Raw genomic sequence first — 144,179 nt, 5'->3', positions numbered from 1 at the left:
TATGGCTGAGCATGGATGGTGATGGCTAATTATACATGGGGGTGGATGGAATGGCTGAGCATGGATGGATGGATGAGTATTGCTGAGGATAGATGGATGGCTGAGCATGGATGGATAGATGAGTATTCTGAGTATGGATGGGTATGCTGAGTATGGATGGCTGAGTATGCTGAGTATGGATGGCTGAGCATGGATGGATGGATGAGTATGCTGAGTATGGATGGGTATGCTGAGTATGGATGGCTGAGCATGGATAGATGGATGAGTATGCTGAGTATGGATGGCTGAGCATGGCTGGATGGATGGATGAGTGTGCTGAATATGGATGAGATGGATGAGTATGCTGAGTTATCCCCACATATTGTGTTCACTAAGATGCATGTCCAAGAGTCCCTTAAAACTATCCATACTTCCTGCAGACACCACCGATTGTGGAAGAGAGTTCCACATCCTTACCGCCCTAACAGTGAAAAGCCCCCTACACAGCTTAACCACTTCAGCCCCAGAAGATTTGGCTGCTCAATGACCAGGCCATTTTTTACGATTCAGCACTGTGTCGCATTAACTGACAATTGCGAGGTTATGCGACGCTGTACCCAAACAAAATTGTCCTTTTTTTTCACACAAATAGAGCTTTCTTTTGGTGGTATTTGATCATCTCTGTGGTTTTTATTTTTTGCGCTATAAACAAAAAAAGAGCGACAATTTTTGATAAAAACACAATATTTTGTACTTTTTGCTATAATAAATATCCCCAATTTAAAAAAATAGCTAATTTTTTTCCTCAGTTGAGACCAATATATATTCTTCTACATATTTTTCCTAATAAAAATCGCAATGAACGTACATTGATTGGTTTGCACAAAAGTTATAGCCTCTACAAAATAGGGGATAGATTTATTGCATTTTTATTTTTATTTTTATTTTTTACTAGTAATGGCGGCGATCTACGATTTGTATCAGGACTGTGACATTATGGCAGACACATCGGACGCTTTTGACACATTTTTGAAACCACTGACAATTATACAGCGATCAGTGCTATAAAAATGCACTGATTACTGTGTTAATGTCACTAGCAGGGAAGGGGTTAACACTAGCAGGGCAATCAAGGGGTTAACTGTTTTATCTGACTGTGTCTTCTAATTGCGGGGGGAGGGAACTGACTATAGGAGATGACAGATTGTGGTTCATAGCTATTAGGAACTCACAATCTGCCTCTCCTCTCCTCACAGAACAGAGATTTGTGTGTTTACACACACATGTTCCCTGTTCTGCCTCTCATGCCCGCCTGGTGGTCATCAAGACTACCGGTCACCAGCATCGGCGCCCACCTCAATGCATCTGTCTGCCATCTGATCTGCTAAAATCAGACGTATGGCGATACGTTCAGCCAGCCATGTGGCGGATCGGCTCTGATGAAAACGGACATGCTGTTCATTTTTATCTGCTCTCTACATAGGAATTAGCAGGGCTCTGACAGAGCTCTCACAAGTCACTGTTCAATGAGCAGAGAGGGACCTGTCATCCTCCGGCTCAGCGGAGATCAATAGAGCGATCTCCTGCTAAGCTGGTGCACTTCACTAAAGTGATTCGCCCCATGTGGCAGGGGCTTTATCTGCTCCTTTTTTGGCTGCTAAATATACCACTGAAAGTATTTTGTTATATTTGTTCAATAAATGCAAAAAATACCTGTTGTTCTTGCCAAAAATCTTGTAAGTTGAGGTGAGGAGGGGTCTGTGTTCTTTGTAGACCATCAGAAATAAAGTAGGCAGGGCTGAAGCCACAAGAGGGGTGGTCCGTTTATTGTGGGCGCACAGGCGCCTCCCCCCCCCAATCCCTGCTGCCACCTCCCAATCCATGCGCCCAACCCCTTTAAGGATGCCGAACCCATGGACTCCTATGGCAGCGTGGGCGGGGGTGTTTTTTTAAGCACCTGATTAGAGCCTGAGGCTCTAAAAGGCTTCAAAAAAGGATGGGCTTGGGGCGCAGATAGTGCGCCCTGATCCCACCCTGTTTTGTGACCATAGCGAATACATTTTTGCTGTTTTTACACCACAGTGCCTCCCCGCCAATCAGGAGGAAGGTCAGTGAGACTTGTTCCCCGATTGGCCAAAGCACCGGGTATCCTAATAGATGTCTGGCGCTTTGGTGGAAGAGACACAGGAGGAGAGGACGAGGAGTCGAGGACACAACAGTCGGGGGCCGGAATGTAGAAGGAGACGCATGGGATGCAGGAGCCATTGCCTGCCCATCCCTCAGCTCGCTGCCCTCACCCCGATGGGGTAAGTGCCAGCGTGATGGTGGGCTAGTGGGGGGGGGGCTTGTCACAGTGGCTACATATGTTGGGCAGAAGCTGCATATGACAGGCACATGCTGCATAATATGGGCACAGAAGCTGCATAAGATGGGCACAAGCAGCATAATATGGGCACAGAAGCTGCATAAGATGGGCACAGGCTGCATATGATGGACACAGAAGCTGCATATGAAGGGCACAGGCTGCATATGGTGAGCACAGAGGCTGTATATGATGGGCACATGCTACATATGATGGGCACAGAAGCTGCATATGACTTGCATAGGCTGCATATGGTGGGCACAGAAGCTGTATATGATGAGCACATGCTGCATATGATGGGCACAGAGGCTGTATATAATGGGCACATGCTTCATATGATGGGCACATGCTGACAGAAGCTGCATATGACAGGTACAGGCTGCATATGATGGGCACAGAGGCTGTATATGATGGGCACAGAGGCTGTATATGATGGGCACAGGCTGCATATGATGGGCACAGAGACTGCATATGATGGACACAGGCTGCATAAGACAGGCACAGGCTGCATATGACAGGCACATAAGCTGCATATGATGGGCACAGGCTGCATATGATGGGCACAGAAGCTGCAAATTATGGGCACAGGCTGCATATTATTGGCATAGAGGCTGTATGATGGGCACAGGCTGCATATGATGGGCACAGAGGCTGTATATGATGAACACAGGCTGCATATGATGGGCACAGAGGCTGTATAAGATGAGCGCAGGCTGCATATGATGGGCATAAGCTGGGCACAGAGGCTGCATATATTGGACACAGGCTGCATAAGATGGGCACAGAAGCTGCATATGATGGGTACAGAGGCTGCATATGTTGGGCACAGGCTGCATATGATGGGTACGGGCTGCATATGATGGGCACAGAAGCTGCAAATTATGGGCACAGGCTGCATATTATGGGCATAGAGGCTGTATGATGGGCACAGGCTGCATATGATGGGCACATAGGCTGTATATGATGAACACAGGCTGCATATGATGGACACAGAGGCTGTATAAGATGAGCGCAGGCTGCATATGATGGGCAGAAGCTGCTTATGATGGGCACAGAGGCTGCATATATTGGACACAGGCTGCATAAGATGGGCACAGAAGCTGCATATGATTGGCACAGACTGCATATGATGGGCACAGAGGCTGCATATGTTGGGCACAGGCTGCATATGATGGGTACGGGCTGAATATCATGGGCACAGAGGCTGCATATGGTGGGCACAGGCTGCATATGATGGGCCCAGAGGCTGTATGATGGATATTGAGGCAGCAATTGATGTTTTTTTTTCAGAATTTTTCAGTTTGCTTGCACCCCCCAAAAAAATTTGAGCACCAGCTGCCACTGGGCCACAAGCATTGCATTCCAGAACCTAGAATACTCTAAAAAGTTGTCATACCTAAAAGTAAGTTAGGATTGGACTATGATTCTGGCAGACCAACAATTATTTTTCTGTATTTGCAGCATGTTTAAAGCGATAAAGCATAGAAAATTATATATGTACAGAAGCAAGGTACTAATATTTTTTTTTCTTAGTTTTGCTTTGATATACATTCTAGTTTCAATGATTCAGAACAAGTATTGTTGTAAGTCATCTAAAGTGTGTAACCCTGATGTGAATAAAAATATAAATACAAAACAAAATAAAAACAAAAGCGTATTGTTAAAAAAAAAACATTTTTTATTATTTTCTCTTGTATATTACATTGTCATAAAAAGACAATGTTTGCACTTTTCTATTTAATATATCGCTGTCATGCAATGGCTCCCAAGGCATTTAAAAATATACATAGAGTAAAAAGAAATAAAATCGAACTTTAATATCATCTATCTAGGTCTAGAATCTCATAACTCAGCAAAAGGAACATCAGGGAGAATTAAGCGCTAAGTTTAATAACTATTTTGCTGTGTAATGTTCTACGTTTCTTCTTGTCATTTATTTAGTGTCACAAGACCCCTAAGATATCAGTGGGACCTTAAAGGGAAAGCTTTTAGTGAGTGTCATTTTGCTTGTTTCTTTTAAAGTTTACAAGTTTTAAAACTGATGTTCTCTTCTATTTTAATTTGTTATATAAAATATATTTTTTTACAACCGACCAATTAAATACTAATTATTAAATTAAACAATTAATTGTTGACAATTGGTGCGCTATTATCAACCTTAATTAAATGCACAGTTCTCCTTTAAATAAATAAGTGCTGACTCCTATACCAATATAAATCCTAAAAATGTTGTATAAATATGTGCAATCCGTAAAATAAATAAAATATATGTGTGTTACAATTAAAAAGGAACGGAAAGGGGTAAATGGGACTGTTGCGGTGCTGATATTAGTGAGGAACATAGAATTTATTTAAAAGGGATATTTTATTAAATTTGCTAAAAATGGCCTAAATAAGGTCAATGAATACAAAATTAGAAAACAACAGATATTAATTTTCATACAGACAATGTACAACGTCCATCATTTAAATAACCAAATTCTTGGCGGTTCCGATGTTAAATTCCCAACATGTTTCGCCTACTATTAGGCTTCTTCAGGGGAGCCAATGGTTGATGGAAGGAGAAATATTTTATTTGTAAAAACAAGTAAGAGAATTTGCTGTAGAAAAAATATATAACAAAAGTTAATAGAGCTGGTCATGTTGAGAGAACACTTCCTAGATCCCCACCAAAGCCCTCCTGTCTCAAAAAGTTCAACCAATAAAAATAAAATTAAAATTAAAACAATACCTGTCAAACTTAAACAAATTCACCTATGCCCTGAAATGAAGACCCCACTCAGAGTTGGAAGCGAGCCCGTCCCAAAAATCGCCAAAACGAGAGGTGACTGCAGGAGATAAATTGAGCAAACATATAGGTCCAATATGTTGCAAAGTTCACAAGGAGCCAAAAGAGGCTTCCAAAGAATTTATTGTTTTAAGAAAAAAGAGATCCATATACGGCAAAAGATCATACCTGTATTGGTTGGATATGAGGTGTGTCACATAAAGATGGCTGTGAGTTTAGCAAAAAGAGAGTCCTTAAAGGTTTTTGAAACTGGTGTGGTAACCTGAATTATAATAAGAAAAAGAAAAAGAGAAAAAAGGAGGGAGGAGGGTTCTTTGAGTTTTTTGTCCAAATAAAACTAATGGGTGATAACAAAAAAATAAAGAGATTATGCCTGAAGATAAGCTAGATAAGAGAAAAGAATTTTTTCTTTTGCTTGGCAAAATGCTCAAAAAAGTTTAACAAAAGTCATTACTAATTGCTTACCATGAAACAGAAGAGGGAAACAGACTCAGCTGTTGCTATATTAGACTAGCTGTCAGCAAGGAGACATTATGTGGCAGGATACTGCAGAGTCAAGCCAGTCACGCTATTGATAGAGCGGTTTGAGAAGATTGGTCTAGGATACGAGAAGAGAATAGAGCCAGAGCTAGTGAACAAAAGTTAATGAATGGAATAAAGAAAATTGGAAGAGCTACATGGTATGTGTGGACATGCCATGTGCTTTTCTACAAACTGACCTTCACGGCGGGATCGTCACAAACACACTCTGCAGGGCCGATACACCTGCATTGTGAGTGTGCACCTTTTATCTCCCTCAACAGCCGGCGTCATAACAGCGGCGCCGGATGTGAGCGGACTATAGATGCGGAACTGCGCATGCGCGCCGAGCAAGTGAGCCTACAACCCCCATAATGCTCTGCGGCGGCGTCTCCGTAGCCCAGGAAACCTAAACACCGCAGCAGGCAATTACGGGTATCGTAAGAAAGACAGCAAGAGGATCCAATCGAACCCTCCAGAAAAAGATGTCAATCGAAGGACACTGCAAGGTGCATGCGCTGGCATAGCAGCCCGCATGTTAACAGGTCCAACTTCCACATAGCTGGACCTGTGTGTCCATACAGACACCCAAATGGAGACAGAGAGAACAGGCTCGCCCCTCCAAAGAGGGGGGGGGGGGGTTTCCACCACAAGGGCGGACTTGGAAGCAGCACAAGAAAAGCCAATATGTAACAAAAACCGTTATGGACTAATCTCTAAAATCATAGCCCTGTAGGTGGCCGTTCAAGGCATGTTATATTATTTCTAGTATATAGATTAATTCCAGAGACAGGTGGGCTAAGGGAAAAGGAAAGGATAGTGCCTGTCGGCCGACTCCAACAAAAATACATAAACTTGTAGTAAGAGTAATATTATATAATAAACAAGTAATGATTGATTTAAGGACATTCATAGAGATCAAAATGGTATTACAGGGATCAACTGCATTGTTCCTATTAAAATAATGATCAGCAATGATTGAAATGCCTTATGTGAACGATAGATGGTTTTAACAAATTCTATAGGTACTTCAACAAATAAAAGTGCCATCAAATAGTTGATGTGGTTGATGGTACTTCAATTTACACTATGCAAAAATTGTACAAAAAAGTGTGGCCAGGATAGACACACTCATACATAGATGCAGTTGTTGAGACAAGCAGACGAACAGACAAACAGACAAACAGGCAGACGAACAAACACATAGGAAAGAAAAGGAGAAGAAAAAGTTGAAGAGATGAAAAGAAGAAGGAAGAAAAAATATAAGAGAAAGGGGGGGGGGGGGGGGAAGGGGAGGGGGAAAGGCCAAGTATGGAAACTGACAGTTTGCGAAAAGTTGATGGCCCTATTTACATGGTTCAGATTCCCTATGAAGAGTTCTGTAAAATAAAACTTCCACGTGCTGATTATTTTATCAAATATTAAATAATAATAATTACAGAAAATGCTTGTATGTAATATATTCGTTTAGACCTGGATGGTTTGTAGCTTCTAAAATATATATCCATTGGGTTTCTAATTGAAGTAAACGTGTGTCAATTTATGTAAATAGGGCCATCAACTTTTCGCAAACTGTCAGTTTCCATACTTGGCCTTTCCCCCTCCCCTTTCCCCCCCCCCCCCCCCCTTTCTCTTATATTTTTTCTTCCTTCTTCTTTTCATCTCTTCAACTTTTTCTTCTCCTTTTCTTTCCTATGTGTTTGTTCGTCTGCCTGTTTGTCTGTTTGTCTGTTCGTCTGCTTGTCTCAACAACTGCATCTATGTATGAGTGTGTCTATCCTGGCCACACTTTTTTGTACAATTTTTGCATAGTGTAAATTGAAGTACCATCAACCACATCAACTATTTGATGGCACTTTTATTTGTTGAAGTACCTATAGAATTTGTTAAAACCATCTATCGTTCACATAAGGCATTTCAATCATTGCTGATCATTATTTTAATAGGAACAATGCAGTTGATCCCTGTAATACCATTTTGATCTCTATGAATGTCCTTAAATCAATCATTACTTGTTTATTATATAATATTACTCTTACTACAAGTTTATGTATTTTTGTTGGAGTCGGCCGACAGGCACTATCCTTTCCTTTTCCCTTAGCCCACCTGTCTCTGGAATTAATCTATATACTAGAAATAATATAACATGCCTTGAACGGCCACCTACAGGGCTATGATTTTAGAGATTAGTCCATAACGGTTTTTGTTACATATTGGCTTTTCTTGTGCTGCTTCCAAGTCCGCCCTTGTGTTGGAAACCCCCCCCCCCTCTTTGGAGGGGCGAGCCTGTTCTCTCTGTCTCCATTTGGGTGTCTGTATGGACACACAGGTCCAGCTATGTGGAAGTTGGACCTGTTAACATGCGGGCTGCTATGCCAGCGCATGCACCTTGCAGTGTCCTTCGATTGACATCTTTTTCTGGAGGGTTCGATTGGATCCTCTTGCTGTCTTTCTTACGATACCCGTAATTGCCTGCTGCGGTGTTTAGGTTTCCTGGGCTACGGAGACGCCGCCGCAGAGCATTATGGGGGTTGTAGGCTCACTTGCTCGGCGCGCATGCGCAGTTCCGCATCTATAGTCCGCTCACATCCGGCGCCGCTGTTATGACGCCGGCTGTTGAGGGAGATAAAAGGTGCACACTCACAATGCAGGTGTATCGGCCCTGCAGAGTGTGTTTGTGACGATCCCGCCGTGAAGGTCAGTTTGTAGAAAAGCACATGGCATGTCCACACATACCATGTAGCTCTTCCAATTTTCTTTATTCCATTCATTAACTTTTGTTCACTAGCTCTGGCTCTATTCTCTTCTCGTATCCTAGACCAATCTTCTCAAACCGCTCTATCAATAGCGTGACTGGCTTGACTCTGCAGTATCCTGCCACATAATGTCTCCTTGCTGACAGCTAGTCTAATATAGCAACAGCTGAGTCTGTTTCCCTCTTCTGTTTCATGGTAAGCAATTAGTAATGACTTTTGTTAAACTTTTTTGAGCATTTTGCCAAGCAAAAGAAAAAATTCTTTTCTCTTATCTAGCTTATCTTCAGGCATAATCTCTTTATTTTTTTGTTATCACCCATTAGTTTTATTTGGACAAAAAACTCAAAGAACCCTCCTCCCTCCTTTTTTCTCTTTTTCTTTTTCTTATTCTAATTCAGGTTACCACACCAGTTTCAAAAACCTTTAAGGACTCTCTTTTTGCTAAACTCACAGCCATCTTTATGTGACACACCTCATATCCAACCAATACAGGTATGATCTTTTGCCGTATATGGATCTCTTTTTTCTTAAAACAATAAATTCTTTGGAAGCCTCTTTTGGCTCCTTGTGAACTTTGCAACATATTGGACCTATATGTTTGCTCAATTTATCTCCTGCAGTCACCTCTCGTTTTGGCGATTTTTGGGACGGGCTCGCTTCCAACTCTGAGTGGGGTCTTCATTTCAGGGCATAGGTGAATTTGTTTAAGTTTGACAGGTATTGTTTTAATTTTAATTTTATTTTTATTGGTTGAACTTTTTGAGACAGGAGGGCTTTGGTGGGGATCTAGGAAGTGTTCTCTCAACATGACCAGCTCTATTAACTTTTGTTATATATTTTTTCTACAGCAAATTCTCTTACTTGTTTTTACAAATAAAATATTTCTCCTTCCATCAACCATTGGCTCCCCTGAAGAAGCCTAATAGTAGGCGAAACATGTCGGGAATTTAACATCGGAACCGCCAAGAATTTGGTTATTTAAATGATGGACGTTGTACATTGTCTGTATGAAAATTAATATCTGTTGTTTTCTAATTTTGTATTCATTGACCTTATTTAGGCCATTTTTAGCAAATTTAATAAAATATCCCTTTTAAATAAATTCTATGTTCCTCACTAATATCAGCACCGCAACAGTCCCATTTACCCCTTTCCGTTCCTTTTTAATTGCTAAAACCGGGATGAGGTGCGCTGATTATTCCTTGCCTGATTTAGTCCTTTCCATCCTTCCCATGTGTGTTACAATGTATTACATGCAGTATAATTGATAATTGATGCTCTATTATTAACCTTAGTTAAAATGTGCAGTGCTTCTTTAATAAATTATTGCTATACCACTATAAATCCAGAACATGGTATGTAAATTGTGCAATCCATAAAATACATAAATTGTGTATGTGTTACAATAAATTGCATACAGTATGGGCACTCCAAAAAACACACTCAACTTGCAATCTCTATAAAAAGTCCATATACATATGCCGATCAACTTGCTTCAATGAATGGAGACAATGATGGTAAGAAGGGCACAATACACTCTAATACACTCCTCAGAATTCTATGTCTTTCTCTCCTCAATATCCATCATAAGATGCCGATCTCAAAAAAGAAAGAAAGCTCATCGCGCAGCACTAACTTATATCAAACTGTGTATGTAAGCTCACAATATGCACTCACATATAAAAATCAAAAAGGTTGCCCTCCTAAAGATAATTAATAAATTAATTAAACTAAATTAATTAATTAAATTAAATAAGTCAATTAATAAAGTGAGAAATGAATCAATTAAATAAATAAATATCAATTGCTATAGACCAAAAAATTCACATAGGTTCCAATACCAGTGAAAAATAACTCATAAACAAATTCATAGAAATAAAAAATGTCCTGTAAAGGAGTTATTAATATATAAGTCCATAATTTGTGAATATTTGAGTGATGACTTGTGATGATTTCCACAATATGGTGACTTGTGCTGAATGAATCCCACCACCAATTGAAATGCACGCTTACCAGCTGTAAAAATTTAAGCACATGTGGCCAATGCCCAGCCGGGGCCCTTTCCTCAGAAGGTTCTCACCGGACGATCTGGTCGCCCCAATGATCTAATTGGTGCCTCTTCTGTAAAGGTCTCCCAGCCTCAGCAATATTCCTGTGACTCTCCACTGATGACAGGTGATATGGTGAAGGATGGATATATATTTGCTGGAGTTTCCTTCTTCTCCTAGACAGAAGTTGTCTGAGGTTCCCAGGCCAAGTGCTCACATATACCCAGCTTCAAACCAGCATGTGTTAACAGTCAGGCTCGTAGGCTACACAGCCTTGCTTCTCCTCACTTCACCTCCGTGTCTCCGAACACTAGGGTGACATCACTGGCTCCTCCTCCCAACTCGTTACATCACAGGTCACGTGACTTTTCAAGGGAATCTGATTCGTCATTGCACCTATAGTGTGAGAGCACTTTATATTGGTTGCAGCTGTAATCATTTAGGGATCTTTTTTAAATCATTTATCCAAAATTTTAAGCATATCAACACTTTAGTATTTATTTAAATTATTAAATTAAATGATTCAGCTGTTAACATCAGCTGTTTTTTTAGTCAGTCCATTCAGGCCCGGATTTAATCCCTTTGCCGCCCCAAGGCCGAGTCCTTCAATTCCGGCCCCCTCCCCCCACCCCCCACAAACACACACACACACACACACACCACCATTCTCATCCTTTATCGATGACTTCTACAATAGATCAATTAAAAACATCAAAACAAGAAAAATCTCCACACACGAGATTACTGAAAATAACTGGCTTTAATTGTACAGACTGAAAATACTCTGTAATGCAGAAAATGCCTTTTAAAGATTATAGCAGTAAGAAACTCCCTACAACTTTTTAGATCTAACTTTTTTTTTGCAAACTCATCGATAATATCTTCGTAGGACAAATTATTTAAAAGCTCTGACTCAATGGCAAGTAAAGCTAAACTGTTCAGTCTTTCTTGACCCAAGATAATCGTGAATAGTTCTTTACTTGTTTCAGACATGAAAAATATCATTCTGCTGAACAGTTAGTAACCAGAGTGCAAAGATGAATATGCATTGCTATATCAATATTAGGGTAAATAACCTGCAATTTTTCTGCTTTGAATGTTTTGTAGAGCTCTGAAATTGAAGCTTCCCCTTTATCAAATGTCCTGCTAGTGCTATGCATATTTATATAATCTAGCACTATAATATTTAACTGGCTGCTTGCTTCTGCTTGGGCCTGGCACAGTGGCACACACACATGCACTGCACAACATGATCATCAATCATCTTCAAGAGGTACCTGCTAGGCTGCACTCAGTGCTAATGATCCCTGCTGGCTGTTGCTGCCTGGGGGTTCCGCTTCTTTTTCTGGTGGTGGTGACATCACAGTCTCAGACCCCCGCTCCTGGCCTGGGGAGATGATGCCAGCCGCGCAGAGAGGGTAGGATTCCCCTTCTTTTTCTTGTGACTCGTGACTTGTCTCTTCGCCTCACGTCACGAGTCACATCACTGGTCAAAGAGACCCCCGCTTCCCAGCCACGCAGTCGGCTCAGAGGAGGGTTATGCTCCACCTCTGCCAGTTACCTTGCTTTTTTCTCCACCACCAAGTCATCACGCATGCGTGCCTGTCTCTCACGGCCTTATACAGCCTAGGCAAAGTAGCAAGTGCCAGCGCCGGGGGCTATGCTAGTGCAGGGGGGTGCCCGCGAAAGCCAAGAAGTCGCCACAGGAGTGGCACTACCCCTGCACCATTGCCTCCCTGAGGCCTTCCCCTATCAACACTGACTGTGTTCATGGTGGAATCTAGTGATTTTCTTTCCTGTGGTTGCAGGAAAGAAAATCACACCATCTATGGCCTGCCTAGGTAGAAAGCCCAACACTGCAGGTTTGATAATATCATGTGCTCATCAATTAGATGGCTCTGTCTCATTAAGAGAAAAGTGAGGGTTGTGTCCCAACTCTTAATATAAAGGTCTATTTAACAACAGTGGTTGTGGTCAGACCCATTAGAAAGCTGTCAACTGCTGTTTGTAAGTGGTAATTAGTTAATATGCCTATTCAATATTTAATATGTATCTGAATTAAAACTACAATGTACACTATATTACCAAAACTATTGGGATGACTGCCTTTAAACACACACATGAACTTTAATGGCTTTCCTGTGTAATGCAGCGTACACACGACCGTTTTTTCCATCAGGATGAATTTTGACAGTTTTTCTGACAGAGTTCCTACGGAGTTCCGCTGAAACGGTCTTGCCTGCACATGAACACTCCAAAGTCCGATCGCCTAGAACGCGGTGACGTACAACACGTATGATGGGACTAGAAAAAGGAAGTTTAATAGACAGTAGCCAATAGCTGCCCATGCGTAATTTTTGGTCCGTCGTAAATAGCATACAGACGAACGGTTTTCCCGAGAGGAATTGATTCCGTCAGAAAGATTTAAAACATGTTCTATTTCTAGGTCTGTCAGAATTTTCGATAATAAAAGTCTGATGAAGCCCACACACGATCAGAATATCCGATTAAATTATTCCGTCTGACTTTTTCTGCCGGAAAGTCCGACCGTGTGTACAGGGCATTAGTCTGTAGGGTTCAATATAAGAGCTTCAACTCTTCTGGGAAGGCTGTCCACAAGGTTTAGTAGTGTGTCTGTGGGAATGTTTGACCATTCTTCCAGAAGCGCATTTGTTTGTGAGGTCAGTCACTGATGCTGGATGAGAAGGCCTGGCTCACAGTCTCCACTCTAATTTATCCCAGAGGTGCTCTATCAAGTTGAAGCAGGACATCATTGATCCATGTCTTTATGGGCCTTTCTTTGTGCACTGGTGCAGTCATGTTGGAACAGGCAGGGGACACCCCCAAACTGTTCTCACAAATTTGGGAGCATGAAATTGTCCAAAATGTCTTGGTATGCTGGCAACTTAAGAGTTACCTTCACTGGAACTAAGGGGCCAAGCAAGCCCAACCCCACACCATAATCCCCCTTCACAAAATGATTTGGACCATTGCACAAAGCAAGGTCCATAAAGACATGGATGATCAAGTTTAGAGTGGAGTAACTTGACTGGCCTTCACAGAGTCCTGGCCTCAACTCGATAGAGAACTTTTGAGATTAATTAGAATAGAGACTAGGAGCCAGGCCTTCTCATTCAACACCAGTGCCTGACCTGACAAATGCGCCCCCCCCCCCCGGTACCCCCTTTTCATTAAAGAGTTTGAATTTCAGTTGTTTGTTTTTATGTTTTTATCAATCATTGCCATAAATGCAGCCCCCACCGTATTGCCATGAATGCAACATCCACCATATTGCCATAAATGCAGCACCCACTCCATTGCCATGAATGCAGCACCCATCATAGTGCCATGACTGCAACATCCATCATATTGCCATGAATGCAACATCCACCGTTTTGCCATAAATGCAACATCCCCCGTATTGCCATGAATGCAGCACCCACCATATTGCCATAAATGCAGCACCCACCATATTGCCATAAATGCAGCACCCACTGTATTGCCATGAATGCAGCACCCACTCCATTGCCATAAAGGCAGCACCCACTCCATTGCCATAAATGCAGCACCCACTCCATTTCCATAAATGCAGCACCCACTCTATTGCCATGAATGCAACATCCACCATATTGCCATAAATGCAGCACCCACTCCATTGCCATAAATGCAGCACCCACTCCATTGCCATGAATGCAGCACCCATCATAGTGCCATGAAGGCAACATCCATCGTATTACCATGAATGCAACATCCACCGTTTTGCCATAAATGCAACATCCACTGTTTTGCCATAAATGCAGCACCCACCTGATTGCCATGAATGCAGCACCCACTCCATTGCCATGAATGCAGCATTCATGGCAATGGAGTGGGTGCTGCATTCATGGCAATACGGTGGGTGCTGCATTCATGGCAATACAGCGGATGTTGCATTCATAGCAATACGGTGGGTGCTGCATTCATGGCAATATGGTGGGTGCTGCATTCATGGCAATGAAAAAAGAATAAATCACATCAGCACATCTTTTTGCAGGTCAAAATTGTTAATTATTGGGAGCCTGTAAAGCATTGCACCCAGAATCAGAAGATCATGGGTGCAATGCAAGGCTCTTGCAGACCCTGTGTATAAGCTGTCTGGCCGTACATCATACATTTTAAAGCTGAACTTCTGACAAAAAGCTGAAGTAAATATATAGCTGTTGTCTTGCCTGGCAAAACAATTGTGATGCTGTCCATCCAGTACTGAGATTTACATCACTATGCCACAGAGACAGGGAGAACTGAAAATGTATTATCAAATACTTACCGTAATTTTCCTTTCCAGATGCATGGCAGACTACGTGTGGGTTAACCCCGCCTCCTCTCCAATGCTATAGGACCCCACTCCCATAAATTTGAGCTCACCACTAGAGACTATGTTCTGTAATTAGCCAACTCTTGACCAATGAGTGGGAACTCAGTCTGCCATGGAGTCCAACAGGAAAGGAAAATTACGGTAAGTATTTTATAATAAATTTTCAGTTTTCCTGACAGACTCCATGGCAGGCTACGTGTGGGAAATAACTAGCCAAACCACACGGGTGGGTATGCTGATCAAAAGAATTTGAATTTTCCCCATCAACCGACAGGATTCTTAAACCAAAGTTCACAGAGGATAGAGAAGCAGGTTCTATGCAATAGTGACATAAAGGTATTAATGGAGGTCCACGAGGTCACTTTGCAAATGACATCCAGAGCCACATGCCAGGCTGCTGCCGCCACTTCTGTTTGAAGCCTCTGTAACAACTTGAGGAGGATTGGGAGTGGGGGAAAGGTGTACGGCCTATTGAAGCTCCACTGATCTGTCAGGACATCTATTCTGAAGGCCTGGCTGCAACGGCCCAAGTGTAATACTTTCTGATTTTGAAGTTGCATTGGGATGCAAATAGACCTACTTCAGGATCAATTCCCAAGGACAGGATCCACTCGAACATCTGCACATGAAGTGACCACTCGTTGTTGTCCAGCTGTGTGCAAGACAGGAAGTCTGCTTGGATGTTCTGGACTCTGGGGGCGAAGACGAAGAAATATTAGCCAGATTTTTCTGAGCCCAGGACATGATGGGCTCGACTTCTTGGAGCACAGTAGAGCTCCGAGTGCCTCCTTGCCTCTTGGAGAGTATACCCCTTGGAACTTTTCACCTTTTGGGACAGGCATCGTGGACTCCTGTGCTACCAGTGACTACACGTAGGACAGTAACACCTGTTTCTTTTCTTCTGACTGTGGAAGCAGGGTGGAGAGGGGGAGGAATACTGGTAAAGGACCATGCATGGCCTGTGGAGATCATCTTGATGGTCCAGTAGTCTGAGATTGAGGCCACTTAGACGTGACGGAAGAGATGCAGACACGCCCCCACCCGATAAGCCTGGGTGGGCCCAATCTCAAAATGGCTTAAGCGGCTCTCATCCACTGGACGCCTGGCTCTTAGTGGGCTTCTGGAAGGATGTCTGTCTTCTGCTCCAATTCCTTCTGATGTCTTGGCTGGGCCTGTAAGAGTGTGCTTCCCTTGAATGCTCAGTACTATGTCTTCTGCTTGTAGGTCCAATGAGGGGGACAAAAAAGGAAGGCAGTCTCTAGTGGTGAGGTCAAATTTATAGGAGTGGGGTCCTATAGCATTGGAGAGGAGGTGGGGTTAACCCACACGTAGTCTGCCATGAAGTCTGTCAGGAAAACTGATTTTTCTTTGCTCCAGCTAAGTAACACTTATGGGCCTTGTGTCATTCCCTCTAGCCTATGACTGAACATTGAAAGCAGAAACAGCACATTAATTAGCTCATCTCTCTGCTACTCTGCTCTCTCCTCCTAACAGCATGTACTTTATTGACACATGGACATTGCACCTCAACTAATTGCTCCTCTTGCTGCTTTTGCCTCACCTGTATGAGCTCTGCTGTACAGTGAATTGCAAGAGTCCGATACCAAATCAAACTCAAATATGTACACGGCTTGCTTATAAAAATACATTTATTATTGTGCTAATGATTACAGACCTGCATGCAGTTTAGTTTTTTATATCTGCTTTAGGCTGGGTTCACACCGCTGCGGCCTTCGAGAACCGGATGTGATTCGCACCGCACTGCAGTGCAAATCACATCCGATCTCTGTGCGATGCGAGTTCAGCCATACAGATAGTATGGCTGAATTCGCATCGCACCCACCGCAAACTCGCATGGGACCCTTTTTTTGGTCCGCAGCAGAATCGGATTGCATGGGTGTTCATACCATGCGATCCGATTCCTGTCCGAGTTTGCAGATCGCACTGCGATATGCAAACTGATCTGGGGGTGTCATTAACATTTCACTGACACTCCCAGCAGTCCGCATAGGGCAGTGTGAACTTCCGGCGGGAGGCATGCGTGAAATGCGGGAAACCGCTGCGGATTTGCGGAGTTCCCCCATCGCTTCAGTGTGAACCCAGCCTTAAAGTGTTACTAAACCTACAACAGTAAAATCACTCGGTATATGCAGAAAAGCATGCTTGTTATACTCCTGTTGAACCTAAGGGGTTAATCCTGTACGCTGTGTAAAAAGGCTGTTTGATCCTGTCTTATCTGATCCTCCACTTCTTCCACTGTCCCTAATCCATCCCCTGATAAGACAGAGCCTTTGGAGTCACTCTGCACATGCTCATTTTGGTGTGCATTGCGGGAGAATTTTTTTCTTGGAAGGGTGCATGTGATCAGCACAGGGCCAATCAGCACTGTGCAGGCAGAGAGTCAGGGGTCCTGCAGCCTCATAGGACAGTCAGAGTAGAATGAAAATGCCTCCTATAAACTTTAACCAGACACTGATAGAAGTCACAAGACTGCTATATACCGCTGATAAAAAAGGTATTTAGCAGTTTATATTTACTAAAATAATAGCATTTCCGTATTCTGTGTACTGTGGGAGACAAGATTTAGTAAATGCAGGATCCTGGGTTTAGTAACACTTTAAAGGGGTTGTTTTTTCACCTTAATGCATAGGATGCATTAAGGTGAAAAAACACCTGCCAGTGACCAGCCGCCTAGTCCCCCATTTTACTTACATGAGTCCCGTATTTCTCTCGGCGAGGAACCGCTGTCCCTCTCTCCATGGAGTTCCAGCTCTTGATTGGATAGATTGATAGCAGTGCAGCCATTGGCTTGCGCTTCTGTCAATCAAATCCACTGATGCAGGTGCCGGGGGGCGAGGCCGAGTCCGGCATTTGCGTCTATGGACGCAAATGCTGGACTCGAGAGCACTCCTGCAAGGTAACCCCCCGGGAGAGTGCCGCGAAAGCCACCAAGGGACCCCAGAAATGGACGATTGGGGCTGCTCTGTGCAAAACGAGCTGAACAGTGGAGGTAAGTATATGTTTGTTATCTAAAAAAAAAAAAAGCCTCTACAATCACTTTAAGTTCTACTCTAAGTTATGGCCTGCTTTTTAAGTTTATTTATTGTATATTCATTAAAAATACGCATATTTACTAGGTCAATTACAATGTATTAGCAATGTATAACATTTGTTCTCTATTTACAGAGACCAGCTGGACAATATATTGGAATCTTTATGGAAAAGAAGCAGCCAGCAATGATTACTGAAAACAAATTATAGTTGTGAAAGCTCTGTTTAAAAATCAACTTTACCTTCAGAAGCCTGAGGTCAACCTAAAGGAGTTGTAAAGGCAGAAGTTTTTTTTTTTTTTTTTATCTTACTGCATTCTATGCAGTAAGATTAAAAAAACCTTCTGTGTGTAGCAGGCACCCTACAGTACTTACCTGAGCCCCATCTCTGTCCAGGGATGTCCACCAGTGTCTCAGCTATCTGGGACTCTCCTCCTGATTGACTGAGCAGCTCCCTTGGTTCCCAATAAAAGTCAGTTAGCCAATCAGAATATAAAAAGGGGTGGGGCAGGCTCAGGGCTCAGTGTCTAATTGTACACAGGGGCTGTGACTCGGCTCAGGTGCCCCCATAGCAAGCTGCTTACTGTGGAGGCACTTGACAGGAGGGAGGGGCCAGAAGCAGCGAAGAGGGACATGAAAAGAGGAGGATCGTGGCTGCTCTGTGCAAAACCAACTGCATAGAGCAAGTAAATATGACATGTTTGTCATTTAAAAAGAAAAAAAAAGAGACTTTACAATCACTTTACCCACTTAACAACCTCGCTATAACCAAATGACGGCTACAGTGTGGCTCGATAACTCTGGGAGGGCATGCATTGACGCCCTCCCAAAATCGCGCTATCATGGTATCACAGTAAAATGAACATTCGGACAGTCTGGTCCCCAACCAGAAATACCAGAGAAAGGGGAGCTACAAGACTATTACGGTGCGCATCAAAAGTACAAGACAAATATAAAATCCTTATGATTTATTTACAACAATTAGTTTATTTATAACAATTTATTAAAACAATTAGCAGTACAAACAATCAAGGGCTAATGTGGGATATGAAGTATTTCTACTAGTTTCGCTTTTCAGCTTCTTCAGGAAATACATCTAAAAAATATATATCAAAGTTAAGTACATACAAAACAAAATCAATAATTCAATTAAAGGGGAAAAGAGGGGAAAAAAAGGGGAGACAAAATTACAATGCCAATTAGGATATATCAGAGTAAAAGGATGAAATAAGAAAAATCTAAAAATGACAGACAATTAAGTAAAATACATAATTTAAAAGGAATGAACACTGGTTCTTTATTTAATGACATAGTCATAAAAATATGTATCATCAGAATTGATTCACAACGATACACTGGATAAAAGCGTTGTCTACTCAATATAGTATGGTCGAAATGTTTTCGCTGGTCAAAAGAGTCCCAACATGTTTCGCCATTACGATGGCTTCTTCAGGGGAACCATTTTTTTGACCCAAGGGGAGACGAACAAAAACCCTGGCTCCCCTCCAAGCCTACAACTGATGAAACACTCTCAAGGGGGGAAAAAAACGTCCAACCCTATATATCACCAATGGTGACAGATAAAGACAGATAAAGAGTTAATGTAGGAATACTACATAGAGCAGGAACACCAAAAATTTAGAAGGGTTTGGGATGGAATAGACATGCTGTCAACCAGCCTGAACCCAAATAGGGGGTTCTATGTTGGTTCAGTAACCAGGAACAATAGTTGGTATCCTACAGGAAAGCCTAGCCTAAGCAAAGGCTAAGCAATGGGCGTAGTGCTTAATAATAAAGCCCCTTCTTTCAATACGCTTAACGAATCGGTGTCCCCGGAGAGCCAGAGAGCTTCTCCGGGGACGCTGATTCGATGATATATATATGATATAAATATGATGATACATATTTTTATGACTATCTCATTAAACAAAGAACCAGTGTTCATTCCTTTTAAATTATGTATTGTCCTTAATTGTCTGTAATTTTTGGATTTTTCTTATTTCATCCTTTTACTCTGATATATCCTATTATTATTAGGCACCGTAATAATCCCCTCCTCCCCAGTCCTGTATTCTTTTCTTTACAAATTCTGGGATGAGGTGCCCTGTGTATTAGATTTCCTCGCCGAATTTCCTCATTTCTCTACAATGCCAATTAATGCCAATTACTACATGCTTTCCAAGCACGCACTGTTTTGCTTTTTTTTTACTAGCACTCATTGTTATTTCACGTTGTTTCACATTTTACCTGGCATTTAATGCATGCACCTTTATGGCTCAATCTTGCTGGTGGTTGACATCTATCACGCTAGATCAACAATTTTCACCCCTTCAATTTTTATTTTTTTGCTGAAGTCCCTTTCACATTTTAGTCTAGTCACACATGACCATGTGGTTGGTATTACTATACCCATGTAATATGGGGCTAGTGGGGACAGGGAAGCTAAGCCAGGGATCCAAGTTGTAATCAGGATCCCCCAATGTCACCACAGTGCTCCATGTACATGAAAAAAGCTCAAAAAGCATAGTTCACTGGTTTTTCAAATCAAAATCCAGAAGAAGAGAGAAAAAAACATAAGAAAAAGGGGAGAAATTAAGCAAAAGAAAGAAAGAAGAGTAGGGTAAAGAGAGATATGCACTGGTGACATTGCCAGCATAATTAAGTACTGGTACCTCATAAGGCTTCAGACAGATACTTGATCCCAGGCTCCCAACTTTGTCGAAGATGGCCCACTTATCAAGTAGTTATGCCGGGAGATGCGTTCATTAATCATGATCCATGACAGCTTTGGTTTTCACCAGATCGAAGAGGACTGTGGATGACTTCCAAGACCTAGCTACTGCAAATCTGGATGCTGTAAAGATAAATGCTATAAGCTGCCTCATGTGTCCTGGTACTTCCCGAACTGGGCATCCCAGTAGCGCCTGCTGCGGTGACTTAACCAGGTTCACCTGGGTTAGTAAATAAATAAAATTATAAATAAGGATCCATTAAGTTTTTGTTTTTATTGATTTTAAAGGTAAACTCCTAGCAAATAGAAAAAAAACAAATGATTGGCATTTTTAATTTTAAAAAGTCAATGTGTTTTCAAATATAACCAATTTAAATAATTGAAATTGCCCTGAAATAAACCTCCCTGTAGAGTAGCACCCCAACTAGGAGAAAGAAGCAAAGCACTGTGCAGCAGAGCACATATACTGGGAAGGAACCTGCTGACACGAGGAGAGAGCAGAGTGAGCAGAGGAATTACCTAATTTGTTTGCTGCTGTCTCACTATCTAGTTTAGCAGGTGCATTATGTGTTCTTATAGGACTTGGCTATGCTTCTTCCACCATATTGAGCCTCGTCTCTCCCATTTGTTGGTACCAAAGGTACTGTTCCCTAATTAAAAAGTGTTATTTGCAATCAGAAAAATGGGTTTCCATGTTTGCATTTGCTGTGAAAAGAAGCAGACTCGCCCCTTGAACATGGCCAACTGGCCTGGAAGAGTTTGAAGGGTGTTGCACTGTGATATATTGTATGTGCTGATGCTCTGGAAAGAAAAGTTGTTGTAATGCAAAGTGTAAATTATAAAATTTTTACAAAATGTAAAATTTTTAGGTTTTAGTCCAGAATGAATAAACCAGAAAAATATATACAAACATATGTACATTCCCTTATTTGGTACAACATGAAAAAAATCTGCTGGTATTCTCATTAGAGCATAAAAGGTGTTTCTCTAACTTAAAACCCACTGTATTACTTTCCTTCTTTTTTTTTGTTTTGTTTATCAACCTAAAAAGAAGTTTTTACAATGTCATATAAAGTAATATTTAAGCTTATTCTTTAAAGTTTTATTAAACCTAGAGTATGAAAAACGTATCTATAAATGCTTTATAACAGAGTGTTCATATTCACAAAGCCACTAAAACATTTGCTTTTTGTGTTTAGTGAATTATACCTGGTTGATCCTACCTTCAGCTGACCCTTCCACCTTCTCTGTGTCCCCGCTGCAGGCTGAGATTGTGTAGATCAGCTGGCGTCCTCCATGGAGCAGGCTCAATTTCAGTTCCCTTCAAAGCTTTTCATTTCCTATTTTATCTTATCTGTGCAGCCCCCATAACTATAGAATCACACTTATGGGCATAGACACAATGTTAAATGATGTCCCCTTCCACCCTCCTCCTCCACGTCCTCATATTGATAAACACTATGGGAGTGGTATATAGTATGATGATTGATTACATTCACAAGGAAACACACAAAAAAAGCTTAGTTTTAATATGAATCAGTATTAATTATATCAAATGCAATTGCTAACACCTGTAAAGCAAAAAAGAGCCTTGGATGCAGATGCCATCTGAACAAAATGAAAGCTAGTGTCAATCATCTCTGAATCTGCCTACACCATAATAATGCTCAAAAAAATACACATTTGATGTTCAATAAGAATTTATTGGGAGCTATAAAACAGTTAAATGATGTTTATAATCTAATTTGCTCTTCTGAAACAATTTTTTTTTGTCGTGTGACTGGCACAGAACCAATTAGGCATGCTAGACATAGACTCACACTGTAGATAGCATCCATCAGCAGAGTAATAGAAGCCCCTCCCAAAGATCATGTGACCACACAACAGTGCTGCAGAAATAAGGTATTTAGAGGATTAAAAAAATACAGTGGCATGACATTCTGTATATGATTTATGTGAATGAATTTTGGCAATTAACACTTCTCTGTTTAGTATTACTTTAAAGCGGAGGTCCACCCTAAAGTGGACCTTCCGCTCATCGGAACCCTCCCCCCCTCCGGTGCCACAATCGGCACCTTTCCGCAAGTGCCTGCCCCTTCCCGCAAGTGCCCCGCTGCCTGCTGGGAAACACACAGATCCCAGAGGCAGCGGGGAGCGTCCTTATTGCGCAGCGCGATTCGCGCATGCGCAGTAGGGAACCGGGAAATGAAGCTGAAAGGCTCCATTTCCTGATTCCCATACCCAAGATGGCGGCGGCAGGACCCGACAGGCGACCTAGAGATCGGCTTCGGGTGCCGTCATCGCGGGCGCGCTGGACAGGTAAGTGTCACTATTTTAAAAGTCAGCAGCTGCAGTATTTGTAGCTGCTGGCTTTTAAAAAAAAAAAAAACGCGGAGTCCCGGTGGACTCCCGCTTTAAGGAGAATTGGTCAAAATGGGCATTTGTTGTATCTAAGTCTCTACTATTAAATTCTAATAGCTGTACAGCCTTATCTTTCTGAAAAAATTGTTAGTTCTGTTATATAGTTGTATTCTCTCCCTTTCAAAGCACAAGTGACAGTTTAATTCCAGGCTTTAAAGCCAGATACACACTACAGCTCTAGTCATTGGCTGCTGTACTAACCATGTCAGATTAGTTCAGTGATCTCCCCCACTCAGCTGTTGTGTTGTGAATGGGGGACAACCCCCCCCCCCCCACCAGAACAATCTGATCAGCGTTCTCTGCCATTGGCTGAGAGCACTGACCAGAAGTCGGTCGGCTGCTGGTTTTCCAGCATGCACATCCGACAGACCGACATACACGTGGGCAGAATGTCGGTCAGTGTTTTTTGTACCGGAAAATGTCTTCCGACATTTTGCCCGTGTGTAAAGGGCTTAAAGGGGTTGTAAAGGTTAATTTTTTATTTTCTAAATAGGTTCCTTTAAGCTAGTGCATTGTTGGTTCACGTACCTTTTCCTTCGATTTCCCTTCTAAATGTTTTTTTTCTTTGTTTTCTTTGTCTGAATTTCTCACTTCCTGTTCCTCCTCAGTAAGCTCGGATGATTGTGTGAAGTTTACTGAGGATAAACAGGAAGTGAGAAATTCAGACAAAAAAAAACATTTCGAAGGGAAATCGAAGGAAAAGGTAAGTGAACCAACAATGCAAAGGAACCTATTTAGAAAATAAAAAACAAAGCTTTACAACCCCTTTAAGGCCACCATAGGAACTATCTGACGTCCTGTTGTAATTAGATTTTTATTTTAAAAAATTCAGTGGGTGGTCCTGGGACATGCAAATATGGAAAACAACTTTATAAACTTTCAGTTGGACAGGAAAAGAATTGAGAATTTTGACAGGGAGATATTTATCAGAAGGTACGTTCACAACTGATATTAGAAATGATTTTACCAAACGAGTAGGTGACTGATGTAACAGACTTCCAGGAGAGGTAGTGAATCAGTATAGTAAAGTATACTGTACATGTTTGGGACAAACAAACGAACAAATAAAAAAAGGGACAGAATCAATGTACCATATGGTCTTTTTCTGCCTTCTCTCTTTTATTTTCTATACAATTTATTTGCATTCCTAAAAAAAATTTAAGCCCAAGAATTGCTAACTTTTTGATGGTACACAAGAACCATCAAAAAAAATGTACGTAGCTTTGATCACCATGTTCTAGTATGCTAAAAATGTCTCCTTGTTACTTTTTTTTTTTCAAAAGCAACTCCATATTTGTTAAGGAAACAAAAATACTCTCCAGCTTGGCTGTATGCATTATGTACTGTAGATTTTACAAACTTCATTGCAGATTATTGTCTGGCTCACCCATAGTTGGATGTCACTGGTTCCACCTGACCTTGATCCATACCTACTTATTTTGATTAGAGAGGTCCCACTAGGACACTGATTCATTTGCCATCTGCTCCTCCGCTTGCTCTGGTCTATGTTTATGTGCGTGAGGGTTGTCCTCCCATGAGCCAGCAGGCTGTCTCTGAGACCGCCATTTTCTCCTTCCATAAAGCACTGAGCACACTATATTGCATCCACCCTGGTGGATGATCCACAAAACGCTTTGACCTTCTAAGAAGATTTAGCGTGCTTATCTTTGTAATGTATTTCACAGATAACAATATGTGTGTTTATATTGTATGTAATAAAAAAAATATTTTTATACAGACTGTATGATATAGGATAATTTCTCTTTTTGCATGGTAAGTGTGCACACTGGGGTATATTTAAAGTCCCAAACTCTCTGTCATTTTGTTACCTTCAAAGATGTTTTGAGTCACTGATTTAAAGTATTAAAGTTTAAGTCATGTCCATGTTTCTCCTTTTACAGCCTTTGTTTAAAATCTGCATGTATTTCAGTGTTCCCCCTGTTCAGTCAGCTGGAAAATGTGTCATACTTTGAGTATATCTGACTGTTATGTAATAATCATCCCTATTCTTTCAAGTGATTGCAATGGAAAAAAAAAAAGAAAAAACATCTCTATACTTACCTGCTCTGTGCAACAGAATTGTACAGAATGGCCCCAAACCTCCTCTTCTCAGCCATCGCTCTTGGCTTCTCCACAATGTCCAGTGCCCCCACGGGAAGCCGCTTCTGAGGCGCGCTGATGAGTTCATTGACACAGACGGCAGGACGCAGCCCTGCCCCCCGCTTCCTTGTCATTGGCTTTGATTGGTGCTATAGCAAAGCCAATGAGACACAGAAGTGAGGGGAGAGAAGAGCTGAAGACGTGCACTGCATTGGGTCAAAAGAGGCATTAGGTAAGTATAAGAGGGGTGAGGGGCCAAAATTGATGCCTAAACTTTTTTTTATCTTAATGCAAGGAATACAGTAAGGTAAAACATGTTTAGGCTTTAGAACCACTTTCATTGTTACATAGTTGCCTTGTTAGTTAGTCAGTCAGATTGTAAAAAGACACAAGTCCATCTAGTTCAACCAATAAAAAAAAATATATATGAACAGAAAACCTCCATATACAGAGCCCAATACCAGAGATGATCCAGAGGAAGGCAAAAAGACCCTATAAAACATGATCCAATTTGCCCCAAGTGGGTAAATAAATTCATTCCTGGTCCTCAAGAAGGTAATAAATATTCCTTGGATCTACAATCTCTGGTGTTATTACATATAAATCTTAAGATCCAGTAATATTGTGTGCATTTAGGAATGGATCCAGCATTTTTAAAACAATCTACTGAGCTGGTCAGAACTAATTCTTGAGGGAGTCCATTCCACATTTTTACAGCTCTTGTTCCTGCAGCTTTGAAGTGTCATTTTGGCTCCAGGTGTCAAGACTGCATCTTCTGCGAAATTTTATAAAACAACAAGGATTGTACTTAGGCTTTTACTTGAGATCCCATTTGGACCTTTTTATGTACAGGCAGTTTTTGTTTAATGTTAACACATGATGACATCACCTCACTTCACATGATGACTTCATAAAGCCTTTACCTTCTCCATCACAGCTAGCGTAGACGGCACACTGACTGCTACGTCTCTCCGAGCAACCATAATCTCTTTTTTTTCCTCTCTGCTATGTCTCTCTGAGCAACCATAATATCTTTTTTTCTTATGTTTGGCCTGTTCTATTCTTTACTGACTGCTTCACTGAATGCTTTGGGAAAGAACCGTGTAAGCGTGAGTGCGAAAGAGAAGAAAAGGAAAAAAAAGACATTATATGTTACTGTGATATATTATAACATACACTTGAGTAACAGGTACAAGATATTCCAGTCTTTGCTTTATATCTAACAATACTTCCACTAATTGCTTTGGAACTGACTGTGAGATCATTTCATCTTTCACTGATGCTCATGAAAAGCTGCCATCAGCTCAATTTCAGAATGTCTTTAATTTACATTTTCCCTCTTTACAATGAATCTTTAAATGTGAGAAGCTTGTCAGCTTCTTCTTCATGGTACAAAATATGAGAACTCTGCCGTGCGTACAAATATGTCATAGAACGCAAAATAATGGTGACATTGTTTTCAAGATTTTCCCATCTGTAAAACACATTTCAAGTTTTATTTCCTAGTCACTGACTTTTTTTCAAACGAGTATTGAAACATAGCATTGCATAAAATCATGCTATCTACAAATCATATATTTAAGGGAAAGCCATTGTTAATTTTGATTGTGTTCATTTTGTGATGTTAACATAAAACTTACCTTAAATCAGTTTTTGAAGTGGTATTCCAGATTTTACATACTGGACATTGTATTTTACATGATTATATTCCACTAGAGAATACTCTCTTCCATGATAGAGAATACTCTATCTTCCATGGAGTGCTGGCGCCACAAAAGCCACCAATCAGTTAAGTCTCGGATGACACTGGGGTGGCTTCAGTGACACCTGGCTCTGAAGCCGCCCCGTACAGCGTGACTTCAGCATGGCTTGCAAATGACTTCTGTAATAGAAGTCAATGAATGTCACTCTGAAGTCATCCCCAAAAGGTACAGGGACCTTTTTCTAAGTCGGAACGACTTGAGTTTGAACGGTTCATTGCACTTCATGAATGAAGCGTGACTTGTCAAGCGGCTAAGTCGAGTTCACTAAACTGAGGCTTAGTGAAACAGTCTTTACTACAATCCCCCATAACAAGCAAATAACCCTTTTGATGCATTGAGAAGAGGGGGAAGAAGCACTGCAAGGGTGGAGTTTTTACAACTTCTAGCATTGGGCTTTAAAGTGGTATTAAACCCAAAAGCAAACATTTATTGTAATGCAACTTGCCATTTCTTAGATGTGATGGCTGCATTCATTTTCTTACTTTTCTATTTTCACCTGGTGATCTTCCCAGTAAGTCTGTTGTTTTTCAAAAGAACAAGCAGAATGTAGCAGTCACAGAGGTGAAACAAACCATTTGGCACTAGCAGGAGTACGTGCAATGATCAGCTTTTATTTATTTATGTAAAATCTTTATCCCTAAAGAGCAAAAAAAAAAACTGTTTACTATAACTGCTTATAAAGTATTAGCTGGAGTTTGGCATCAATTAGTGTATTTAAATATGCTAGTGTATCTAACACTCCCCTCCCCCAGACTTATAATGCTGCTGTCCAAATGTGCCTCCTCTGCTCTTTCATTCAGAGTTGGGGAACTCTAATACAGAAAGTGTGTTTTTCCTCTGTGGAAACAGAGGGGAAACGCCTAAAAAAGAAAACTAATGAGGCCACCACATCTAATGATTGGTAATCAGCAATATAATACATTTTTGGTTTTGGCTTTATTACACCAGATGAACTCCAGTTAACTGAAAAAATGACGTTGTAGTGGGACCCCTTTCACTGCATTGCAAGGGTTATCTGCATGTTGTGTCTTGTGGTAATGAATAAGGTGAACTACTTACTCCTTACCCTCCCAACAACTGTGCTCTTCACTGCTCTCCAGTGTTCCCGGTATATGTGCTGGCATTCAACATCCTCAAGCACAATGCAGTATAGGCCCAGCATTGTATATGATGGCATTAGAGAGCTGTGACTGTTGAAGAAGTGAAGAGGAGTGGCTTCAGGGGACTTACGTTCGACTCGAACATCAGGCTCATCCCTAGTTTTCATTTGGGAAAGTCCATTCATTCTAAAATTGAAAGTTAACCTCCTTGGCAGTATTCTTGAATCTGGCTCGGGGTGAAATTTCAGAACCAAAAGCGGTAACCCCGAGCCAGACTTGGGATTGCATCGCAGGATCCAGGAAGAGCTTACTTACCTTGTGCCCTGGATCCTGCGATGTCTCCCCGCAGTGTGAGCGGCTTGTCCTCCACTCGATTCATCACAGAGCCGGGCTCCGTTCCCTGCGAGCGTTGTGACGCATGGGGACGGAGAACCGCACTAAATTCAAAAAGTGAAACACACACAATACATACAGTACACTGTAAACTTACAGATTACATTGCTGTATGAAATTATTTCACATCCCTTTTGTCCCTAGTGGTTTGTCCAGTGCCCTGCATGTAGTTTTATATTATAAATACTGTTCTTTCTGCCTGGAAACTGGAGATTGTCCATAGCAACCAAAACTGTCCCTTTACATCAAAAGTGGTTTTAGACCAGCTAGAAAACAGAGATAATAAATTAGAATCACTCTCAGAACAGAGAGATTTGTGGGGAGATCCGTCATCAAACACTGAAAGTAATGACAGTTACAACTCTGCAACTGAGCAAATGTCAGTGTTTTTTATTTGATTACATTATTGAATAATTTTTATTATTATTATATTATTATTTGGTATCATTATTTATAGTTATTTGTTATATTATAATTTATGGCTTCATTTTTTAAACTTTATCATACCCGGGATGTCTACTAGACTCTGGCTTAGACAGATTTAAGCGAGTTATTCCTAAGAATTACAGGACTACAATATAAAACACCAAATTTCCATGCAAAATAATTGTAGCGATTTCAGCACCTAAAATCCGACATAATCATACTGCCAGGGAGGTTAAAAGCAACAACATTTTGAAGAATTTTCCAATGACATTCATCAACTGATCAAATGTGCTGAAAATGTTGATATGAATATTTGCACGAAAGTTTATTCAAAAACCAAAAACTAGTGTATGGCCACTTTAAAAATGTGAAGTTCCGGACAAGCTAGGCAAGCACAATTGGCTAAATTCTTTGATTATATCATATGTCCCAAAAGAAAATTACACTGAACTCTGCAGATATGGGTTATATAAAATGGCAACAAACATAGCAGGATGGTTGGCAACCACAAACATATTGCAGTATAGCACTTCTGAATCTGCCAAATGTTCATGAATACGTCTCTGCACAGACACAAATCCTGGTTCATCTCAAGGGAAACAGTGAAAATGGACAAGTCTTCCAACCTGGCTGATCTCTTAATCCCTCAAGCAGCTTCACCTAGGGATTTCTGTGGAAACTCATAAATATGAAATCATTGCCCGATCAAACTGAAAATCTCTGGATCAGGCAATATTCATACCATATTTATGGACACCTTTAGAATGCAAGCTGTAACTTCATACATAATAGTATACACTGCTAGTATAGAAGCTGTGTGCAGCAATAGAACTACCCAGCCACAGCAGAAGCAGCTCTTTTTTGCATATGCTTGCTTTCCTTACCACTTAGGTTGTCATTAGAGAGCACATCATTAGAATACACATTGACACTGGTTGTTTCACAGAGAGGACCCCAGGAAAAGTTTGCATCTGCACTGCCCAATTTACAGAGAACAACTATGATACAAAACGTGTAATTTCTACGTGTTAGGCTGGGTTCACACTCATGCGAATTGGGAATTCGCAATAGCAGGAGATTGTGACCGGCTCTCTAAGGAGTTGGTTCACATATCTCCGATGCGGCTCCGGTGTGACTTTGCACAGGAGCACTGTGTGCATTTTTTGGTCCAATTCAAGTTTGAATTCAGCCCAAAATTCAAGCTATAATCGGACCTGAAACGGTGAACCAGGACGCACAGGACCCCTGCTGGAATCCGCAACGTCATTAAGTGTGAACCAAGCCTTTCTCACGTTTTACTTTTTCCACACTATATTATTTCAATGTAACCATCTCTGCAATCACTGCCACTGTTTGTTTGATTTTAAATTTCAGCTGGTCTGCAGGAAATGATTGGAATTTTAAATAATACACAATTGCAGGTAAATACATTTAGTAAAACTTAGTAGAAAAAAATTCTTCAACAATTGTATGCTGTTTATATATGGCTTTAACTGATAGTTTTTATTAAAACAAAAAGTTGTAATTCAGCTTTTGTAAATGTTTAAGATTATCACCACAGAAAAAAAAAAAAAATGGCAGTACTACAATGGTTATATAATTGCTTTTATTGTTCGATGAGCTTGTATCATTACACATCTTCACAATAATCTGTCCACTTACAATACTTTCTGTCACCACATTAACTATTCCTTCGGGAGAGCTCTAAGGTTCTGACCTCTTATAAAGGATTTGTCTGTCTATTTTTATTACCAGTCCAAATTAGCCAGAAAACTGAAGGTCTTTAATAAAAGGTTTATTAAGTCTGTATTAAATTATTGTACAACCTTTGACCTTACAATAATAATGTCTTTATCTGTTATAGGAATGTGGGCTATTCTTAAGTGGTGCGATGGTAATTTAAGCTGTCAACTACAAAGGGCGTGGTACTGCTGACTCACAGTAAGAAATCAAAGGAAGAACTTTCACACATACAGTAATATCCCTGGTTGAGTTAACACTTTTCCTGACAGAGCCTTTTTTCCATTTTTTTTTCTGCACACATCTTAAAATGCACATTTTAGGCCCAATGAATAGTAGGGACCCTGGATAATAAAGTGGTTTAATTTTTTATGCCACATGATATTAGCAAAATGATATACCAAAAACATTTTTTGTATTAAAAATACACTAAAGATAATTAAATACACACAAAAAGGCAAATTTTGCTAAAGTATAACAGAGGAGGTTGTATCAAGCAAATAGATAACCAACATGTCAAGCCTTAAAATTGCGAATGCCGTAAATTGGCAACAAGTTTTAGTACTCTAAATTGTCCGTAGGTGACACTTTGAAAGCCTTTATGGGTCATCAGTTTAGAGTTAACAGTGAATGAGGATCCTATAAGTATTGCTCTGACGTGTAGTGCAATAGCCCCTTTCTTATTTAGCTGCATCCATGGGAGTGAGGGAGCTTTACATAAACGTTTTGAATTCTTTTCACTTAACTTTATTGCAGTCACATATGGAACCAATAGCTCTATGTGATAACATATTACAGGTTCTCTTTATTGAAAGATCAGTAGTCTACTAGACTCCTAATATTCCCCTTGAATTTTACTGAAGCCAATGGAGCACAGATTATGCTCCATTAGCTTCTTCCCTGGCTACAGCAGCTTGACAGCTCCGAACCAGGAAGTAGTGTAATACACTCTGCATTTGTATTTATTCACCAGAGGGAGAATTGGACACTCACGGTGTGACAGTGGAGTCCAGGATACATGGCGGTGAGGTTGCACAGAAGAGATTGTGGAAGAGATTGGACAACTGTGAGCTGAGAAAGTACACACACAATTCTGAGTACTGTAGCAGCTGGGAGGGTGTGTAAAAACCACCAATGCTGTTGATGAAGGCCTTATGACTGTGGTAGGGAAAGGGTTAAAAAAAACTAAACTAAAGAACAGATGTGTAATATATTGCAGCATACTAGAACCTCTATCTTTTCTGTACTCACTGTAGTTGTTCTGGGAATGCAGCTATCTTCCATTTCTTGTTTTCCTATCACTATATGAATGTTGATCATGGGTAATAAATGTCTGGATCTGCAACATATCACCTTATTTATGAATAGCCTGTTCTAAAGATCATGTCAACTGAACAGCTTAAAGGCATATGGAAGGATTTACAGCAGTGATTCTCAACCAGGGTTCAGTGGAACCCTAGAGTTCCTTCAGAGGTTGCTAGGGGTTCCTTCAGCATTGGGCAATTTCTGCTTCTCAGATAAGTTCCCACTGAGATCATTGATCTTTTTAGCTATCTGTGAGGAGGTTATTCTTCCCAATGACCACAAGTTTAAGGACCATTATTCCCACTGACCATCACACTAATGTATCATGAGTTGTAAATTTCTAATTTTTAGCAGGGGTTCCTCAAGACCGGAGAACTATTTCAAGGGTTCCTCTGTGTTGAAAAGGTTGAGAAAGGCTGATTTACAGTATTGGCTCCATTCTACAAGTTGGTTACGTGTTCTGTAATGCATTCTATTAGTTCACCAGAAATTACTGTCATTACTAAAGAATCATTATGCCAACATAGTTAAGAGCAATCATTTCTAAGTAAATTACATTTCAGCTTTCATACTGACATTGTCCAAGCTTACCAACTGTTAGTAATTGTAAAGAAGACCTCTTTCTCAGATCGATATTTAAAAGATCCAAAGATATAAAGATGAAATATAACCCATTTATCCAGTATACTGTATAATTGTATATAGTAAATTACTTAACAATAATTTTCCTTTGGAATTACTAAAGTATTCTGATTCTGATCAAGGCAAAATATCAAAATGTACAACTCTGGCTATTTGAATGACCAGTCTGTGGGGGTCATCTAAAATTGTAAGCTTTGTATATGCCGGTCCTTTATCTGAACTTCTGTATTTGGAGATGTCTTTCTCTTGTGGTCTCTAAGCACACCACAGTGTAGCAGGAGGAAGAGATCACTACTGATGAATATTCTGATTTTGTCTGCTGTATATAAAGGAAAATATTGACAGAGGAGGCTAGTCACATTTTTCTCCCTAAAGGTCTGTGAGATACTGACCATACGAGACATATGCACTGCAAGTGTAAAGCTGGCCATACACCATACAATTTTCTTATTCAATTGCCTTTAGATTTACCTTCAACTGTGTAGTACAAGGGCCTGTCTGATTTCACACAAATTGAAAGTGTTTAGATTTGACCTCATATTATATGGTTTTGGTAAATCTAAAGGAAATCTATAGAAGAAAAATGCATGGCCAGCATTAGCAAGCTTTTTTCTTGTCATTTTGATGTGGTCTGCATAGTGAATATAATCAAACTTCTGTACTATTCCACTCTAAATTCCAATCTGCAGCACACATGATCTCATAAAGTAAGATTTTTCAAAGGTTTAGTAGTAAACTCGACCAACGTTTAGGGAAAAAGAGCTGTGACCTCCGCATAATGTCCACCAAGTGTACAACATCTGGAAGCACACAAGCATGGATAAAGCACCCTAGGTTAATATTGTTCACATACTAAATAATTTAAATTAATTAAAATTATATTATTCTAGATGAAAGCATAAGACAAAAATCATATGGAAATTCAATGTTTTAAAACACAATAATTAGTACTCCCAGAGTAAAATCTTGTCTTAAAACAAAATCCCACCTTGCAGTACTTGTTATAGCTTGATATCAGCCTTGAAAATACAAGTATTATGATTCAGATATTGACAATAAAAACAAATGTTGGTTAGCATCTTAAAGAAAGTGGCTATTATGGTCACTTTCAGATCTGAAACTCCAGAAGGTGTTCACTGCCCAAGTGTAATGTCCAGTCAGTTTATTTGGAAGCTGTTTGACAAGAGTACAGAGTGATTGTGATTTTAACCTTGCAGCCTACACTCAACTTATAAGCCACATAAAAAAAGGCCATCAGAATTGTGGTGAAGGAAATGAACTACACTAGAGGGATCAACCAAGCAAGGATAATAAAACCTTTATGTAGAACATGAGTGGGTCACCTATGGAAATTATGTGGAAGCAACTGGATTTGTCAAGGTATAGTCATTCTAATGTACACACAATCGGAATTCTCGTCGGAAAAAGCTCTGATGGTTTTCCCAACAGAATTCTGACGGAATTCGGCTCAAGCTGTCTTGCCTACACGCGGTCACATCAAATTCCGATCATTTATAACGCGGTGACGTACAACACGTATGACGTGACTAGAAAAAGGAAGTTCAATAGTCAGTAGCCAATAGCTTCTGTATCGTAGTTGAATCTGAGCATGCGTAATTTTTGGCATGTCGGAATTGCATACACACGATCGGAATTACTGATAGAAAGTTTTTCCGTCTGGAAAATTGAGAACATGCTATCAATTTTTGGCTGGCGGAAATTCGGACAGCTAAATTCAGATGGAGCATACACACGGTCGCATTTTCCGATGAAAAGCTCTCATCTGTCTTTTTCTGGCCGGAATTCCGACCATGTGTACGCGGCATTAGAAGTATAAGTAAGGTCACCAATGGAAGTAGAAGTAAGGTCAGTCTTGGAAGCAGAAGCAAGGTCAGCTTTGGAAGTAGAAATAAGGTCTTCCTCGGAAATAATAGCATTCTGGTGTGCACAGTGGGTAATCAGTGATGAGCTGAAGTGGGCTTATAATAAGGAAGGAAGGATCCCTTTAAATCACTGCTTAAATCACTATTGTCAATAATACACATGATCTCTGGAGCTCAGTAAAGCAACTGATTGTAATCTGAATACAACTACAAACAACTATGTTGTGGAAGAACTTGACTGAGTTCAAATTGAAGGGTTTATTTATGTCGGTCCTCATATTACCTAATTGTGGTAAATTTAAAATAGATTGTACAATTACAATAAGAGGGTAGCATATAAATTCATCTTAACATGCATGGCCAACTTCACATTGAGCAAACAACTGTACTGAATGTTTATTTTTCTAGCAGCAAAAAATGGAGAAAACTATTCATTAAAAGTTCTTAAGACCAGCAAATTTTCCCTATAAGGCTAGTTAATGTAAAGATTGTGTTAAAGTGTATGTAAAGAAAAATAATTTTTAAATAGAGTGGGAAAGTGTTAAAAACACTGTTTTTTTTTTCTCTATATGCACTGTGGGTCTGATGCATGGACTAAGATGCAGACCAACTACATTCTGATCTGTGCTTCAAACCTACATGGATGTAGACCCCAGAATGTATGTGGAGATCCATGCAGGTCCATGCAGCCAGTGGCCTGTCATTGATTTCAACATGTACAGAACAGCTGTGCATCCTGTGCAGATAAAGACAGCTCCTTCACATGGGCATACAGATTGATGCGCCTGTGTAAATGCACCCTGAGACAGAGTGCCGTGATGCTTTCAGATATCTATGTACAGCACCCTGCTGGCCCCTCCCACTAGCCATTATCTGCCCGCATTGCATAGAGAAGCACATAAACTCTGTGATGACACCACTGGGTCTACTATAAGGTATAAAATAAAAGTGCACGTTTTCATTTGAAAATGTCATTAGTTTGTTGATGGGTGGCAGGGGAAAGCTTCAGCTTTATATTTCTCATTGTCACTAACCGCTGTTTCTGTAAGATGTCTATTAAGTTAAAGCAGTTGTAAACCATATATATTTAAAAAAAAAAAAAACACACAAGGCAATGGCATAATGTGCTAGTATGCATCATATACTTGCACATTATGAAATACTCACCTTGGAACAAAGCCCTCCAGTGCTGTAAAGTCACCGCTGAGAGGGCCGACGTGTTGCCCCGTCTGTCTTCAGGGTTTGCGAGCTACGGCTACGTGATTGGCCGGAGCCACGATGACGTCGCTCCTGCGTGCCGGAGCTGACGTTTCCGGCACGGGCTCCAAAGGTCCAGCACTGTAAGCCAGACCTTCAGAGCGCATGCACCGATGATATCTCCTAAACTGTGCAATTTTAGGAAATATTCACAGTACCTACAGTAGGGTTGCCACAACATCCCTTTAATCCAGGGACATATTAATTACACAGGTTCTCAGGTTAATTTAATGCAGATAAGGCACCAAGTGAGTTTAATTACCACCTTAATCAGCCACAAAACCCGTGTAATTAATGTGTGTCCTGGATTAAAGGGATGAAGTGGCAACCCTAACCTACAGGTAAGCCTTGTTATAGGCCAGTGATGGCGAACCTTGGCACCCCAGATGTTTTGGAACTACATTTCCCATGATGCTCAACTACACTACAGAGTGCATGAGCATCATGGGAAATGTAGTTCCAAAACATCTGAGGTACCAAGGTTCACCATCACTGTTATAGGCTTACCTGTAGGTACAAGTGGTAGTACAGAGTTTACATCCACTTTAAGCAGGGAAAGCAGACATTTCAAGTGGAGAGGTAAAAGCATTAGAAAAACATCAGTTCAAGAATCTTTTAATAGTGAAATATTAAGTTAATGGAACAAAATAATTATTCCTCATGTGGTGCTTCATTTTTTGATAATTTAAAATGTAGATACTAAAATAATGCAGTAACCTATGCAGCTTTGTGAATTGACTTTTATATGTGTTATTATTTTATTATGTACTCTTTAATTGTCATTTACCTTGGTTCAGCAAATATTTCAACTAGAGAAAGTATCCATGTTAAGAAAGCTCATTAGCATAGTCTTTTATTAGGAGTCAATCTGGTATTCTTATTTGTAGGTCCTTGCATTAGACATACAGTATGTGGTAAATTATTTGGCATACCTTTATTATATATATATATATATATATATATATATATATATATATATATATATATATATATATATATATAAGTCTGCTGCCATTAAAAATGCTGCACACTTTAATTCCCTGTAACTGTGTTTCCTTTCAACCGGCCCTGATTCCTTGCTCCTTAGAACAGGACAGATAGAGTTGCCTTTCAATGTTTTAATATTGTTAGAGCAGAGAGATAAACACTTTAGTACATATTGGAGAGTAATAAATTGTGTTGAACATTGATAAACTAATGCAATTACCAGCAAGGTCACAGAGTCAGCTAATTTAGAAATATCAGTAGTAGGATTTTGAGTTGTCCCCTGGAGACCTGTAGCCACTTTATTACAGCAGCAGGGTGAGGAGAAAATGGTACATTACGATTGATCTTTTGATCTAATTGTAGAACTCTGCCATCCCCTGTTTGTCCAGAACTGCTTAGCTAGCAAGAGGAATCACTAGCCAACTAATTGATGAAAATACCCAAAAACCTGACGAAATGTGAGCAATAAAGACGAAACACAATTCTGCATTATCCTTCCATTATAAAGTATATAAAGAATTAAATAGGCATGTTAACAATCCAAAGTGCATTGTGTTTAAATGTGATCGAGAAGTTTAATTTACATTGCTTTATTGTGTGTGATTTTTACTGTAGAAATGCTTGGTGCGGTCAAAAATGTTAGATATCTCCTTAATAAACCACTTTGATGCATTGTACAGTAAAATAAGCATATCATGTGTATTTTTTGATTATTTTATTTTTTTCTAGAACTGTATATTACAGATTTGTCCATTCATAGGTCATAAGAGTAATCAGTAACAATCCATACTTTGAACATCCAAAGTCATTACACCTTGGGTCACATTCACTTTCTACCTAAAGGCCTTTTGCACCATTATTCTCTTGAGACCCATCATAACTTGGTCTATTAGCTCAACCATCCAATCTCTTTCCCTTCTCAATGCCATTGAACAGCTCATCCACATCATTAGCGAACTGTAGGATAGCACCACATTTCTTCTGATAACGATCAATAAATTGTTATAGAGAATATGCAGAGATTCAGGGTATAATATATACCATGCTGAAAGTGGAAAAAATGTTTTGTTATGATGGCTACCAACAAAACTAAAACTGCCTAATCAGTGTCCTCTGACCGCCCTAAATCACCTTGTAAAAACCTGTTGATCCTACCAGCAGAACTATTCCCTTAGGCATGCGCACAGGGTGTGCCAGGTGTGCCTGGGCACACCCTAATCACCCTGTGCAGTGCCAGTTTCCAATGTTTCCTGACGCCCCCTGTCTCCCACCTGCAGTGCTGCAAGCTTCCCTCCTCTCTCTGGCTGTTGCAGGGGATCTTTCAGGATGGAGAGCGGGGGAAGGGTCCAGTAAATATTTCATTTACTGGCCTTTTCCTTTTGTGGATAAACACAGTGAGTGGCCTGTACTGGTCACTCCTTTGTTCATTCTTAACTGAAGCATAGTAAACTATGTTTACTATGCTTCTGTTTGTAAATGAATAGGAAGCTGCTCAGCACAGAGCACTTCCCATTCATCCACTGTCCAGTGCAGCTGAGGCTGCAGAGAAAAAGACTGGGGAAGCTCTGTCCACAGCCCCTTTCTCTGTCTCAAAAGTGAGACATCAGAGGTCTGTTTAGATCCTTGATATTTCACAAACCCCCCCCAACGAGGCTCCTAACATAAAAAAAAAAAAAATAATAAAAAATAATATTGTAAAAAATTGTTTAAAAAAATTAAACTGTAAAAAATAATAAAAATAAAAACAATTCACACCAATCTCTGCTCTACTGACACCGTCCACTGCTCTGCTGATATTACCCACTGTGTGTATTGTGCTCTGGAGTGCACACCTTAATGCCCGGGTCTCAAACTGGTGGCCCTCCAACTGTTTTGAAACTACAAGTCCCATGATGCACTGCAAGGCTGACAGTTCCAAGCATGACTCCCCCAGGCAGAGGCATGATGGGACTTTTTGCAACAGCTGTAGGGCCCTGTCTTAATGCAATAAGCTGCACACACCAATGACTATTGCCTATGCCTATTGCCTATGAATTTTCTTTGATAGGGTTCTGTTGGTGAAATCACTCCAGCATTATCACCTTTGCAGTCACTGTGCCCAATCACACTACAACAGAATGTGATTACACTAAGTGGGAGTAATTATTGGTATTGTCTTCACTCATCCAACAGCCTCTGGCTTGTCAATCAGAGGCTAGCAATGCTTAGCTTTAGCATTTAGACACACATGGAGTTTCTGCTTACATGTCAAAAGGAAACAATATGCAAGTGCTGCTGAAATCCTTAATTCGCATCTTGCAATATGTGGTAGCGTGCACATGTACAAACCAAGGTGAAAGGGTGATTGGGAAGTCCTATAAAAGACAAATCATTTTTGTTGAAAGGAACATATTGGCTGTATTGTTTATGGGCAATTTCTTTACTTAAAGGGGTTGTAAAGCTTTGTTTTTTTTATTTTCTAAATAGGTTCCTTTAAGCTAGTGCATTGTTGGTTCACTTACCTTTTCCTTCAATTTCCCTTCTAAATGTTTTTTTTCTTTGTCTGAATTTCTCACTTCCTGTTTCTCCTCAGTAAACTTCACACCATCATCCGAGCGGTGTTTAGTCAGCCAGAACAGCTTACTGAACAGCTTACTGAGGAGGAACAGGAAGTGAGAAATTCAGATAAAGAAAACAAAGAAAAAAAACATTTAGAAGGGAAATTGAAGGAAAAGTTATGTGAACCAACAATGCACTAGCTTAAAGGAACATATTTAGAAAATAAAAAATGAACCTTTACAACCCCTTTAACCCCAGCTTGCCACTCTTTCCTCCACCTTCCAAAAGCTGGCTTAGAACTTTTGAGATAGCAGCGTAGAGGTTAAAAGTGGCCTACTATTACTACCTCCTTGCTGGAGTGGGGGGCACAGTTCTTGCAAAGCACACAATATGGTTAATTTACTAAGACTGGAGAGTGCAAAATCTGGGGCAGATCTGCATAGGAACCAATCAACTTCCAGTTTTGTCAAAATGTAATTGAACAAGCCAAAGTTAGATGCTGAGTTTTATTAAATCAATCCCTGTGTCTAACCTAAGATGGGAATGGTAAATTAGAAATTTGAGCAGTTATTTTTTACTATTGTACGATTCCTCGCACCTCTACATTTTGTCATGTAGTTTGGTACATTCTATCTAAATGGCCTCATGATCAATAGACAGCATTTATTACAAATAATTCGGCATGAAAAAATCCATTATCCTCTTTATTTTACTACCTTTTTTTCTATATTTTATAAATATTTTTTTTTTTATTGGTACTTTTATGGAAATTATCGATGTATTGATGTAAAATCCTAACAATGTTATCATTTTATGAGAATTAGAAATTACTATTTTTTTTAGTAGGTAACAATACCTATTAACTTGCAATTTGTTTGTTATTTCTTTTCCCTTTTTTTCAGGTGACACATGGTCAGAATGTGAAGATTTTACCGATGACTATAATGTAAATGTCACTACATGACATGACAATATTCTAATGATTTCCAAGTTCGATTTTTGTGGTATCACATTTAAACTGTGCTAACTCTAATGCATAATGCTGCAGAGAATGCTCCAGGATAGTATGGATGCTATGTCATGTGACCTCTAAAAGTCATGTGACAGATCTCCTCCTCCTCCTCCTTCTGGCACCACATTGTTTTCCCCAGGGCCGCTGATAGGGGGGGACCACCAGCCCTCCTGTACTGGGCCCTGCTCTGTAGGGGGGCCCAGAGGCAGAGGGGGGACTCCCACATTATAGGGACTATACTAATCCTGAGCTAGGGTCCCATGTAGTGTGCATGGGAGGAAGCAGAAAGCAAATTATTTAAACACTTTTGGGAGTAATCTGCAGCCGTATGTCCAGACTATTACATACAGTACATTACACAAGTCCCAGTCTCTTCTATATCAATACACCGGCCGGGACTTGTGTAATGTAATTGTCTGGACATACGGCTGCAGATCACTCCCGAAAGTGTTTAAATACTTTGCTTTCTGCTTCCGGCTGTCCAACTTCGTGCCCAGGTGGAAGGAGCAGAGGTTTTAGAGGAGCTCAGCTTCTGGCCGGTCCCCACGCTCCCAGATCCAGAGGATCCAAGCCCCCCACCCCAGGAGAAGCACTGCATAAGGACCCCAGATAAAAGAAGCCAGCAGGACCAGGTACTTGTGAAGTCGGGGGATGTTAGGTGGAGGTAGAGACTGGGCCCGGGCTCTGAGCATAAAGTTGGCCATACTGCATACTGCTCTCCCACATATCTAAAATATTGTGGGTATTCACCATGCCCAGAGTGAAAGTATTTTCCCTGCTGTACTTTCTATTGCGTTAATATACAGTATTAATGCTGCCACAGTAACTACATGGCTGGAGTGACACATCTCAGGGGCATAATTTCTGTGTATTAGTGAATGCTTGTGTTGGCCACTGAAGAGTCATCCACAGTGGATAACTTTTCAGTGGGTTTTTGCTAGGTGGTGGGGAAGCAATAATTTGCCTCCTGATTTAATCCAATAAAACCTGTACCTGGCTGCAACTACATTCATTGTACACAGTTGCAAGTGGTCCCCTTTAATGGTATGGGTCATTTTGGGATATCAAATGCCACACGGGAGATAACATTTGTATACCCCTATTTTAGGGTTGCCACTTTTTCTTCAAGCCAAACCCAAACACTTTAGTGGTGCACAGCAAGAAATTTTTTTTGGGGGATTCTGTAAAGGATTGCAAAAGACCTAGGACACCTTTGGGCGCTCCAAGGAGAATAGTAATGTGGCTTGCATAGTGCCCCCTCACCCTCACTGTTCTGCGCTGCCTTACAGCCTTAATATTGTGTCCAGGTTTCAAGTGGACTGAAACCCGGACACATGATTCAAAACCCGAACTGCCCGGGTGAATCCTGGACAGGTGGCGACCCTACCCTATTTGCTACTTTTGCCTGTTACCCCCTCCTGACCCCTGCACTCTGTATGCTACATACTCCAGATCCTCTGTATTCTATGTATTGCCCAATCCTGACCCCTGAACTAATCAATACCCACTCCTGACCCCTTTATTCTGTACAGGCATACCCCACTTTTAAGTACACAATGGGGTTTATTTACTAAAGCTGGAAAGTGAAAAATCAGGCTCACTTCTGCATAGAAACCAATGCGCTTCTAACCTCGGCTTGTTCAATTAAGCTTTGGTAATAAAACCTGGAAGCTCATTGGTTTCTATGCAGAAGTGAGCCTGGTTTTTCACTTTACAGCTTTAGTAAATAAACCCCATTGTGTACTTAAAAGTGGGGTATGCCTGTATGTTACATATTCCAAACCCCCTGCATTATATGCATTACCCACTCCTGACCCCTGAACTAATCAATACCCACTCCTGACCCCTTTATTCTGTATGTTACATATTCCAACCCCCTGCATTATATGCATTACTCACTCCTGACCCCTAAAACATGAACATTACCCACTTCTGATTCTTGCATATGTATATTAAACCCTGCATTTCTCCATTGTACACAGTCCACGGGTTAGAGGGAGGGGTGCTCAGGTTCAGGCTTATGTGGGGGGCCCCGCCAGGTAGACTGTACGGGGCACCATGATTTTTAACAGCGGCCCTGGTTTTCCCCATTCATTAGAATAAATGGAGCTTTGCATGTTACAGAACAAGCAAAGCAGAAAGCACATTTTTGACTCACAATGCCCTATTTTTAGCAGTTAGACCATACCACTGGTTTATTAATTGTCCCCAATATAACAACAGGGAATGAAAATTTCCAGATGGGGGGAACATTTATATGTCTCAAACCTTCAACTAGTGCCTTCTGCTTGAAAAAAAATTGATTGGCTGGTAAGGGTTTTTCCGAGGAGGTCATTGCCTACAAGTGAGTTAAAGTGGAAGTATTATTATTTATTATTAATATTATTATGCAGGATTTATATAGCACCAACAGTTTGTGCAGCACTTTACAACATGAAGGCAGACAGTACTGTTAGAATATAATTAAATACAGGAGATATCAGAGGGCCTTGCTCATTGGAGTTTACAATCTAAAAGGGAGGGGCAGGTGATACAAAAGGTAATAACTGTGGGGAATGAGCTGATGTAGAAAATAAAAGTACAGCTGTTAGGTGGAGGCAGAATAGGCTTCTCTGAAGAGGAAGGGTTTAAGGGATCGCCTAAAAGTGAATAGAGTTGGAGATAGTCGGACACATTATGGTAGGGAATTCCATACAATGGGAGAGGCTCGGGAGAAGTCCTGGAGGTGAGAATGGGAGGAGATGACAAGGGAGCTAGAGATCAAGAGGTCTTGGGAGGAATGAAGAAGATGATTTGGTTAGTATTTTGAGACTAGGTTAGCGATGTGACTGGGAACCAGGTTGTGAATGGCTTTGTAAGGTATTATTAGTATTTTGAATTTGCAGACACACTGCTTAGCCTGGCCCTGAACATCTGTGCAAAGGAATCTGCAGTTATAGGGAATGCAGGTAACAGGAAAGTAGTCTTCTCATTGTCCATTGAAAACTTGTACAAGAAATCTGATGTAATCAATATGCGTTAATGTTTTATAAACTATGCTTCTATGTACAGTGGTGTGAAAAAGGGTTTGCCCCCTTCCTCATTTCCTGTTCCTTTGCATGTTTGTCACATTTAAGTGTTTCGGAACATCAAACCAATTTAAACAATAGTCAAGGACAACACAAGTAAACACAAAATGCAATTTGTAAATGAAGGTGTTTATTATTAAAGGTGAAAAAAAATCCAAACCATCATGGCCCTGTGTGAAAAAGTGATTGCCCCCTAAACCTAATAACTGGTTGGGCCACCCTTAGCAGCAACAACTGCAACCAAGCGTTTGCGATAACGTGCAATGAGGCTTTTACAGCGTCCTGGAGGAATTTTGGCCCACTCATCTTTGCAGAATTGTCCTAATTCAGTTACATTAGAGGGTTTTCGAGCATGAACGGCCTTTTTAAGGTCATACCACAACATCTCAATAGGATTCAGGTCAGGACTTTGGCTAGGCCACTCCAAAGTCTTCATTTTGTTTTTCTTCAGTCATTCGGTGGTGGACTTGCTGGTGTGTTTAGGATCATTGTCCTGCTGCAGAACCCAAGTTCGTTTCAGCTTGAGTACACGAACAGATGGTCGGACATTCTCCTTCAGGATCTCTTGGTAGACAGCAGAATTCATAGTTCCTTTTATCACGGCAAGTCTTCCAGGACCTGAAGCAGCAAAACAGCCCCAGACCATCACACTACCACCACCATATTTTACTGTTGGTATAATGTTCTTTTTATGAAATGCAGTGTTCCTTCTATGCCAGATATACTTGGACACACACCTTCCAAAGAGTTCCACTTTTGTCTCATCGGTCCGCAGAATGTTGTCCCAAAAGTCTTGGGGATCATCAAGATGTGTTGTGGAGAAATTGAGACGAGCTTTGATGTTCTTTTTGCTCAGCAGTGGTTTTCTCCTTGGAACTCTGCCATGCAGGCCATTTTTGCCCAGTCTTTTCCTGATGGTGGAGGCATGAATGCTGACCTTAACTGAGGCAAGTGAGGCCTGCAGTTCCTTGGACGTTGTTGTGGGGTCTTTTGTGACCTCTTGGATGAGTCGTCGCTGCGCTCTTGGGGTAATTTTGGGCGGCCAGCCACTCCTGGGAAGGTTCACCACTGTTCCATGTCTTCGCCATTTGTGGATAATGGCTCTCACTGTGGTTCGCTGGATTCCCAAAGCTTTGGAAATGGCTTTATAACCCTTTCCAATATGATAGATCTCAATTACTTTCTTTCTCAATTGTTCCTGAATTTCTTTGGGTCTCGGCATGATGTGTAGCTTTTAAGGATCTTCTGGTGGACCTTACTGTGTCAAGCAGCTCCTATTTAAGTGATGCCTTGATTGTGAACAGGTGTGGCAATAATCAGGCTTGGGTGTGGCTAGAGAAATTGAACTCAGGTGTGGACAACAACAGTTATAGTATGTTTTAACAAGGGGGGCAATCACTTTTTCACACAGGGCCATGATGGTTTGGATTTTTTTTCACCTTTAATAATAAACACCTTCATTTACAAATTGCATTTTGTGTTTACTTGTGTTGTCCTTGACTATTGTTTAAATTGGTTTGATGTTCCGAAACACTTAAGTGTGACAAACATGCAAAGGAACAGGAAATGAGGAAGGGGGCAAACACTTTTTCACACCACTGTATAATCTGTCATTATAAATGTAGATTAAGCAGATGTTTATTCTCATTTAACACACAGGCTCTACTTTCTGCTTTGCAGTGCTTTGCGGTGCCACTCAATTGTATTTTTACCACTTCCTTTTATAATGCAAATGTGTCACAAAGTTAATGTTGCTAAATAAGATTAACCTTTTTTTCCCTTTGATTTTTTTCTGGTGTATGATTGGTTGATGGAAGTGAACATTTGCTACGTGTGCTGTCTTTCCTCAACCCAATTAAGCCATGTGACTTAAAAAAAATGCACTCAAAAATATGTAAAGCAAACTTTACAAAAAAATTGTAAAGTCATTTAAAATAACTTTAAAATAAACAGTGCAATAGCACATCAAAATCTGCATATAAAGAAATGACACTGCACTTTACCTTTAAGTAATACAGCTTGGAGTAGGACATACAACAACCTGTTACAGGACAGTCAAAGTGTTGCAGCACCATGAGGTCATCATTTTTAGCTGCATAACTGGCAAATTTAGCGTCACCTACAACTCCGTCTCCTCCTACCCTTTTCCTCTTTCTATAGGGGTCCCCCGCAGCACTGTCCTTGGACCTTTTCTGTTCTCTATCTTCACCACCTCCCTTGGTCTGGTGATAACCTCCCATGACTGCCAATGTCATCTCTATGCCGATGACACCTACCTCGACTCCGGGGGTCAGCAACCTATGACCCTCGGGCCGCACACGGCCTGTTGCCACTAAATGTCCGGCCTGTCAGTGCATGTGATGAATTCACATACACCCGGCCCACGGACATTTTTTGTAGAGCCAGCAGTTGGTTTTCTTGGGATAGCAACAAATGTGGCTAAGAAGCCCTCCCGTCGCCTTCCCTGGCTCGCCCGGGCTCTCCCGTCCTGTCCCACAGCATGTCTGCTGACTGGCCGGAGACCCTAACAAAAACCGATTCCGGCTTCGTTCAGGTTTGCGGATCTAGTAATTCAGAAGCAATGTCATGACATAATTTCCGGTTTACAGAAGACTTAAAGGTGCCAAATTTTTTTAAAAAATGACAGCATTCAAAACTGCCAAACTTGGCGTTTTGAATGCTTTTAAGTGGAAAGGAGTGATTTACCTGGCACTGTTTACATTCCTTGTGACAGCAATAAAAGTGATCATAAAAAAAATGAAGGGACAGTGTAAAAAAATAAAAATAAAAAAAAAATAAGAAAAAAATAATTTATTTTTTTTAATCGGATTCTTTTTCTTTTTATATGCAAACAACATTAAAATAATAAAGACAAATTATCCAAACAAAATCACATAAACCAAACAGACACTACATAAAACATTTTTTAAATCGCCTCATCCCTCCGTGCTCGCACGCAGAAGCGAACACAAATGTAAGTGTCCAAACCACACATATGAGGTATCGCGGCAATTGTTAGCACAAGAGTAATAATTCTAGTACTAGATCTCCTCTGTAACTCTAAACTGGTAACCTGTAGATGTTTTTAAAGCGTTCCTATGGAGATTTTCAAAAACCGCAGTTTGTCACCATTCCACGAGTGTGCACAATTTTAAAGCATGACATATTAGGTATCTTATTATTATCCATATTTATTAGCAGGTGAATATGGCTCTCCATGCATTCACATACATTGAATCCATCCCTTAAGTGGAAAAAGGTTGCTGACCCTTGCTCTACTCCTTACTTCAAACCCTCAGTCTCAAAATCTTTAAAAAGGAAGTAAACCCTGATGGGTGTTACTTCCTCTTTGTCTCCCTGCAAAGGTAAAGCATAATGGGCTACTATGCATTGCATAGTAGCCCATTATGTGTCACTTACCTGACACAGGAGCCAGCGATGTCACGCTGTCCCCTGTAGTCCGGAGCGTCCATCTTCTTCCGGGTATCGCTGCTCTGGCCACTCACAGTGCCGGAGCAGCGATGACGTCACTCCTGGGCATGCACACGGGAGCTGCCACTAACGGCATATCGCTGTTATTAACGCATGCTGCTAACAGTGATAGTGCGCCTGCACGCCGCTGTCTACGGAGCATGCGCCGTACACAGCTGTGACTGTCTTTTAGTAAATATCTCCTAAACCGTGTAGGTATAGGAGATATTTCTTGGACCTACAGGTAAGCCTTAATCTAAGCTTACCTGTACGTCAAAGTGGTTTGTAAGAGTTTATAACCACTTTAAGGCTGCTTTCACACTGGGGCGAGCATTGAAGGTAAAACGCTGCTAGTTTTAGCGGCGCTTTACCATCGTTTTAGCGGTGCTGTTCGGCCACTAGCAGGGAGCTTTTAACCCCCGCTAGCAGCCACATAAAGGATTAAATGTGCCCTTATAGTGCCACTGATGAAGTGCTTTGCAGGCGGTTCGGCAGAGATGCCAATTCATTTAAATGCAAAAGAAATAGAAAAAGAAACTGCACTACAGTATAAATTTTAAGTAATCTCGTGAAAGATTGAATTAAATGAAAGCTGCGGTTCTATTCTGTACCAAAAATACAAACTTGAATCAAACTGTAAAATTATGAGAACTGCGCTGACCTTGGTAAAAATATGCTAGATTGAGGGCTAGCCTCACTAATTGGGGCCCCACTCCCCTCCACCAACTATAACTATTCTAAACAAACTACAGTGAAAAGAACTTCAATATTATAAAGTGAAATTGGACACTAATCAAAATGTCTCAAAACTGTTAAAATTAATTCTTGACCAAAATAATGAATTAAAAGTGATAATAAACATATGAAATTACTCCGGACCTGTAAATGAACAAATGTGACTAACAACACATACTAAAGTCCTTTGAAATAAAAGTCCAAATGACAATATGTACACCACTTGTGACCATAAGTGTGACAAATGAAATAAATAGATGAATAATGGTGAATAAAAGTTCATCCAAAAAATTATTCTATTGCTGTGAGCCGTGTAGAATCCACCACCACCTATATGAGAATTAGCTTCTCACCAGAACGTTCAGACCCAAAAGGGTCAAAGATGGCTTATAAGAATTATGGCAGCTTCTCCAACCATCACATTCCTCCACCGTTACAAATGATCTCCTATATATACATCCACTGTAGCTGGCTTCCAAAAGGCTCTCCCATTAAAAGTGACTCATAGGTGGGCATCCATACATAAAAAACAGAATGGCTCCAAATAGTGTAAAATCCCAATTTAATGTAATTAAAAAAGATAAAATACACACTTACAAACATGAAGAAACATCAGGCCTTAAGTGGATTGCTCCGGCCGGACGCACACCATCACAAACCCGTCCTCCCCAAATCGTAATCACAAACCACAAGGTGACGTCAGCGTGTCGCTCCGCTCTATGCGTTTTGTAATAAGTTATGTTGTCTCGGGGCATGGCCGGCGCACCATGTCACCTCCTATTTATATTATTGTTCTCTGACCAAACCACGTTCTGCCACTTGGCCAAGTCTCGCTCTGGACCCATATCACAGATATAAATCCTGCTCTCACGAGACCCACCATGATCCACTGTCCAAGCCTCATTATACCACTAAACCAGGCCTCGTTCTAAATGTAGCATTAGAACGGAAGTTGTTCCCGGAATCCCGCTCTCACGAGATCCGCCGCGGTCTTCTGTTCAAACCTCACCTCACCGCTCAACCAAGCCTCAATATGAATACATTATCAGAGCGGATGTTAATCATAGGATCCCACTCTCGCGAGACCCATCCATGCATCTGCCAGACGACAGATATGGGCAGCATTCATGACGTTAAAAAAACTTTAAATTAAAACTTACATACAAATACAATATTCAGCATAAAAATTACCCTGTATATATGTCCTACTCTGAACGTCAAGGCTGCCCCCGAAAATGGCTGTCCAGACCTTAAATTATAGATCCTTCCAATACATTATACATGGGTATTGATAAATATAAACCGCATTTGAGGGGGGGGATCAATAGTGAGGGAAATATCCTGCCTAGAGATGGCCTGGATTTACAGACTTAAGACGTACATTCCACATGGCTTGAATGTGGATACGGATGTCAACGCCTTTATTAATAACTCCTAATAGATGGCCCATTATGGAGTCGACTTTCTCCCTTCAGTTTAGATATGACGTTGATACTGGTTTACCACGTGAATTTGAAGTCATCTTGTTATGATATTTTGTGTTTTGTCTTTGTCATGTAGAATTCATGGCAAACATATGAGGATTTGCTATATTTTTATTCATATACCATATTTATAAGTTTATGGGATCTGTTTAGATTGCCCTTAATTTAGAGGTCATAGACAACTAATGACCCATTGTAATGTTACTATGACACATGGGAATACAGAATTTGGTTATCTCTAGCCTCTGCCATTTGGCCATCCGCTTGGACAGAGGTGCTGTGGCGGTAGAAGAACTTTTGAAGGGGGATGATTTTAATGTATATTCTTAAATCAACTTCCGTTCTAATGGTACATTTAGAACGAGGCCTGGTTTAGTGGTATAATGAGGCTTGGGTAGTGGATCGCGGTGGGTCTCGCGAGAGCAGGATTCCAGCATCCACTTCCGCTATATGGGTCCAGAGCGAGGCTTGGCCAAGTGACAGAACAAGGTTTGGGCAGAGAACAATAATATAAATAGGAGGTGACGTGGCACGCTGTCCATGCCCCAAGACAACGTAACGTATTACGAAACGCATAGAGCGGAGCATCACGCTGACGTCACCTCGTGGTTTGTGATTGCGATCTGGGAAGGACAGGTTTGTGATGGTGTGCGTCCGGCCGGAGCAACCCACTTAAGGCCTGATGTTTCTTCATGTTTGTAAGTGTGTATTTTATTTTTTTTAATTACATTAAATTGGGATTTTACACTATTTGGAGCCATTCTGTTTTTTATGTATGGATGCCCACCTATGAGTCACTGTTAATGGGAGAGCCTTTTGGAAGCCAGCTACAGTGGATGTATATATAGGAGATCATTTGTAACTGTGGAGGAATGTGATGGTTGGAGAAGCTGCCATAATTCTTATAAGCCATCTTTGACCCTTTTGGGTCTGAACGTTCTGGTAAGAAGCTAATTCTCATATAGGTGGTGGTGGATTCTACACGGCTCACAGTAATAGAAGATTTTTTTGGATGAACTTTTATTCACCTTTATTCATCTATTTATTTCATTTGTCACACTTATGGTCACAAGTGGTGTACATATTGTCATTTGGACTTTTATTTCAAAGGACTTTAGTATGTGTTGTTAGTCACATTTGTTCATTTACAGGTCCGGAGTAATTTCATATGTTTATTATCACTTTTAATTCATTATTTTGGTCAAGAATAAATTTTAACAGTTTTGAGACATTTTGATTAGTGTCCAATTTCACTTTATAATATTGATGTTCTTTTCACTGTAGTTTGTTTGAAATAGTTATAGTTGGTGGAGGGGAGTGGGGCCCCAATTAGTGAGGCTATCCCTCAATCTAGTATATTTTTACCAAGGTCAGGGCAGTTCTCATAATTTACAGTTTCATTCATTTCAATGGGCAGGAGCAGTGAAGACAGTGTGTACACCTCTCCCCCACCTCCCCAAAGATGCTGCTTGCAGGGCTTTTTTTTAAACCCCTTTCACACTGGAGGTGTTTTTCAGGCACTTTAGCGCTAAACATAATGCCTGTAAAGCGCTTGAAAAAAGCTTCAGCTGCAGCTCTGCGCTGGTAGGACGTAAAAAAACCCAGCTTCTTTGCAGCACTGTAGGAGCGGTGAATACACCGCTCCTAAAGCGCCCCTGCCCATTGAAATCAATGGGCAGTGCCACCGAACTGCTAGCAAAGCGCTGCTGTAGCAGCGCTTTGCGGGTGGCTTTAACCCTTTTTTGTCCGCTAGCAGGGGTTAAAAGTGCCCCGCTAGTGGCCGAAAAGCACTGCAAAAATCGCTGTTAAAAATAGAGCCGCTTTACTGCCGACGCCGGGGCACTGGCAGTGTGAAAGTGCACTTAACATACTGCCAGTGCAGCGCCCCAGTGTGAAAACATTCTGGCTTTCACACTGGGACTGCAGGGGAGGTGTTCCTTATACGAAAATGTTCCCCTGATTTTCTTACAGTGAATATGGGGCATAACTCTTACCACTTTCACCTCCGAAACATTTCCAAAATGCGCCCCTTCTTAACCGCCATGACAAGAGGCCGATACCAAGAAGGATTCATGTACATATGCTAGCTGTATGTTAAATACATTTAATGATTTTAAATGAACACATAGGTGGATTAAATGATGCCTTTACATCTGCCTGGAGTTCAGTTTTAAGTGTAGAATTTTGAATGGACATCTGATATTAAACGTCTAATATTATTAAGCTCTAAGGTTGTGCAGGCATATGAATTATTGCCTTGTGTGTCCATACATATTCATTCTGCTTTAACTATGTTAAGTTGATTAAATCAGTTTTGATTTAAAAAAAAAAAAATTGTCAATCAATACGAAAAGCAAATGTGACTATAAATGTATTGGTGTTTTCTAAATCCTGGCAGCACTGCGCAGAATTCATAAGTCATATGTTGACTTTTCTGTATACAATTGATTTTTATTTACATTTAAAATTGCATGTCAAAGAAATGCTTTGATTCATTTGACACTGACAAAATATCAGTCACTTTCCCTAGATAAAACCAGTTAGAGCTCTTATAATGGTTACATTATTATTTACTCTCCTTTACAATGCAGTTTACTTTAGGTAATTATTCATTTCAGCCAGTTATGTAGCTAAAACCACTTCTGACATATGACATCATTACTTATACATGTTCCTACCATTTTCTGACAAATGAATTGGGAATCTGTATATGATCACTGACATAACAACAATTATTCCCTCCTGTCAATATTAAAGGTTTCCACTCATTTTAGATTTTATTTTTACATTGCACCCCTGTGGCTCAATAAGCTTAATAGATTATGGATTTGTTTATATTGCTTTTTATTGATACAGCTGAACCATGCTTCTCCAAAGACACTCAGTCGTTACAGTTAAAAGATATCTTTTAAAATTACAGTATATACAAATAGCCAAAGAAGGGACTGCAGAGACTTTACAAACCACAGCGAACACAGCAGCATAGATACATACTAAAAACATTATTATATCTGTGTTCTCGTCATATTACATCTTATAACACTACTCAACATGCTCACTACATTTTGGTAAATAATGAAAGGAAAATAGATAAGATTGAGCCAATTATAATTTCACTGCTGATTCAAGTTTAATGGTAAGAAACAGGCCAAACATTCAATGATCATTTCCTTGTGCAATAAACAATTACAAACAACTACAAACTGGTATCATATGAGTCTGAATGTCCATGCTTAAATTGTAAGACATTGTAAGACAACAACTATTTGAGAGCAGGTTCTCAAATTTTCCAACGAAGACTTGTTGTCAGAAATTCTGAGCGTGTGTACACAATTCCGACTCGCACAAAAGTCCATGCATGGTCGGAATCAAGCAGAAGAGACGCACTGGCTATTGAATTTTTCTCGGCTCATCGCCGCGTTCTTGACATTTGGATTTTCCGACAACATTTGTGTGACCGTGCGTATGCAAGACAAGTTTGAGTCAACATCTGGCGGGGAAAAAAATCCACGATTTGGTTGTCAGATTGTCCGATCGTGTGTACATAGCATAACAGTACATAACAGAGTCTATTGGGCATACCCAGGCTCAATTGCATAGCAAAAAATTAATAAATAAAAAAAAAAACAGAAACAAAAGCCCAATAAAAAACACAATAAAAACAACCTAGCTAAAATCAAGGCACTCTAAACTATCGAAAAGTTGGTACACTCTAACAGCTCCAGCAGGCTGAAACATTAGGATTCTTGGATACTCTCCCTCTCAAACATCCTACAGAGCTAACTTGGGAATTTATGAAAATACGTACTCTCCCATATCTTATGTGTCAGGAAAGATTGCCTCTAATGAAGCATAAATGTAGAGATGTACAACCATATATACCGTTAATTACCTATCCAAGTGTTAACTAGTCATCCGAAGAATCAGCATTAGTATAAGCGGATTCCACCCAAATGTTCTACACTTTAAAAATTTCTTGACACAACCTCTAGACAGATAGGTGGTTTTGTATAATGGCAGGGCTGAATTGACCAGACATTTCCATAAGTTAATTGATGGTGTGGAGGAGGATTTCCATCACATGACGATGGCCTTGCATGCATAATAAAGTAAAAATAGTAAAGGTCTTGCAAGCTACCAAATCAAAGTTCCCCTATCTTAATATAGTATGATGACAGCTGCTAGCACTAATAACGCCCCATACTAACGTGTGAGATTCAAAGATAAATAGATAAATCATGTGCTTAATGATCTGCTGAACCTGCAGCAAAAACCTAAAAAACTAAATTGTTAACAAAAGTGATGTGCCTATAAAATCAAATCCAAGGCTGAAATAATAATATAAGACATTTCATAAAATGTAAATATTGATAGAAAAGTGATCCATAAAGTGCTCAAGTGCATATAAATCTGTGATTCTCTGACCACCCAGGATCAGTTTTCAGTGTCCTTAATACAGAGATAATAAACGTGACTTGATAGATGACTGTGACTATAGTGATCTGCAACAGTGATTACACTCAGGTGCTCCCCACCCCAAGGTAATGGCCACTCACCTCAGAGCGTGTGACCTCGCCATTAAGCTTGGTCAATAGATGCTTTTGAATCATCAAAACGGTTTGCAGGTCAGGTTGCAAGGTCCAAACACTGCTCAAAGATGCAGCCTCCTCATCAACAGATATCAAAAAGAAACTTCCATAGTTTATTTACTGCAAACAAAGCCCTATTATAGGGTACTCACATGGGTCTGGTGTGTTAGTGCACTGCTCTTAATAAGGCCAAGCCTTGGATGAAATTGTTTGCTCCTACTCCATAAGACAGACCAGCAGCCTCCTCCGCCGTCCAGTCCCCTCCCCTACGTGTGTCAATACAAGGGAAATATTGTATCTTCATCGGGGGAAAGTGAGAGTATCACGCACTTATTTGCACTTGAGCAATTTATGGATCACTTTTGTATCAATATTTAAATTTTATGAAATGTGTGTATATTCACACTATATGATGTAAGCTGTATGACGACATTAGTCACTTATATATTATTATTTCAGCCTTGGATTAGATTTTTATAGACAGATCCCTTTTGTTAACAATTTAGTTTTTTAGGTTTTTGCCGCAGGTTCAGCAGATCCAGGGGATAACGCAGCACATGGTGTATAATAAAGTAGTATCCTCATAAGAGTTCTAACTGCTCGGCTAGGAGCCAGTGGATCTACAAGCCACAGCAAACATATTTCCACCCTCAATAGAATCTGAACCGTAGTGACTGTCCGAATGAATGTGGTAACCTCATTCCAAAAGCTCTCGAACTAGGAACAGCTCCAGAAAATATGTATAAAGTCTGCCACAGGCGTGGCACACATGCAGCAGGAATCTGAAACAGATGGGTATATATTCTGTGTAGGCGCATGGGTGTAAAATACACTCTATGCGTAATTTTAAACTGGACCAGTCTGTCCCTGCCAGAGACCTGTTGCGAGAAGGAGCACTCCCGTAGGTCTTCCCAAACTTCCGTGTCCATTTCAGGGAAGTCCCGCACCAATTTAATTTTTAGAGCTTCTAGTCCTGTGTGCACGTTGGGCAGTAATGTTTTATAAATGCTGGACAAGAGCTTGGACATAGATTCATCCCTTAGCAAATCTTCTATAGTCGATGTATATAGAGCCACTTGGGAATGCTCAAATTAAGTATTGAAGGCATGCCTAAGTTGCAGAAACTGAAATAGATGTTAGTTAAGGAGGTTGTATTTCTGTTTTAGTTCATCAAAGGTTTGTAATTCACCCCCAGAACATATTTGGTCCACATATTTAATACCTTTGAGTGTCCACAGACTTGCATCAGGTTTTAACATAAATTCTGACAGCTTCAGATTAAACCAAAGAGGATTATATAGGAAAATATATCCAGGTGGTACAGGGAGCAGAGTTAGCTACTAGCCATGCTTTCACAGCAGCCTTCACAGCCATTGCCAGGGGAAAAGGTGCACAGGGCCCACGATAGATCAGGTTCCGCAACGCCTCGTAAGAACCCAGGCAGGCTGACTCCAGCACCACAGCCAAATTGGACTTGTCAGAAATTAACCAATTATGTGCGTGCGACAACATGGCAGCCAGGAAATATTGATGAAGGTCAGGACAAGCCAGACCTCCTTCCCCCCAGGGTTTTAGCAATACCATCAACTTAAATCTAGGCTGACCCTGGTCCCACAGAAAGGAGGTAAAAGTGGTATTATTGAGGCGAAACACTCTTTTGGGTATCCATACCGGGGAATGTCTGAGAACATACAGAAATACAGGCAAAAGTTTCAGCTTAAATAAATTGATTTGCCCGATCAGGGATAAGGGGAGATGAGCCCACGCCCTTAGTCTATTCTTCATAGTTTGTATCACTGGGGCTAGATTTAATGTATAGGAATCGTAAGAGGATGATGAAATGTAAATACCAAGGTATTTCATTTTGTTGGTCCATAGTAAAGGGAGGTTGGGATCTGCTAGAGACTTAACTGCATCATCAATTGGTAATATTTGAGATTCATCCCAATTAACCTTGAGGCCAGAGCATTCAGTGAAACTGGAGAGAATACGCAGGGTCTCATGAAGAGAAGGGCCAGGGTCATTTAAAAATAGAATAAGATTGTCTGTATACATGGCAAAATTTTCATGAATGGTACCAACTCGGATGCCCCTAACCAGGGTAGCCTGTCTAAGGGCCGAGGCAAGCAGCTCCATCTCTTTTGGTATTTGATCACCTCTGCGTTTTTTTTTTTTGCGCCATAAACAAAAAAAGAGTGTTCATTTTGAAAAAAAAAACAAAAAAAACAATATTTTATACTTTTTGCTATAATACATATGCAATAAAGAAATATCTAATTTCTTCATCAATTTAGGCCAATATATATTCTGCTACATACTTTTGGTAAAAAAAATCCCAATAAGTGTTTATTGATTATAGCGTCTATAAACTATGGGATATTTTTATTGAATTTTGTTTTTTGTTTTTTACTAGTAATGGCAGGGATCAGAGATTTTTTGCGGGACTGCGACTTTGCAGTGGACAAATTGGACACCTAAATTACACTTTTGACACTTTTTTGGAGACCAGTGACCCTAATACAGTGCTCAGTACTAAAAATATGCACTGTTACTGTACTAATGACATTGGCAAAAAAGGGGTTAACACCAGGGGTGATCAAAGGGTTAAGTGTGTCCCTAGGGAGTGCTTACTAACTGTGTGAGAATTGCTCTGACTGGGGGAACACAGATCTGTGTTCCCGCTTAGCAGGAACACAAGATATCCACGTTTCTCCCCTGTCAGAATGGTGATCTGCCTTATTTTGGCTCTCTGGGGAACGATCGCGGGTGGCCGGCGGAGATCGCGTCCGTCGCACCTGCTGATTGGCTCCCCCCTGTCCAATCAGCACGTGCAAGGCTACTGCATGAAGCGACGTACAGTTATGTCGTTTCGCACAGCCGGGCCGCCTTGCCACAGTAAATGTCCGGAAGGCGGTCCAGAAGTGGTTAAATAAATATGTGCTAGTGCAAATAATCTGTGAATGCTGCAGTTTCATATATGCCAAACAGGACATGAGCAACTTATACCTCTATAAATAAACAATGCATTACACAAAAACTATCAATATGCAATACAGAAAACAATATGCTTCTTTATATTACACATTTAAGAAATCAGAGGGGGAGGGGGGATGCACTGGACTGCATCAAAAATGCACCAAAAATATATCACTAACGCAACAAAAATGCACCAAAAACTCACCAAGAACGTGCATGTAGAAAAGCATCTGGAACATAGCTGGGATACATTTCTATGGTGTTAACTGACTTAAAGAAAATTTATTTCTGACCCCCACCCCCCTGGTCCCCGCTGTACTTACTTCCCACAATCCTGAGCTCTCAAGGTTCCCGAAAGCTACTCCAGTGGTCAAGGGATTTGAAATCCCCGATCCTTTCTTTCCATTAAACACTGTCAGTACAGACCAGACAGATTCGAATTGGTCAGCACTGTCACATGAATAGTGCTGAAGAAATCAGAATCCATCTGGTCCATACTGGCAGCACTGGAAGGAGAGGAGAGAAAGCAGCTTAGGATCATGGGAGTAATCAGAATCCATCTGGTCCATACTGGCAGCACTGGAAGGAGAGGAGAGAAAGCAGCTTAGGATCATGGGAGTTAAGTACAGCTGAGACCAGGGGGGTGGGGAGGGTGTCTGATGTTAAGTCACCTTTTCTGTAAAGGGGAACGTACACTTTAGGGAAACCCACCAGTTTATCTTACTGCAGGTGAACAAGAGGGTACCGGTCACAAAAATACTCAATGGCAAGCTGTAGGAACTGTTACTTTATGTGCCTTTTTTCACATATGCAGAATCTGGATATGCCTTTGACATCTGTAAGTTTGGAATCAATTGTTTCCCCTTCAGATATGCTTTCTACATCTTCTGAATCCTTTTTACACAGGTTCTTCTATATTAAAGCTTAAGGCTACTTTCAAATTAAGGCTACTTTCACACTGGGGTGCTTTACAGGTGCTACATCGCTATAAATAGCGCCTGTATAACACCTGTAAAGAGCCTCTCCTGTGTCTCCAGTGTGGAAGCCCGAGGGCTTTCACACTAGAGCGGTGTGCTCGCACGACGGTCGAAAAAAAAGTCCTGTAAGCCAAATCTTTGCAGCGCTATAGGAGTGGTGTATTCACCACTCCTAAAGCACCCCTACTCATTGAAAACAATGGGGCAGCACGGCAAAGCGCCCCTGCAGCGGTGCTTTGCGGGCAGTTTTAACCCTTTTTTCGTTTTAGTGGCACTATTCGGCCACTAGTGGGGTGTTTTTAACCCCCATTAGCGGCCGAATAGTGCCACCAAAACAACGGTAAGGTGGCGCTTAAAATATTGCCGCTTTACCGCCGGCGCCCGCCCACCTGCCCCAGTGTGAAAGTAGACTAAGGCATTTGTGACACAGATCCTTTTTTGTAGAACAACTACAAACTTATGCATCCTTAAAGCACACCATATGCAACCATTATCAGTTGCTACAAATGTGTTGCTTTTCCAAGGGCATAAAGTCTAGTTTTGCCCTATGCATATGCAGAACGCAGGCACAGCGAAAGAGAGATGGTGGTGAGCACCCAGCTGGCATCCATCAATCAAGTCACAAATTTTCTGAAAGCCAGTGCACTGGGAGAATTGAGGGGAATGATGTGGCTGGGAATCCTAGGGATGGAATAATTGGCACAGAGAGACAGGCATGACATTGATAGGAATTTCAGCTAACAATTACGGTCCCCCCACTAGGTATTATTTTTTTATTTTTTGGGCAGACTAAAAATTACAAAACAAAAGTGGCACAATAAGGATGGTATAATTCATTTGTGGGTCAGTCACCATTTCTGATCAGTAATCAGAAATTAAAACACACTATCTTGGGACATATGAGAATGGTCTAATTTTTGGGGATGACCTCACTTCTGGACTGAAAATGCTTGGAATTGTGTGGCCATCTTCTTTAGAACAAGAAAAGCCTAAAGTAATCTGACTGACTAAAATTCAACAAACTAGACCCTTTAGCTCCTCACTTCCTACAAAATCTCTTTAATGAACACAGAGAGGGATATCAGCAAATAATTTGCTTATGATGTCATCCCTGATTCAGCTTGTTTGCCACAAAAACTTTTTTTCATTTGAATCTAAATCTTCACATTTGAAACAAAGAATAGTGCAATAAAATGTCACAAAAAAGTAAAATAGAGGTAACTAAGCTAGTAATAAAAACTGATTTTTAATACGGCTGGGTACTCCCCACTACTGATTTTTCAGGTGTTAACATCAGTCACAGTGAGTCTGAAAGAGTTGCATCACTTACCTGCCCCTTTCACCTGCCTTCTCTATTCATAGAACTTAAAGTATTCTTTCCCAGATTGCCAAGTCTTCTGTGATTGGAGGAGATAAATGAATTTGTCCTCTAGTTGTGAAATTCTTTCACACTTGAATCAGCTGATTATTAACCCCATCAGTGCTGGAAGATCAGGGTTGTGGAAAGGAATTGGTGGGAGTAAGGAGAACATTTCTACACTATGGGACAGCTAGCCAAACATGGAGAACACTTCATTACAGGTAAGGTTCCTGCTGCAGTATCTGAGAAAAAATAATAATCTAAACTGCAGTTTTAAAGATATGACAAGGGGATTAGAAATTGATATTTCAGATGAAAAAAATGTGGGTACTGTTGAAGAGCACAATATTTCTCTAAACATTGTTAAACTCTATGTAACTAATATCAAAGTATTAAGGACTGGGTAATGATTTATGCTCTGGTCATACTCATCATAATTAGCCACATTTGTTTGACTAATTACTGTGTGTACCATATATATATAGCTTGGATGTTGTTCACTGGGCATAATAATGTAAAAAATCAGAAATGTCAATGATTTCAGCTTTTACAGGGCATAGTGAATACTTGTCACTGAGTTCAATTAAGTAAATATATGGCAATCTTCACAAACATGAAGATTGATCAGATTAATAGTAGTAGGCTAGAAATAATTGAACTGTTTGATCATAGATATGCTTTAAAATAATTAGGAGGGGCGGAAAAAAAATTAAGAGCACAAGGGCACTGCCTGCCAAGTGCATGAGGATATGGCCAATACAGTGGATGTGGCTTTACAACATATAGCTTGTAGTGTCACACCTTTCCCCCTAATTTGCCACTTTTTTTTAATCAGATTATTTTTATTAGGATTTCAAATATACAGAGCAAGAGATCAAGAGATCAAATTTGTGCACAGAGTTATATATGTCAGACAATATAACTGCAACAAAATCATATGCAATATAAATATGAATAAAAAACAGGTTTGTAAGTAATTATACATACTGCATATATAAGATTACAAAAATGAAAGTATCTGAAGAAGTCAAGATACAACATACATTTCTAGCAATATAAATGGTAGGTATAAGAACCTCAGTCTCTCTTTATCTCCCCTTTTTTTCTCCTCAAACCAACCAAGGCTTGGTAACCTTGTAGGGAAAAAAAGGGGGGAGGGATAAAAAGGTGTACACTGCAGTACACAGGTGTACACTTCAGTACACTGTAATACAGCCTCCTTCCCAAACTTTACATTTTTTAATAAAATATCAAGCAAAAACTAAAACTAAACAAAATAACCTCTGCGTGTCCAGGTTATACGGTGGTAATATATCACAAATCTGAGAAATATGTTAAGGGTTAATATCTCATAGTAGGCCAATCTATGTCACCTATCATCATGTTACACTGAACCTGAGGAGACTCTCCTACCAAGGATCCTGTTTTGGACTAGTTGTAATGGGGCCAGCCCTGGAGTATCTAGCCAGGCATATCATATTTGTTCAAATTTTGTTGGACTACCCCAATGCTGATAGACTTGTTTTTCCTTAGCAGAACTACATTAACAGCACTAACTCAATCTGCACGAGTGGAAGGTATGGTCAAAAGCCACTTCTGTGCTATAAGTTTCCAGGCAATGAACAGAATTCTAATAATAGCTGCATACGTGTGGGGTGTGTATAGTTCCTCATCTAGCCATCCCAGTACAGGATCTAGCATAAGGGTAAGATTCCATATCTTATTAATAGAATCAATCACCTTTGTCAAATATTACACCAATTTCAGACACTTCTACAACATGTGAAGGAGAGTGCCATTTTATACTGTACATCTTGGGCACAGAGGAGTATCTCTTCTATGCCAAGCATGTCGTTTATAAAGCGTACGATAGGTGCGGTGTATAATGAAGAGCTGAGTGAGCTTTTGGGCTGCGGATAAAGAAATCATAGGTGCATTATCAAGGACAGTGGACCATTCCTCATCTGAAATATATCCTAGGTCCTACGACCATTAAGTTCTACACCTATGATACATATATTTGGAGGCTTGAGACAGAAGGAATTTTGCAGGGATGAAACTTGTCCTTTTCGAAAGAAGATTAAGTTACCGATTGTTTAAGTATTGTAAGCTCAACTAATACCCTGGATTGGAAGGAAATGGAGTGCCTGAGTTGTAAGTATTTATAAAATATGTTACATAGTTGGTGAGGTTGAAAAAAGACACAATTGTAAAGTTGGAATGCTGATGATGATCCCTCAGCCTTGTATTTTTGAAGGCCTTCTCCTTTGCTTTTATATGCATTTTTACGATGGAGTTAGGCCACCCAGGATTTGTACTAGTTCTTTTAAGTGTATTTTTACCATTGGGATGCACTGGCTAATACCCTTGTGTAATATGCTCTTAAAGCACACCCATTTTTCCTCCATGCTCTGTGTTCGTAGGATTTTATCCCATTTAATATCTTCTAACAAGGAGCGTAGTTTATGGAAGTTGGCTCTTTTGAAATTCAGTGTCTTTGGAATCCCATTATGTTTCCTATTTGTGTGATTTATACGGAAACTAATTGACTTGTGGTCGCTGTTTCCTAAATTGCCCCATATTTCTACATCCATGATCAGGTCTGTATTGTTAGTAATTAGTAGGTCTAGTAAAGCATTGTTCCTTGTTGGTGCAATTACCATCTGACCCATGAAATTGCTCTGTAAGACATTTAGGAAATGGGGAGCCTTAGCCAAATGCGTGGTTCCTTCTGCCCAGTCAATGTCTGGCACCTATATTCTTCTCGCAGTGTCTTGAAGTCATTCAATAGATGCCCTTGGTAGAGTTGTGGAATGTAAGTACGACCAAAATAGGACCAGGTAATGAGTCCCTGTAGTATTTGGAGCTCAGGGTAGTGACTATTATTAAAAATGTGTGTAAAAGTGGTATAACCCTGGTAGTGGAAGTGTTGTTTGGCTTTGCACCAGACTTTTTCTATTAAGGCTAAAGTAGGGTATTGAGATAGTTATCCAAATTCCACAGCTTTCAGACAATCAATCAGATTGTTGTTAGATAGTATGGTTGCAAGGATTCAATGGGGGTGAGAATGTGAGGTGCTGCAGTTGTGCCACCATGTAGTAACAGTGTGGATTGGGTACCGTCAGTCCACCTGCATCTTTTGGTTTCTGCAATATTTCGATCTTAATACGAGGGGTTTGTTTCCTCCATATCAGAACACAAAATTTTGTATTTCATTTTTTAAATACATGGATAGGGATCCAAGCAGGGGCATTATGGAGGGCATAAAGAATTTGAGGGCTCCAAATTATTTTTTATCAAATTGCATCATTCAACCACCAATAATCACAGTTTTATCCAGCTAGTAGTTTTTCTTACATTTGTGCAACAAAGGGTTCATATTCAACTCTACATACATTATTTCTAGATTTGGATGGATATTTATTTCCAAATAGTGAAATGTGTCTACCACCTGGATCTGTGCAATTGGACGCAAAGGAATTCCCAAAGGATCCAAAGGTAAAAGGAGCCAGAAAAGGGTCCAAATCAATCAATCTGGTGACACTTATCAATAAGTGTCACCAGATTAGTGATACAATTTGAAGTATTGCCCAGGAACAGGAGGGCATCATCGGCAAATAAAGCCACTTTTTCCTCTGTTACACCCCCCCCCTCCCCGAAGCCAACTAACTATATCGGGATCCCTTCTAATAGCCACTGCCAGCATCTCAATTGCTAGAGCAAACAGTAATGGGTTTTGGGCCATCCCTGTCATGTTCCTCTATGCCAGTGGTCATCAACCCTGTCATCAGGGCCCACTAACAGGCCAAGTTTGCAAGATAAATGAAATACATAACAGGTGATATCATTTGCTGCTCAGTGATTGCAGTATTCTAGTCTGCATCTCCCTAAGGTAAAACATAAAACCTGGCCTGTTAGTGGGCCCTGAGGATGGGGTTGATGACCACTGCTCTATGCAACTCAAAAGTAGTAGATAAATAATTGTTAACTCTAAGGCACGCAGTTTGAAATTTGCAATGTTTAATATATGTCAGGGCCTTGGGGTAGATTATAGAGAGAGGGAATAAAAATTGACCATTATTGGTGTCAGTGGGAATAAAATACATCATTTTCTTGGTGTCAGTGGTACAAAATAAGTCCCATCATAGTTATCATGGTGAGTATATAAGTCTCAAAATTGGAGTCAGTGAGGGGAATATAAGGGATACAATTGGGAACTTTCAGCCTTGTCAGAAATAAATGGCACAGCATATAAGTATAGAATGAAGAATTAAGAATGAAGTAATGTGGAATAAGAAATGTATAGCCTTGCGTACAGAATATAGAGAATGTAGAGCCTGGTGTACAGAATTAGGTACTGCACAAAAAGGAATGTACAGTGCAGTGTAAAGAATTAGGGAGAGTGTAATAAGGAATGTACAGCACAGCACAGTGTACAGAATAAGGTGCTGTGGGAGATAGAATGTGCAGCCCAGCACACAGAATGAGGTTGTGTGGGCACCGAGTACAGGATGATGAGGAGTTCAATAGGGAATTTTACAACACAGTGTACAGAATGAGGTCATGTGGAATGGGAAATGTACAGAAAGTTTAGGTGTGGAATAGGGTATGGACAACACAGCGTACAGAATCAGGAGGTATGAATTTGTGACTGTGCAACTCAGCATACAGAATGAGGAATGAGGTGAAATTAGGAATGTTCATCTTTCTGAATAAGGGGGTTTGGAAGACGAAATGTATAGAACAAATTACAGAATTAGGCCGTGTGAGATAGGGAATGTACAGCACAGAATATAGACTGAAGAGGTGTGGAAGAGGGATTGTACAGCACAGTATACAGTAATAAGGAGGAGTAGAAAAGGGAACGTAAAACACATGGTATACAATGGTGGGGTATGAAATAAGGATAGTATAGCACAACATACAAAATAAGGTGGTGTGGAATAGTGAATGTACATTACAAATGTTCTAAATGAGGCAGTGCTGAATAAAGAATGTACAGCACAGAGTGAGGGGATGTGGAATAGGGAGCATACCGTACAATGTCCATATGTTTGTTACATATAAGGGCTAATTCACAGCAAGTTACTTTTTTGACAGAATCAGGTACACTTGGCTCATATATTACTGCTCACATACTCTGTAGCACTTCACATAGATTTTGATGGTAAATGTCCCACATATCATTTGCTGCCCCCAGTAGAGATTAGAATGTACTGTAAACAGATGCTATAATGTCATATGCATGGGGGTATTTCTCAGTGTAATGCTCACCAATGAGTTAATTCCAGTCAGTCAGTCCTGTTTTAGGCCTGGTAGCCCAATTTTATTAAACCGAAAGTAAAAGTTTCAGAAAGCAAATGGTTGCCCTTGCAGCGGTTTCCACCATTACTTCAAACTTGAAAATAAACTACTTTAGCCACTTGGCTTGATCTTGCAAAGCCACTGCCTCAAGTCTAGGCCCTTGGTCTAGCACCACAGGTTAACTTGCAGCAACGCTGTGCTCCGGTACAAACATTGTACCCCTGTCTCTTGTACTCTCAGCTCTCTAACAGCTCCCTGCTGCTCTGGCCCTCGGGCATAGGGCTTCTGCCTGTTCTTCCACAGACTACACTGCTACTTTGCAGATATGCACAGCTCTGGCTGCTCCCCTGCTGGTCTTTGGTAAGACCTGGACAGAGGTGTAGAGGCTTCTTCCCTCCCAAAGCTCTTTGAAATCTCCTAACTCCAGACCCAAATCCAGGAAATACAAAACCTGGAGAAAACTGTGAAACCAACTTTCCCCACTAAGCACGTACACTTGGAGCCTTTTATTCAGTATTTGTGAGAGCTCTGTGCCATTTTTACCTTTTTTTTTCACGGTGGCAGGACCTTGCAGTTCACTATATATTGTGATCTGGAGGATCATTAGCTAGATGGGGTAGTTGCTTTTAATGAATCCATGTCAGGCTGATCTGCAGTTTGAGGGCATGGCAGCCCACTTGTTTTACAAATTAAACTAAAAAGTTCACCAACAGTAATGTTGCCCTTGCAAGGGTTCTTCTCTAGCAAACCACAATCACTGGAAACACTGAACCACCTGGCCCTCTTGTCATTAGCACTACTATTCTTATCTCTGGTCTCTTCAGGCTCACTCAGACTCAGTGGCAACACCCCACTTAATAAGCCCACTCTTAGCCTCTAAATAGGGTTCTCCAGCCCCCAGACTCCCTCTAACCCTTTGCTAGTTGTGTCAGCTTTCTTGGCCTCCCAGACCCTCTGTTGGTCTCCCAGACACACACATAGCTATCCCGACTTTTCCAGTCCTTTCGTAAGAAACCCAACAAGGGATGCAGTCTCTGGTAGAAACACACAGCTCTCTCCACCATGCCTTGCTTATAATGGCTGTGTACCAGACAAGACACTTTGGAACCTTCAAATTTCAGGGCCTGATCCGGGATTACAAAACACAGAGACAGCTTTCTCCACAGCTTTCTCCACTCATAACAAATACTCTTGAGCTTCTCAAACTGCAACTTTGAGAATCCTGGGTCATATCCATATATCTTTTCTAAACTCACACCATGGCAGGGTATCATATTGTCACTATATATATATATATATATATATATATATATATATATATATATATACACCATATTTTCAAAAGTATTTGGATGTCTGCCTTTACATGCACATGAACTTTGATGACATCCCAGTCTTATTCTATAGGGTTCAATATTAAGTTGGCCCACGCTTTGAAGCTATAACAACTTCAACTCTTCTGGGAAGGCTGTCCACATGGTTTGGGAGTGTGTCTATGGGAATGTTTGACCATTCTTCCAGAAGTGCATGTGTGAGGTCAGGCACTAATGTTGGATGAGAAGGCCTGGCTTGCAGTCTCCACTATAATTCATCCCAAAGGTGTTCTATCGGGTTGAAGTCAGGACTCTGTGCAGGCCAGTCAAGTTCCTCCACCCCAAACTCTCTCCTCTATGTCTTTATGGACCTTGCTTTGTGCACTGGTCCAAAGCATTTGGTGGAAGGGGAATAGTCAAATTTTTTTGTAAGCTAAAATCTGTCTTACCTCTTTATATTTGATGCCTATTCAAGTGCTCATGTACTGTCCTGGCGCTCACCAATTTCTATCAAAAGCAGACCTGAAGTCTATATTTTTTATAATTTCGGGGGCATAATTAGGGATACGGGGAAAATTTTAATGTTTGGGGAATGTTGAGTTGTGGTTTTGAAGTGCTTTTGTGAACTCTGTTTTGGCATTTTAATCGATATTTAAGACAATGCAGTGTGACATTGTAAAAAAAAAGTTCACAACAAGCTAAACTATTAGTATGCTGTGCCAAACGTGCACAAAGGGCTTTAGCTTTTCTTTTTTTTTTACCTCCTATAGCTTTTACATTTTTTTTGGCTACTACTTTCACCATTCAATGCAGGCCTTTTACAGTTCGATAAAAAAACAGGTGTCATAGACAAACTACCAAAAGCCTTTCATTCGGGATGTAATTAATTAGATTGGGGTGATGCTGCAGGATTTAGAAGAATGTGTAAAAGATCGATGCTTTTCCCACAGCATCCTCGAATTTGCAATAAAAGGAGGTATCCTCTCTCTGCTGTACTTTCATGTTTATTTTACATTGATACATTGTCCTCCATGTTAGTGGCCAGCTTCCCTTACCCCTTTTTGATAATGCCTTGCCTGTCAGCCTTGGTAATTACCAGATCTGTTTATCTAGATTATCCTCATAGACATTAACGGGGTTTGATTTTAAGTGCAGAACTTTCTGACTTAATGCAGGATTAGCCAAACCTCGTGAATTGAACCTGGGCTCATCCCAATTTTATTTACTAAGGCTGGATTCACACCTCTGCAGTTTTAGTGCTTTTTGCATTTTGCACATTTGCACTAGAGTCCATTTAACATGGTTTCCTATGGAACGTGATCTGTAGTGCAAATCTGCAAAATGCAAAAAGCATAAAAAATGCATAGGCGTGAATCCAGCCTAAAGGAGTAAGAAATTACTTTAGCTTGGCAATCTTTGTGCAGTTCAATCATCCATTCACGTGCAGGGGAGTGCTAAATTGATAGAGTTTTAGTTTGCACATATTAGGGTAAGTGAAGTGAACTTTTTATTCTTTTAGTAAATCAACCCTACTGACTCCAAAAGTATATTTGAAATGTTTTGTGCTGTGTTCTTTTTTATTTGTTAATAGAATAATTTGTAATGGGTATAACTATATAATCATATGGTAGTAATGTAATATAACATTTACAGAGTCTTTGTCAAAGTTTAAATAAAAAGTCTTTTATATTATTATTAGGGTTATGAGTAAGCTCAAGTGACTTGAGTGAAACGCGTCAACGCATCTTGTGTATATGTCTGGCTGGATGATCAATAAACATCTTCAAAGAATTTTGACTACGTCTGTGGTGTGCCACCAATTCCTGTTTTTCCTAAATAAAAAGTCTGCATGAAAAAAATGCCTTGAATGTCAAACTATAGAGCAGCAATGTCATTTAAAAAGAGGATGTACCTATATCATTAAAATGCAGTCTTTGGGCTCATACCAATTGACTTTACTGTACTCAATCCGCTGTGGGCTTTAATTTTTCAGTCTCCGATGATCAAGCTGTAACATTGTCATTTTGAAGCAAATCACACAACCTGAGTGATGTAGGAAAGGGCTGATCTGAGTCAGGCATTTGTGAATACAGCCAAAAAGCTAAACAAACCCCAGGCATTACACGATTTGTCTTTTCTGAACCATGGTTAGTCCTAGAAGAATATTAATTGAGCAAAAATGGATCCATCCTTGGGAGAAAAGCAGGTGAAGACAATTTCAAAGGGAGTACTATGAGAGGTCGTAAATATCCATGTTACACTTACACATTGCCCAGAATGCACTTATCACAAAAACAATCCGAGTCCACTCTAAGTATTTTTAGTATGCTCTTGTTTTATTTTTCACAACTATTGTACTGTACATTTCGATTTTATATTGACTATCAATGAAATTATTATATGAAATTTTTTTTTTAGGTTAATATATTGAATTTCATTTTAATCTACTTTGTTTAATATCTATAACTTATATATACATGTAACATTCAGGGTTGTTTCATTGGGCTTGGAAAGACGCCTGGCAGTTATTGTGCTATAAATTCTTTTTATATGTAAACGTGGATTATCCCCACATTTCTTGTCACGTGATAAAAAACATGAATATTGCTGACTGGGCCTTGAATATAAAACTAATAAACATTTTTTCAAGCAAGCATAAAATGACATTTAAAGGGGCAGTGCACCTACTTTTGGCTATACATTAATAAGTTTTGCGCCTCCTAATAATCTGATGACTGGCGCTGGACTCCTCTCAACACGTATAAAGCTCTGAGCCCTGCTTCTCATGTAACGACACATTTTTCATTCTCCCCTCATTGATTCACTTTGCATACATCAAATCACATTTTACAGTATACTGTTGTGCTGATGTAGACATAACAATTGCACTAAGAATAATGTGTGGGTCACATCGAGTGATTTATTGAACTGGTTGGTTTGTAGGGAGAAAAAAGCAAAAGGCTAATCTGATTTATGGGTCTAATTTTGTTTGGTCACATTGCAACTTGCCATTTGTAGTGGTATAGAATTACCATGTACAATAAATGTCAAAGATTCATTACCTATTGTATTAGGGCTTTTTAAACTGCATACTTAACAATTTTGCCCAGGTTTATGATTTCTGCATAGAGCAGGGATGATGGAGATTACAAGATAAATCTGGAATTATATGCATGTGACCAAGAAACAAAATTAAATCATGAGCATGTTACATGTAGAAATTGTAATGTATTCTGTCCTTTCCTGCTTTACATATACTAGAATGAAAGGTTAATCGTTTGCATAGAATTTGTATTCCATTGTTTAATAATTGTGATATAAAAAAAAGGTATTATCCAGCTTGTCTGGGATGCTGATACATTTTTAAGAAAACCAACCAGTGTACATCAAATAAAGAAAAACCTTCTAAGGCCGCATTAAACAAACCCTTGTGCAGTTTTGTTCACCTTACATAGTTACCTACGGTAGTTACATAGTTGGTAATGTTGAATAAAGACACCAGTCCATCCAGTTCAACCTGTGAAGGTGTGCATGTTCATAATCATTTCCCATATCCCTGTATACTGTGCTCACTAAGATACAGGTCCAAGAGTTTTTTAAAAAGATCAATACTTCCTGCTGACAACACAGATTGTGGAAGTGAATTTTACATCCTTACCGCCCTGACAGTGAAAAACCCTATATGCAGTTTAAGGTTAAACCGCTTTCCCTCCAGTTTAATTGAGTGGCCCGGTGTCCACTCCCTGAGACCGAATACTTTATTTCCTATGCAAGTATCACCATTGAGGTATTTGCATATCACTATCATATCTCCTCTCAAGTGTCTTTTCTCCAGAGAGAATACATTTAGTGCTTGTAGTCGTTCCTCATAACTGAGGTCCTCCAGTCCCTTTATTAACTTTGTTGCCCTTCTCTGAACTCTCTCCAGTTCCTGAACCTCCCTCCTGAGTATTGGAGTAAATTCCTTTTTTTATGCATAGTAATATTCTGCCAGCTTTGCTTTCTGCAGCTTGGCATTGCATGCAATTGTTGAGTCTGTGATCTTCTAGGACCCCCAGATCTTTCTCCATTCTGGATTTCCCCATAGGTTTTCCCTCTAGCAAGTACAGTAACTTGCATTGGCATTTTTAGCCTTTGAGTGCATTCCTTTACATGTTTCGACATTAAACCTAATTTTCTCCATCAGCTCATCCCACCACAGCTATTACCCTTTGTATCAATTGACCCTTCCTTTTTAGATTGTAAGCTCTAATGAGCAGGGCCCTCTGATTCCTCTTGTACCAAATTGTAATGTAACTGTAAGGTCTGCCCTCATGTTGTAAAGCGCTGCACAAACTGTTGGCGCTATATAAAACCTGTATAATAATAATAATAATTTGCCATATAGTTGACCAGCCTATTATTTTATTGAGATCTTCTTGTAAAGTTTCTATTTCAGTTGTTAAGTTATTTCCCTACTTAACTATGTGTCGTCAGCAAACACTGAGATTGAGCTTTTTATACCAACCTCTATATAATTTATGAAAAAATTCAACAGAATTTGTCCCAGGACAGAGCCTTGAGGTACCCCACTTACCCCTCCAGACCAATTTGAATATTCACTATTTATCACCACCCTCTGGACACGCCCCTGTAACCAGTTTTCTATCCAGGTATAAACCCTGTGGTCCATGCCTACAGATCACAGTTTGTGAATTCTGTGCCAATCAGTGGTCCCCTCAAGTTGATGCACCAACGTAGAGTGAAGGCAGAACCCATTCCAATTCTGCGGTAGTGACTCTGGGGTACTGAAAATACTAAAATCACTAGGTCAACCAAGGGATTCATATTTTCAGAAGGTAATTTCACCAACGACAGCCATATTTCTTAGGAAAAGTTTACTGTAGGGTAAGCAAGGATAATTAAAACTTAAAATAATTGTGCAGCTAATAAGCTAAAGCTAATTAAGGTATCATAGATATGTGTTGCCATTTTTAAGACATTACTCATTTTTACCTGTTAATTTCTGAGGAATACAAATCTATTTTTAATTATCGGTCATTTACAATTCATTAAAATGTTAGCAGCTTTAACTGCATCTGATGCCCTCAAGATATGACATAAACATTACAAAAACATCTGTGGTTTTAACTAGTGGTGTGGGATACGTACAGAATAGCCCACAGACTATCATGTTTTTAAGTTGTAGTCTACTGTACAACAGAAAAATTCTAAATCAGGACAGCCTGCAGCACATATGCCAAAGCTGGCATGTGTATGTATTGCTATAAGATGGTATGCAGGACCTATTGGTATCCTGCAGTTTTAATCTGACCACAGCAGCACCCTTCAGGATCCTGCATGTTGGCAGTAGCACCCAGGGCATAGATACAGTGTAGGGTAAGGGGTCTAAACCCCCTGGAGCATCCGTAGCAAAGCATTTTAGAACTGCTCACTGCACTTGTGTTTCCTCTATTGAGTAGAGTGACCTCCTGCCCAACACATACATTAAAGTTCTGGAAGAGTGGCTGATCATAGGACAGGGAACATTGTACGGCCTGTACTGAGGAAAGTAAAGCCAGTAAACACCAATCCTGTTTTGTTTGTTTGTTTGTTTTTGCTACACTGAACAACTGGGATTATTACACTACACTGACACCAATCCTGGTGTTATTGTGCTGCACTGACACCAATTTGTTGCACTGACACCTACCCTTGGGGTATTTTACTGCATTAACATCAGTTTTGTTTGTTTTTTCTGCACTGACACTAGTACTGGATAGGTAGATAGATAGAAAGAAAGATAGATAGATAGATTAGATAGATAGATTAGATAGATAGATAGATAGATAGATAGATAGATAGATAGATAGATAGATAGATAGATAGATAGATAGATACTGTTACTGGTTGAAGGGAGGAGGACATGGGCAGTTCAGACCATGAGTCTCAGCCTCCTGGGTCTGCCCTCTAAAGTGAGCAGGTAAGTAATCACTGTTCACTGTACAAAAGCAGGAATGTGACAAGACCAGTAGCCAGGGGAGCACCATAGTTGGTCTTTCAAAATGAAAATCATAGGGAAATAACCTTGTGATTTTAAAAAATGTGCCTGCTATTTCTCAAAAACTACAGACTGAACCAGGAAGATGCATGTAAATAAGCTTATGCCCAGAGTTCAGATTTAACTCTTGGGTGCTTCAGTGGATATGCAGTTGGCTGAATGATTGATGACAGTGTGTGGCTGTAAATGGGGTTCATTGAACCAGAAACCAGTCTCTAGTTGTGTACCACAAGGCTCTTTACTATGTCCTATTCTATTTATTCTATTTGTAGGGTGAAAGATTTATGGGGGATGTATGTCTTTTTTGATGATGCAAAGGTGTGCAACAGGGTTGAAATTCCTGCAGGCATCTGTAACGTAGAACATAATTTGACATACCTGGAAGATTGGTCAAGGCAATTGAAACTACAGTTCAATGTTTCTAAATGTAATATAATGAACCTAGGGTACGGGGCACATGGTTGGCACGAATTACAGATGACAAAGATTTTGGAGTACATATTTTGGCTGATTGCTAATTGAAAAGTGTGGGCAAAGTGTATAGAATTCTAGAGTGTATCAACAGAGGGATCACCAACAGGAAGAAGAAGGTCCTGATTCCCCTATAAAGATCTTTAGTTAGACCTCATTTAGAATAACTGTATCCAGTTCAGGAGACCTTACAAAAAGATATTGATAAAAAAAAGTTCAAAGATAGCAAACAAAAATGATGAAAGGTCTGGGGGTTAAAACATTTAAGGAGAGACCTCAGGAACTTAATATGTACAGGGTATGAGGGGATGAATGAGGTTCAGGAGATCAAGAACATGCGGACATGACATCAAACTAACAGGAGGTTCAAAACTAATCTTAGAAAGTATTATTTTATCGAAAGAGAAGTTTATGCTTGGAATACACTTCCAGCAAAGGCAGTGGTCAACAATAAGTGGATTCAAACTTGCTTGGGATAAGCATAGATCTATAATCAGACAAAAAATGTAAAAAAAAAAAAAAAAAATACATAAATAAATAAATACAATTAATGAGGCAGACTCAATGGACCACTTGGCCTTGTCTGCCATCACTCATCTATGTTATGTTTCCATGTTTTAAAATTTTCAGCATTAGCTTACTTTCACACTCACGTGGTACAGATGATGAATGAGATTGACAAGTATGCTACTCTGAGAAATGGACAATAAGCAAATGTTGATTCCAAAATAGCTTCCATTCAATAGCTGCACTGTTTAATATACAGGTATGGAGATATAATATGATATAGGATATGAGCGAGCAGTGGGCATTGTCGCAAGCTGCCCTAACTGTTTGTTAATTAGTCTGATATTATTATTATTATAAAGCTTCTCTGACAGTTCAGAAAAAAGAGTCGGAGAGCTGAAGTCAGACTCTACAGAGCTCAGTGAGGAGAGCTCTAAGAACTTATTGGAAGGAAGGGACACGGCCCCTTCATACAGCACACAGGAACATAGCTGAAGATGTCAATCAGCTGAAACTCCCTCCCCTGTCATCCATTTTCTTTTGGTGTCAGGAAAATCTGTCAAAATTGACTGATAGCAGAGGAACAAAGCAGTAGACAGAAATGACACTTAGGGGGAGATCTACTAAAACTGGTGCATCTGTGCATAGTAACCAACCAACTTCAGCTTGTTGAATTAAGCTTTGACAATAAAACCTGAAAGCTGATTGGTTACTATGTACAGCTGCACCAGATTCTGTGTTGGAAAGTGCAGATCCAGGAGGTGGTAAGGAATCAATTGGAGATGGAATCCATGTGAAATTTAAAACAGTTTATTGCTGATAAAACATGTAACCAATACACAGTACAAATGGGAAAAATCGTCAGAATGGCCAAACTCACTGTGATAGTGCAAGCAATGGAGCCAAAAGGTGGTGGAGAAATGGCTGTCCCACATTGTTGAGGGCTGTGGACAGAGGGGGTTTCAGACAAAAAATGGAAAGCCTGAAAACGCTTTCCAACAGCTGGAAGCGGTGACTATAACCAAAGCCGAGCTAAATCAGGGACAGGAAAGGCTGGGTCCAGATCCAGGAAGCACGATCACTGTATGACCAAAGTGGAAAATTTTCCAGCCACAGCAACAGCAAGTGAAACCAGAGATGGATGTTGGAGGACTCCTTCCCGGACAGGTCATGCGCTCCGACCCCAGGCAGACATCGGCAAAGCCTGATGCATCAAATAGATCAGAGCAGGAGATGTGATGAGTATCAAAGCAGGTGCCAGAGCTTAAGCGATATACAATTACATGTTTTGGGAGTTAACCCCTTCCTCAGATAACACGCTTAAGATCCAGCATAGAACAGGGTTTTTATAGTCACGAGGCAGGACAACCAATCGATCCACCACCAATCATCCAATACCTGGATATTGTAACGAATATCATGGCAAAACATTTAAAAACAATATTTAAATATTAATGTTAATTCATTATTGTACAAGGGATTAAAAACACTGTTTATCAAATGAATAGTAACACTCAGTTTGCCCATATCCTCTGGGCCTACAACTTTGCCCGTTTTCAATGATTTAGTCTCACCCATCACTGTTCCTTTTCCAACTAGTGTTGTAGACACCTCAGGGCCATCTTGCCCTGGCCCAGTTATTGATCACATCAATATTGTATCCGTCCCTTTTCCCATTCCCAATAGGTTTAGTTCTCTCACCAATATTTCTGAGGATTTAGAGCCAGGCACTTCTCCAATCCTTTTCAAGGCAACGGAGTCTTCCTCCACATTTGTTCGAGATTCCAATATTCTCAATGAAGACTCTTCTTCTTTTTTAGTACCATCCCCCACTACCCCCTGGAAGAAAAAAGAAAACTCATAGAGGTAGATGTGGGGGAAAACGACGACAGACTAATAAAAAAAGAAAGGTAAGATCAGATTCCCCTCTAAGTACTATTAAAATTAACAATCTGTCCTCTCACATCCTCAATCTCAATCATTTCATTAGAAACTTGACAGTGAAGCACCATTATGCCAAAAATACTCCAACCATTGTTGTGCCTCAAGAGAGTCAAATAGATCCTGTTTTGAACCCTATTATAGGGTCTCCTTCCGAAGATGCCCTAACCCTCCAGAACCTTTGGGAAATCAAGGGCCATACTGATAGCCATCCTTTAGAAGCATTTTTTGATCCTCCTATGGAACATACTTATTTTTTGCCCCATCTCTACATTTTACCCTTCACAATCCAATGGACCATACATTGATGCATGCTATCAAGTAGTCTATAGGGATCTGATACAGATGTGTAATGAGCAGTCACACCCTACACAAAACCTCGCTCAGGCATTACGCCAGGCATTACGCTCCTTAGAGAATGATTTGAGTGCCACTATCAAACAAGCTGACAAGCTTGGTTGTACAAAACCCTAAGGACTATTTAGATGAATCCTTTCAGCTACTTGCTGATACCAATACCTACAAGATACTGCCTAGAGATTCCCTTCCTGAATTCCAGCTTGACCTGAGAGACTTATTTGATGAGGCCACAAAGGCCACTAACAAAGAGGGAACGACTTTTCCTTCTAACGACACTATGTAGTACTCCCTACTTCTATCATTTGCCGAAAGTTCACAAATCTTTATCGAATCCCCCGGGAAGACCAATCGTGGCTGGCACTAACAGTTTTACTTCCAGATTGTGCCAATACATTTATAGTTTTTTGCAGCCGATTGATAGCTCCCTCTCCGTACTAAAGCAAGAACGCAGAAGAGCGGAAAGAACATGGAGAAGAAATCCCACCGAGGAAAACCTATTTAACTACAAAGGTCTGACAGAGAATTATCGAAAAGCAATCTTCAAAGCCAAAAAGGACCACTTCTCATATACAATCTCAACGGCTGCAAACCAACCACGGGAACTGTTTAAACTGGTTAATCAATCAATGAATCCGGTGTGCCTAGAACCCCCAGAAAGCGAATCCCAGGATTACTGTGACAAACTGTCGGATTTTTTCATCGATAAAGTCAAAACCATCAGGGAAACAATTTGTCAGAAGAAAACATCCAACCTCAGCCAGCAAATACATAAAGAGGATGTCCGCACCAACATACCGCAACCGCCAAAATTTTCACTATCCCCAATTACCGTAGACACCGCAAAAAACATCATTAATAAACTGCGTGACAGTACCTCACCTATTGACATCATCCCCACAAAACTACTGAAAGAATGCTCCGACATCGTGGCTCCAACCATAACCCACCTCATAAACCGATCATTCCACGAAGGGATTGTTCCCAGCATCCTCAAACAAGGCATTGTCAAACCTCTACTCAAGAAACCAAACCTGGACCCTCAGGATCCAAACAACCGTAGGCCGATTACAAGCCTCAACACCATTTCTAAGATCATGGAGAAAGCTGTAGTACATCAGCTACAACTTCACCTGGATACTCACAAACTCCTGGACCCGCTGCAATCAGGCTTCCGCCTGGGTCATGGAACAGAAACAGCTCTCCTCAAGATTTGGGATGACGCCCTCGAAGCAGCAGATGACGGAGAGCCGTGTCTCCTCGTACTGCTAGACCTAAGTGCAGCGTTTGATACAGTAGATCACAATACTCTACTCGTCCGCCTCACAGAAGTAGCTGGAGTCCAAGACATAGATCTCCATTGGTTCGCGTCCTTCCTAGGAAATCGGTCACAGACAGTGAAACTAGGAAAATTCCTCTCCGAAACTTGGGCAGTCACCTGCGGAGTCCCTCAAGGCTCTCCATTGTCACCCGTTCTCTTCAACATTTACATTCGCCCACTCCTTCAAATCATCAGATGCTCAGATCTCTGCTTCCACTCTTACGCTGACGACATGCAACTTTATTTCCGGATCAATGGAAAAAAAGATCACCAACAACAACTTGAAAACTGCCTCAAATCAATAGAGGACTGGATGACCACCAACTCCCTCCAGCTGAACCAATCAAAGACAGAGCTTCTTATCTTACACCCAAATCATAAGCCCGCAACCAAAACCTCCTGGTCTCCACCAACCGTCTTTGGGTAGACTATCTCCCCAAAGACCAAAGCGAAGAGTCTCAGGGTTATTTTAGACGCACAAATGTCAATGGATGCGCAAATAGGATCTGTAGTCAGTCGATCTCACCATCTACTGCGCATGCTTCGCAGACTCATCCCTTTTATCTCAAAGAATGACAAAGCAGTGGTAGTTGGAACAATCATTAATTCACGACTGGACTACGCAAACTCGCTTTACATAGGATTACCACAATATCAACTTGCGCGATTACAACTGATCCAAAACACGGCGGCAAGGCTGATAACAGGAAAAAAACCCTGGGAATCCATTTCTCCTTCACTGAGGAGCTTACATTGGCTAACCGTAAAAAATCGGATCACGTTCAAGACCCTTTGCCTCACCCACAAATGCGTGCATAGAGAAGCTCCGCAATACCTAATGGAGAAAATAAATCATTACACACCAAACCGCAGTCTTCGATCAGCCAACAAAAACCTCCTCCTCGTGCCCAAAGCCCAGTATAAATCCAAGGGTGATCGGAGATTCGCTGTCCAAGGGCCTCTGCTATGGAATGCTCTACCAATCAACATCCGCCTGGAAGAAAATCACCTGGCTTTTAGGAAAAAACTCAAGACCTTCCTCTTTTAGCAGATGATCAAAGCTCGCCACAGCGCCTAGAGGCGATTCAGTTTGCATTGTGCGCTATATAAGTATTTCATTCATTCATTCATTCATTGTTCATCAATTACCTTCATACATTAGGGACTCTGGACACATTATTGAAATCTTACATGAGTATAGGTGGGAGAATCAATACCTATGGGCGTCCCTTGACATGTGCTCCTTGTACACCTCAATTCGACATGGAGTTGGAATAAGGGCACTTAGCCACTTACTATGTACTGAGCCACCAATGAACTCACGACAGGCTGAATTCCAGGTAGACAGTACCAAATTTTGCTTAGAGCATAATTATTTTGTTTTCCAGGATACATTTTATCTTCAAACCAGGGGCACAGCAATGGGAGCCAGCTTCACTCCGTGTTACGCCAATATAACAATGGGGTGGTGGGAACAACTTTTTGTTTGGCATTAGGGATGAGCCGAACACCCCCCGGTTCGGTTCGCACCAGAACTTGCGAACGACCCCCGCGTTCGGTACGAACGTTAGAACCCCATTGAAGTCTATGGGGTTTCGAACGTTCGAATTGGAAAGTGCTAATTTTAACGGCTAATATGCAAGATAGTGTCCTAAAAAGGGTTTGGCGACCTGCCTCCTGCCTCAGGGGACATGGGTCACTGCAAAAAAAAGTTTTAAAAACTACCGTTTTGGCGGGAGCACTGATTTTAATGACGATTAAAGTGAAAAAAAAAAAGTGAAATATTCCTTTAAATATGGTGCCTGGGGGGTGTCTATAGTATGCCTGTGAAGTGCCACGTGTTTCCCGTGTTTAGAACAGTCCCTGCACAAAATGACATTAAATGGAAATAACACCATTTAAAACTGCTTGCGGTTTTAATGTTATATCTGGTTCCTGCAATATGGTTGAAAATCATTCAGAAAAATGGCATGGGTAGCCCTCCCTGCCCATTACCAGCCTATTTGGGTCTTGTACACATATTAAGGGGAACCCCGTACCCATATTAAAAAAAGGAAATGCGTGTGGCCCCCAGGCCCTATATACTCAGAACAGCAGTATACAGGCGGTGCAAACAAGACAGGGACTGTGTAGGTTTGTTGTGTTAAGTTGAATCTGTTTGTCATTTTCAACCGGTACATTTTTAAAGTGTAGCTCCAGTCAAAAAAAATATCTTTAAGCTTTTTGGAAAACATAGGGAAGGGTTATCACCCCTGTATAATTTGTTTTGTCGTCCATCTTTTTTCATCTCACTTGCTGCTGTCTCCTTGCGTTTGCAAGTAGGAGATGTTTGTAAGTTGGATGTTTGAAAGTAGGGGCCTGCCCTATATTATAGCGGTATGTACTGGGTACAGAGCACGCAGACAGCACACACTATCTCCTAACACTACTGACTGCAAGCTCTATTATTAACCACTTGTTAGCCCAATGTTTGCATAAAGTGAAAGATGAAGTTATGCTGAGTAAATAGATATCAAACATGTCACTCTTCAAAATTGCACATGCCCGTGGAATGGCGCCAAACGTCGCTACTTAAAAAATCCCCATAGGCGACGCTTTATTTTTTTTTTACTGGTTACATGTTTTGAGTTGCAGAGGAGGTCTAGGACTAGAATTATTGCTCTCGCTCTAACATTCTCGGGGGGATACCTCACATGTGTGGCACATGCGAGCACATGGGGACATGGGCGCTTTAATTTTTATTTTATTTTTTTATTGTTCATTTTACTTTATTTATTTTAGTTTGACATTTTTTTTCCCAAAAATATATTTTTGATCACTTTTATTCCTATTACAAGAAATGTAAACATCCCTTGTAATAGGAATATGGGGTGACAGGTCCTCTTTACAGTGAAATCTGGGGGGTCAATATGACCCCACATCTCACCTCTAGGCTGGGAAGCCTGAAATAAAAAATAAAAAAAAGATTCTGGCTTTGATTGTACTGGCGAGTTGGTAGAAGCACCGGAGGGCGGTGAGGGGTGGGGGGCGTCTATGGCTGGGTATTTCAGGGTATCACCGAGTATGGCTGGGTATCTCTGAGTATGGCTGGGTATGGCAATTTATGGCAGGGTATTACAGAGTATTGGCCGGGTATTGGCGGGGTACTACAGAGTAATAGCAGGGTACTGCAGAGTATTGGGGGTACTGCAGAGTAATGGCGGGTACTGCAGAGTATTGGGGGGTACTGCAGAGTAATGGGGGTTACTGCAGAGTAATGGGGGGTACTGCAGAGTAATGGCGGGGTACTGCAGAGTAATGGCAGGGTACTGCAGAGTAATGGCAGGGTACTGCACTGCAGAGTAATGGCAGGGTACTGCACTGCAGAGTAATGGCGGGGTACTGCAGAGTAATGGCAGGGTACTGCACTGCAGAGTAATGGCGGGGTACTGCACTGCAGAGTAATGGCGGGGTACTGCACTGCAGAGTAATGGCGGGGTACTGCAGAGTAATGGCGGGGTACTGCAGAGTAATGGCAGGGTACTGCACTGCAGAGTAATGGCGGGGTACTGCACTGCAGAGTAATGGCGGGGTACTGCAGAGTAATGGTGGGGTACTGCAGAGTAATGGCAGGGTACTGCAGAGTATGCACTGGTATTGCAGAGTATTGGCAGGGAATTGAGGGGTTAAATTCGGTGAGCAGCGATGTGGGCACTGCAGATGCAGCCCACATCACTGCTGACACCGATCTCTTTCCCCTCCGCTGTACCGATCGGTACAGAAAGGGAGGGAGGAACAGGCGTCATAACATAACGCCGGTTTGTTTCCAAGTGATCACTCCGTCATTTGACGGAGCAATCACGTGGTAAACGGCCGCTATGGACCCGGCGGTCACGGATGCTCTCGAGTGCGCACACCTCGGGGCACGCGAGAGCAGAATTCTGGGAGGCCGTTAATTAACGGCCTCTCTGAGTTAAACAACCGCCCTGAAGCCGTTAATCGGCAATGGGCATTTGTTAAGTGGTTAAAGCTAGATCACTAGCTATATAGGTGAGGTGAATATAGTGGTGTATACTGCAGTCAGGGCACAGACAACAACCACTACACAGCAGCAAGATAGGAAATCAGCCAAAAACGATTGGTGTGTACTGTGTTGAAGGTACACAGAACACCCACTGCTTCAGATGCAAAGTAACACACTACAGGAGGCCGCCTTAAAGGCGGCCTTATATAGTGTGGGGCGTGCACTACACAGCCTAAGCTATGATTGGCCACAGGCAGGATGCCTGTGGCCAATCATGGCTCTCCTCGCTGCCGGCGCTGCGATTGGCCAAGCATGCGGGGTCACAGTGCATGCTTGGCCAATCATCGGGCAGCAATGCACTGCGCCAACGCAGTGCATTGTGGTCCGCGCGCGCGTCACTCGAATTTTGACGCGAACGGCCAAAACGTTCGGAATTCGCCGAACGCACGAACAGCCAATGTTCGAGTCGAACGTACGTTCGACTCGAACACGAAGCTCATCCCTATTTGGCATAACAATCCCTTCTCAGAGCACATTGTCTTCTATGGTCAATATATTGATGATGTGCTTCTGATTTGGGATAGTACTAAAGATTTTTTTTCTGTCCTTTGTGAAGCATTGTAACGCTCTGGGTTTCAGCGTCCCATATGTTGTCAACCCAGACCGTTCGATTTTTCTGGACCTAGAATTGTTCCATGATGCTGGCACGATACATACTAAGAAACATTACAAGCCGGTGGCAGGCAACTCTTACCTTCATTTTGAGAGTTGCCACCACCCGGCCTGGAAAAGGAACATACCTAAGGGCCAATTTCTCAGATTTAAGAGAAATTGCTCTAAACCTGAGGACTACACATCCCTGAGCAAAACCCTGACTAAAAAAATTAAGGGTATCCTCATGATCTTCTTTCAGAGGCTTTTACATCCTGTGTGGATGGTTGTCCCAAACGTAAACACAATAACACTCCATCCCAACAGAGTGCAAGTTTTATCACAGGATTTAATAGCAACTATAGAAACATCACTAAGGTCATGAACAAACATTAGCCTATTCTCCAAGCTGACCCAAATTTAGGTCCTCTTCTCCCAGAGGTACCCAAAGTTGTTTTAGAAGGACCCGTACTTTGAAAAACATGTTGCTCCGAGCCTCTCCAAATCTCGGTGTGACAAACCGACTGATATTAGAGATTATTTCGACAGTCGTGTTGGTATTTTCCAATGTAAAAAGAGAGGGTGTCTAACATGCCAGTCCATCCCCCATGGCCTCGCTTCCATTACAGATTGGGCGGGCAAAGATTATAAGATTAGACAGTTTATCACTTGTTCAGCTCAGTTTGTAGTCTACGTGCTCAAATGTTCATGTAATCTGTTATATGTAGGCCGGACCATACACACGTTGTGCACTAGAGTAGGCGAACATCGCAGATTTATATAGAAAGGCCTGGTCCATCATAGTGTGCCATTTCTCTCAACATCCTACGAGAGATTTCAAGGCCATGTCCATTCTAGCCATTGAACATATCTCCAAGGGGTCCCTTACAGATAACGACAGATTCTTGTTATGCATAAGGAAAACCATGTGGATAAATAAATTAAATTCTCTCTCGCCCCATGGGTTAAATGAGGATGTATACTAATAACCTCATTGATTCATAATTAATATGTTATTATCAACCTGCTGGTCCCCTGTTTGCATAATTTTCTGTTTTTGAGAATTGTATCATTTTTTTTTAAAACATTGATGGGGGTTTATGAGTTCTGTTTGAGTATATGTGTCCAATCACTTTTTTCAATACTTAATGGATTTGTACCGTATATACTCGAGTATAAGCCGAGATTTTCAGCCTCTTTTTTGAGGCTGAAAGTGCCCCCCTCGGCTTATACTCGAGTCATCGCCGTCTGACTGCTCGATCAGCGTATCGAGCAGACAGACGGCGGACATACTACAATTCGAAAGCCGCGCCTCCGCCTCCGCCTCCGCCTGTGATAGGCGGAACACTCAATTTCCCAGCAGTCAGTGTTCCGCCTATCACGGACATCCGCTCACCCTCGTACTACGGACGAGGATGAGACGATGTCCGTGATAGGCGGAACACAGGCTGCTGGGAAATTCAGTGTTCCGCCTATCACAGGCGAAGGCGGAGGCGCGGCTTTTGAATTTTAGAATGGCCGCCGAGGCGCCGACGAAGAGCGGCGATCCTGGCAAGGCACGGGACGGAGGCAAGGCAAGGCACGGCATGGGACGGGACGGAGGCAAGGCACGACACGGGACGGAGGCAAGGCAAGGCACGGGACGGAGGCAAGGCACGGCACGGGACGGAGGCAAGGAGGCAAGGCACGGGACGGAGGCTCGGGACACAGGCTCGGGACACAGGTAGGCTGGACACACACACACACACACACACACACACACACACACACACACACACACACACATGGACACACACACACACACACACGGACACACACACACACACACACACACACACACACACACACACACACACACACATGGACACACACACACAGGGATGGATGGATGGAGACACACACACACAGGGATGGATGGATACACACACACACAGGGATGGATGGATGGAGACACACACACACAGGGATGGATGGATGGAGACACACACACACAGGGATGGATGGATGGATGGAGACACACACACACAGGGATGGATGGATGGATGGACACACACACACACAGGGATGGATGGATGGATGGACACACACACACACAGGGATGGATGGATGGATGGATGGACACACACACACACAGGGATGGATGGACGGACACACAGGGATGGACGGACACACAGGGATGGACGGACACACAGGGATGGACGGACACACACACAGGGATGGACAGGCATGTCTCACCCTCGGCTTATACACGAGTCAATAAGTTTGCCAGTTTTTTTGGGGTTAAATTGGGGGCCTCGGCTTATATTCGGGTCGGCCTATACTCGAGTATATACGGTATATGTGTGTATGTATGTATACTGTATGTATAGGTTGGACTTGATGGACTTGTGTCATTTTTTAACCTCACCTACTATGTATGTATATGTATATGTGTATATTGATTTCGATATATAATTTTCCTTTTTTTAATTTATTTTTTTATTTTGTTACTATTCATTTGATAAACAGTGTTTTTAATCCCTTGTATGCTAATGAATTAACATTAATATTTATTTTTGTTTTTAAATGTTTTTCCATGATATTCGTTACAATATCCAGGTATTGGATGATTGGTGGTGGATCGATTGGTTGTCCTGCCTCGTGACTATAAAATCCCTGTTCTATGCTGGATCTTAAGCGTGTTATCTGAGGAAGGGGTTAACCCCAAAACATGTAATCATATATCACTTAAGCTCTGGCACCTGCTTTGATACTCATCACATCTCATCACATCTCCTGCTCCGATCCATTTGATCCATCAGGCTTTGCTGATGTCTGCCTGCGGTCAGAATGTGTGATGTGTCCGGGGAGGAGTCCTGTTGTGTCTGGCCGGACAACTTGCAGCTCAACGTCGTACCTGCTGCCCCTCCAGCATCCATCTCTGGTCTCACCTGCCACTGCAGTGGTTCTGTCATTTTCCACTCTGGTCATGATCGTGCTTCCTGGATCTGGACCCAGCCTTCCCCCTCCCTGATATAGGCTTTGGTTATGGTCACCACCCCCAGTTGTTGGAAAGTGTTTTCAGGCTTCCTATTTATGGTCTGCAGCCCACTCTGTCCATAACCCTCATGGAAGGGGGACAGCCATTTCACCACCACCTTTTGGCTGCATTGCTGGCACTATCACAGTGGGTTTGACCATTCTGATGATTTTTCCCATTTGTACCATGTTTTGATTCCTGTTTTATCAGCAATAAACTGTTTTCAATTTCACATGGATTCCATCTCTAATTGATTCTTTGCCACCTCCTAGATCTGCGCATTCCCAAATCTGTTGTTTTTGTCTGTTTCTTATTTGGTCATTTGAGTGTGGCAGTAGCAGTCCAGTGTGACTTTTATAATTACTTTGGCTCCTTGGTTTACTTTCTGCGCTTGGCTCCCTGTTGGAATGACCAAATTCTGTGTGCACCAGTTTTAGTAAATCTCCCCCTTAGCACTCATAATTGGGACAAGTGCACACTATAGAGGGATATGCTTTGTTCATATTTCATGTCTGAGGTTTGCAACCACTTTAACATACACTGATGAAAAAAATATGTATTTGTAGTTTCCTTTGTCTTCACTATCCAAAAACAAATATCTGAAATATTTGCTTACAAAAATGTATTATTATAAATATTCAAAATATTTAATAATTTATTATCAACAACAATTAGAAGTACATCCAAAGCTTCTTTGGCTGTACTTGTCCTGTGGATCACAGTAGTGCAGTTTGTGCTGCACTCCTGTGAATAGAGTGGCTGCTGTTGGCTGACGTCACAGAGCCAGTCCAAGCTCAGGCGAGATTGCGATGATATGGTCAAAATCTGCCCACATGCCTGGACCAGCACCTGGCTCAGCCTCTCAGCGAGCCGCTGAGAGCCTAAGCTGGCGCTCCCGCCCCCTCCACAGCCCAGCACTCCAATAAACGAGGGGGGGCAGAGAAGAGAGCCAGTGACTGACACCGGCTCTCTGCTCAGGGATTTGTGAGAACCAAACGATCGGCTGTATTTGATCGGTTCTCAGTGTTGGAGCCGCCGGGGGACAACGGACCGATACCGATACAGATAGGTAAGTATGATTCTTAAAAAAAAATAAACCTGTACTTCTCTTTTAAATACAACTTTTTAAGGTTATTGTTGGGAAAATCATGTATAGAAAGCTCCCCTTTATGACAGACATCAAATGTTCAGGACAATTGTATATTGCCTGTGCACTCAAGCAAAAAACTGATTTTATAGTACCCCGCAAAATCAGTCATTATGATTCAGGTACTACATGTTTAGATCCATCAGATTGTGATGATATAATGGACAAATCTGTTTTAGATGAGGCCCGAAGTTCAAGCCAGGTCTGGAGGTGCATATTTACATAGATTGGCACACAAATGATTATTCAATTCCAATAAATACTTATCAATGCCTGGTTTAAAAACAAGTGACCGGTGTCATTTGGTTTACACAAAATACAGCCTTTCTCTATCAAATTTATTTACAAAGGAAAATAATAACCATCAGCATAGGTATTTAGATCGTTTACAAATAAAAACAGATGTTCTAAGAGCATAGAAAATTAGGTTAAACATATATCTATGCCTAAAAAACATAATTTATTATATTGCAGTCCATCTGTCTTTAGGTGTTGTGGTTGAATTTGTTTATTTTATTTTATTAATTTTTTTGGTAATATTGCCAGTAACACGCATCCTGTCCTAGAGTAGCACTCCCTTACTTTACTGAATTTATAGAAAACCAAGACTTTCACCTTAGAACAATCCTAATCTAAAAACATATACCAGGGAGGTGTTCTGTAGTCCACAGATAGAGACGTTAACAGTGCTAACCAATAATTGTCAGAAGAGGGAGAATGTACGGTAAGTTATACGCTCACTTGATTTCTGGCAGAATCAAAGGGTATTTATTTTACTTATTGGACATATATAAGAAGCTGGATTAGCATACAACAAAAATGTTTAAAAAAAAAACTATAAATACTGTAGATTCACTTATGTTCATGGTTTTCTTTAATTGTATACTATGTGAGAAAGATTAGTAATAAATTTGAACTGTATGTAATAATTTATGGACAGCCATTGAACAATGATATAACATAGGATTTGACTTTTGTTCATGTCCCTGTCCCCAGGGGCAGAAAGAGAGTCAGACAGAGCAATTGCTCAAATAAGACTTATGACTATAATGATACACAACAAAAAAGGTGGATAAAGATAAATGTTTTACCACACATTTGTAATAATATTTCATTTACCATATATGCTGTGTAGTTCATAGATATAGATAGATATACCATGACAGATCCTTTATCCTGCTTGACAGAGAAGCCTTGCAATTTATTGACTATGCTCACAGTGCAAATTAATGTAAATGAATTTAAGAGATATTTTTTATATAATGTAAATGAATGTCTCACATTGTCTATTCAACCCTTAGATATAACTTTTATACACATCGTCCTGGGTGAGGCACACAAACGCCTAAGAAAGGCTGGACAGCCATACCGTATAGGGTAAAAATGCTAGTTTTAAATTAATAATGATCTCTGTGGAATTTTCAATTCTTCTGAAAACTCAGAGTTCTAAATAAAATATTTAAAAGTAACAGAGGAGAAGGTAGGAGGTTTCAAAGTAGAAAGCATCACACGGCACTTTCAATGTGCAAAAAAATCATCACAGTTCCTCACACAGCTGAGAAGAAAATATTCTTATATAAAGTATAATATGTAGCTAGTGCCACTGGGTAGAGCTGCCTTCCACAGTCAACTCTTCTATATAAAGTGAACAGTTCAAATAAAGAACAAAAATTCACTGGAGGGGAGATGTGTAGGAATGAGCGAATGTGTCTTCGTTCGATTTGCGGGGAGTTAATCGAACCTGTCATAAAGTCTGAAAATTGCATGTTAAAATCTAAAGCCTTATTCATGCCTACAGAGGGGTGGCAAATCTTGAAAATTAACTCTGGCCATGTTCCATGCTAAGCTCCAGGGAACTGAAAAATAGAATAGGTAGCTGGGCACTGACATGGGGTAAATGTACTAATGCATTTTTTTTTTTTATTAAATATCGTTCAGTGGGTAGAGAGTCTTCCTTTTTAAGCAATTTCGGACTACATGCTTTGAGAGATGTCTTTAAGCTGTAGGTGTTACAGATCAGTACGGTTCTTACGAAAAGCGCCAATGACACCGTATTTTGACATCACATATTTTGCATGTGTAATACATTTGTTATTTTTAATTCATTTAAACACAGCAACAACAACACCCCAATCTGATTAATTTTTACTGGGAAAAACGATTTTCATTAGTTTTGGCTATGAAGCAAATTTTTATTTGGAAATCAAAATTTAAGAGTGCTACCCAATGCTGAATGCTAACACATTATTACCACAGTGCAATAAATGTATGTAAATAACAATAATCCATATATAGCCATAACTAATTAAAGTCCAGAACAAATTCATAAATCCTTATAAAGTTCATAGGTTTCATAATCTTCCAGTGCAGCTTCAAATTTTCAGTTGCGCAGTATAAAATGCCAAGTGCTCTTATTTTTTTTTATCCAGCAGTAAAAGGTCAGAATTGGCCAGTGGAAGTAACAGCGAGATCTAAAAGCTATAGGAACGTGTAAAGCCCTCAACTTTAAACCAATTGAACTTCTTCTTTGACAGTATCCCACTATATTATCTTAAAAGTAGAATAATACGTCAAAACAGAGTGCATAAAACACTGGAAAATCACAACCCCACATTCCAGAAATAAGGCAGCTTTTATCCTGAAATAAAATAGAGTGCCCTATTTCATGAACAATAGCCAAATATTTTTAACAGTGGATGCACAGTACATGAACAACTTTATTACATCACAATTTAAGAGGCAAGTGCATAATTTTGTAAAAAAAAAAAAAATGCTTTGTACAAGCAATAGACTTTATGTAAGCAGCTTTATTTGGCTGCCATTCAAGAAGGATAGACAAGGAATAGTTCAATCAAGAAATACAATTTAGAGTAGCCTAATTCACAGAAAATAGAAAATATTGTATAGCTAATGCACAATAAATAAGACACTTTATTAGGCTGCAATTTAGGAGGGGGCGACGAGGCAGGTTTTGTTAAGAAATAAAAATGTAATATTTCATAAACAATAGCCAGAAATATTAAAGTATTGAATTCCAACAGTTTTACTACTTTGCATTATAAGAGGGAGTAAGTTTAATCAAGAAATAAAAATATGATTGTATTATTTCATAGAAAATATCTAGAAATATTGTTCAGTAAATGCACAATAAGTAAGTTGCTTTATTAGTGATCAGAATTTAAACCTCTATTGAGAAGTATAGGAATAAATAGTGGTGCTAAATGATAAATAAGTGACTAGTGATCTTTTTATTTTATTAAATAAATTACTAAATATAATTTAATTCTCAAAAAAGTACTTTAGCATAGGGTGACACTATGAAAGTACTAGTATTAGAGTGCCATCATCCTGAAAATAGTTTAATTAGAAATTGAAATATCACAAAAAGTGGACTTTATAGGCACCAAGTAAAAAGAACTAAAGAAGTAATAATATTTTTCTTATTTTATTAAAAATACATCTAAAAAGAGAATTGAGGTACAGTTATTACAATGACATATAAAATAAGGTTAGTTAGTAGTATACCCTGTACATATAGAAAATTACATCACATAGTTTGTAATATTTCAATTTCTAATTAATCTGTTTTATTTAGTTTTAATTCATTCCTATACTTTTGAATAAAGGTTTAAATTCTGATCACATATTAGAAAAATTACAGTGCATTATAAGAAAATAGCTAAAACTATTGTACAGTTGATTAACAGTATATGATCAACTTTATTAGTCCGCATTTTAAAAGGGAGAGATGAGGAAGGTTTTATAGATATAAAAAAAATTAGAGTGTATAATTTCACAAACAATAGGAAATATTGTACAGCTGATGTACAGTCAATTAACAAATTGACAAGCTTTTTTCCCCACAAATAGAGCTTTCTTTTGGTGGTATTTGATCACCCCTGCGGTTTTTATTTTTTGTGCTATAAACAAAAAAAGAGCGACAATTTTGAAAAAAATGCATTATTTTTTACATTGTGCTATAATAAATATCCCCCAAAAATATCTAAAAAAAAAAAAAATTTACAGTTTAGGTCAATACGTTTTCTTCTACATAGTTTTGGTAAAAAATCGCAATAAGCGTTTATTGATTGGTTTGCGCAAAAGTTATAGCGTTTACAAAAAAGGGTATAGTTATGGCATTTTTATTAATATTTTTTTTTTACTAGTAATGGTGGCGATCAGCGATTTTTCGCTGACTGCGACATTATGGCGGACACATTGGACATTTTTGACACATTTTTGGGACCATTGTCATTTATACAGCAATCAGTACTAAACAACTGCACTGATTCCTGTGTAAATGACATTGGCAGTGAAGGGGTTAACCACTAGGGGCAGTGTAGAGGTTAAGTGTGTCAAGGAGCATGTTTCTAACTGTGGGGGGCGTGGCTGTGTGTGACATGTCACTGATCTCTGCTCCCGATGACAGGGAGCAGAGATCAGTGACACTGGCACTAGGCAGAGCAGGGAGATGCTTGTTTACAATAGCATCTCCCCGTTCTTCCTCGCCTTGAGACGATTGCGGGTATCCCCGCAGCAATCGAGTCCGTGGGACCCGCGATCCGACTCACGGAGGTCCCGACCGGCGAGCGTCGCCGGCGGTGCTCACGAGATGGCACGGCGGCAAATTTAAAGGGACTAACAGGTATGCCCATTTGCCTGTCCGTGCCATTCTGCCAAAGTACATCGGCATGCGCTGGTCGAGAAGTGGTTAAAAGAGAGAGATGAGGAAAGTTTTATAGATATAATAAAATTTCACAAACAGTAGCAGGAAATATTGTACAGCTGATGTATAGCATGTAAGCAGCTTTATTAGACAACAATTTAAAGAGATGAGGAAGACTTTATCAAGAACTAAAAATTAGAGTGTATTATTTCACAGAAAATACACATAAATATTGTACATTTTAAATGCACAGTATGCAAGCAGTAATATAAAAGAGAGAAATTGGTGAATTTTAATAAAACAATAAAAATGCATTTTTTTCCAAACAATAGCCAGAAATATTTTACAGTTGATGCACTCTAGTTAAGCAGCTTTACTAAGCTTCAAGTTAGGAAGAAGTGAGCAGGCTTAAAATTGTATTATTTCACTGAAAATATCAAAAAATCTTGTAGAGTCAAGCACAATATATAAGCAAAGTTACTGGGACATACAGGTCAATATTTGAACCCTTTTCCATCTATAGACGAATTATGGCTGCAGAGCAGACCTACATTGCTGTGGGGCACACCCGGCGTACTCTGTGATCACTGAGTCAATGAGACTCAGGTGATCACAGACTGGAGTAAGGGGATGATCCCGGCCCCTTACCACCTAATCAGCTGTCAGCCAATGACAGCTGATCACGTGATATAAACAGAAGATCACCAACAGCGTGAGGAGAAAAAATGCAGATCACTGGCTTCTTTGAAAGGGACATAGGTCCTGAAGAGGAAGAGGCGCAACCACCTCACCTGTGCCCACCAGTGCATATCAGTGACACCTGCCAGACCAACCAGTGCATATCAGTGCCACCAATTATTGCCAACTATCAATGTCCACAAGTGCCACTTATCAATGCCCACCAGTGGTGCCAATCAGTGCCACCTAGTAGTGCTGCCTATCAGTGTCAACTACCAGTGCCTATCAGTTCCCATCACTGCCTCCCATTAGTGTCCATCAGTGCCAGCTATCAGCACCAGCTATCAGTGCGCTTCAGTGCCACCTATCAATGCCCTTCAGTGCCAACTATCAATACCCATTTGTGCCACCTCTCAGTGCTGCCTCATCAGTGCCCACCAGTGCTACCTCATCAGTGCCCACCAATGCCACCTTATCAGTGCCCATCAATGCAGCCTATCAGTGCCTATCAGTGCAGCCTCATCAGCGTACATCAATGAAGGAGAAAAATTTCCTGTTTGTAAAATTTTATAACAAAATATAAAACTGTTTTGGTTTCTTTTCAAAATTTTCGGCCTTTTTTCATTAAAAAAAAAAAAAAAAAAAAACACCCAGTGGTGATCAAATACCACCAAGAGAAAGCTCTATTTGTGGGAAAAAATTATAAAAATGTAATTTGGGTACAGTGTTGCGTGAACACAAATGTCATTCAAAGAGTGACAGCACTAAAAGCTGAAAATTGATCTGAGCAGGAAGGGGGTTTAAGTGCCCAGTAAGCAAGCTTAAAATTAGAGTGTATTATTTAACAGAAATTATCCAAAAATATTGTAGAGCCAAGCACAATATGTAAGCAAAGTTACTGGGCCATACAGGTCCATATTCTAACCCCTTCCCATCTGTGCTATAAACTAATTACGGCTACAGTGTGGACCTACATTGCTGTGGGGCGCATGTGGCGTGCTCTGTGATCACCAAGTCAATGAGACTCGGGTGATCACAGATCAGAATAAGGGGATGATCCCGACCCCTTACCATGTAATCAGCTGTCAGCCAATAACAGCTGATCACGTGAGGTAAACAGAAGATCGTAATCGCATGTCGGCGTGAGGAGAAAAAATGTGGATCACTGGCTTCTGTGAAAGGGACATCAGTCCTGAAGAGGAAGAGGCACAGCCATGTCACCTGTGCCCACCAGTGTATATCAGTGCCACCTACCAGTGCCAACCAGTGCATATCAATGCCACCAATTATTGCCAACTATCAATGCCCACCAGTGTCACCTATTAATGCCCACCAGTGGTGCCAATCAGTGTCTCATCAGTGCCACCTAGCAGTGCTGCCTATCAGTGTCACCTACCAGTGCCTATCAATGCCCATCACTGCCACCCATTAGTGCCCATCAGTGCCACCTATCAGTGCCCTTCATTGCAGCCTATCAATGTTCTTCAATGCCAACTAGCAATGCCCATCAGTGCCACCCATCAGGGCCACCTCTCAGTGCCACCTATCAGTGCCGCCTCATGAGTGCCCACCAGTGCCACCTTATCAGTGCCCATCAGTGCAGCCTCATCAGCGTACATCAGTGAAGGAGAAAAATCACCTGTTTGCAGAACTGTTTTGTTTTTCTTTTCAAAATTTTTGTCTTTTTCATTTAAAAAAAATAAAATAAAAATCCAGTGGTGATCAAATACCAACAAATAAAAGCTCTATTTGTGGGGGAAAAATTATAAAAATTTTATTTGGGTACAGTGTTGCATGACAGCGTAATTGTTATTCCAAGAGTGACAAGGCTAAAAGCTGAAAATTCATCTGGGCAGGAAGGGGGTTTAAGTGCTCAGTAAGCAAGTGGTTAAAGGCAAATCCAGGTGCTTATACTAGCTAGGTGTCAGGACCTGGATTACCTGCTGGTGGCACTGTGGTTCTTGTGTCCACCAGTAGGTGTCTCCCAGCAGTCAGCAGATCCCAGTAATCAGTCCCCACCTGATCCTGGCTGCTGGAGGGTATTTAGCCCCCTACATTTCCCTCTTGCTTTCGGTGTTTTATCTGATAACCAGATTATGCTTGTTGGCTTATCCTGAATCTAGATCTTGATCCTGCCCCTGCCCTTGTATCTGAACCTTGTACTCTGCTAATTGATCCCCTTGTTCATAATTCCTAGTCCTAGTTTCCCTTCCCGACTGTTTTATACACCTCCAGTTTTACCCTGTTAAACCATGCTCTCCCTTTCAATAGCCAGTGGCCAATAGCTGCCGTCACGTACTTTCTTCAGAGCATGTTTTTGGTCCATCGGAACAACATACAGACGAGTGGTTTTCCCGATAGGAATTGATTCAGTCGGAAATATTTAGAACATGTTCTATTTCTAGGTCCGTCAGAATTTTTGGAAAAAAAGTCAGATGAAGCCCACACACTATTGGAATATCTGATGTAAAGATTCCGTCTGACTTTTTCTGTCAGACATTCCGCTTATGTGTACGCAGCATTAGTGACACTTTTGACACTTTGTGGGAACCAGTGACACTAATACAGTGATCAGTGCTAAAAATATGTACTGTCACTGTACTAATGACACTGGCTGGGAAGGGGATAACATCTAGGGCAATCAATGGGTTAAATGTGTGCCTAACAAGTGTTTTCTCACTGTGGGGGAGGTGCTTTTACTAAGGGAAGACATAGATCTCTGTACTTGCTTTGCAGGAACACAGGATCAATGTCTTCCACACTGACAGAATGGCAAACTGCCTTGTTTACAGACCACTAGGTGAGTCTGCCGGATCCGCTGATTGGCTCTGATACCCAGAAATGCAGGATTACGTATATAAGTGATCATGCGCAGTGCAGCAACCCTGTAGCAGTAAATCAGCTATCAGGCAATCGGAATCTGGTTAAGATCATCAGCATTATGATAACTCACAGGCAGGGGGCACTCTATCATGGTTCTGGCTGGCTCTGTCACAGTGTGTCACATAACATGGCTGCTGGGTGCTGATTTTGTGAACTTCTGACCAATAAGTGCACCCCGCTGCCTGTGAGTTCTGATTCCATCCATTATGCCAGAGAGACAGGCACAGTGCAATGTAATCTGTTCAGACACCCCCAAAGCACACCTGTGTTAAAGCCTTGAAGGCACTGGCAGCCCCGTAATTGGATCTGCTTCCTTTCTATTCCTGCTGCTGGACAGTTTTGTTTCACTGGTAATAAACTTACTTTAATCATACATACCGTATATACTCGAGTATAAGCCGAGATTTTCAGCCTCTTTTTTGAGGCTGAAAGTGCCCCCCTCGGCTTATACTCGAGTCATCGCTGTCTGCCCGCTCGATCAGCGTGTCGAGCAGACAGACAGCGGCCATTCTGATTCAAAAGCCGCGCCTCCGGCTCCCCCTTCGCCTGTGATAGGCGGAACACTGAATTTCCCAGCAGCCTGTGTTCCGCCTATCACGGACTTCGTATCATGCTCGTACTACGGACGAGGATGATACGACGTCTGTGATAGGCGGAACACAGGCTGCTGGGAAATTCAGTGTTCCGCCTATCACAGGCGAAGGCGGCGGCGCAGCTTTTGAATTTTACAATGGCCGCCGACGAACGAAGAGGGCACGGGACGGAGGCAAGGCACAGGACGGCACGGCACGGGACGGGACGGGACGGGACCGGAGGCAAGGCATGGCGGCGAGGCACGGCGGCGAGGCACGGCGGCGAGGCACGGCGGCGAGGCACGGAGGCAAGGAGGCTCGGCACGGGACAAAGGCTCAGGACACAGGTAGGCTGGACACACACACACACACACACACACACACACACACACACACACACACACACACACACACACACACACACACACACACACACACACACGGATACACACACACACAGGGATGGATGGATGGATGGAGACACACACACACAGGGATGGATGGACGGACACACAGGGATGGACGGACACACAGGGATGGACGGACACACAGGGATGGACGGACACACACACAGGGATGGACAGGCATGTCTTACCCTCGGCTTATACACGAGTCAATAAGTTTGCCAGTTTTTTTGGGGGTAAATTGGGGGCCTCGGCTTATATTCGGGTCGGCCTATACTCGAGTATATACGGTAGTCTGTTTTCAGTTTCCTGAATGTAGCTACATAGATCTGGTCATTCCTGCTGCTGGATGCCTACATTCAGTATCCCTGACACTAGGGGATTGATTTACTAAAACAGGAGAGTACAAAATCTGGTACAGCTGCACATGGTAGCCAATCAGCTTCTAACTTCAGCTTGTCCAATTAAGATTTGACAATAAGAGCCGGTTCACACAGGGGCAACACAACTTTCAACACGACTTTTGGAGGCAACTTGGGCATGACTTATCAACACGACTTTGGGCGACTTACAACATGACTTTAAGTCGCCCCAGGCCAGGCGACTTTTGCCGTGGCCTCAAGGGGGAACTCCGCACCAAATAAAAAAAAAACGGTGTGGGTTCCCCCTCCAGGGGCATACCAGGCCCTTAGGTCTGGTATGGATTTTAAGGGGAACCCCCTACGCTGAAAAACTGGCGTGGGGGCCCCCCCAGATTCCTACCAGACCCTTATCCGAGCACGCTACCCGGCCGGCCAGGAAAGGGGGTGGGGACGAGCGAGCGCCCCCCTCCCCCTGAGCCGTACCAGGCTGCGTGCCCTCAACATGGGGGGTGCCTTGGGGAAGGGGGGCCACGCGTCCCTCCCACCCCAAAGCACCTTGTCCCATGTTGATGAGGACAAGGGCCTCTTCCCGACAACCCTGGCCGTTGGTTGTCAGGGTTTGCGGGCGGGGGACTTATCGGAATCCGTGAGCCCCCTTTAATAAGGGGGCCCCCGGATCCCGGCCCCCCCACCCTATGTGAATGAGTATGGGGTACAATGTACCCCTACCCATTCACCTGTGAAAAAAATTTAAAAAAAAAACACACCGCACAAGGGTTAAAATAGTTTATTGCATAGTTTATTATGCCACACATGATAAAATTCACATACAAAACAGGCCATTTTATAAATGTATATATTTTGAAATTTTACATATGTGCTAGTTCTCAAGAATCAAATTGCTAGAAAAGTTATTGGCCTGAAGTTATTAGATTAATGTATATATAATATTAGACTGGGATTTTTAGATGTAATTTTTTTTGTTCAAGTAAATTACAGTAAATTATATGATCATTGTGAAGTCTCCCCACTCTCAGAATATAATGAGCAAGCAGGAAAGATTCCCACATCCACATTAAATATGTTTTTTATATTTTTTACATTTAACCTGCTGATTGAACAAAAAAAAACTATGCATGGCCAGCTTTAGTAACTTGATTAAGTCTAATGCCCCATACACATGGTTGGATTTTCCAACGGAAAATGTGCGATCAGATCATGTTGTTGGAAAATTCAACCATGTGTGGGTTCCATCAGACTTTTTCCATCGGATTTTCCGACGCACAAAGTTTGAGAGTAGGATCTAAAATTTTCCTACAACAAAATCCGACAGCATAAATTCCGATCATGTGTAGACAATTCCGACGAACAAAATGCCACGCATGCTCAGAATAAACTAAGAGATGAAAGCTATTGGCTACTGGCCGGTTATAATCCCAACGTACGTGTTTGACGTCACCTCATTCAGATCGATCAGAAATTCCGACAACGACCATGTGTATGCAAGACAAGTTTGGCCCAAAATCCGTCAGAAAAAATCAGACGGATTTTGTGGTCGGAATGTCCGACCGTGTGTATGGGGCATAATGCCCCATACACACGGTCGTAAAATTCCGATGGAAAAAGTCCTATCGGATTATGTTATCGGAAAATCCGATCATGTGTGGGCTCTATCAGACTTTTTCTGTTGGAATTTCCGATGGAAAAAGTTTGAGAGCTGGATCTAAAATTTTCCGACAATAAAATCTGATCTGACTTTTTCCAATTGTGTGTAGTGAATTTCGATGCACAAAGTGCCACGCATGCGCAGAAAAAGTTTGGAGATGCTCAGAAAAAATGTGGAGATGAAAGCTATTGGCTACTGGCCTCTTTATAGTCCCGTCTTACGTGGTTTATGTCACCTCGTTCTGAACGATCGGATTTTCTGACAACTTTGTGCGACCGTGTGTATGCATGACAAATTTCGACCAAAATCGGTCGGAAAAAATCAGATGGATTTTGTGGTCAAAATGTTCGACCATGTGTATGGGGCATTAGATCAGATGGGTCACTTCAGCTTCACCTCTAGACCAAATTGTAATTTTCAAAAAAGTATAGAAATAAAGGCAGGGTGCATCAAAGTGGTAATAAATATCTTACTCTTGTTACTTCCTAAGGCGCTCCCAGCTCTAGTGTGAGAACAGTGGTCTCTGCAGTGGTTTTACATGCTCCCTGCCTTGTCACAACTACAGCTCTGCAATCATCAACACTGACAATAGATATTCACTGCACAGCTGTACTTTTGACTAGGCAGGGGGCACATCAGACCTCTTCAGAAAGATGAATTCCCACAGAGGGCAAAAGTCTTAATCTACAGCCTCCTGTAGGGCACAACTTTTTTGCTGAAGCTAGGATAAAAAACAATAACGCATTACAAAAAGCAAAACATTTTTTTCAATATCTGGATTAAGTAGGGAAAGGTTAGAACCCATCAGGTTTTTCTGTGTCCCCATTAAAGAGATTGACTCTCTTTCTAATTGTCCTGATCACCAATTTCACTGGCAATAAAAGTGAGGGTAAAGCCAAAATTTTGGGTTGCCACTACAATAAGAATAGAGGAGAATTATTTCAATAGGGACACTTGTTCCCATCACATCTGTCTCAGAAGAGATATTCCTCACATTAGAAACATATCCTCTCACTTCCTGTTAAGTCAACAGGGCAGGAAGTGAAAACTTCATATTGAGACACATCTAGGGACAAACTGATAACCCTCCCCTAATCTATCTAAAAATAAATAGATCTACTTATTTAATACATCCTATGCACCCTGGCTTTTCTCTGTATAAACTCTTTGGAAACTACAATTGGGCTTTAATGCGGTATTCATTTTAGTTAAGCTGAGTGTTGTTGTTTGTTAACCAACCATATTGTGATGTTTGTTTCAGGGTTTTAATACCAAAGTAAAGCATCCCTATTTATCACATGGTTCTTTTTGGTTGACAAAAATACCTCTGTGCCACTGTAAATAAGCAGTGAGCTCCAGTCTGTGGCTGCAGGCAGAAAGTTTAGGGTTAACCTGAACTTCACTCACTTAGGTCTGAATAGCTGGCATAGCAAGGACCCTGAATTTTATATTTTACACACTTCCATACCTCAAAAAAAATTCAAAAAGTATTACCCCAGCCACAATATAACCCAGCCTCCAACTGTCATGCCTCAGTTTTGCAAACAAGAAGTACAGTATCTCACAAAGGTGAGTACACCCCTCACATTTTTGTAAATATTTTATCATATCTTTTCATGTCACAACACTGAAGAAAATATACTTTGTTACAAAGGTAAAGTAGTGAGTGTACAGCTTGTATAACAGTGTAAATTTGCTGTAACTCAACACACAGCCATTAATGTCTAAAACGCTGGCAGCAAAAGTGAGTACACCCCTAAGTGAAAATGTCCAAATTGGGTACAAAGTGTCAATATTTTGTGTGGCCACAGCACTGCCTTAGGCCCCTTTTACACATGCGGACAGTATGTCCGTATTTCATCCATCCGTTTGCGGATGAAATATGGACATACATGCATTCCTATGGGATAGCGGGTGTCTGCGGATGCACATCGGCAGACACCCGCTATTGTCTGCGGATGCACATCCACAGACACCCGCTATTGTCCGCCTCCGCTATGGTCCAATTCTGCAGACGGAGGAAAATCCTATTTTTCAATCCGTCTGCAGAGCGGATCGGATGAACACGGACAGACGGTCCGTGCTCATCCGATCCACATAGAGGAGAGCGGAGAGCTGACAGGGCGGTCCCTGCACAGTGTGCGGAGTCCGCCCTATCCGCCGCCGGCTCAGCGGGGACAACGGAGCGATCCCCGCTGAGCGAGCGGATCATCACGGGGCGGATCATTATTGATCCACCCCGTGTGAAAGGGGCCTTAACCCTCTTGGGCATGGAGTTCACCAGAGCTTCGCAGGTTTCCACTGGAGTCCTCTTCCATTCCTCCATGACCATATCGCAGAGCTGGTGGATGTGAGAGACCTTGCGCTCCTCCACCTTCCATTTGATGTTGCCCCACAGATGCTCAATAGGGTTTAGGTTTGGAGACATGCTTGGCCAGTCCATCACCTTTACCCGCAGCTTCTTTAGATCGTCCACCCCTTCAACCTCTGCAGCAATGCTAGCAGCACTTATACGTCTATTTCCCAAAGACAACCTCTGGATATGACGCTGAGCACGTGCACTCAACTTCATTGGTTGAGCATGGCGGGTCCTTTTCTGAGTGGAACCTGTCCTGTTACACCGCTGTATGGTCTTGGCCACCTTGCTGCAGCTCAGTTTCAGGGTCTTGGCAATCTTCTTATAGCCTAGGCCATCTTTATGTAGAACAACAATTCTCTTTTTCAGATCCTCAGAGAATTCTTTGCCATGAGGTGCAATGCTGAACTTTCAGTGACCAGTATGAGAGTGAGAGCGATAACACCAAATTTAACACACCTGCTCCCCATTCACACCTGAGACCTTGTAACACTAACGAGTCACATGACAACGAGGAGGGAAATGGCAAATTGGGCCCAATTTGGACATTTTCACTTAGGGGTCTATTCACTTTTGTTGCCAGGGGTTTAAATATTAATGGTTGTGTGTTGATTTATTTTGAGAGGACAACAAATTTACACTGTTATACAAGCTATACACTCACTACTTTACATTGTAGCAAAGTTTCATTTGTTCAGTCTTTTCAAATGAAAAGATAGAATAAAATATTTACAAACATGTGAGGGGTGTACTCACTTTTGTGAGATATTGTACATAATGCCATAACACAGTGGGGAAAGACCTGTACTCACTCAATTACCTTCAAGAAAAATATTTTACAGCTAGTACAAAAATCTAATTTATTTTATCCTCTATTGAAGGGCACATGAGTATAGTAATTCTTATGCCCTGTACACACGGTAGACATTCCGACAACAAAATCCGTCTGATTTTTTTGGTGTTGCCTACACATAGTCGGACAAAGCTGTCGGAAAAATGGATCGTTCGGAACATGATGATGTTCGTTCATTACGACGGGACTACGTTGAGGCTAGTAGCCAATAGCTTTGGTCTCGTAATTTGATTTGCACATGCGTGGCACTTTGTCCGATCGGAAATTCTCTACAAATGATCGGAAAAAGTCTGTTCTGATTTTTTTGTCTGAAAATTTGAGATCCTGCTCTCAAATTTTTTCCGTCGGAAAAAGTCTTATAGAGCCCTCACACGATCGGATTTTCTGACAATATAATCTGATTGGACCTTTTCCGTCAGAATTTCCGACCGTGTGTACAAGGCATTAGACATCTGGGACATCCAAGAGTAGTTTAGCTGAGGGTTGGGCAACAGCCACTTAAATATCCAACAAATGTGTAAATTAGTACAAGGAAAAACTAGGACCAACAAGGTATAACCAAATGAAAAGACCAAATGGGTATCAACCAAAGGCATGACTGAAAACACCCTTAACCCTTAACTTCATCTACAGGATAGCTGGATAAACAAAGTATGCCCAAACAAAATGATTACCTGTGAGCAGCCTGAGGTTTAAACAAAACACCCTTGACACTAAGGTTCAAGGAGAAGAAAGGTCCACGATGAATGTCAGACATGACAAATATCTGAGAAGATAAAAACGGGTATGACAACTCTCTCAACAAAATCTACATAATGAAAAGGACAGAAACATGACACATTTCATTTGGAGTTCAGGAGGAACAAAAATAAAGGTGCTCTTAACTTTGGTGTTCAATAAATGGTGTTTGTTGGGAAAAAATAAGGGTCCCTCTTCATTGGTATTCAGTAGCAACTAAAAAAAAATCCCTCTTCATTGAGGTTCAGTCATTGGTGATTAGTGGAAGCAAAATTAAAAATCCTACTTCAGTGGTGTTCAGTGGGAGTAAAAATAAAAATCCCCCTCTGCTGGAGTTCGGTAGGTGTAAAAATAAAAATCCCCCTCTGAATATCAACAATATTATAGCCCCATCATATGACATCCTCCCATTTGCATGCCTCATGCATGCCCTAGGGGGTGTGCAGCTGTGCTATCTGTGACCTGCCGTGTCCACCACACACAGTGAAAGACTGATCATTGTACTGGGCTGCACCCTGGTACTGTGTGATCGCTGTGACCAATTACATGCCAATAGTACACAACGACTTTCATTCATAGCTGTTTCATGTGATAGCTGTAGTATACAATTGCACATGCATGGATGGCATGGATGGCATTCACAAAAACAATTTCTTTTAACAGTGATCATATTATCACTGTAATAGGCAATTATAATGAAAAAAAATCCCGATCACCTCCCCAGAATGCAAAGAGCAATTCACTCTGCATTATGTCCACTGGTAACCTGCGGTCCACAAAATAAGATCCTATAAACATCACTGAGTTACTATATCAAATGAAATACCTAAAGCCTAACTCTGACCACATTAGAAAAAATAAGATCCCCCCCAATCCTTCCCTCCGATGAAGAATCTATTGCTTGTCTTGTTTGTCTAAGGGATTGGCACATAGTAACACTGACCTTATTCCATGGTCCGACAATGGTTCAGTCCTCCTCTCTATGGCATCATAATGTGGATGGGCACTGCTACCAGTGGCCACATCGCATCTGGATAATGTAGCTAATTGTCCTGAAATAATCAAATGTTCAGGTTTGATGACTTTGGTGAGGGGGGTGGCAACATGAATCTTGGCAACCGAAAGTCCAACTCAGCCAAAATCTTTTTTTTAATAGCTTTGAAGGTTGTCACTGTAACGACAAAAACTAGAGAGGCATACTTAACCTTCCTCACTATCCAAATCTTTAAATAGGTTTCAACATAGGAAGATGAACTGGCCCAAAAAACTGCAACTCACTATACATACAAACAACAGGCAGGTAACAGAAATCCCAATGATACAAAAAAACATGGTAGCTGCCACTGCTTAACTCATTCTGAGAATTCTAGCTTCCTAGCTCTCTTTGACCTTACCAACTTAGACCAAGTATGCAGCAAATGCAGTCGAAGTGAAGTCAAAAGACCTGTTCTTTATATTTGTTTAACCACTTGGGATCCGCGCTATTGCCAAATGACGGCATTAGCGCGGATCTACTTTTTCGGGACTACGTCTATTGACGTCGTCCCGTGTACGAGCGTCCTGCGCGCCCCCTGAGGGGCGCGCGCGGCGCGCTCTGTGATCGGCGAGTCCATGAGACTCGCCTGATCACCGATCTGTGCAAGGGGTCGATCCCGACCCCTTATCACGTGATCAGCTGTCAGCCAATGACAGCTGATCATGTGATAGAACGGAGCCGGTAATCGGCTATTATTCCTGTCAGCGCGAGGAGAAAAAAAAAAAGCCGATCACCGGCGGCCATGATCGGGACATCAGCCCCGATCACGGCCAGCAATACAAGCGACCACCTGCCCCCTGCCAGTGCCCACCTGCCCACCGCAGTGCCATCCTGAATAAAAGTAAGTGCCCCCATCAGTGCCACCCAGCAGTGCCCATAGTGCCCACAGTGCCACCCACAGTGCCACCCACAATGCCACCCACAGTGCCATCCAGCAGTGCCACCAACAGTGCCACCCACAGTGCCCACAATCTGCCTCAAAGGTGCTGCACCCCAGTGCCGCCCATCAGTGCCCAGCAGTGCCGCCCATCAGTGCCCAGCAGTGCCGCCCATCAGTGCCCAGCAGTGCCACCTATCAGAGCCACCTATCAGTGCCACCTATCAGTGCCCATCAGTCCCATCTATCAGTGGTACCTATCAGTGCCCACCCGTGCCACCCATCCATGCCACTTATCCGTGCCACCCATCCGTGCCATCTTATCTGTGCCCATCTTTGCCCATCAGTGCCGCCTTATCTGTGCCCATCGGTGCCGCCTTATCTGTGCCTATTAGTGCCGCCTTAACTATGCCTATCAGTGCCCACCAGTGCAGCCTATCAGTGCCCACCAATGCAGCCTATCAGTGCCCACCAATGCAGCCCATCAGTGCCCACCAATGCAGCCTATCAGTGCCGCCTAATCAGCGCACTTCAATGAAGGAGAAAAATGACCCGTTTGCAAAATTTTATAACAAACTATTAAAACATGATTTTTTTTTTTTTTTTTTTGCATCTTTTTTTGTTTGTTTAGCAAAAAATAAAACTCCGAGCTGTAACTAAATACCACCAAAAGAAAGCTCTATTTGTGGGGAAAAAAATGATAAAAATTTCATTTGGGTACAGTGTTGTATGCCCGCGCAATTGTCATTCAAAGTGCATCAGCGCTGAAAGCTGAAAATTGGTCTGGGACTGAGGGGGGTTTAAGTGCCCAGTAAGCAAGTGGTTAAGGAAGGAACATAAATCATAAGATATGCATTAGAGGGACTATATACAAGAACAGGTACTATATACAAGATTTTAGTAATGAAAACAGTATCATTAGCAGTAATCAGCATGGATTCATGAAGGATTGTTCTTGCCAAAACAATCTATGAACCTTCTATGAGGAGATGAGCTGCCATCTAGATAAAGGAAGGCCTGTAGATGTGGTGTATCTGGATTTTGAAAAGCATTTGATACAGTTCCCCATAAACATTTACTGTACAAAGTAAGGCCCGTTGGCATGGACCATAGGGTGAGTACATGGATTGAAAACTGGCTGCAGGGGTGAGTTTAGATAGTAGTGATAAATGGGGAGTACTTGGAATGGTCCGGGGTGGAAAGTGGGGTCCCCCAGTGTTCTGTCCTGGGACCAATCCTATTTAATTTATTCATAAATGACCTGGAGGATGGGATAAACAGCTTAATCTCTGTGTTTGCGGATGATACTAAGCAGCGCAATAACTTCTCCACAGGATGTAGAAAACTGCAAGAAGATCTGCACAAATTAATGGGGTGGGCAACTACATGGAAAATTAGGTTTAATGTAGAAAAATGTAAAATAATGCATTTGGGTGGCAGACTTATGAATGAAATCTACTCACTTCCCCCAGAACCTCTGGGAGAATCTAGGATGGAAAAGTACCTGGGGGCCCTAGTAGATGATAGGCTCAGCAATGGCATGCAATGCCAAGCTGCTGCAAGCAAAGCAAACAAAATATTGGCATGCATTAAAAAGGGGATTAATTCTAGCGATAAAATTATAATTCTCCCGCTCTACAAGACTCTGATATACTGTCCAGTTCTGGGCACCAGTCCTTAGGAAGAATGTACTGAAAATGGAGCGAGTACAAAGAAGGGCAACAAAGCTAATAAAGGGTCTGGAGAATATTAGTTATGGGGAAAGGTTGCGAGCACTGAACTTATTCTCTCTGGAGAAGAGACGCTTGAGAGGGGATATGATTTCAATATACAAATACCATACTGGAGACCCCAAAATAGGGATACAACTTTTTTGCGGAAGGGAGTTTAACAAGACTCGTGGTCACTCATTAAAATTCCCTTCCACAGGCAGTGATCTCAGCGGGGGGCATCAATAGTTTCAAGAAACTATTAGATAAGCACCTGAACGACCACAACGTACAGGGATATACAATGTAATGCTGACATATAATCACACACATAGGTTGGACTTGATGGACTTGTGTCTTTTTTCATCCTCACCTACTATGTAACATTTTCAAAAGAAGGGGACAGCAATGGCGGCCTCAAAATAGGTCTCTATTATATCTACAACTCTTGTATTCATTGTACATATTGCTGCTGAGGTCAGGCATTGATGTTGGACAAGAAGGCCTGGCTCCCAGTCTCCGCTCTAATTCATCCCAAAGATATTCTACCATCACCGCAAACTTGCGCATCCATGTCTTTATGGACCTTGTTTGTGCACTGGTCAAAATCATTTGGTGGAGGAGGGATTATAGTGTGGGGTTGTTTTCCAGGGGTTGAACTTGGCCCCTTATGCCGTGTACACACGGCCAGACTTTTCGTCGGACTGAACTCAAAAGGACTTTTCGACGGAGATCAGTCAGAGTTCTGCCGAAACTGACTGTCTACACACAATCACACCAAAGTCCGACGGATTTGATCGTGATGATGTACGACTGGACTAGAATAAGGAAGTTCATACCCAGTAGCTAATAGCTGCCTAGCGTCGTTTTTTGTCCGTCAGACTAGCATACAGACGAACAGATTTTTCGACCAGACTCGAGTCCGTCGGAAAGATTTGAAACATGTTCTAAATCTAAAGTCCGTATGATTTTTCGACAGCAAAGGTCTGATGAAGCCCAAACACGGTCGAATTGTCCGACGGTTTTGTTCTGTCGGACCTTTGTTGTCGAAAAGTCCGCCCCGTGTGTACACTGCATTAGTTCCAGTGAAGGGAACTCTTAAGACTTCAGCATACCAAGACATTTTGGACAATTTCATACTCCCAACTTTGTGTTAATAGTTTTCGGATGTCCCTTCCTGTTCCAACATGACTGCACACCAGTGCATAAAGCAAGGTCCATAAAGACATGGATCAGCGAGTTTAGGGTGGATTACCTTGACTGTCCTGCACAAAGTCCTGACCTCAGGCCGATAGAACATCTTTGGGATGAATTAGAATGGAGACTGTGAGCCAAGCCTTCTTGTCCACATCAGCGCCTGACCTCAAAAATGCACTTCTGGAAGAATGGTCAAACATTCCCATAGACACATTCCTAAACCTTGTGGACAGCCTTCCCAGAAGAGTTAAAGCTGTTATAGCTTCAAAGGGTGGGCAAACTCAATATTGAACCCTACGGATTAAGACTGGGATGCCATTAAAGTTCATGTACGTGTAAAGGCAGGTGTCCAAATACTTTTAGTAATATAGTATATGTTGGCATTAGTTGAGCATAGGAAAAAAAAATACAACGGGAACAGAACAGAATATTTTCCTCAACACGTAGTTACATCTGTAAGCTCCATTATAAAAAAAATAAAACTAATATAATGAATAAAAAATAGAGCAGATACATAGAGCAAAGCATAGTAAACAAGTCTATTACCTGTACCATTGACCTGTATGCTGTCAGTAGTTTTAATTTATCTAACATTTAATACACAACATTTGATAACCATTATTTTGGCATCCAATTACACATTCTAAGATTTAATTGCTAAAAAGCATTAAACAATAATTAGATAGGCTTGATTTACATGTAATGTGTATAGTTTAAAAGAGCAATATAGCTGGTAATTGGCCTTGACCAAAGTAAATAATGTCTTCCTTTTTACTTACATTTGGTTTGCACATAAACTGCCTACTGTGTTACACTGAAGTAAAGAGGCAAGCAAAAAGCGCTATCTCCATCCATCAGTATTAATCTCACACTATAGCGAGGCCCCGTCCATTCATCTTTCCGACACAAATTAGAAATTCAAGAGTTTTAACAAATGAGCCTGCAAATGTAAACTTATTAGGCCATATATTTTTACTACACACTGTGCTGTGTCCTCTACAAAGCTGTCCCTTCAGAGAGTGTTTTCTTATTTTGTGTTATTGATGGCAGCTAACTAATCACATTTTTAATGTTGTCTTTGGGGAGGCCCATTTGAATGAACGTGCAAACCAAAGTGCCTAGAATAAATCTACCTTATTAAATGCCTAAAATTATGTGTCTTACACGATAAAGAAACTGGAAAGCATTATTACACTTGCTAACCTCCGTCCGCTGGAATCAAAATAGAGGGATAAATTAAAATAATATGTCAACAGCAGCATGCTGTACAGAATGTGTCTCTGGGATGGGAACGTCCAAGAAAAATTGGCTAATTGGCATCTTCACTTCTATTCACTTGAGTGAATAGATCTATATTAGGTTATTACTTTATATTAGTCATTGAGAATCAGGAAATTCCAGTTAATTAAAACAATAAAAGATGCCCCTAATGGATAGACTTGAACAATTACTGTGTTAGTGCCTCATAGAATATTTCCTAGAATAAAGTTTGGCTGCATGTAACCTTTGATAAAAATCCCATATCCATTTTGGTAAGTGCTGCTGGTCTAAATGTTCTTCTGCAATTGACTGGACCCTAAGAAGACAATGGGGGATCAGGGCCAATATTGAACTGCATTGTACTATGTGTGAAATATTAATTTGGTACTACTCTTCACAGCCCAGCTAATGTGATTAAAAATAAATTAAAATATAACCATATAGTGACTGTGTAATTAAAAAACGTAGAAAGGCATATGAAATGCATTAAGAACTGTGTAGTCTGCCTTTTTACATTTTTGTAAAATACATAAATGTGTAAATGCAAGGAAGTGGCAAAAACAAATGGTATTCTGTAATATGCAGCAATAAATCAGATTTAAAGCAATATTAAACCTAAAACTAAAAATGTAATATATCGCAGATTACCAATCACCAGATGTGGTGGCAGCATTAGATTTTTTATTTTTTTGGGGCTTTTTTTCCCCTCTGTTTTCACCTGGTTCTCTGGCCAGTAACACACCTCCTGTATTAGAGCGCCCCCCACTCTGGAAAAATGAGCACAGGGTGCACATTCGGACAGCAGCATTGTCTGTTTTTGAGGAGGGCAGTGTTAGATATAGGGTGATGGGTTGGGGGGCCTTATATAAAAAAAAAAACTCCTTGCACCATCCTTTCTATGGATGTCTCTTATATTAGAGAGAAAAGGTCTCCATTATTCTTCAGAATGAGAAGCGATGAGAAAAAGGGATTTTGAAGGTGCCTGCAATTAATGTATATGTAAAAACATTTAAAATGTATCGCAGATTCTCTATTAATACAAATTTAAAAGTACATCTATAAAAAACAAAAATCATGTATTGACATTAAGACATATCCATTCTGTACATCAGTAAATAGCACAGTAGATATTGTATTAACCCGTTTCGCCCGATTGGAGGGCTTCCTCAGGTTCCACTTTACAGTATTGGTAGTTTTAATAACAAATTAAGATCACAACGGTATCACAAATGTATTTTTGCCTGATGCTCTAGTGTTCTGCAGACTGACATATGTCTCAACATGTATAGGTAACCATTATGAGGAAGAATCGTCAACCCATAGAGGTCGTCACACAGACTTAAAATGTACTGCATGGGGTAGATACACAAAAGATTTAAGCCAAACTCCAGCTAATACTTTAAAAGGCGTTACAAACATTTTTTTTTCTTTTGAGATAAAGGGATAAATTAAAAAACAGCTGATCGTTGTAAGCACCCCTGTCAGTGGTAGATCATTTGTCTAGTCCCTGTAACTGCAAGACAGCTTGTTCTTTTGAAAAACACATACTGCCCAGATCACCAGATAAAAATAGAAAAAAAGAAGTCTTAAAAAAGAAAACGAATGCAGCCATCACATCTAAGAATTGGTTAGCTGCAATATAATAAATATTTTCTTTTGGGTTTAATACTATTTTAACCTTAATTAACTATCAGAACAATGAAAAGTCATTATCATGGGGTTCAGTGCACTAACTGGGGTTGATTTACTAAAACTGGAGAGTGCAAAATCTGGTGCAGCTGTGCACAGAAACCAATCATTTTCCAGGTTTTATTGTTGAAGCTTAATTGAACAAGCTGGAGTGAGAAGCTGATTGGCTACCATGCACAGCTGCAGCAGATTCTGAGTGCTCAAGTTCTAGTAAATCCTCCCCACTGTTTCAACAAGCAGATGTGCAGGAATCTCACCTAGCCACAACCCCTGATGTGTCAGGTCTTTACCAGAGCCACTGATGATATGGATAGAGCCACTGATGATATGGATACTTGACAGGAATCATGATTCAGAACCATGACACACCATTTCACACTGCATTTGTGCGGTGTGTCCATGGTCAATGGAACAGACTCATGAGTCACATGGGCAGGCTGTAGAGGTCTCCCATCAATAACCTCAGTGGAGTGGCACGAAGCTGCAGCGGAATCGCGTGCTTAGACACAAAGGTACCATCAATGAACAGGCCTGCAGCCCCAAAGTTGATTAGAGCCTGTATCTTGATGGACAATTCAGACCAAGAAAGTTCTGTCCCCTACAGGACCCCAGGTACAGGCGTTCTCCTGGATGGGTAGGACAAGACTTCAGGAAGTGACCTGCCTGGCCACAATAAAGGCACAATCTCTCCCTCTTCCTAAAGGCCCTTTCCTCTGCAGAGAGACGTGTGAAGCCCAATTGCATGGGTTCAAACTTATTGGCACACTCGGTACCAGGAGGTATGGGAGGTGAGGGAAGGCACAGATGGGACTGCAAAGCTCAGAGAAAAACATATACACAGGGCTTCCTCAAGCACTCCTTAAAGGAAGGTCTCTCTAGGAGTCTGGAGTCAATGAAACCGGCCAGCGTGATCAACTTCTCCAGCTCAGTGAGTATGTCTCGGGCTGCTGTCTCATCTTTGATGGTATCTGAGAGACAATGAGAATAATGCAGCCACGAGGGCCTCATTGTCCCAAGCAACCTCTGCTGCCAGAGCACATAATTCAATGGCGTAATCGGCAACAGTTCTCGCACTCTGTTTGATGGACATGAGGCTCTTGGCAGCAGAGGTAGAGCGTGCAAGAACATCAAACTCAGCCACAAACATAGGTGAACTCAGGATGACTGGGTTTTGCATCTCCCATAGAGGGTCTGCCCAGGCCAAGGCTCTCTCAGAAAGCAAAGAAATAATGAAGCCTACTTTGCTTCTATCCATTGAAAATGCCTGGGGCAGCATCTCAAAGTATATCCCAAACTGGTTGAGAAACCCTCTGCATTGAACTAGATCACCCCCAAATTGCTGTGGAAGTGGAGCAGAAAAAGGCATACCTCTTGCCTCTTACCATAGAGGTAATATTCGAGGTATCAGCAGGGACGGTCGCAACACCAGTTGTACCGGAACAACCTCAGTGGGAGAAGCCAGGTGAGCAGAGTGACTCAGGAGTGTCCATAACGCTATGGCAAGCTGATGCATGCAGTGATCCTGCTCATCCAATCTGGACAAAAATGTTACCAATAAGTGGATTGCCTGCAACTTCTGAATTCATGGCCTTCGCCTACTGACAGGAACCGTGAATCAGACTGAGACAGAAGTGCAGTAAAAGTCACACTATTTAATAACAAGGTAAAATTGTATAAACAGAGCAAACATTGCCAGAGTTTGGTAACCAGGATGGGTAGTCAGAACAAGCCAGAGAAACAGGAGTCCAGAGATCAGCGAAGCTGGGTGCAGAAAACAGGATCAGGAACCAGAAGGGAAGTCAGCCAAGCAAAAGTCTTTCACAGCAAAATACAGCAGAGAGAGTCAGGATATGTTGACCAAGGCGAAGACACAGAAGATCTGATCCATGCAGTTTAAATAGCTAGCAAAGCAAGCTGACGAGCAGGAAATGAAGACCAGGTGAGTCACTGTGGAATGAATAGTGCTGGCAATTAACCGACAGCTGAGCACAGAGCTCTGAGAAGGAAGGGCTGAGCCCAGCCCTGACAATACTATGGAAATAAAAAATTTCTTTCATTTTCAGACCTACTACACATATTGTATATTCGTGTATGTGGAGGCTACAATGCACATCTTACTTTTTTGATGTGATCTCAATCTATGTCACCACAATAAATCCACTAACATGTGAATAATACAGCATTGATATTTTGTCTCATGGTCTATCCATAGAATAAACTTCAGCATACTTCACTGAAAGTAAAAAATCCAATCAGTCATCACTGTAAAAAGGATGAGACCCCATCAGGTCCCTAGAGACCTGCAAAGATCAGTAGGAACTCAGTTTATACCTATCCTTGCCCAAAAATTGGAGACAGCTACACTTAATGTACATAGGATTGGTCATCTGCAATATTTAACTGTTGTTTTAAAGGTTTTGGTAGGCCTCAACACATGCATCCCTATCGGGAAATCCATGCCCTACTGATATAATTTTTGTAATAATATTTTGTTTAACTGAAATAATTATACTATAAGGTATAGTATAAGGTTAAACCAGGGATCTTCTAACTACGGACCTCCAGCTACTGCAGCGCTACAAGTCCTATGAGGCATTGTAAAACTCTGACAATCATTAATTTGTACATCATTTTTTAATAAACCATAATAATAGTTTTTTTTTGATCTGCACTATCCGGAGCCTTTTTTGCTTTTTCATTTTCCATATGTCATTCATACGAGCTCTTACTTGCAATTCGAGTTTGGATATGCCTGGTTCCTGAAATACCATCTTTCCTGGAATTTGGAGACTATTGGACAGTGGTTATCGGGAATACTTACCTCTATCTGTGACCCAGGACGGTTACACGAGGACTACATACCGGGATCCATCTTACTGAAGGCCGGAGTACAATCCTCTGTGATTACAAGCCCTTTGGACCCACTGTCGTATGACAGGTGGGTCCAACATTATCGGTAAGAGTACCCATCTTGTGTCCATAGAAGGTTGTGTATACAAACACTACTTCAGACAAACAGGTTGTTGCTGCCAGTTTCCCTCCCTCCTCGGTCTATACTTTGGATGAGAAGATTGGGCTTTTTTGTCTCGCATGATAAGAGGGCATTCTTACAGATTGATGAACTGACAACAGTTTATTTTTTCAGTATTCATGACATGCAGCCCCATTTGCACTATATTGCACAACAATTATTCATGAAATACAGCTTTGTTTGCACTGTATTGCACAATAATCGTTTATTATATGTAATTTTATTTGCACTTTATTTCACAATAAGTGTGAGATCTCTTCCCCAGCACGTATTGTTTATATTTATTAGTTTTTTTTTTTACATATCATTGTTTTCACAATCTTAGTGCTACATTATTTATTCCACATTTGTTTTAACTTTGTTTGTTAGAGTGTTAGGCCGCGTACACACGGGCGGACTGTTCGCCCAACCTTGTCCGCTGAACAGTGTTTGGGCGGACAGTCCGCTCGTGTGTGGGCTTTCAGCGGACAGTTTCAGCGGACAGTTGGACGGACAAAGTCTTTCGGAAATTCCGAAAAACTGTCCGCTGAAACTGTGTTTGAGCGAACAGTCCGCCCGTGTGTGGGCCTGTCCGCTGTACTTTCGAAATGAGCGGACTGTTCCCGCTCGGAAAGTCCGCCCATTTCGAGCGCGTGTACAGGTAGGCGGGGCCCGCGAAGGATACTTCGCGGGCTCCGCCGCCTGGAATGGGCTTAAAGGGGAACCCCAACGCCGAAAAAAATCGGCGTGGGGGTTCCCCCAAAGTCCACACCAGACCCTTGTCCGAGCACGCTACCCGGCCGGCCAGGAAAGGGGGGCGAGCGAGCGCGCCCCCCCTCCTGAGCCGTACCAGGCCGCGTGCCCTCAACATGGGGGGGTGCCTTGGGGAAGGGGGGGCCGCGCGGCCCCCCCACCCCAAAGCACCTTGTCCCCATGTTGATGAGGACAAGGGCCTCTTCCCGACAACCCTGGCCGTTGGTTGTCGGGGTCTGCGGGCGGGGGGCTTATCGGAATCCGGGAGCCCCCTTTAAGAAGGGGGCCCCCGGATACCGGCCCCCCACCCTATGTGAATGAGTATGGGGTACAATGTACCCCTACCCATTCACCTGTGAAATAAAGTACAAAAAAAAACACAACACAGGGAAAAAATATTTTATTGCACAGCTCCGGGGGTCTTCCGTCTTCGGGGGTCTTCTCGCCGGACTCCTCCGCTATGTGTGTGTAGCTCTTTTACTAGCGGAGGAGTCCGGCTTTCTTCCTCCCCGCCGCCGGCCTCTTCTACCGACTTCGGGGGTCTTGTCCCCCTCTTCGGTTCTTCTGCCGGGCCACCGCGCCTGGTCCGGTGGCCCGGTCTTCTGTCGCCGTCTTCCGTTCTTCTGTCGCCGCCTTCGGTTCTTCTGCCGGGCCACCGCGCCTTCTTGTAGCTCTTTTACAGGCGGTGGCCCGGTCTTCTGTCGCCGCTGTCGTCGTCGCCGCCGCCGCCGCCGCCTTCCGTTCTTGTTCTTCTTCTTGTTCTTCTTCTTCTTCTCCTGGAGATGTTGACTCGACGAGCTCTCCGGCCGGAATGCCAGGGACACGCTCCGCTGCCACTTATATAGTGACAATGGGGCGGTGTCACATGGTATATGTCACATGGGTTGGTCACATGGTGACCCCGCCCCCTTACGATGTCATAGTCCCCATGTGACATCAACCCATGTGACCAACCCATGTGACATATACCATGTGACACCGCCCCATTGTCACTATATAAGTGGCAGCGGAGCGTGTCCCTGGCATTCCGGCCGGAGAGCTCGTCGAGTCAACATCTCCAGGAGAAGAAGAAGAAGAACAAGAAGAAGAACAAGAACGGAAGGCGGCGGCGGCGGCGGCGACGACGACAGCGGCGACAGAAGACCGGGCCACCGCCTGTAAAAGAGCTACAAGAAGGCGCGGTGGCCCGGCAGAAGAACCGAAGGCGGCGACAGAAGAACGGAAGACGGCGACAGAAGACCGGGCCACCGGACCAGGCGCGGTGGCCCGGCAGAAGAACCGAAGAGGGGGACAAGACCCCCGAAGTCGGTAGAAGAGGCCGGCGGCGGGGAGGAAGAAAGCCGGACTCCTCCGCTAGTAAAAGAGCTACACACACATAGCGGAGGAGTCCGGCGAGAAGACCCCCGAAGACGGAAGACCCCCGGAGCTGTGCAATAAAATATTTTTTCCCTGTGTTGTGTTTTTTTTTGTACTTTATTTCACAGGTGAATGGGTAGGGGTACATTGTACCCCATACTCATTCACATAGGGTGGGGGGCCGGTATCCGGGGGCCCCCTTCTTAAAGGGGGCTCCCGGATTCCGATAAGCCCCCCGCCCGCAGACCCCGACAACCAACGGCCAGGGTTGTCGGGAAGAGGCCCTTGTCCTCATCAACATGGGGACAAGGTGCTTTGGGGTGGGGGGGCCGCGCGGCCCCCCCTTCCCCAAGGCACCCCCCCATGTTGAGGGCACGCGGCCTGGTACGGCTCAGGAGGGGGGGCGCGCTCGCTCGCCCCCCTTTCCTGGCCGGCCGGGTAGCGTGCTCGGACAAGGGTCTGGTGTGGACTTTGGGGGAACCCCCACGCCGATTTTTTTCGGCGTTGGGGTTCCCCTTTAAGCCCATTCCAGGCGGCGGAGCCCGCGAAGTATCCTTCGCGGGCCCCGCCTACCTGTACACGCGCTCGAAATGGGCGGATTTGCCTCCTCCTTACGTGGGCGAGTCCGTTCATTTCAAAAGTTGAGCGAACTGTTTGCCCAACCTTGTTCGTCAAACAGTCCGCTCGTGTGTGGGCAAGTCCGCTCATGCAAATTTTGAGCGGACTGTTTGCCGAAACTGTTTGACGAACAAGGTTGGGCAAACAGTCCGCGCGTGTGTACGCGGCCTTAGCTGCTGATTCAATTGGAGTAGCGCAGTGTTTTCCCCTTTTTTCTCAATCACAGACATGACTAGGCTGAAAGACCCAGGCTGAGGACCCCTGGGTTAAACCTTAAAGTGATTGTAAAGTTTTTTTTAAATAACAAACTCCTGCTCTGTGCAAGGGTTTTGCACAGGGCAGTCTGTATCCTCATCTTCCCGGCTCCCTCTTTGGCGCTCCTGGCCCCTCCCTCCTGTTGAGTGCCCCCACAGCAAGCAGCTTGCTATGGGGGCACCCAAGCTGAGCTGCAGCTCCGTGTGTCCATTCAGACTCGGAGCTGCCATTCGAATCCAACCCCTCTCTCGCCTGACTGGCTAACTGGCTTTGATTGACAGCCGCGGGAGCCAATGGCACCGCTGCTGTGCCTCAGTCAATCAGGAGGGAGAGCCCCGGATGGCCGAGAGACTCGTGGACATCACTGGAGTTGGAGCTCGGGTAAATATCAAGGGATTCAGGGGGGCTGCTGCACACAGAAGGCTGTTTATCTTAATGCATAGAATGCATTAAGATAAAAAAAAAAACGTCTTCCATTTTTTCAACCCCTTCGACTTCAGAGGTGTTTTCAGAGGACACCCCTTTGATCATATCACCTTAAATTTCTAAGTATGTGGATATTTTTGTGAAATAGTATTTATTGTGCTAATTAAACTAATGATATTTAATAAATAAAGGTGTAAGAGTACTATTATAGCTTTTTCTGATTGAGAATAAATATACAATCTCTGCATGTAAATTCCATAAAGATCTATGCTCACAAAGGTATTTTTAATAACAATTCAACATGTAAGTCTACCCTTTAAAAACGATTTTTTTTTTGTGCTAAAGGGAGGGGGATGGGTGGGAGTTTAGCTTTCTTTTCAAATATAGAAAAAAAAAATCTAATTTTGTATTGTGCTAAAAGAAGTCTATCAATAAAATACCAATTCTAAACTACACACAATTGCAGCTCAAGATATTGTTGCGTACAATATTGTACAATGTCTCTGGATCCCTTCCGCAGCCTTTGAAAACATAGTAAATAAATAAATACTTCAAATTATCCATTTTAAAATAGATTTGTAGCTCTTTAAAATACACTTGTGCTGTATTGTTTTGCATCATGTGAGTCTGGATAAAAGAACTGTCCTACAATCCAGTGTTAGATGTATACACTTCAATATGGCATTAGAACATTTGTTCTGGATGTAGCTTTCATCGCCAGGGAGAAAATAATGTAAAAATAACAGTGGAAATAGGTCCCACATTTAAAATTCAATCCCAAAAGAAGACACATTATGGCACCTCAGCTTGTTAGTAAATGCAGCCAATGTACTTTAGCCTCACATCTACTTAGTGTGAATAATTTAAGATGACTCTTACATGAAACATCAATTATATAGATCCAGGGATGCTTTTATAAGTTATCTAATGGTAGTACAGCTTCAGGCCCCCTTATCAAAATAGGCCCCCCTGCTTCTAAAGGGTCAGTCTGTCCCAAAATATTTCGATATTTCAAATTTTGGTAAAGTGGTAAACCACCAAATAGGTTCATGGGAGAAGTAGGATAAGCAAAATATTCTTGGAAAACCCTCAAATACCAATAACACAGAAAGTCCAAGAGATATAACAAACTAGACATACTAAAGAACACTAGACTACTCTAGTGCTCAAAGGGATGCCGGGATGCCAATTCCCTGCATCCAGTTCACAATAGCAGGAGATTTTGTCCATCCCTCTATGGAGCCGGTTCAAATACACCAGATAGTGTAGTATTTTCAACAGTATTCGTATTTATTAAAGTAACAATGAGGGTACTCACATAAAACAACTGACAAAAACACTTATCTCCACGAGCGAGGAGCTTGTTTGCCTACGTCAGTAAAAGGTGCCTATCCCGTCCCTACGCGTGATGTCACAACCACGTGACTTCACCCCTACGCTCGTGGAGATAAGTGTTTTTGTCATTTATTTTATGTGAGTACCTTCATTGTTAATTTAATAAATATGAATACTGTTGAAAATACTACACTATCCGGTACCCCCTCTTTTCTATTACTGCTCCTGCATCTGCTGAGAGACAAAGGCAGATAGAAAACTACCCACTTTGGTCCAGGGATACAAGGGAGAAGAAGCAGTCATTTCCAGTGTTTATTTATATGCGGTTACCTCATTACCGCAAGGTAAGAGGCCACTTCTTACTAGTGTGTGCTTACACGAAGAGGAGATATCCTATTCTTCCAGCACTTCATTCTGATACTTTCACATTGGAATGCACATTCACATAAAGAAGAAATGATTTCAATAGACTCTACTCACTATTTGCAATTGCATATGTGGATTTGTATGGGGCAGCTCTAGCTGATAGCCAACACTATTTATTGTGTTATATATTTTGCACTTTGGATTGCATTTTGCATAGGCTAGTTGCACTCAGCATAGGAAGTTTTTTTGTGCACTATATTGCTGATTGTGCAGTATTTTTGCATTATTTTTGCCTATTGTTGATTTTGCACTATACTGCTGATTTTGCACTTTATTGCTGATTTTGCACCATACTGTTTATTTGCACAACCGGTTTTTTTACACTTTGTTATCACCATCTAGAATTTTGATGTCACGATTTATTTGGAATTTTAAAGGTGTTATTAGTAATATTTTGCACTTTGCACTTGAATGAATATTTATCATTTTATCTTTATATATTGTATTACTACCTGTAGCAGTGTAACGTGGTATTAGCAAAATTCCTTGCACTTTATGACCATTATTGACTCATTGAATTTATATTTGTACTGCTATCCGTAGCAGCATATTTTCCTATTCTGCTGGGAACAGGGCAGCACCACTTTCTAATACATTTTATAACATAAAATTGTGACAATAAAGCAGAATTTCACCCAAAAGCTTATCTGCTTTCTCCCTCCCCCACCCCCACTGCTCTGGTGCCACACTTGGCACCTTCCAGGAGACTTGGCTGTGGTGAGATGCGGCTAGGTCCCCCGGAAGTGCAGGCCCAACTCCTTTTTTCCCCCGCTGCCAGGCCATTCACAAAGCATAGTGCAGTAGGGAACTGGTGGGGTGGTGAAGCCACAAGGCTTCACTGCCGGTGTCCCTTACAGGCAATGGTGGGGGCAGAATTCGAGAGCCGATGGAAACATTGACTGTGGTGCCGACATCGCTAGATTCCAGGACAGGTAAGGGTCCTAATATTAGAAGGCAGCAGCTACAGGATTTGTTTGTGGGGGGCTGGACTTCCCCTTAATGCATAGAATATATTATGGTAAAAAAACCTTATGCCTTTAGAACCACTTTAACCATAAGTATATAGATACACACCATTATGGAAACAATACAAGCCTGAAATGAGAAGAGATTACTAATAGTAAATACATCGAATTTACAATCAGGTGTTATCAGAAAAAAGGCTCAACAAGAGTCCTGGTGGAATCGTGCACACATACCCGAGTAAATATCTTTAATAAAGATACCTTTAGATGAATGTTGAAGCACATGCCCCTGAGGATGATTGTGATGCAGCATCTGTCCTGGTGTTGGAGACCTGAAGACAAGATCAGCAGTGATGGGGAGATTCTCCAGCTGTTGTATAACCGGCAGAAGCAGTGTGGTGGCACTGGAATTCAAAGTCAACCTATCTACTCTGCATCTTAGTCCCTGGTAGCTTCAAATCTGACATGCAACTGGCCCTATAACTATCAAATGGCTGTCAGATGTCTAACCTGGCTCTAGCCTAGGCTGGTTATTGATCTCTGAGCTAAAACTAGCTATAGAACACGAGATTAGAAGGGACAGGGTTAACTAAAATAACAGATGCTGCATATAAACTCTATTGCAATAAACAGGTTCACCTGCTAACATACTGAAAGGTGACCACTATACAAATACAGGCAGATAGACCTAGCTATCCGGCACTGTGCATGATAATAAGATAAAAACAAGAAGACAAATATACATCTGTCACTGATTCAGGTACACATAGATTCAGGTACATACTCAAGAATCTATTGCCATCTGCAGGTAAACTATTAGAAGGTGGGAATACTTTCCTAATAGTCTCTGCTTCTGGTCTAGGTAAAAATACAGCAGCAGCAACCCCAGTGTGTTTGAGGTCAGGTGGCTGCGTTCTGTGTCTACTTCCTGGAAACTCCCCAGTATACTGTATATATCACAGCTCTCCAGTCCATGTTTCTGACCTAGAAGGAACAGGAAGTACCTGTCTATAAACAACTAACTCTGGTAAATAACAAAAAACAGCTATTTACAAATACAGACAATAGAGGGCAGCAAATCCCTACACATAGTTACATTATGCTAGCTTGAAAAAATGTAACTATGCATATACCACCAACAAAAATTCCCAGGCCACCTACCAGCCAATCTGCAACAAACCAAATTGACCCTGGCTTCATATACTATACCTGGCCAATGCCCCTGGACACAGACAGCATGGCTTGACCCTGACCCAACCCAAATACATACCCCCCCCCCCCCCACTCCCCATCACAAGATTTAATTGAAAGCAGTAGAAGGCAATGGGCCCCTTTTGGGCTAATAATAGTGCATGTAAAGCCCCTGAAAAACGGCTCCCCTGCAGTCTCAGTGTGAAAGCCCGAGTGCTTTCACACATAGGTGTTGCGCTTGCAGGATTTAAAAAAAAACTCCTGCAAGCAGCATCTTTGGAGTGATGAAGGAGCGGTGTATATACCACTCCTAAAGCGCCCCTGCCCATTGAAATGAATGGGCAGCGCCGCCAAACCGCTGGCAAAGCGCTACTGCAGTGGCGCTTTGTGGGTCGTGTTAACCCTTTTTTCGGCTGCTAGTGGAGGTTAAAAGCGCCCCACTAGTGGTTGAAAACCTCTAAAAATAGCAGTGCTTTACCACCACCACCGCTGCCTCAGTGTGAAAGCAGCCTTAGGAGAGTGAGAGGGAGAGCTGTGCATGATGTCATAAGCTTAGGCAAGAACAAGGAAGTGGGCTGTATAACCACTTTCAGACCGGACCATTTTGCTGGCTTAAGACCAGACCACTTTTTGCATTTCGGCACTGCGTCGCTTTAACTGACAATTGCTCGGTCATGCGACATGGCTCCCAAACAAAATTGACGTCCTTTTTTTCCTACAAATAGAGCTTTCTTTTGGTGGTATTTGATCACCCCTGCGGTTTTTATTTTTTGCGCTATAAACAAAAATAGAGCGACAATTTTGAAATTTTTCCCTCAGTTTAGGCCGATATATATTCTTCTATATATTTTTGGTAAAAAAATCACAATAAGCGATTATTGATTGGTTTGCGCAAAAGTTATAGTGTTTACAAAATAGGGGATAGTTTTATGGCATTTTTACTAATAATTTTTTTTTTTACTAGTAATGGCGGCGATCAGGGATTTTTATTGTGACTGCGACATTATGGCGGACGCATCGGACATTTTTTACACATTTTTGGGACCATTGTCATTTATACAGCTATCACTGCTATACAAATGCAGTGATTCCTGTGTAAATGACACTGGCAGTGAAGGGGTTAACCAGGGGGGGTGGCAGTGTAGGGGTTAAGTGTTCCTAGGGGCGTGTTACTAACTGTGGGGGGCTGGGCTTTGTTTTAGTGAACATTGATCTCTACTCCAATCACATGGAGCAGAGATCAGTGTCACTTGTTGCTAGGCAGAATGGGGAAATGCTGTCTACAACAGCATCTCCTCGTTCAGCCGCCCCGTGAGATGATCGTGGGTATGCCCGCAGTGATCGAGTCCGGGGGACCTGCGACCGGACTCACGGGGGTCCCGACTGGCACGCGAGCGCACCGCCGCCGGCATGCTCACGATGGCAGGGTGGCATTTAAAAATGCATGTACCTGTACGCCAATATGCCTGCCCATGCCATTCTGCCGACATACATCGGCGTACACCGGTCGGGAACTAGATAAGGTATTTACTGGCAGAAAATAAATATTTTACTATCCTAAGTTAAAAAAACAAGGGCAGAAGATTTAATAGATGGAAAGATGAAAAAATTACTGAAGGTCCACTCTAAGCTTTTGAAATTATTTTACTAGTCTGTGATACAAGGTGTCCCTTCCCTGGAGGCATCTGTTTGGACATTAAACTCTTTAAAAAAAATCTGGAGCAACCAGTACTGGATACTGGTATAGGGCTCTAGGAAAGCCTTCTCAGCCTTGTCATTCAACTTGACCATAACTGACTTCTTACCTTTTGTCAAGTCAGTTAGTGGCACAGCAATAGTGGCAACATTGGGGACAAACAAACAGTAGTACCCAATGGTGCCCAAAAAAGCTTGAACCTGTTTCTTAGAGACAGGGTGGAGCCAAGGCTGAATGTTGGTAAATGGTAAACCTTTCCTTCTTTAGATAGTCCACAGCACTCAGGGAAGATGGGACTCCCAGTCTGTACTAAAGATGACAATGTCATCCAAATACACCAAGATGTATTTCTGACTAGTGATGGACGAACTTCCGATGGGACGTTTCACGAACGCGGACCTCGAACGCGGCCAATAGTTTGCGAACCATAACGTTCGTGGCGGGCCCCATTGAATTCAATGGGAGGCAAACTTTGCAAACCTACAGGTCAAATTTGCAGCCACAAAATAATTACTAGCTGTGCAAACATAGTCCCACCACATGGCCAATGAAATAACACATGTATGAGGTGAATCTGGGATCGACAACTACAAGCATTCTTTTTTTATATGTGAAATTCTGACAATTCAGGACTGTGGAGCGCATGAAGGCAATGGAGGAGAGGGAAGGTCAGGGTAGGCAAAGAAGAGGGTGCAGGAGATGATCACCAGCAGCGTGACATACAGCAAAGACACTAGCACCGTGATATACAGCACTGACACCAGCACCGTGATATACAGCACTGACATCAGCAGCGTGACATACAGCAATGACACCTGCACCGTGATAGAGTGATCTGACACCAGCTGTGTGATAGAGAGCACTGACATCAGCAGCGTGACATAAAGCAATGACACCTGCACCGTGATAGAGTGATCTGACACCAGCACCGTGATAGAGAGCACTGACATCAGCAGCGTGACATAAAGCACTGACACCAGCACCGTGATAGAGAGCACTGACATCAGCAGCGTGACATAAAACACTGACACCAGCACCGTGATATACAGCACTGACAGCAGCACCGTGATAGAGAGCACTGACATCAGCAGCGTGACATAAAGCAATGACACCAGCACCGTGATAGAGAGCACTGACATCAGCAGCGTGACATAAAGCACTGACACCAGCACCGTGATATACCGCACTGACACCAGCACCGTGATATACAGCACTGACACCTGCACCGTAAGCAGCCCCAGGATGAAGTCAGCATAGCACAGGGATGGTGGGAGCCCCTCATAATGAGCATAGCACAGGGATGGATGAGCATAGCACAGGGATGGTGGGAGCCCCTCATAATATGCACAGCAGAGGTACAGCCCCAGGAGGAAGTCAGCACAGCACAGGGATGGTGGGAGCCCCTCATAATAAGCAGCCCCAGTAGAAATATGACACTGCTCAACCTCTTAAAACAGGAGGGTACGGGCATATAGTACGGTGTGCTTTTTTTGGACAAGGAAGTGAGCCAAATGAAGAAAGAAGGTCTGTGTGCTCGATTAAAAAAATCGTTTATAGACATATACATGGTCTACTGGTCACATGTGTTGAATTCCTCCGAGATCCATGCCTCATTCATTTTTAGAAATGTGAGATAGTTAACACTGTCGTGAGCTAGGCGAGTACGCTTATCGGTCACGATCCCCCCTGCTGCACTGAACGTCCTTTCGGACAGGACACTTGACGAGGGGCAAGCCAACAGATTGATTGCAAATTGGGCAAGCTCTGGCCAGAGGTCAAGCCTGCCCACCCATTAGTCCAGGGGTTCATCACTCCTCAGAGCGTCCACATCGGCCGTTAACCCGATGTAGTTGGACACCTGATGGTCTAGGCATTCCCTGATGCTGGATCCGGATGACACCTGTCGATGGGTCGGCTGAAAGAATGACCTCATATCCGAAGTCACCAACACATCTTCAAATCGGCCTCTTCATGCAGACGCTGTTGGATTGGTACCCGCAACTCCTTCTCTGGGAGTGGGAATTGCTCTTCTGCCAACGCACGCAAAAGCAGAATGCAGCATTTCTCAAAGCAAGACCTGGAAGTGCTCCATTCTGACAGCCCTCTGTGACGGCGGTAACATTTCCGCCATTTTGTGTTTGTACCGGGGTCTAAGTACGTTGCCACCCAGTACTGGTCCTTGACCCTTATGCTTTTTATACCTGGGTCCCTATTAAAACACTGGAGCATGAAGGCCCCCATTTGCACTAAACTGGAAGCGGTGTGGTGGCCTGGCTCCTGCTCATCATCCAGGATAATGTCGTCCTCTTCATTCTCCTCTCCCCATCCTCGCACAACAACAGGGATCCCAGAAAGGTTTAAAGCATGCTCTTCTTGCTCCTCCTCATCCGCCCCGGCACCATCCTCCTCTGACTCCTCTTCAGACTCCTGTTGTTCACTTGTCTCAGATAGAGTAGCCCCCCTGGGAATTCATCCAGCATTGTGACTTCCTCATCTTCCTGCTCCTCCACAGCTTGATCAATGACACGACGCAATGCACGCTCCATAAAGAAGGCACAAGGTACCATGTCACTGATGGCGCCATGGCTGCGACTGACCAGTTTGGTGATCTCCTCAAATGGCCGCAGAAGTCTTCATGCGTCGCGCATGAGCAGCCTCTGGCGCGGTGAAAAAAAAACAGCTCCCAGAACCTGTTCTGCCGCAGAGTTCATACAGGTAGACGTTAACTGCACGTTTCTGCTGGAGCAGCCTATCAAGCATATAGAAGGTTGAGTTCCATCACGTCAGGCAATCGCAAATAAGACGTCTGACCGGCAGATTGTGTCGCCGCTGAATGTCAGCAAGGCGAGCCATGGCCGTGTAAGATCTTCTGAAATGGGCCGAGATTTTCCTTGCCTGCCACAAGATGTCCTGGATCCCAGGGTATTTGACAACGAATCGCTGCACGACCAAGTTTAAGACGTGTGCCATGCATGGCACGTGCGTAATTTTGCCCTGTTTCAATGCGCTAAGCAGATTGGCACCATTGTCACACACCACTTTACCAACTGTCAAATTGAGCGGTGTTAGCCACTGATCTGCCTGTGAACGCAAAGCTGAAAGGAGTGCTGGGCCAGTGTGGCTCTTGGCTTCCAGGCACAACAGACGCAGTACGGCATGGCAACGTCTCACCTGGCATGTCGAATAGGTTCTGGGGAGCTTGGGCGGCGCAGCGGAAGAGACGCTAGCAGCGGAAAAGGAGGAGTCAGCCAAGGAGGAGAGGGAGGAGGATGGAGTAGGAGGAGGAGAAGAAGAGCCAGACCTGCATGCAATCCGTGGCGGTAAAACCAAATCTATACGGGTGCCACGGGTTACATGCTTGATGGCCGTCAGAAGGTTCACCCAGTGGGCAGTAAAAGTGATATACCTTCCCTGCCCGTGTTTGCTAGACCACGTGTCTGTGGTCAGATGTATCTTGGCACCGACACTGTGTGCCAGAGATACATTCAATTGCCACTGAACATGGCCATATAGCTCTGGGATGCCCTTCTCTGAGAAATACTTCCTTCCTGGGACCTTCTATTGTGGTGTTCCAATGGCCACAAATTTTCGAAAGGCCTCCGAGTCTACCAGTTTATATGGCAGTAGTTGGTGTGCTATCAGTTCTGACAAGCCAGCCGTCAACCGTTGGGCAAGAGGGTTATCTGGCGTCATCATTTTTTTACGCTCGAACATTAGGCCCACGGAATCCTGCCTTTTTGCAGAAAAAACGTGAGCTTGGCGTAATGGAAGGTGGAGTGGAGGACAATTGTGAGGAGAGAGGAGAAGAAGTAGAAGACGAAGCTGGACAGTGAGAGCCTGGAGTGTGGCTTTGTGTGTTCCGTTGCTCCCACTGGGCTCAGTGATGGCTGCTCATGTGCCTTCTAAAGGCGGTATTCCCTAGGTGAGTGTTGGGCTTACCGCGACTAATGCGTTGACTGCAAAGATTGCAGATGGCAACACTATTGTCAGCAGCGGACACGTTAAAAAAAGCCCACACTGCGGAGCTATGTGCCGGCGTCCTGGGAGCGCCAGATGTGACCGTACATGGTCGATGACTCGCTCCTGATACATTAGCAGTCTGCTTTGTCCCTCCTGTGCAATGTAAGTTATTCCTGCTTCTCCTCCCTATCTGCCGGTCCATATCTCCCTCTGAACTAGCAGACTGTACCTCAGTCCCTATACTGATAAAGGACTGCTGCAGTATAGGGCAGCAGTCAGCAGTAGTGCACCTCAACCCTATATATTGTGGACCTATACCAGTCCTTAAGGAATAGCAGACTACCTCACTCAACCCTATGTACTGTAGTACCCTATACCTTACCAGTCCTTATAAGGACCTTTGTGGAACTAGTAGGTTGTGAATGATTCGCAGACTGTACCTCAGTCCCTATACTGATAAAGGACTGCTGCAGTATAGGGCAGCAGTCAGCAGTAGTGCATCTCAAACCTATATATTGTGGACCTATACCAGTCCTTAAGGAATAGCAGACTGTACCTCACTCAACCCTATGTACTGTAGTACCCTATACCTTACCAGTCCTTATAAGGACCTTTGTGGAACTAGTAGGTTGTGAATGATTTGCAGACTGTACCTCAGTCCCTATACTGATAAAGGACTGCTGCAGTATAGGGCAGCAGTCAGCAGTAGTGCACCTCAACCCTATATATGGTGGACCTATACCAGTCCTTAAGGAATAGCAGACTGTACCTCACTCAACCCTATGTACTGTAGTACCCTATACCTTACCAGTCCTTATAAGGACCTTTGTGGAACTAGTAGGTTGTGAATGATTAGCAGACTGTACCTCAGTCCCTATACTGATAAAGGACTGCTGCAGTATAGGGCAGCAGTCAGCAGTAGTGCACCTCAACCCTATATATTGTGGACCTATACCAGTCCTTAAGGAATAGCAGACTACCTCACTCAACCCTATGTACTGTAGTACCCTATACCTTACCAGTCCTTATAATGACCTTTGTGGAACTAGTAGGTTGTGAATGATTCGCAGACTGTACCTCAGTCCCTATACTGATAAAGGACTGCTGCAGTATAGGGCAGCAGTCAGCAGTAGTGCACCTCAACCCTATATATTGTGGACCTATACCAGTCCTTAAGGAATAGCAGACTGTACCTCACTCAACCCTATGTACTGTAGTACCCTATACCTTACCAGTCCTTATAAGGACCTTTGTGGAACTAGTAGGTTGTGAATGATTAGCAGACTGTACCTCAGTCCCTATACTCATAAAGGACTACTGCAGCAGAAGGGCAGCAGTCAAGTATAATATTATTTCTATATTTGGAAGAAAGAATATTATACGTGTACAAGCCTATTACTATACCAGTCCTGAAAAGAACCTTTGTGGACCTAATAGTAACTGCTACTGATTAAACTGACTGTCCCTCACTGCCACACACAGCTTCCTGCCTGTCCCTATTTAAACTGACAAAACGCAGGCTGCTGGAACAATAACTTGAATAGCACTCAAAACTATATCCTGTACTACTTTACCATACCAGTCCTGAAAAGGACTTTTGTGGACCTAATAGTAACAGCTAATGATTAAACTGACTGTCCCTGCTGCACACAGCGTCCTGTCCCTCTCTCTACACTGACAAAAGACAGGCTGCTGCAACAATCACTAGCACAGCAGTGCCTCAAACCTATATCCTGAACTACACCTAACACCTATACCATGATACCAGTCCTTTTGTGGACCTAATAGCTAGCGATTTGGGTCACTGCAGTCTCTCCCTGCTCCACACAGCAACCTCTCCCTATAGTGACAGAAGAAAGAATGTAAAATGGCCGCCGGATCGGGTCTATTTATAAGTTAGGGGGAATGTCCAAGTGTCCATGTGCTGTAATGTCTCAATTGGCTGTCCTGTACCCCATGATGGATGTGTCATCATAGGTCAAAGTTCTTTTACACAGTAAACACGGAAGTCCGCCAGGCGAACGGCGGCAATAGTCCGCCGATCGGGCGGACAGCGAACAGCCGAAATTCCCAGCGAAACGACCGCTGGGCGAACAGTTCGGCCATCCCTATTTCTGATGCAAGCACGTGTGTTTTATCCATCGCCCTCTAAAAAGTAGCTGGGGCAGAATGTAATCCAAAAGGCATTCTTTTATATTGGAAGTAACCCTCTGGAGTGGAAAATGTGGTCTTTTCTCTGGCTTCATTAGTTAAAGGTATCTGCCAGTAGCCTTTGGTGAAGTCTAAGCTAGTAATATACCGGGCTGTTACCAAGCTCTCTATCAGTCCATCTACTTGGGGCATCAGATATGCATTGAACTTCAATTTCTCATTGATGTTTCTGAAGCCATTATGGAGGCTTCCATTGAGGTCTAGTATCAACACAATTGGGTGCAACCACTTGCTGTGATTCCTCAGTGATATGGAGTTCAAGCATTTTTTAACTTCCCCTGATACTGCTTTCCTATGTGCTTCAGAAATGCAATAGGGTTTTACTCAGAAACCAATTACTCTGGTAAACCCTGGAACTAGGTCCACCCTTACAGAGGTCTTTGGTTTTACCTCAGTCAGGGCAGCTACCTGCTGTTGTTTTTTTTTAGTGTTTTAACAGGTTCATGGGGAATATTTGGTAAGGCTTTTGCTTCCCAGGATGGTTTACTTTAGAATTTACTTCACTGATCTTTTCTACCATCTTATATGGCCCCTGCCACTTAGCCAGGAACTAACTCTCCACTATGGGTATAAGCACAGCCACTTGGTCCCCAGCCTGGAACTGTCTAAAGTTTGGTGGCTCGTTGTACACCCTTATCTGTGCTCCTTGCGTCTTTACCAGACACCTTAGCAATTCTCACTCCAATTTGGGTGATATATTCTACCATTGTTTTATGTTGGGAAACAACCCACAAGGTTGTCTGCCTGTACACCAACTCAAATTGGGAAAACCCAGTGGATTCTCGAGGTACCTCTCTGATGGCAAATATGAGCACTGGGAGTAAGCAGTTCCAAACTTTTCCATAATTTTGTACCTCCTTCTTGAGCATAGATTTTAGAGTTTTATTGAACCTTTCGACCAGCCAAGGTACACAATTTTTTTATTTGAAACAACTTGTATAGGTCTGCTATCACCTTTGACATGAACAGCGTGCCTTGATTCATCAACATCTCTTTAGGGAACCCAGTCCTTAAGAACCTATTATCTCTCAAGCATCCACTTTGGAGGAGGTTGTCCTTAGAGGGACCTACTCTGGATACCACATTGCATAATCTAGTACAATTAGGATGTATTGGTGTCCCCGGTTTGACTTCACCAAGGGGTCAAACCAGAGCCACCGCAATACGCTTAAATGGTTCTTCAGTAATAGGCAAAGACTCCCAGGGGTTCCTAAAATAAGATACTGGAGCAGTTAGTTAAAAAGGCAGACATCAACCATAATACCTTTTCACCTCTGCAGTAACTCCTGGCCAGTTGAACCGACCTGTTATGCATGCCTCTGTTTTATAAGCCCCCAGGTGACCCCCAATGCACATTGTGAGCAAAGTCAAGTACCATATGTCTAAAAGGCTGGAGGAACAATAACTGGTCAACCACCTCACACGGGATTTTGGTGACTCGATATAGCTAATCACTATTGACCGCAAAGTGTGGAAACCTTTTTCTAGCCTCAGGCACTTACAATAACCTATTAACCACTGTAACCTGTTCTCTGGCATTTGTGAATGTGTGGCAGCACCAAATGCACCCCGTGACACTTCCAGGTCAAACAGTGCAGGATTAGAGGGACCTTCTCCCTTGTCCTTCTCAGTCACAACTTGTAGTGGGAAGTTTCCTCTACATTCTCCCCAACCATGACCTGCATAGGAGGAGTTTTTTCCTAACCGAGTCCTTTTTCTTTTTGCAGTACATCTACCACCAGTGCAACATTATCATAACTCACAACTAACTGGTTGCTAGGGGCAACAACTACAGACCCTGAGAGAGACACAGATGCCTTGATTCCTTCAAGCTAGCCATTTGGGCTTCAGTGGTTTCTTGCTTGGCTAAAAACTAGGTGGCCAGCAAGTGGGTATTTTCCTGCTGTGTTGCAATTGCCTGTGCAAGGGCTTGTCACTGTTAAGCCATAGCCTCCTCATGGTTTGCCTGCATTTCCATGGAAGCTTGCTGCTCAGCCTGTATTTGCATCTGGTGGCCCCCTGATGGGCCACAATGCTCTGAACTAGAGCTTTGTCCACCTCCTCCATGCCACCTTTGAGATTTTCAGCACCTGTGCTGCTCTGATCCATGGCATGCAAAAATGGGCACTGTCCCTTTAAATGTCAGTATCCATTTCAAATGGCTTTTATGGCTGGATTGCCCACATCTAACCACAATTTGTAATATGGAGGGCCCGGGATCACCAACCAGATTTTGGCAAAAGTAAAACTGGTCCTTAGTGTTTCCAAATAAACAAAACAGTCCAAACTCCTGGTACAAAAATCAAACTTTCAGCTCAGCTTCTGTAAAATTTGTCCCTTAACAGGGTTACAACCTCATCTGCCTCAATGGTTCAAAAAGCCAGGTCACCTGTTGCTTAGCAGGGCCTCAGTGACAACAATCCACCACTCTGTTTCCAAAGTGTGTCCTGACTCAGACTTCACCTCACAAATACCTGTTGGCTGTTTCCTCTTTCTTTTAGAAGCCTCCCTTGGTGGGCTAACCTTTTCAGGACCAAAGTCCCTGTAATTAGAGATGGAGGCTCTTTCCCACCCATAGTCTCTCTGGGTCTCTGAATTCCGGGTTCCATATAAGGACTTGCCAATCTTTGGAAAACTGTAAGTCAGTTTACCTCTTTCCAACTAGAACCCTAAACCCTTCATGGGTGAGAACCCCTGAGTATTCCAAAACTGCATTCAAATCGTCCACTGCATTGTCTATTTGAGTCAAGGTCTACTACTATTTTTTATTTGAGTTCAATTCAAATCTATGCTTATTCTGTTCTTGTGGGTCACTGACAAGTCACAGTGAGGGTCACTTACAGTTCACAGTGGGGGTTACTTACAGATCACATTGCAGGTCCCTGAAAGGTCACAATGCAGATCACTGACAGGTTGCAATACATGTCATTGACGGATCACAATGGGGGGGTCATACCCAGCAGGGACATGCAGTCAGGAGAGACAGAGCCTCACCTGCCATGAACATATAAAAAACAAAACAAGCTTCAAGGGTTGTAGCACTAATGGCACTGGTGGTTACACTGATAGGCAGCACTGCTAGGTGGCACTGATTGGTACCACTGGTGAGCATTGATAGGTGGCACTTGTGGGCATTGATAGGTGGCACACATGGGCATTGATAGGTGGCACATGTGGGCACTGGCAGGTGGCAATGGGAGGTAGCACTGGCAGGTGGCACAGATGAGGCAGAATTGCCCCTTCCTCTTCAGGACTGATGTCCCTTACACATAAGCCAGTGATCGGCTTTTTTTCTCCTCATGCTGTCAGTGCCCTGCAGGGGGTGCGTGCAAAGGGAAGGACATTCCTCCCGGAAATTCAGGTGTGGCTGTCAGCCATGGACAAAAGTTTTCAGAATGACACAAATCATAATTTTCACAAAGTCTGCTGCCTCGGTTTTTATGATAGCAATTTGCATATGCTCCATAATCTTAAGAAGAGTGAACAGATGAATTGCAATTAATTGCAAAGTCCCTCTTTGCCATAAAAATTAACGTAATCTCACAAAAAAACATTTTCACTGCATTTGTGAAGAAGGCTTCAGAGCACCCAAGAAAGTCCAGAAAGCACCAGGACCGTCTCCAACAGTTGATTCAGCTGTGGGATCGGGGCACAACCAGTGCAGAGATTCCTCAGGAATGGCAGTAGGCAGGTGTGAGTGCATCTGCATGCACAGTGAGGCGAAGGCTTTTGGAGGATGGCCTGATATCAAGAAGGGCAGCAAAGAAGCAATTTCTCTCCAGAAAAAACATCAGGGACCAACTGATATTTTACAAAGGTACAGGGGACTGACTGTTGAAGACTGGGGTAAAGTCGTTCTCTCTGGTAAATCCCCTTTCTGATTGTTTGGGGCATCCAGAAATAAACCTTGTCTGGAGAAGAATAGGTGAGCGCTACCATCAGTTCTGTGTCATGCCAACAGTAAAGCATCCTGATACCATTCATGTGCGGGGTTGCTTCTCAGCCAAGGGAGTGAGCTCACTCACAATTTTCCCGAAGAACACAGCCATGAATAAAGAATAGTACAAAAACATCCTCCAGGAGCAACATCTCTCAATCATCCAAGAACAGTTTGGTGATGAACAATGCTTTTTCCAGCATGGTGAAGCACCTTGCCATAAGGCAAAGGTGATAACTAAGTGGCTTGGGGAACAAAACATCTACATTTTGGGGCCAGGAAACTCCCCAGACCTTAATCCCATTGAGAACTTGTGGTCAATGCTCAAGAGGCGGGTGAACAAAAAAACAAAAAACCCAAAATTCTGACAAACTGCATTCAATATGCAAGAATGGGCTGCCATCAGTCAGGATGTGGCCCAGAAAATTATTGACAGCATGCCAGGGGGAATTGCAGAGGTTTTGAAAAAGAAGGGTCAAAGCTGCAAATATTGACTCTTTGCATAAACTTAATGTAATTGTCAATAAAAGCCTTTGACACTTATAAAATGCTTGTAATTATACTTCAGTATACCATAGTAACATCTGACCCAAAGATCTAAAAACACTGAAGCAGCAGACTTTGTGTAAATTAATCTTTGTTTTATTCTCAAAACTTTTGGCCATGGCTGTATCTTGATTTCTGCAAAGCATTTGATACAGTTACACAAAATGACATCCCATGAGTGAAGTAGGGGTAATATTCCAGGAGATTTTGGTAACAAGGGCCATGATTTCAACATTACTAAATGCAAAATAATGCACTTATGCCCAAAAAAATCTTGGGGGCTCCGTGTTGGCTAGAATTACAGAGGGAAAACTCTGAGGTGCCTGTTTCAAATGATTGCAAAAAAAGCAAACGGTGTGGCCTGGCCCAGGGAAGAGGGAATATAATTCTGGAGTGCATCACTAGAAGAAAGACCAGTAGGCAGAAGAAAGTCCTGATTTCCCTATATAGATATTTAGTTAGACCTGTTTAGAAATACTATCGTCCAATTCTTGAGACCTCATTTACAAAAAGTTAAGTGATCAGATATAACAAGTCCAGAAGCAAAAAAGGATTAAACATACCAGGATAGACTGCAGGAACTAAGTATACGCAGTGTTCTGGAAAGAACGCAATGCATTCATTATACATACTAGGGGCAGTACAGCTGGGGGAATCAGTGGTGGAGAAGGGTCTGGGGGTTTTGGTAGATCACAAGCTCAATAATAGCATGCAATGCCAAGCTGCGGTTTAAAAGCAAGCAAAGTCATTTCTTGTATTAAGAGTGAACATGTGCAAATACATAAGTGTTCCATATAGTTAACTTGGTGTTGAGTTATTCACTTTAAAGTGGTTGTAAACCCTTACAACCAACTTTGACCTACAGGTAAGCCTAGATTAAGGCTTACCTGTAGGTCCAAGAAATATCTTCTAAACCTATACGGTTTAGGAGATATTTACCCGAAGACAGCCACCGCTGTCTACGGCGCATGCACCCTTCAGCTTTCTGTTGCTTTAAAATAGCTTGTTTGGAACAAACTGGGCCAAACAAATTATTATCTTCACTAACCTCCTGTCTGCACTGTACAAAATGCATGTAGAATCAGCTATATACAATATAGAGTTCTGTGTTCTGGCAGCGAGATGGGTACGTCTCACCTCGCTCCCAGAACAAAGTTGAGTTGGGCTGAGCTATTCACAGGAAGCTTTGTATTTTCTGAATGCATACAAGGCTTTCTCTGACTGACACGGTGGAGAAGGCAAGAGGATGACATCATGATCTCCACATCCGCCAATCAGAGGAAGCTTGTATTTCAGAAAACACAAAGCCCCCTGAGAATGGCTGAGGAGCGTTCAGCATAACTCAATTTTGTTCCAAGAACAGGACTGTAATTCTCTGTTTTGCTGACTTGCTATACACCAGTGGTTCTCAACACTGTCCTTAAAGTGGTTGTAAACCCTTACAGACCATGTTAACCTACAGGTAAGCCTAGATTAAGGCTTACCTTTAGGTGCAAGAAATATCTCCTAAACCTACACGGTTAAGGAGATATTTTCCTAAAAACGGGCCCCGATGTCTACGGCACCGACAATGGCGCAGGCGCACTGAGCGTGCCGTTAGTGAAGACGATCATGCCGTCACTGATGGCTCCCAAGTGCATACGCTGGAGTGACATCATCGCTGCCCCGGCCAGTCACAGCGCTGGAGCAGCTATACCCGGAAGTCACTCTGGGTATCATGGCAGCAACAGAGGATGTGAACGAGAGTAGCTTCGGGGGCTTCGATCTCAGGTAATTATGCTACACTAGCTCATTTTGCCTTTGTCCTACAGGGTGTTTTTTTTTTTTTGACAGGGTTTTCTTCCTCTTTAAGTACCCTCAACAGGCCATGTTTTGGGAATTTCTCTTAGACAAAATAGATGTCCAAAATACCAAGCCATTGACTCTGATTTAAAGCACCTGTGCAACATAAAGGAAAACCTGCAAACATGGCCTTTTGTGGGTACCTGAGGACAGGGTTGAGAACCACTGCTGTATACTATATGACTACATATAGCTTATGCTACATACAGTTTATACAGTGCTCCCAGCGGGCACATCTTTTAGTGAAGGCATATTAACAATTTTACAGTGGCAGAAAGCCGGAGTTTGGCTTTAAGTGCGTAAAATAGTTCAGCAAGGAAATATTTTAAATATAAATCTAAACTCAAAAACATGTGAGCATGACCTCAAATTAGCAAAAGGAAAATCTGAAAATAATCTTAGATGTTATTTTACTGAAAGAGTAGTTTATGTTTGAAACATTCTTCCAGTAAAGGTAGTGAGTCAGGTAACAGTAAGTGATTTTAAACATGCTTGAGACAAACATAAATTTATATTTAATAAAAAAAGTTTAATAAGCAAAAATTCTAAAAGGTGCAGACTCCGTGGTCAACTTGACTTTTCTTTTTGTTGTCACTCTTTTACAAGTTTCTTTGTTTCTATGTTTCTAATAATAATAATACCCTTTGTTCTAAGAAGCCAATTCTGTATTTAATTTTAACTAGAACCTTTGTGCTGTTTCCGGTCTGATGAAGTAGGAAAATTAGCAAGTAAACCATATCAGACTGTACATATCTGTAGCTCTTCCATAGGCCATCAATACAAAAGACATAAAAACATAATCAAGGATCAATTAACCATAATCATCTAAACAATGTAAACCTTTGAATCTACAGCTTAATATTAGAAGCCATAAATATTTAAAAAGCCTGCAATATGGTGTGACTCCTAAAACCACCACATAGAAAAAAAAAGACAAAGTATATGTAATCTATGTACCTCATTATTGTTCAAATTGAACACTGCAAAACTCCATTGTGCTGTGCTTTGAACTTAGACTTTAGTGCACCTCTGAAAGGTCTAATTTGTGCAACATAACGCAATACAGAAATGACAATTTTATTGTGTGCTCTCCAGCTCACACAGATGGTTCATGTGAATGTTAGATTGTCGAATTGTAAAATATGACAGCATATGAGGGAAAACAGAAAAATCAGTTTCGGCTGTGCAAGTACACTTGCCTTTTTTTTCTGGTTTTAATTATGTGTTTGTTTGCCATGGTGGCCTAATTTAGTCAACTAGACGAGCCAACATTAAAAGCTGGTAGGTGAGGTAAGTAATCCCAAGGGTAGGATGCTAAGGCATAGAGTTTAAAAGCTACATGTTCAGAAGCATAAACCAAGGCAAATTTGAAAAAGGGTCTACATGATAAACAGTGAAGAGCAAGCAAATCAAATTTTTCACAATTAGTTGAACAACAACTGTGACAGACTCAGCGCTTAACATTTTCATTTGTGTGCTCAAATTTGGTTATCCGTCCTCTTTTATGCAAATGTGATGTGACAGGAGAAGCTGGGAGCACTCAAGCAGGCCGATCACTCACAACAGGGGCTGTGGTCTGTACAGCTGAGAGGCCCGGATTAAATGGACTGAGCGCTGATGGATAAATGACATGAACAGCACTCAAAGCCTCATAAACTGATTTCAGACTTCACAGGGAGGGCCTGGAGAATGCAATTATGTTTTTGACCAAACCCTTAAAGGAGAATTTCAAGCAAGATAAAAACTACCAGCAAACGCACATATGGTGTGTCCTTTTTCCCTGTATTAAGCTGCAGAAATGCCTGCACTTAAGTTCTAAATTCATTTTTACAGTAGGCGTTCAAGAATCTGCGATTAAAGTACATATAGGGGTTGATTTATTAAAGGAAAATAGATTGTGCAATTGCTCCAAAGCTTAGCAAATAAGCAGAAGCTCTGCTGACTTCTATTATCCAATCATGTGCAAGAAAAAAAATGCATTTTTTTTTATTTTCCTTGGTACTCTGCAAAGTGACGCTTTACCTCATTTACTAATCTCTGGAGCAACTGCACTGGCACAACCCCTAAGGCTCCATGCACACAGAACGCTCAAAAAAGTCGCTCTGGACGTCGGATTGCTGGCAGGAAAACGCTGCTTTAGAAACGAGATTTTATCAGCGTTTTGCATTGGCGTTTAGCCGCGCTGGATTTTAGCCGCATTTCTCTGCTGCTGTTCAAAATCAGTGGTTCCCTATGGCAGCCCATTGATTTGAATAGAAGTCGCACCAGAAGTCAGATCATGATGATCCCACTTGCAGTACAACTTGTGTGCTGAGGATGAAGGGGAACACCCGCCAAAAATGAAAAAAAAAAATTGGCATGGGTTTCCCCCCTTGGACGATACCAGACCCTTTAACAAGAGGGCCCCAAGATCCTGGCCCCCCACCCTATGTGAATGAGTATGGAGTACATTGTACCCCCTGCCCCAAAGCACCCACCTCCCATGTTGAGGGCATGTGGCCTGGTATGGTCTGGGGGGGGGGGGGGGCGCTTACTCGTCCGCTACCATCCTGACCTGCCTGCCTGCTCGGATATGGGTTTGGTATGGATTTGGGGGGACCCGTACCATTTTGTTTGATGTGGGGGTTCCCCTTAAAATCCACCCCAGTCCGAAGGGTCCAGTATTGTCTGAAGGGGAACCTCACGCCAATTTTTTTTTTTTTTTGGCAGGAGGTTCCCCTTCATCGTCAGCACACAAGTCTCACCGCAAGTCGGATCATCATGATCATGCTCTGTATTCAGCGTTAAACCACATTTAACAGCTTTTGCTGGAATCTGGCATTTTCAAGACTGCTCTTGAATGCGATTTTAGGGCATTCAGACAACAACCCATAAATGTCCCTGCTGATAAACATCCAAAAACATCCATGTGTGCATGGAAATATATGATAACATAAAAGGGAGTTGATGGGCTGTTAAAAAAAATGCCCAAACTTCCAAAAATGCCCATTTATGAGCTTCAGTGTGCATGGAGCCTAAGTATCTGAATGTGTTGTTTTTTTTTGGTTTAAATAACACTAGTGCTCAACTCCAGGTAAACAGCTAAAACATATTATGCATATTAGGGAGCTTTTTGACCTGCCAAAGGATTTTTATTTTATGTCCATCCATTTCTGAGATTCACACAGCTCTGCTACATCGATCTGTCTCACAGTCTACAAAGTCTAATGAGAACAGTCCAAGAGTTTAAAAATCTTTTATTGACAATTTGACACAAAAAAACTGACTCATGGTATTCAGCCGGAAGTGAGAGTGGGTGCCTGTCAAAACCATGTACATGCTTCCTCCTCTCCCCCGAAAGGTGACAAATGTGGCAGTGGGGGGGGCAGAGGAGGCAAATAAGCGGAGCTTCCTCTTATGGTTGGAGCCCTACTTTAATAACCACAGTTTCCTGCTGGCCTGCTTGTACTTAATCTGAGCTGTGCTGCTTGAACCAATACTTCCCTAGGCAATGGCTGCCCAGACCCAGACCCTATTTTTCACTGAATGCAAGGGTATCTGCAGCATTACACAAGCTTTGATACCGTGCCACTGGTTGTTTGAATGCCTCCTCATCCTGGCCCTGAGTGGTAATGTTAGGTAGAAATTAATGTGGTATTAAATTCAAAAACAAAATTGTATTGTATTGCCACTTACCAGTTCTTAGATGTGGTGATTGCATTTGTTTCTTTTTTTTTTATATTTTTCCTTAACTTTTACCTATTGATTCTGCCAGTAAGCCTGTTATTTTTTAACTTCCTTTAACAGACCTAGCTGTCCAGACAAAGTGGCAGTTGAGGGTTGAGATAAACTAGTTAACACTGATAGAGGTGCTTACAATGATTCAGTTTTTATTTATTTATGTAAATCCCTAATTCCAAAAGGAACATAAAAAAAAAAAAACGTTGCTGTAGAAACGTCCTGTACACAGGACGTTTCTACAACCTCTCCTGAATGATTTAACTTGACGGATAGTAACTTACGTTTAAAACATCAGTTTACATTCCGCGTTTGCATTCAGAAGCGTTTCTAAAAAAAATAAAAAATTTTTTTTTTAAATGGCCAAAAACAAAAACCGCCTATAAATGAAACACCGCTAAACACGGGTTACCACGTTTGGCGTTGGAAACTTTCACGCTTGAAACATTTTTTTTGCCTTCAAAAAAGGCCTATAAACACAACTGCCTAAAAACGACAATAAACGAACCTGTGTACATTTACACATAAGATAACTTTAAATGAGTTCAGGGGCCGTTGAAAAAAGTGTCCAACTGCCTCTGAATGTCTGTTTAGCAGCAGCAGTGTACATGGGACCTAACTGCTTATAAAATGTTAGCTGGAGTTACATTTTAAAAGAGAAGTATAGGGTTGGGGGAAAAAAAACATTTATACACACCTAAGTGGATGCAGCATCAGCCCCACTCAGCTCTGTACTGAAAACTGAGCACTCAAAGACTGCTTATCGCTCTGTTCTCCTCTTCACTCTGAACAGAGAGCAGTGATTGCCAGTCGCTGGCTCTCTGCTCTGCCCTTCCAGTGCTCACTGGAGTGCTGGGCTGTGGAGGGGGCTGGAGCAGCTGGCTCAGTCTCCCAGGGGCTCATTAAGAGGTTAAGCCAGCTGTTGGTCCAGGTATCTGGGTCCGGATCAATCCAGAGCTTGGGCTAGCTATGTGACATCAGCCGATAGCGGACTTTAGCTCACTGTGGGCTAAAAACAGGTCATAAGCAAAGTAGGGCCAAAATATCTTTGGCCATATTCCTCCTTTAATTTTCTAGTCCAGTCCAATCTGCTAGAGCAGGGATATGCAATTAGCGGACCTCCAGCTGTTGTAGAACTACAATTCCCACGAGGCATAGCAAGACTCTGAGAGCCACAAGCATGACACCCAGAGGCAGAGGCATGATGGGATTTGTAGTTTTGCAACAGCTAGAGGTCTGCTAATTTCATATCCCTGTGCTAGAGCAATGCCCTCTCCACAAAATGACAATGTGTTTGTGTCCCCGTTGCTCCTTCATCTACAGTGGAGACACCCTAAAACAGGAAGTGTGTTATTGGCTGGATCACCAGGTGAAAATGCAAGAAAAAGCCTAAAAAAGAAAACATATTGCAGCTTACCAAAGGGATTGGTAGGCTGCAGTATATTACATACAGTATTTGATTTACCACTTTAAATTTAACTTGAAAGCACCAATTTAGTTCTTAAAGAACAATGTAAAGAAACTTACCCTTTTAAGTCTACAACCCTGACATGATTCCAATTTAAATGCCAATTTCATAAGACTACAAATCAAAAACGATTCACTGACTACACTGTTTGAGGGTTGTGGATAATACATTTGAAGGCTGAGCATCTGGACATGCAAGCTGGCACTGTAACAAGGGCTTTTTAGGCCTGGCTTCATATCCGCAGCTTGTTTTGATTGTGATGTTGCAATGCAAGCCAGGACTCTTGAACAGAAGCCGTAAAATGGTTTTCTGTTCTCTTGTAAACTAAAGTGCTTAAGAGAAATCCCATTTGCCTTATGAAGAATGTCTCTTACTTCAGCGTTATCAATCAGTAAGAGAATACGTGGTCTCCGGAGCACTACAGCAATTCTGTGCTGAGACGTTTCATCAGTTTGGGATATATGTACACATATAAAAATATATATGTATATAAATATCTTGAGCGTCCAAAACATAGGATGATATTATTCATAGATGTTACAATTTGTTCCGTAACATTTTATGTTTTAATTTCCTTGCTTCCTCTTATAAAATCTACTGTGTGCAATATTACTGCATAAAGAAAACTACAACAGTTTCCTAACATCATTTTTTAGCATGTGGGGTATAAAATTCAGAATTTAGGTACATTATCCTGTTATGGTTCTGCCTTGCAGTTAACATATTCCATTTTTTTTCCAGTTGTGTACTAGAAAGTTAATAGAAAACTCCATACAAAAAAACTAAAACAAAAAAAAAAACCACTGTGAGTGTTCTCATGTTTTTAATAGTACTCTGTAACCACCCTGTAATACACTTTCATTGCAATAAGTTTCAGTGCGAATTGACAGTTTGACTGACAATTACTCGGCTATGCAGCTTTGTACCCAAATCAATTTTATTTCATTGATTTGAGACAGATAAAGAGGTTCGGAGGTGAATGCTGGGGGTATGTACTTTGTGCCCGATGAGTTGCTCTGACATCACTTCACTCTGAATGCACTCTGATCATTTCACAAGTGAATTCAGAGTTACATACATTCAAAGGATGTTGTCTAGTAAGATTTGAAAAAATCCTTTGAAAATGTTTTGTTCTGAGAGTATTAAAACATGTATATATAATCTGTGTATATTTATTCATTAGATAATAATATATCCACACATATTCCTGAAGAAGCTGTAAGGCGAAACATGTAGAAAAAAAGTGTGGTGTTTTTGTATGTAAGAAATGTATCATTGTGTACCTTAGTTTTTTCATGTGAATGTGCAAAAATAAAATATTTTTTTAATTACAATTGTTGTTGATGAGTATATGAATAGCACCCAGAAAGCCCCATACATTCCCCATTTATCACAAAGAGACATTGGTGCTGACTAATTTATTTGGGAATTGATCACTTTAAACTCTCTATTGAGGCAGATAAAGTTTACTTTTCACTATATTTAATAGCCACTTTTTTTTTGTTTTTTTACTTTACTTAAAAAAAAGGAAATAAACACCAAAAAGTTTGCCGAAAATCTGTTAACTTTCTGTTAAAATAAAAATGCCACCTCCAAAATGACTTCTTTCTAGAAAGTAGACACTTCAAAGAAATCTCTTTTAAGTGATTCAATTTTTTGGAAAAGAAGAAACATTCTGGTATTTAGGAGGTAAAACATGGTGCACTAGATACATTATTGTACTGGTTATAAACAGGGGGATGAGGATATGATGGAGTGAAAGTACATGTAACATACAGTGCGAAATGTTTACAATACAAAAATGAGATGCTGCAACCCCTCAAACTTGTAATAAGAATAAAAGAGCAGCACCTATGCCCAAACCAGCCATACAAAGTGCCAAACAGAACATCCAAATGAAAAGGTCCGCAACATGGTGTCCAATGCTCATTAAAACTTCTTTATTGTAAATTCATCAGGAGTAAAATAATCCAATACACAGAAGATTGTTGACAGGTTTCAGCCCTGGTCATAGATTAGTCATGGTTATGACTAAGGCCTACCAGGGATGAAACGCGTCAACATTTTTTCTGTGTATTGATTTGTTTTACTTCTGATGGATTTACGATGAAGAAGATTTATGAGCATTGGACATTATGTTGCTGACCTTTTTTGTTTGACCATACAGTGGAGATGAAGGGGTAATGTACAGATATGTAGGACCAGGGAGGTGAAGGGCTAATACATGTCACATACAGAGGCAGGCTGGAAATCAGATGTGGGAGAGATAGCTGTCCCAGGGCGTTTTCTCCATTGCCATTTATAAATGCAGCTGAAGAACAAGTCCACTAATCCATCATCTATTGGTAGAAATCAGGTCAAGAGAACCAGTACAACATACTACTTTTATTTGTTTTAAAAACAGAAGTCCACAAACAGGCCCATCCATCTTGGGTGTATAGTGAACAGAAACTAAATACATAAAGCTAAATTCCAGGTATGTATAAAGGTCATAAATAATGCAGCTCTATATTAATTAATACATCAGTTGTTTTAAATGTAAGCAGTATAAGTACCTGAATTTGAATTGGTATCAGCCTCCTGCAATTTTATGTACAGCAGAGCTTAGACTAGGAGAGGGAGAAGCAGCACAAAGCAGGTCAATTGTGCTTATGTTCTAATGAGGAACATGCTGACAGGAAGAGAGAGCAGAATGACACCAAAAGAAATCTCTATTTGTGGGGAAAAAAGGATGTCAATTTTGTTTGGCAGCCACGTCGCACGACCACGCAATTCTCAGTTAAAGCGACGCAGTGCCATATCGCAAAAAGTGCTCTTGTCTTTGGCCAGCCAAATGGTCCGGGGCTTAAGTGGTTAAATAATTATCTCCCTTGAAATACAAATAATAATAAATAATAAATAAATGATTTCTAGAGGGAGACGGTTCTAGCTTATGCCTATATTTTCCAATTTTGTTATTTTTGGTTCATATTTACATATGTTCTTACTAGGAGAGGGTTGTTGTAAGCTATAAAACAATACTTTGCTCTTGTAGATTGATTTGTATTGTACTGTAGACTTTAGACGTTATCATTTAGTCCCCTCACACATTTTGCGCAATTTGTTTTCACCTAAAATTAAATGTGGCATGTAAAGCACATCATGCCCATGCCCGATCGCCCCCTTCCCCTCAAAATTCTCAGGAATCCCAATTTCCAAATGTTCTCAGGTATGACTATTAGAATATTTGAGATATCCTCACTGTACTGCTGTTTAAAACCAGATCAATCAGACTGACAACAGCAGTTAACAAACCCTATAGATGTGTACAGGCATACCCCACTTTTAAGTACACAATGGGGTTTATTTACTAAAGCTGAAAAGTGCAAAATCAGGCTCACTTCTGCATAGAAACCAATGAGCTTCCAGGGTTCTATTACCAAAATGTAATTGAACAAGCTGGGGTTAGAAGCTGATTGGGTTCTATGCAGAAGTGAGCCTGATTTTGCAGTTTTAGTAAATAAACCCCATTGTGTACTTAAAAGCGGGGTATGCCTGTATAGATAATAGGAGAAGTTTGGGGTTCCAAAGAAACAAACAAACATACATACTCACCTCCATGCTGCAGCATCAGTCTGATGCTGCAGCTGTCCCCCGTTGACTCTAAGCCTGAGAACATTTGATCACTCAGTTCTCAGTCAGCTCTGAGCAGAGAGTAGTGACTGTCAGTCACTGCTCTCTGCTCTGCTTATCCAGCACTCACTGGAGTGCCGAGCTGGCTGGCAGCTGGCTTCCACTCTGAGCTGTTTACTGAGAGACAGATCCAGCTGTCAATCAGGCAGTTGCAGGGATCCAGACAATATGGTCAGGATCCTTCCAGAGCATTGAGCTGCTCTGTCATGTCAACTGATAGGGGGCATTAGCCTACTGCCGGCTGACTCTGGGCAAAAGTGCAAAAGTAAGCGCACTCCTGTGACCCAGTAGAGAAGTATGGTCAAAAAAGCTTTGACTATACTTCTATTTTAAAAATGTGCAATACCATCAAGCACAAAAAGTTGCAAAGTGACTAATTATCACATAATATACTACAAACTACAGAGCATAGGTGCAGTCATAGTGCTGATATATAATGATTACGCAAAATGTGAAATACTGAAAAACTAGTCTGTGTAAAACAGTTCACAGTTGAATCTCCATTCCTTTATACATGTAATCTCTGATCCCCTCCAGAAAACTTCCCACCAGAGGCGTCACTAGGGCGTGGCTATTGGGGCTACAGCCCCGAATCTGGGGTCCATAGCCCCAAGTGTTTTAGTGGGTGAACTGGTGCAGCGTTCTGAGTAAAAAAGGATGGTGATTAGGGGTGGCAGCCGCATTATACCTTGTGTGTGATCCGTCAGGCACGGCTCCACCCACTGCACTGTCATGCAAAGTGATATTCCTGAGGGGAGCTGCAGACTAGCTGGCACGGCGATGCTCCCTAGTCTGTTATGTCAGAGTGCAGTGGGAGAACAGAAGAATTGGCGGAGGAAGAGGGAGGGATGTAACCGAAAACTTCAGCCAGCTACTGGCTGAGGAATTAACAGGAGGCCACAGTGTCCTAGACTCCTAGCCAGTGGGTGCTCTGTTACTGGCAGTGGCATGAAGCTCCTATGGAAGAAGATGCATTAGTGATCGAGGTGAGCAAGGACACATGCCCAAAAAGTACTAGAATCTCTCACTGCAAAGAACAAAGTGTAGAAGAGGCAGTCTCTCTCTCTCTCTCTCTCTCTCTCTCTCTCTCTCTCTCCCCTCAGCAGTATTGTACCTTGCTAGCCAAGGGTCCATAGATGTCAGATCCATTATAGATCTGATGTCCTCATCCTATGTACTCTGTGTTTAACATTCTACATCCATTTTTTTTTAACACTGATCATTGTCATGTCACTGGTCCCCAAAAAGTATGAAAAGTCTCAGTTACTGTCCAATTTGTCCACCGGAATGACGCAGTCCTGCTAGTAAATCGTTCATCACCAAACATTAGATAAACAAAGAATGGTGTTGCGCTCCACACAAAATTAATTAAATCTAGTAACAAAATTAATAAATAATCGCATATAAAATCTAAGACGCACCTATGCGATTAAAATTACTTTAAATTATATCTACAACCTATGTGCTAAAATTTATACAAAGTGATTAATGGGGTGTTCAGGATATACACTTAATCCTAGTGTTATTCATAATAGAGAAATATAAATGATCTATACAATCGTAATAAAGTGCAAGTGAAGTAATACAGATGAAAACGCAAATCCTGATAATATCAATTCAGAGAATCGTGAAATCAAACAAGTGTGTCTCAGTCCATAAAAGTGCATCCAAGTGCCAATCGTGTATACAGAAAATTGTGTAAGGGTAAAAACCAACAAATAGATACACAATAAAAAATATATATAAAGATATGTGAAAAATATATCAAAAGGTAAAAAGACAACAATTCAAAAGGGGTTCCTTAAAGTGTCTCTTAATTAACATAAAGGACTAGTAATCCATATCAGTTCATGCAAAAATAGAGTGAATCCACGCTGTGCTGTGTGAAGGGTTAATCCTGTGAATGAACACGGGATAGTTCCACCGGTGATCTTACAGCTCCTCAAACGTGGGTGCTCACACACTGAGTGCAGTGGGTACCTTACCTCACTGCTGTCAGTTAGACAGCAATATGCTCCAATATATAAGGTATATCCTCGATTGGGATGTGTGTCCTCAGTTGGTATAGGTACAGCAATATACTCCAATGATTTGCGGTGTGTATCCTAAGTGTAGTGCAAGCGCCCCAAATATTTTCCTCCAGGTACTCCGCAAAGGATCACAAGCCAGACCCGAGAAAGAGAGAAAGGGGCTCCAATAGTGAAGTAAGTCACACAAATTCTTTATTATAAAAAGGACCAAGTCCTGGGTACTCACATTTAAGTAATAAAATTCAAACGTTTACAGCTAAAACAACGAACGGCTTCCTCGTTCGTACCCCGGACGTCACTTCCGGTATCCTCCTAGGCCAATCCTACGCGTATCGTCATTGATCACGTGACTTCCCATCATTTCTAAACACAATAACTTTTGCCCAAACAAATCAATACACACTTATTGGGATTTTAAAAAAAAATGTAGCAGAATACATGACCTAAATTGATGAAGATATTTTATTTGTTACCTTTTCTTTAATGGATGTGTTTTTTGTAGCACAAAATGAAAATTCGTTTTTTTTTTTTTCAAATTGTCTGCCTTTTTGTTTATAGCGCATAAAAAATATAAAACGCAGGGGTGATCAAATATCACCAAAAGAAAGCTCTTTTTGTGGGAAAAAAGGACGTCAATTCTGTTTGGGTGCAACGTCTCATGACCGCGCAATTTTCAGTTAAAGCGACGCAGTGCCGCACTGCTAAAAATGGCCTGGGGTAAACCTTACAGGCCTAAAGTGCTTAAGCCTTTGGGAGGGAGAATTCTCTCTCACTTTTAAGTGGTGTTATCTGGGAGATTTTTTTTTTTTAAGTGAACTTATTCTTTATAGGATGCTGCATCTGGTGGCAAGTGACACGCTGCATCTGGTGGCAGACAACAGTGGCAAGTGACACACTGCAGCTGGTGACAGGTGACAGTGGCAGGTGACAC

The sequence above is a fragment of the Lithobates pipiens genome, unplaced genomic scaffold (genome assembly GCF_037356315.1).
Source record: "Lithobates pipiens isolate NorthernLeopardFrog02 unplaced genomic scaffold, aLitPip1_a1.2 Scaffold_16, whole genome shotgun sequence".
In the NCBI taxonomy this organism is placed as follows: domain Eukaryota; kingdom Metazoa; phylum Chordata; class Amphibia; order Anura; family Ranidae; genus Lithobates; species Lithobates pipiens.
The sequence above is the reverse complement of the archived record's forward strand: the minus strand, read 5'-3'. Positions refer to the sequence as shown.